Raw genomic sequence first — 144,179 nt, 5'->3', positions numbered from 1 at the left:
TTTGGGGAGGTTTGGGGAGGCGCCCAAACCTCCCCAAACAGGAACGGAGACCTGCCGAGGTTTGGGGACGTTTGGGGAGGCGCCCAAACCTCCCCAAAGGTCGGCAGGTCTGCGCGGAGGAACGGAGACCTGCCGAGGTTTGGGGAGGTTTGGGGAGGCGCCCAAACCTCCCCAAACAGGAACGGAGACCTGCCGAGGTTTGGGGAGGTTTGGGGAGTCGCCCAAACCTCCCCAAACAGGAACGGAGACCTGCCGAGGTTTGGGGACGTTTGGGGAGGCGCCCAAACCTCCCCAAAGGTCGGCAGGTCTGCGCGGAGGAACGGAGACCTGCCGAGGTTTGGGGAGGTTTGGGGAGGCGCCCAAACCTCCCCAAACAGGAACGGAGACCTGCCGAGGTTTGGGGACGTTTGGGGAGGCGCCCAAACCTCCCCAAACGTCGGCAGGTCTGCGCGGAGGAACGGAGACCTGCCGAGGTTTGGGGAGGTTTGGGGAGGCGCCCAAACCTCCCCAAACAGGAACGGAGACCTGCCGAGGTTTGGGGACGTTTGGGGAGGCGCCCAAACCTCCCCAAAGGTCGGCAGGTCTGCGCGGAGGAACGGAGACCTGCCGAGGTTTGGGGAGGTTTGGGGAGGCGCCCAAACCTCCCCAAACAGGAACGGAGACCTGCCGAGGTTTGGGGACGTTTGGGGAGGCGCCCAAACCTCCCCAAAGGTCGGCAGGTCTGCGCGGAGGAACGGAGACCTGCCGAGGTTTGGGGAGGTTTGGGGAGGCGCCCAAACCTCCCCAAACAGGAACGGAGACCTGCCGAGGTTTGGGGACGTTTGGGGAGGCGCCCAAACCTCCCCAAACAGGAACGGAGACCTGCCGAGGTTTGGGGACGTTTGGGGAGGCGCCCAAACCTCCCCAAAGGTCGGCAGGTCTGCGCGGAGGAACGGAGACCTGCCGAGGTTTGGGGAGGTTTGGGGAGGCGCCCAAACCTCCCCAAACAGGAACGGAGTCCTGCCGAGGTTTGGGGACGTTTGGGGAGGCGCCCAAACCTCCCCAAAGGTCGGCAGGTCTGCGCGGAGGAACGGAGACCTGCCGAGGTTTGGGGAGGTTTGGGGAGGCGCCCAAACCTCCCCAAACAGGAACGGAGACCTGCCGAGGTTTGGGGAGGTTTGGGGAGGCGCCCAAACCTCCCCAAAGGTCGGCAGGTCTGCGCGGAGGAACGGAGACCTGCCGAGGTTTGGGGAGGCGCCCAAAGCTCCCCAAACAGGAACGGAGACCTGCCGAGGTTTGGGGACGTTTGGGGAGGCGCCCAAACCTCCCCAAAGGTCGGCAGGTCTGCGCGGAGGAACGGAGACCTGCCGAGGTTTGGGGACGTTTGGGGAGGCGCCCAAACCTCCCCAAACGTCGGCAGGTCTGCGCGGAGGAACGGAGACCTGCCGAGGTTTGGGGAGGTTTGGGGAGGCGCCCAAACCTCCCCAAAGGTCGGCAGGAGGAACGGAGACCTGCCGACGAGCCGCGGCCACACAGGGTATTCCTGTGTATTCAGGCTTGCAAAATGGCGGATCGAGCCTCTGCTGGCGGCAGAGGCTTGCAGAACGGCGGATCGGCTTATACTCGAGTCAATAACTTTTTCCAGTTTTTGGGGGTGAAATTGGGGGTCTCGGCTTATACTCGAGTCGGCTTATACTCAAGTATATACGGTAATTTTAACTTTTGTATCTGTCTTTTACGTATTGCCCTGTTAACCGCCCTGAGTCTCTTGAGAGAAGGGCGGTATATAAATTAAATAAATAAATAAATAAATAAATAAATAAATAAATAAATAAATAAATAAATAAATAAATAAATAAATAAAATATTATCCTTTGGGACATGGAAATGAACAATTGCATTTCTTTGTGCTGAGTTGACTGAGGGCCAGTACTTTAAGTCCAGACATGGAGAAATTTCCAGTAGTTTCCACATGACTAAACTACTGTGTACTTCATTGGTCCCAGTCAGCCATGTTTCTTTGAAGACTTCTCATGTACAATAGAATGCAAGTGGTTCAGATCATTAGTGGGATAATGTACAAGGCATGGATGTCTAAAAAGAATATAAGGAAAAGAACACATCTTATATACACAAAACTAGTATATCATGAATAAATTACTACACTCAAAATCTTCCCCATATCTGTATGTTCTGTGTGAAATGATATATTGGAGAAAAGAAAATTCCAATTACGTACTTGGATGGAAAATCTATGACCCTCCAATTACTCGAACTGCTATCAATACCAGCCAGAATGACTACAGGTAGTTCACTAAGCAAAGTAGCTGTTAAGTGAGTTGCATTTGATTTTATGACCCTTCTTTGCCAAGGTCATTAAGTGAATCACAGCAGTTATTGACCAAATCCAGCTTCCCCCATTGACTTTGCTTGTCAGAAGCCCCCTGGAAAGGTTACAAATGGGAATCGTGTAACTCCAGAATTCCATCATAAAAAGATATGGACTGCCAAACCCCAAAATTTTGATCATATGATCGCAAGGACACTGCAATGGTTTGAAGTCTTCAGTCAGGTCATAAGTCACTTTTCAGCACTGTCATAACATTGATTGGTCACCAAACAAATAGCTGTAAGTAAAGGCCACCTGTAACTGGGAATTTATCAACATTTGGATGTGTACAAGTTTCCCATCCCTAAACTAAATCCCTATCATAGCATGAACTGTTGCAGTATGCAAATTCAGATGCAAAGGTATTGTATTATTTGTGAATTTTTTCAGTACAGCATAATAGCTATTATATTTCTCCACTTTTTGTACTGATTTTAAAACAATTGAAGGAGATGTATGTTATGAATGCAGTAGTTGTGTTATAGCTTCCAGAGGAAGAAATGGCAACCAAAAGTGTTGCTGAGAAAAGCAGAACTGAAGCCACAATGAAGAATAAAGAATTGGCAAGTAGACTGGCTCTCAAACCTCTCTGGACAAAGAGAGGATGGGAGATTGCCCACAAGTGCTTCCAACAGTTGCTTCTCATGATCAGATCACAAGATAGTAGGCAGTACATTTGAGGAGATGAAGGAATAGCAATCTTGCTCAAATCAATTAATTATGAAGAATCCTTCCTGAGGGAAAGTTGATTGGTTTTGAATTGTTTCTATGAATAAGAAGAGTTCCTTGCCTTATCTCTTTTGTACAGTTAATAGTAAACAAGCATTTATTAATGACAATTGGGGAAAAAAGGAAAAGCTGTCTAGAAATACAATCTCTGGACATCTGTGGAATTAGTAAATGCTATAAAATGTAAATGAATGGAGGAGATGAGCTAATTCTTTTAAAACTTCCCCTGTGGTTTCCTTTTTGTGTCCATGGCACAAAAATGGAGCATATTTTGAATGCCTTGAATTAGCCACAGGCAGCTTTGGATAATGAAGCTTGCTGTTTGACTGAATTAATTTTATGATCCATGTGAATGATAGTAACTAAGCTGTCTTCAATAAATAATTGACAAAGGCATTCTTTTCATTATGATGAGCATGGAAGCTGACACAGTGAATAATGCAAAACCTCAAACATAGTCTACTATTTTCTCATAGCTTCATCAGGATGGTCTATTTGGACCATGACAAACTGAGCTTAGTTGAAACAGGGAGAATGAACTTCAGTCAGCTAAAGAATATGTGCATTATTCCAAATCAGATGGACTAATATGAACTGCACAACACTCATTAATGTACAAGGCTTAGTAAATCTATTTTTCACACAAATAAAGATCTTGTATTATAATTGCTAAAACTTATCCATGTTCTTAAATCTTATAAGTACACTGAATAGAAAATAAATATACAATGAATTCTCGTTGGATCAACTATTCTACCTGCTGAACTGTATTTAGAACTTAACTTTAAATTTTTCAAATGATTATGCTGGCTGGGGATAATGAGAGTTGTATTCCCACAAATGATATCATGTTAGAAAAAATAGATTTTGGGATATTGTACCATAAAGTGGCTTGACATTAATGTTAAAAATGGTGGTTGCTTACTGTTGTGTAGCCAGTTCTTGCAGGCATTGAGTGAGATGGAAGATTCAAACAGCAACATGCTTTATTGAAGGTCAGAACAGAACAGAAGCAACAAGGGAGCTGCTGCGGTTGGCCGATAGACAGTGACCAATAGATTTGAAGCATATGTTTCCCCCCCCCAAAGACCTACTTAGCCAGCTGGAGACAACCAGTCTGGGCCGGCTAGCAACTGTTACAACATACATGTCAACTAGCACTTAGCAATTGAATGCAAGCAATTAGCAAGCAGTGCAACATGAGCATATACAAAAGGCCAATACATTACACTTACTTTATTGCTTATTCTTCCAATGTCAGTTTCTTAAATCATTTTGTAATAGATGGTCCCACAACAAGTACCTCATTTTTTCCTCTAAACTCTGTTTATTGGTGCCACTGTTGTTGTTACTCTAGTTGTAGACTAAGAGACACTTGCCCATCTCATCCCCATTTTGTACACATCTATTTTACCTGTTATTAAGATAAAATATAATTCAAAATAAAATCACTCTTCATTTACTATTTTATTATTATATGGATTTCTCATCTAGGGATGAAACTCAAGAAATTTAAGGCTCATTGGGGTTTCTCTCTCTTTTTTTCTAATTTTTAATTGATTTTTTTCATACATTCAATAGTACTTATTCAACAAACGTGTTGTCTGAGTTTTACATTCAGAAATACAGATTTAATTCCTGATCCTTTATCATTTTCTCTAGCCATTGATAAAATAAGCCCCAAGTTTGATAATATTCTGTTTCTTCTTTTTTTTTCAACTTCAAAGTAAGTCTGTCCATCTCTGCACATTCTAGTATTTTTTAATTATTTCTTCATCTGATGGTATTTTTTCAGTATTGTGCGAATATAATTCTTGCCGCTGTTATTACATGTCAAATCAAATATATGCTTTGTATATCAGTCTTTTCTGGTATTATACCTAATTTAAAAAGTTCAGGTTTAAAATCGACATGTTTTCCCAACATCTTTTCTAGCCACGTATGTATTTTTCCCCAATAACTCTTTGTTTTGACACATATCCACCAAGCATGGTAATAAGTACCTGACTTGTGTTTACATTTCCAACATCTATCTGACATGTTTTTAAACATTTTTGCTAATCTTGCTGGTGGCAAGTGCCATTTATAAAACATATAAGTTTTCTTTATAAGAAGTTGACATTGTCAATTTATAATTTCTTTCCCACACGTTTTGCCATTTTTCTAATTCTATATTATATCCAAAAAAATTTGCCCGTATTATCATTGTTTCTTTAACTTGTTTGCTTTCCATTTTCAAGCTCAATAGAAAATTCTAAATTTTCTTAATTAATTTCTCATCAGAGGTTAATAATATCTTATCAAACAAGATTTCCTCCTTATAGAATCCATACAGTTTAACATCTTTATCACATCTAACTTGCATTTGTAAGTATGCCCACCATGATAGATTAATACCCTGATTTTCCATTTCTTGTTTAGATTTTACGTTCCCTTCAGAATTTATAATATCTCTGTATGTCCAAACTTTTTCAAAATTAACTAAATTTGGATGTACAAATGCCTCCTGTCAATGCTACTAACATTGGATGTTCTTGCCTTGACAAAATATGGAAATGCAGCCATTTTTCTTCTTATGTTTTAATTTTAGAGTTAGAAATAGAAGATACTGGGGGAGGGAGGAGGAATGTGTATGGGGTTAGTTAGACATAACAATATTGCAGTAATATAAGAGTCAAGGTTTTTGAAATAAGAGATGATAAGAAATGGCAGGTTGGAGAACTGGAGGGAAAGCCTGCATTTCAAATTAATTGGAGAATGTGATTTATGACTGTTAATAAGAGGAGGGATATGGGCTAGATAGTATACATCCAGGGGAGGGGAATTCAGATTTTGGCTTCACCTATGTTCGTTCTGATGCTATGTTACTCGAATAAAGATTCTTTAAGGAAAACAATGCCTTGAAGTTCTTTGAAGAGATTCATCTGTCAGAACCATGACACCTTTTCCCCCCCATGTTAATGATAATGAGTTTCTTATATAGTGGTTTTGAAAGTACTTAAGGATTTTATTTTCCCCATACCATAAAAAAGCGTACCAACCCAGTTGTAAATCATGTCCCTCCAAGTATAACAACCTTTTGTTTCTAAGAGTTATCCATTCTTTTACCCATATTAATATAGATGCTTGATAATATAAGACCCACTCTGGCAAACCAAAACCTCCATTTTCCTTGGCTTCTTGTAACATTTTCATCTTGATTCTGGCTTTCTTTCCTTGCCAAATGAATTTCAAAATTAATGAATTTAAAACTTCAAAGAATTTTTATAGGTATTGTTTGGAATAGAAACAAGATTTTTGGTAATATATTCATTTTCACTGTAGCAATTCTTCCTAATATCAACAATTGCAGTTTTTTCCATTTTTCCAAATTCAGTCTTATTTGATTCAATAATTTTGTATAATTATTTTCTTTTATTGTTGAACATTTTGCTGTTAAGTATTTTCCCAGATATTTAACCTTTTTAACTATTTGTGGTTCTATTTTTTCTGACATTTTTTTATCTGAGAGATTTTAAACTATTACTTTGGTTTTTCTCTGTTTATTTTCAGTCCTGCTATTTCTCCATACTGTTCCATCGTCTCCAATAGTTTAGGAATCGTCTCCAAGGGTTCTTCTAGAATGAATAGCAAATCATCTGCAAATGCTTGCAATTTGTATGTTTCACCTTTTATTTCTAGTCCTTTAATTTCTATATCTTGTCTAATATTTGTATTTAAAACTTCCAAAGTTAAGATAAATAACAGTGGAGATAATGGACATCCTTGTCTTGTACCTTTTTTATCTCAAAGTTCTCTGTGTAGTCTCCATTTACAATCACTTTTGCTGTTTGTTTATAATATATTGTTTTAATCATATTTATAAAATTTTGCTCAAAGTCCATTATTTTTAATTGTTGGATCATAAATTGCCAGGGAAAATTATCAAATGCCTTTTGAGCATCTAAAAATATTAGTGCCAATTGTTTCCCTGGATGCAATTCATAATATTCCAATATGTCCATTGTAACTCTTAGATTATTTTTAATTTGTCTCTTTGGTAACAATTCATTTTGTCTGAATGTATAAATCCAGTTAAAAATCTTTTCAGTCTCTCTGTTATTATTGAAGTAAAAATTTTATAATCCACATTTGGGGTTTCTCATTCTCCAGTGAATTTGGATTACATTTTGCAGACAAAATTGTTTGCAGTTCTTCTGACTTGTAGGCCATTGTGTTGACAGCAGGATGATTCAGCCACAATTTCATCAGTCATAATTGTCTTAGATTGTATTTTAACAGTTTTATGATGTGGACTAACTATTTGGATATCTGAGACTCATCACTTGTTTTGGGGATTTGTGTCCTTCCTGGATCATAGCATTGTCAAAAATGCCTTTACTATCTGGACTATCCGGGCTTTGGCACTGGTTAAAATGGCTGCATAGACAGCTCTAATTTTCTTCAAGGCTGGATCCAATATTTAGGAAACAGCCCTTCCCACCTCAGGGTCTGCACCAGGCCTACTCATTTCTGATTCTGAAGCATGTTTTCTCTCATTGGATAATATGGAGGTGGAGGGAACTGCCTAATCTTCCTTATAACTTTAAAAAAAAATAGGACAAAATTTCCAAGAATGAAAATTGTTCAATTTCACAGAAATCAGTGCACAGATTTATAATATATACATATACATAAGATGTTTGACATTTGATTAGCATATGTCATAGCAATAGCTTCCTCCTTCTCTGTTCTTTTTTCTTGCACTTATGAATGCATTTCTTTCTTGCTATATTTTACTTTCTAATTTTTCTGTAAACTTGTTAACAATAAATAATACAATTTTTTTAAAAATCATAAAATAAGAACTGATCAATGATAGATCAGGAGGATCAAAGAGATGGCACTGATGGCTTGACATTTTCTTTCGCTATGAAACAACTTCCAGAATACAAAATCTTTTGAATGTACAGGATTTTTAGCACAATAGATACGTTAATTTAAGTGTATTTGTAGTCAGGAAATAGGTATTTGTACCTCCCATGTGATCTTTTCAGCTATATACATAACCTATTGAAAGCCTTTTGAAAGTGGATGCAATTCTTGCGACATCCAATACAAAGACTGCATTGGAAAATTCAGAAACTGAATCTAGATAACCAAACTAAGTCAAGGCCTAATTAGTGGAAGGGCTATCTGTCTTTATTTCCACACTGTAGTTCAAATTACAACTCAGAGATATCAAAGAGCAACAAAGACATCAAGAAACTTATCAAGCATCATTCAGGACAAGTTAAAAGCCTATGCCTGTCTCAACCTGAAGGTTTACCATATCATTTGTTTCTTGATATACTTACAGAATTAGGGTAAAATAGAAGAGGAGATACTATTGTTTATCTTTTCCTCATAAAAAAAAATAAGTAAAGCTCCCTTAGCTGCCTTATGTAATTCAGAGGATGTAAAATGTTTGTTTACATCAGGGGTCTTCAAACTTGGCCCTTTTATGACTTGTGGACTTCAACTCCCAGGATTCCTCAGCCAACGTGCCTGGCTGAGGAATCCTGGGAGTTGAAGTCCACAAGTCATAAAAGGGCCCAGTTTGAAGACCCCTGGTTTACACCTTTAATCCTGGAAAGGTTTTTAGCAACTCTTTTGAGGCAGGCTATAAAGAAAGATACAAAGAATACATCAAAATGCTGCATGTCATAAATGTGAGGTAGGACACAAAAGTGAGGCATGAAGAAAAATGCGTGTATTAGTTAGAAGAAGAACAAGGAAATGGAAAATGTCAAACCACAAGTTCACCTGTGGGTCACATCTAATAAGCTAGCACACAGTTCAGTTGCAGCTAACCACATATGTCTCACTTGTAGCTAACCACATACATGGTACAGGAAACCTAGATGCTAGCAAAGAGACAAGGTTGCAAAACAATTTAGCAATGCAAAGAGGGGCTAGAAAATCAGAGCTCATAAGTTACATTTCCGTGTTTTGCTACTTTTGGAGACTATATATGTACTTGCTTTTCCATGACAAGGTGTTCAGACATTGCCTTTGCTTTTTGCTCTGAACCTTTTGCGCAAAATAAACCAAACTTCTTTTGATTCCGAGGTCTGAGTCTCTTGATTCTGCAACACTTTTGCTTCTTCACCTCTTTTCAATTCACTCATTATCAATTAAATAGTATAGTCACTCATGGTCTTTTTAGGGATCATTAGATTTAGTCAGCTGCCAGTGCTTTTATTTCATGAGTACCAATCTGAATGTTTTAAGTCAGCATATTTAATTCTTTGCTTTGTCTTTAAAGTACACTTATTCCTATCATCCAGGTGCTTAACATGTTATGATTTCCTGTTTTACAAAAGTTTTTTTCCCCAAACCCTTCCTAATATTAAAGTTAAAAAATGGCTTTTTTTTAACACACTCCTACAAACTGGTTAAAAATAATATCTAAGAGATGAAAACGAATATAATTTATCATTGTACTGTTTCTTAATAAGAAATGCTCTGAATATTCACAATGATACCCTTACAGACCTGCTTGATACTTGTAAACAAAATTAATTTTCCTAAACTAAGAGGGCCCTAAGACCAGTATGGTTTAACATATTTTCATTAGCAGTTTTAGAAGGGAGATACAAAGGGATTCCCATGGAATCTAGATTCTGCCCATATGGCAAAGGAGCCATAGAAACCATCAACATGTCTCAGAAAGTAGTCATTTATTTTACAGCCTTTTTTCAGTGGTTGTTAACTGAATCACACAGTTGTTAAGTGAACCAATGGATTTCTATGGGTGAGGGTTTTGCCAAAAATCAGAAGAAAATGCCAGTTTTCTGCAAAATCATTGTAAAATGCAGTCATATGAATGCTGCCCAGTTGCCGAGTGCCCAAAGTGCAGTCATGTGACCATGGGGTGGAACAACCACAACTTCAAATCTGGGTCATAAGTACCCCCAGGTAGGTCCTTAGGAACTTTGAAGAGTCACTCTGCAACTGGTTATAAGTGGTTGTAAATCAAGAACTACCTAAAGTGTATTGTCCATTTTACACTAACATGCTCCACTAATTCTGCTAATTCCAGATCTGGTATTATCCTGGTCAATCTGATCAGATCTATTTAAACTTCTTAAATTCAAATGATTTTATTTATCACTTTAAGTGTGGCCAAATTTTATCATATAGTTTATGAGTCCAAGTGCTTTATGGACTGGTGATTGACTACAATAAATATTATGATCTATTCTATTCCACGTTGATAGTATCATGGTCCTGTCGAACCTGGGTTCGGAGTAAGAGGAGCTGGAACCAGGATATCCAATGGGAATGGCATAGTCCCCCAAAATGTCTGGAGAATCCAGGGCTGAGGATGATGCAGTCCTGGGCCCATCCAGCATTGGGAGGGGTGGCCAGGGCTTTTTTTCTCATTGAACGCTCAGAACGGAGTTCCGGCACCTTTTTTGGATGGAACCTTGTAGGGTAGGCAAGGTGGGTTGTATGACATGTGTGAGTTCCAGCACCTTTTTCTTTTACAAAAAAAGCACTGGGGGTGGCTGACCAGATTGGGAGACATCTGCCGGAGAGGATCAGCTGTGGAGGATCAGCAGTGATGACAGATTACAGATTGTTTCCATTGAGGGACACTTGCTGCTCCCCTGCCCAATCCGTGGTGTGGACAGAGGAGTGGAAAGAGGCACAGAGGAGGTCGGCAAGATTGCTTGTAAGAAAGAAGCCCTGCCTCTCTTCACAAGGACCACCTGGGATGGGGTAATTTAGCTGAACATTGGGGGAAGATGTGTTTGTTGGGACACCTGTTTACTTTAATGTGCATCCTCCTGTCTTACATGGACGTAGCCTTGTGAATATTGGATTGTGTTTCTTGGCTCTGAACTTCGGACTTTGTGGACTTTGGACTTGGCTCTCTAACTTCGGACTCTGGGACTGTGCTTCCTTTTTTGTGTTGTGGACATGATACTTGTGGGTATTGGGACTTCACTCTTTGCCTTGTGAGTAGGCTAGGGCTTGGTTTGTGGAACCAGGGAATTTGGACTGAGGGAAAAATGTGGGCTGGAGTGGAGCTTCACCGGCACCATTAGTAGGTCATCTGGTACTATGCTAATTGTGCAATAATGGAGTTTATTTAACCTTTGCCTTCCTAGCATGACTCAGGTCAGAACAGATATATGGCCCAATGTTGAGATTTTTTCAATATCTGTAATTTTTTATGTATATATCCCATATCCCATGCTAATTTACATGAAAGCTGGGACATGACCACTGAAGTAAAGACAAGGATAGAGAAAGCTTGAACAGCATTCTTCAAAATGAAAAAGGTCTTCTGCAGCCACAACATAAGTCTAAGATTGAAAATCAGGCTTGTCAGATGTTATATTTTGTCTATCCTGCTCTATGGAGTAGAGAGTTGGTCTCTGAGAGAAGGCCACCTGAAGAGAATAGAAGCATTTGAAATGTGGATTTACAGGCAGCTGTTACGTATAGGCTGGGTTGACAAGAGTAGAAATGAGGAGGTGATAAGCCACCTGGGAAAGCCAAAGGAAATCATCAAAACAATAAAAAAAACAAAAGAATATTTCGGATATGTGATGCGACACCCAGAAAAATACGACATACTCCATTTAATCCTCCAGGGAAAGATTGAAGGCAAATGAAGTCCAGGCAGAAGAAGAACATCATGGTTTCAAAATCTAAGGGACTGGTTTGGACAAAACTCAGCAGCACTTTTTCATGCGGCTGCTGATAAAAACAGGATCACCCACATGATTGCCAATGTCCAATAACGGATATGACACAAGAAGAAGAAGAATCCCATACTCAGACTGCCTCCTGGCTGACTTTATTGGGCAAGGTAACTAAACAGAATCAAATCTGATTAATTGTCAGATGAGAGGTCTACAGGTAATCATAGAGCTGGGAAATCAAAAGATATCCTGTAAGAAGGCAACACAAGTCACTTCCATACCATTTCCAAGAAAACTGCACATGAAATCACCAGAAGGAAACCTATTTTATTTTATTTTCAAATCACTGATTTGGGCATGCATTAACTATAGACCCATCAGTGCGGTTCATATATATTGCTAAGCCACAATGGTTGAGTTCATAAAGAAAGCTAATCCAAAACCCAATAAAACACTAATGCCTTGTGGCTTACTCATTTCATTATTTCTGATTTTATTTGTCCTATGTATCTCCTTAACATTTGTAAGATTCCATTGAATTACCCTCAAACATATTACCATATTTCTCTGAAAATAAGAGCTATCCCAAAAACAAGCCCTAGCTTGATTTTTACGCATGCACCTAATATAAGCCCTACCCCAAAAGTAAACCCTAGTTAAGACCCCGCCCACTCCGTCCCACCATCTTGTGGCTCACTGCTGTAATGAGACAGGAGGTCGTGCAATGTGCCGGTGCCACTGCCACGAGTTGAGGTGAGGCAGGTGATGATGTGTGTGGGCGTGCTCCATGCACCCCACCCCTGCTTACCTCAGGGCCCCCACAGCAAGGCTACTCCCTGCTCGGCACCTCCTCCCACCCATTCAGTGACCTGGCTGCCTGCTCACCTCTTCCCTTTCACTCTCCTCCTGAGCCAGACTGCCACACTACCAAGGATGGGTGGGGGAGGCTCAGTCATCTTACCTGGTCCCCTTCTACCATTTCAGAGCCATGGGGGAATGACAGTGAAAGGCTTTATTACTGCTATGCAACAGCTGCGTCTGCCACTGGAGGGGCTTTCTTGATCCCAGCTGCCCCTGCTTTGCCCTGCAGATCACCTGCTTGGTGGCAGCCGCCACCTCCTTCTCCTCTGCCAAATCTCCTGTGGCTTGCATCATGACCTTCCACCTCCCTCCACCAGCCCTGGTATAACTACTCCAGTTACCGCTATTGCTGCCACCAGAGAGAATGGAAAATGGGGAAGGGCCCCCCGCTTTTGCTATGGGACTCAGTGAAGTTTTTACACCAGACAAACACAGGTCTCTGGGGGTTAGGATAAAGCCTAAAGAGTGACTTAAGGACACATAAAGGCATGGGCTTCCCTGAACACTGAAAGTAATGTGTGTGCAGGGTGGATGGGTGGAGTAAGTTGCCTGAGGGAGAGGCAGAGGTGGAAAAATGCTGCATCAGCTGCATCCATTTCTACAGTCCCTGCTGCCCCCACCCTGCCAATCACCTGCCCAGCGGTGGCCTCCTCCTCCACCTGCCACTTCGGTCTGCAGTGCTGCATCATGCTATCTGCTCCCCATTCGCTGTTTCATTGGTGGCAGCTTTGGAGGCCTGTAGCTCTGCCTCATCCCTGGGGTGGTGGTTTTGGCCTCCTGGCCTCCTTCGCAGCTTTGCCCACACAGCTACCAAAGCAGGAGGAGGAGGAGGAGGAGGAGGAGGAGGAGGAGGAGGAGGAGGAGGAAGCAACTCACGATTGCGAGCAAGCCGAGAGACAATTGGGATTGCTTGCCTCCCCCCAAGTCTCTGCCTCTGCCTGCCTCTGCCTGCCCGCTCCACTCACTCTATCCAACCATCTTAGCTTGCACGTGTTTCCCTGAAAATAAGCTCTAATGTCTCTTTTGGAGGCAAAAAAAAAAAATAAGATCGGGTATTATTTTCAGGGAAACATGGTAGCTGTAAAATCGTCTCTAAATTGTACCTTTTAGTTTATGGGTTAAGAACTCTTGAATATTTGAATATTTATTATTTTTTCCAGTTAGCTATAAATCAGAATCATGTCATAAAGCCTAACATAAGATTACCTAAGCAATTGTTCCTTAATAAAATCAGTTACCCAACAAACCATATCTTACAAAAGATCACATAGCATGTTTACCAATGTCTAATTGAATCATGGAATTCAGCCTATTTTCTGGACCACATATCTCACCAAACTGAAAACTAACCACACCAGCTAGATTCACACACCATACATGGCTAAAATCAAATTAGGTAGTTTGTGGTTCAGTCTGGCCTGTGAAGCCAAACAGTGCAAGATTTTTCCTAAAATAAGAATATTTAAAATAAAAATCTGAACCTATGTTCCACAAGAGTATCTCTTTAGTATATTTTCACTACAAAAATTAGGTGTATTGAATAACATGGACAATTTAATATGGATTCAAATTACTTAAATCCAACGTTTAAAGTTGCCATTAAATAAGTTGTCCTTTTCAAATCCTATTTGCTGTTCAAGCCTAGGAAGAAGGTTTTAATTAGGGCAGTCCCTGCTTTGAAATGATTTGGATGAAAGAAGTCCATTAGACCTTGTTATAGCACAGCAGCCTTTTGTTTTTATTAAAACAAATACTGTTTTTCCCTATCTTCTGCACAAGGCAGAAAAAAGGGGTGTTTCCAATGCACAGCAAAGCAGCATTGTGTTTGTGGTTCAAAGCGCATGTGCCAAAAGATTTTCAAAATATGAACAAGCCTTAGTTTCAATGCTGCCTCTCACTGTTGATCCAAAACCAACTGGTGCTGTTTGCCTTTTGAATCATTGATTTCTCTGTTAAGGTGTAGAGGGCCAGAGAGATGGCCCTGAAGCAAATATTCAGAAACTATTATGCAAACCAAAGTCCAGGAATAGGAGATAGGATTAAGAAGGGATTCAAAATGACTCTTCTCTGACTCATTGGGGTATAAGAGGAAGCACAATCAGACTTGCAAAATTTTGTTCTTATAGCCTCTTGGTATAATAAAGTATACATAGTTCTTTCCATGGAGTTGGTTACTTGATCAGCTCCGCCTTGAAGAGCTAACATAAAGGTAATGCACAGCCTGAGTCTTCCTCTGTTGATCTTTCAGTCTCTGGTTTTACTTTGATTGTGAGATCTGATTGTTCTCGCACCTTATTACCATTGATTGAAAAGGTGACTGGACATTAATGTGATCCCTGTTGTGTAGCCGGTTCTTGGTAAGCATTGAGCGAGACGGAAGGTTCCAAACAGTAACATGCTTTATTGAAGTCAAGCAGAACAGAACTGAAACAGTGGCTGCTGTGTAGCTATTTATACAGTTGGCCACTAGGTGGCAGCCGATAGATTTGAAGGAAGCCATTCCCGCCCCAAATCTACCAGTGATAGCCCTGGAGACCACAAGTCTGGCTTCGTCAGTAACTGTTACACATACACACCATTGAGCAACTGTTAATGCAGCATTTAACAGACACGTGAATCAGTACAAGCAAAAACCCCAATACATTACAATCCCAATCACATCAGTCCTGTTTCATTTGAGGCAGAGACCACTGTTCATTGATAAAGACCATGTTTAATTTTTGGCATGTCTCCTTTAAAAAAAAATCAGAGAACAGCGGAGGAGGCATGGAGTGGGGATTATATCTGAGAATCAAACTCCATGTCATATGATGCCGTGTAATATGACATTCCATTTATAAGCAGACTTTTTAGTTTTCATAGGCTGCTCAGAGAGTAAAAACAATATATGACAAAAGACATATATCAGTAACTGTTATCAAACAACTAATTCATACCAATAAAGTTCATTTTTGTCTGCTCAAACGAGACCCTTTGAGGACTTCTCTAAATGCTGCAGCTTTGGACATAGATACTGTACAGTGTTTTATTTTGATCTTCAGAAACATGTTAAAACAATTTATATAAATGCATTCCATGGATAACTGACATGAACTGTTTTTCTATATAATTGTAGAAAGCTTGCTCATTTCTGCCATCTGTCTGTTCACATTCTTCTGTACCAATGAATGCCTGAGATGGAGCTTAGAGGTTTAGCTACCACATGATACTCAGTCTCATGCCTCTTCATCAAGTGATTAATTTTGTCTCCTTCTGATTCCCTGCATGAATTGAATCCAGTTCTCTCCAACCTCAGAACTTGCGGTCAGGTGGGCTGGTGTGGTTTATGCTGCCCTTTTCAATTTGACCCAATTACAAATCAGAAAGTTTTCTGCTTTTTAGTTTTGCACAAGAGCTGCACAGTTGCAGGACCAGTCCCGTATACTGCGAAAACAAACAAGAGAAATCAACTTTTCCCTAAAATTTAAAACCAAAACAGACATCTGAAAAGCTGGCTTATAGTTTTGGTTTATTATGAACCTGGGCTCACCAGAGCCTAACAAACTTTGGGGAGTCCTTTCATTATTTATACATACATAGTGTCTTTAGGCATGTATTATAACTTTGCTTGCTGGCAGTGACAAGGCAAATGTGCATTTATAAAAATATTTTCTGCACTAGTTTTATTGCAGTCTTGAATTCTGCAGGCTCAATAGAGCGTAAGCAGATATCAGCTGGCTGCAGATGCTCAGCCAGGATGCAAAGGAGAAAGTGCTGAAGGGCATGGACTTCTCATTCCTCTGTTCTCTTGTGCCTTTATGGATCACAGGAAAAGAAAGCCGGAGCAATGCTTATGAGAATCAAAAATGGTTGGATTTAGAGATTTTATGTGGGCTATTGGTTATTTAACTCTGTCTCCAATTATACTCAATCTGGACATGTGCGCCTAAATTTAATTAGTATAAAATGCCATAAGCATAAGGGATAAACAAAGTGATAAGAAAATTGCATATTTGCATTCCTAAGTCCTTTAAAGCCTCCCATTTCATTATCCTGTTCCTTTGCTTTTGGGCATTCTACTCCTTCCTAGCATCTAAATGAGCTAAAAAAAAGGACCACACAGTCAAAACCACTGTCAAATGTCTGTTTTACTTTTCAGGAGTTAATAGAGCCTCTCAGAAACGCCTTTCTTCTATCTGTTTGTTACCTAAGTTGTGCGCACGGCTATCAAAAAAAGTCAAGATAGCAGTTAACAACCATGCAATTGAAGACCTGCCTTTTTTAAACACATCATGACACACATTAAAAAGGAGCAGAGCTTCAATTGCACGTTATGATTGCTGTCCTGATTTTTTTGATCTCCCTGTGGTTCCTCCAGTACAGGGGTCTTCAAACCTGGCCCTTTTATGACTTGTGGACTTCAACTCCCAGAATTCTTCAGCCAGGCATGCTGGCTGAGGAATTCTGGAAGTCCACAAGTCATAAAAGGGCCAAGTTTGAAGACCTGTACTCCAGTAGATCTGTCTTGGAAAGAACAACCTAATTGTTAGTTAGCATTCAGCCTAAAAATGCTTCCTTAAGCATTTTTAAAGGATAGATTCTTATGATCCTGTCTTCATCTCACGTCCAACCCACCATAAAGGCGGCTTACATTTATCTTTAGCTGTTCCATTTTCTTTTTTCTCCAGACACAATTTTCACTGTGATGTGATCTATGATGCTTCTTCAGCGATGCTAGAAATGCATTGGTGAAGGCGTTAGATATGCCTGCACCAATATATGGTGCAGGCATTTTTCAAAAGTTGTTTAGCATGTCCCACCAAGGCCATTTGCACTGCAGAAGAGACCTGATACTGGGCTTCTGCAAGAGTCACTTGCCCATGTCATGCCTTCCCAGCTGCTTTCTGAAATATGTGTTGGGTATTTACACGAGCTCCTTATAAAACCAGGGTTATATAAGCGTGGCAGACATATCTTCAAGCAATGGGATTATAGCTCTCTTGGATGCGAGTAAATGTGTACATGTAGCATTTTAAGATTATTGAGCCATTGAAGCAATGAAAACCCTGTTTGCATTAATGTTATTTTTGGCACAATCACTGTTGGATAACTCTAGAAAGTACTACAAATTGCTAGTACAGAAATTAGCATAATAAGACAGAGAAATTGGCAAGAGCTGCAGTGTCTAGCTGGGCTGGTGGGAGAGAGGACACTTCTGGCCTGTTCTTTTTTTTCCTGGGGCTCATTTCCTCTCCAACATTGAAATCCATTAGTGCACTCTATGCTGAATACCTTTAGCTCTAAAAAGAAAGGAAGAACCAGTTATGTTTAAATGGACAGGAAGAGCGAACTAAGAAGAAATTTCCTGACAGTTAGAACAATTAATCAGTGGAATAACCCGCCTCCAGAAGCTGTGAATGCCGCAACATTGGAAGTTTTTAAGAAGAGACTGGACAGCCATTTGTCTGAAATGGTACAGGGTTTCCTGTCTAAAAAGGGGGTTGGACTAGATGACCTCCAAGGTCCCTTCCAACATTATTATTATTAATAATAATAATCAGTGTTTTTTTCCTAAAAAAAGGTGCCGGAACTCAGAGGTGCTGTCACTGGGAGCGATGCTGGTGTCTTGCTACGGCATTGCCGCCCGTCCTTTGCACCCCTGCCCCTGCGGCTCGGAGCCACATTCCCCTCCCCACAGCTGCCGTGGAGATTCCCCTCCCTGCAGTTGCCATGCCACGGCCTGTGCTGAGCCCCCACCCGGAGCTGCTCTGAATCCTGACCCAAAGCTGTGTTCCTCGTGGCAGTGGTTTCCGGTGCCAAACAGCTGATGGCCTCCAGCACTGGCATTCATTCACTTAATGCCCCGTTGCTTCCAAATGCAGTAAGTGAGCGAGCAAGTGGCGTTTGGAAGCATTTGGAAGCGATGGGGCAGTAAGTGAGTGAGTGAACAAGCAAATGGCATTTGGAAGTGACGGGGCAGAGAACATCATGAGAAAGGCAGGGTTAGAGGAATCAAAAGTTAGAATTAAGATTGCTGGAAGAAATATCAACAACCTAAGATATGCAGATGATACCACTCTAATGGCAGAAAGTGAAGAAGAACTAAAGAGCTTCTTGTTGCGGGTGAAGAAGGAGAGTGCAAAACTTGGGTTGAAACTAAACATTAAGAAAACCAAGATCATGGCATTCGGCCCTCTAAATTCCTGGCAAATAGATGGGGAAGAAATGGAGGTAGTAACAGATTTTATTTTCCTGGGCTCCAAGATCACTGCAGATGGGGACTGTAGCCAAGAAATTAAAAGACGCTTGCTCCTGGGGAGGAAAGCCATGGCAAATCTAGACAGCACACTAAAAAGCAGAGACATCACCCTGTCAACAAAAGTGCATATAGTCAAGGCTATGGTCTTCCCAATTGCAATGTATAGCAGTGAAAGCTGGACCATAAAAAAGGCTGAGCACCAAAGAATTGAGGCCTTTGAACTTTGGTGCTGGAGAAGACTCCTGCGCGTCCCTTGGACTGCAAGGCGATCAAACCGGTCAGTCCTAGAGGAGATCAACCCTAACTGCTCTTTAGAAGGCTAGATCCTGAAGTTGAAACTCAAATACTTTGGCCACCTAGTGAGAAGGAAGGACTCACTGGAGAAGAGCCTAATGCTGGGAAAGATTGAGGGCAATAGAAGAAGGGGACGACAGAGAATGAGGTGGCTGGATGGAGTCACTGAAGCAGTATGTGTGAGCCTAAATGGACTCCAGAAGATGGTAGAGGACAGGAAGGCCTGGAGGAACGTTGTCCATAGGGTCGCGATGAGTCGGACACGACTTCGCAGCTAACAACAAGATTCTACCAGGACAGTCGTAACTATTTTGGAATGTATTTATTTTACTTTGTCCCATGCTTATGATAACTCAAGGCAGCAAATATTACCTAATACTCCATCCTCCTCCTATTTTCCCCACAACAATAACCTTGTGAGGCAAGTTAGACTGAGAAAGAATGACTGGTCCAAAGTCATTAGTTTTTCACTTAGTGGGCCAACTTGCTGCAGGACAACTTGCCATGGCCAACTCGCCACCAGACAATTTAACAAATCAATTTAATTATTCAAAATAAATTATTTTAATGTTTGTCATTCACATTCCATTCTGTCCCTCCTTTCTTTAATGATATTGTTCCACCATTTCTTTGATATTAGTGTACTGTAACTCTTGTCCCACAACGAATTGTCCCATGGCAAATTGGCCGTGGCAAGTTGGCTGTGGCGAATTGTCATAGACCCAGTTTTTCATGCCTAAGTAAGGACTAATTCACAATCTCTTGGTTCCTAGGCCAGCACATTAACCACTAAACTGGATCTTAGTGGCACTATACCCTGTCCAAAGGATACAATATAATATAATCTTACACTCAGGCTCTATTTAAATGTGAATGCACAAAACAATTGTCACAAATCTGTAAGGATAGTGTCATTCTTTGGACTCATAAGAAGAGCAGAACCAGTATCCCAACTACTTGGCAGCTGGAGCAGTGCAATTCCTACTTTTCTGCTCACTGAAGGCCTGGAGGAAAGTTCTTTAACACAGCTACAAGGAACAGGCCCATAATTAAATGGATTACTTCAAAGGTGGCATCCACTTTGTGGGCTTCCTTTCTCAAACACATGGGCTCAAACACTTTACTTGTTCTATCTGAGAGATAAAGAAGATAGTACTGGGCAGTATGGGTCAGGGGTGTCAAACTCAATTTCATTGAGGGCCGCATCAGCATTGCGGTTGACCTCAGGGGGCCGGGTGGGTGTGGCCTGGGTGGGCGTGGCCTACTGGATGGGTGTGGCTAGAGTGCATATGGCCTACTGGGTGGGCATGGCCAGCTCTACATCGTTCGCATCAAGGGTGCCTATGGGGGCCTGGGCAGGAGTGGGACAGATCTGAGGGTCTCTGGCAGAAGGAGGGTCTCTGGGCCAGGGCCAAGGCAGTGGGGGCCGTTCCCTCACTGTTTCCAGGATGGCTTCGCGGGCCACATGAAACCACTTCACGGGCCAGATCTGGCCCCCGGGCCTTGTGTTTGACATGTCTGGTATGGGTACACATTTTTGTGTGTATTTTTACAGTAAAGGTTTCACACCCACAAACATATTCAGGAACTATCAATAAAAATATATGCAATGTTTGCACTGTAGAACTGCTTAATAGTTCCTGTATATTTGATACAATTTTGTGGCTTTGCCGTGTCCTTTTTTTAAGCTATGCTTCTTCTCCCACCCAAAATAGATTCTGTCAATATTCTTCTTGAAAAGAAAACCACATGGCTAATAGATTATGGATTCTGTAACACTACACTTCTAGGTAAACAGATATACTAGTTCTGGGCTTTTCAGGTTTACCTTCTTTGCTCTCTTCAAATCTGTCATTGAGCAGCTTCCAAATTTGGAGAGTCATAGTACAATTAAAAAGACATGTTGCCCTACAAAACAAAACCCACCCCACCCACTCACTATCCAGATGTACAAATTGCCTGAAACGTTCATGGTTTTGCAAAAAAAACTGCACAAGAGGTGGGAGACACGGAAAAGCAAGTTGTGTTTAATCGGAGGGAAATGCTACCGCGGGAGATCCAACTTGTAACAAAGTGGGGAAAAAGAAAGGGACCAAATAACACTACTGTCACATAGCTTGCTAAGCTCCATCAGTTTCTAACCTTTTGTATAAAAGGTTACAAATAAATCAGATGTTACAGCAGGGGTCTTCAAACTTGGCCCTTTTATGACTTGTGGACTTCAACTCCCAGAATTCCTCAGCCAGCATGCCTGGCTGAGGAGTTCTGAAGACCTCTGTATTACAGGGTTGTATCAATGACATGATTAAACCCTTTTAAGAGTACCAATGCTGCAGTATTTAGAGGGAAGAGGGGGAAAAAATGAAAGAATAAGAGCTTTAATGCTTTTAGGATGGACATTAAGAGGGGGAAAAAACCTGAACAAGTTGGAGCCATTGTTACATTCTACCATTATGGAACTTTCTATGTAGTTAATTGGGTCTACTACAGCTTGATATAATTCAGTGCTGGCTGGAGAATTCTGGGAATTGAAGTCCACACATCTTAAAGTTGCCAAGTTTGAAGAACGTTGCCTTAAAGAAATTCTCACAAGTAGAGCTGATTTCAGGAATAATCTTCCCCCATTTTATTTGAATTATTGTTTTTCCACCCTTTTTTTAAAATTTGTTATTTTTTTAGGTATATATATATATATGTTTAAGTATTTGTCAAGGTTTTTTGAATGGACCTTGCTAATTAACTCTTTCATTCCTGTTTTGGCCCGGCTCAGGGCTTATCCACAGGAACTAGTCAACTTATGACAGCTCATTATTTGTGTAAATTATTCAAATTGCTAATAAAGAATTTGGGAGGCTAAGATGATCATTTCGAACTATTTATGTTCTCATCAGTTAGTCAGTTCGAATCAGTTCGAATCAGTTCGAATCTCAGATAAAGGGTATGACTAACTGATGAGAACATAAATAGTTCGAAATGATCATCTTAGCCTCCCAAATTCTTTATTAGCAATTTGAATAATTTACATATATATATATATATATATATATATATATATATATATATATATATATATACATATATACATATATACATACATACATATACATATATACATATATACATATATACATACATACATACATACATACATACATACATACATATATATATATATATATATATATATATATATATATATATATATATATATATGGATCCTTGGTTTTTCGGGTTTTTCCCCGCGTAGAACTAAAAGTGTAGGCGCAACGTTTCGACGGAATCCCATCCGTCATCATCAGGCTTTAGCTTCCTTCTTCTGGGAGAAGCATGTGGCTGTTTGTTCCTCTTTTTTAAACTGCCAGAGGGGGTGTGTTCTGTGGAGGTGTGCTCTGATTGGGTAGGGGACCAAGTGTGTTCTGATTGGGTGGGAGTGTGTTTTGAATGGTTGGTGTGTTCTGATTGGGTGGGGGGGGTGTTCTGAGTGGATGGGTTGGTCTCAGCTGCCAGCTCCAGACCTGAGCTGGTGAGTTGTGCTGCTTTTGTTCGGCTTCGTGTTTGTGGTGGTGCCATGTTTTTATAGTGGGTGTCAGTTTGCTTATTGTGTGGTTTGGAGGGGTTTAAAGTGGCTGATGTTGCAGCTGTAGTTAGGTTTCTGTTTTGTGGTTGTGTGTCTTTATCGTTGTGGGTTCGGATTTGCTTTTTGAATGGTTGTGTGGTGGTGATGTCATGTGATGTTATCCTGAGTTTGGGTCTGGTATCATTCTTGGTGGTTGGGCCTCGTCTGTCAATCAAAACGGGTTTCCAAATGGCTGGTAGACGAGAGGTATCATCTCGTTTATTCATGCTGTGGGGGCGTTTTTCTATCTCAATGGCTTCTCTGATTATTCTGTTGTTAAAATGTTCAATTTTGGCGATAGTTTTGGTTTTTTTAAAATCAATTTCATGTCCCGTGGCTTCAAAGTGTTGGACCAGGGATGAAGTTTGTTCTCCCTTTCTGAGTGAGTTTTTGTGCTCTTCAATGCGTGCACTTATTCTTCTGTTGGTCTGTCCGATGTATGTGGTGGGGCAGGTGGTGCATGGGATTTCGTATACTCCTTGGTTTTCTAACCCAATTATGTCCTTGGGGTTTCTTAGGATGGTGGATATTTTTCTGTCTGTGTAGAATGCTGTTTTGATGTTGTGTTTTTGGAGGACCTTGCTGATTCTGTCTGTGGTCCCCAAACACATTCCCACGGAAACCATTATATGCGGAGTAGAATCCAGCCTGACCAAAATTAACCCTGATGACGCCAACAAAATCAGACTCGAAGTTACCAACATCCTCTGCACCAGCAAACCACCTAAAAGCAACTTACCCAAAGAGGAACAGACAGCACTACTTAACCTAAAAAATGACACCAGCATAATCATTCTGCCAGCAGACAAAGGCAACGCCACGGTGGTAATGAACTCATCTGACTACCATACCAAATTGTCCAACCTACTCCGAGACTCCACATACAAACTCCTCAAGACAGATCCCACCACCTACCTGGAAAAAAACCACAAAATCAAAAATAAAAGCCACCCCCATCAGTGAAGAGATCCAGAAAACAATCATTCCCAGAGAAAAATCATCCAGATGTCCTAAGCTCTATGGTCTGCCCAAGATACACAAAGAAGGAACCCCACTCAGACCCATAGTCAGCTCCATAGGCTCACCTCTACAAAATCTAGCCAAATTTCTTGCCAAACAACTACAGCCTTATGCAAATTCCATCACCTCACACGTACAAAACTCATTCCAATTCATAGAGATCATAAGTAAACTAAACTTACAGCCCTGTGACCTACTTGTGAGCTTCGATGTTGTATCCCTCTTCACCCAAGTGCCTATCAAAGAAGCCTTGACAGCTATCCTAAATAAATACAACCCCCCAAAACACATCCTAGATCTGACCAACCACTGCCTATCCAACACATACTTCATCTACAATGGACAAAGATACAAACAAATGGAAGGAGCACCCATGGGATCACCCCTCTCACCTGTCATCGCAAACCTCTACATGGAACACTTTGAAACCCTCGCTCTAGAAAAATCCAACCACAAACCCAAACTCTGGCTCAGATACGTAGATGATACCTTCGTAATCTGGCCACACGGCAAAGAAAAACTGGATGACTTCCTCATACACCTCAATAGCCTACACCCCAAAATACAATTCACCATGGAAACGGAAGCTAACAATCAACTTCCCTTCCTTGATGTCTTAGTCTACAAGAAATCCAACGGCTCCCTAGGACACACTATCTACCATAAAAAAACACACACAAACCGCTATCTGAACGCACTCTCACACCACCACCCAGCACAGATCAACTCCGTAGCCAAGACATTCATCTCCAGAACAAAACACCTAGCTGACGAACAACACCTAAAAACCGAACTACACACTCTCACTAATGTACTAACAGCCAATGGATTCCAAAGAAACACGATTACCAACTTAATCCGAAGAGAGACACCCACAAAAACCCAAGACAGAGAACAAGAAAATGGCAAAGCCCTCCTCCCATACTTAAAAGGGACCACAGACAGAATCAGCAAGGTCCTCCAAAAACACAACATCAAAACAGCATTCTACACAGACAGAAAAATATCCACCATCCTAAGAAACCCCAAGGACATAATTGGGTTAGAAAACCAAGGAGTATACGAAATCCCATGCACCACCTGCCCCACCACATACATCGGACAGACCAACAGAAGAATAAGTGCACGCATTGAAGAGCACAAAAACTCACTCAGAAAGGGAGAACAAACTTCATCCCTGGTCCAACACTTTGAAGCCACGGGACATGAAATTGATTTTAAAAAAACCAAAACTATCGCCAAAATTGAACATTTTAACAACAGAATAATCAGAGAAGCCATTGAGATAGAAAAACGCCCCCACAGCATGAATAAACGAGATGATACCTCTCGTCTACCAGCCATTTGGAAACCCGCCTTGATTGACAGACGAGGCCCAACCACCAAGAATGATACCAGACCCAAACTCAGGATAACATCACATGATATCACCACCACACAACCATTCAAAAAGCAAATCCGAACCCACAACGATAAAGACACACAACCACAAAACAGAAACCTAACTACAGCTGCAACATCAGCCACTTTAAACCCCTCCAAACCACACAATAAGCAAACTGACACCCACTATAAAAACATGGCACCACCACAAACACGAAGCCGAACAAAAGCAGCACAACTCACCAGCTCAGGTCTGGAGCTGGCAGCTGAGACCAACCCATCCACTCAGAACACCCCCCCACCCAATCAGAACACACCAACCATTCAAAACACACTCCCACCCAATCAGAACACACTTGGTCCCCTACCCAATCAGAGCACACCTCCACAGAACACACCCCCTCTGGCAGTTTAAAAAAGAGGAACAAACAGCCACATGCTTCTCCCAGAAGAAGGAAGCTAAAGCCTGATGATGACGGATGGGATTCCGTCGAAACGTTGCGCCTACACTTTTAGTTCTACGCGGGGAAAAACCCGAAAAACCAAGGATCCACATACAGGCACCCGCGAAAACCTCAGAAAACATATATATATATATATATATATATATATATCCCCCATTTATATCCCACCCTTTTCCAAAGATTCAGGGCAGCTTACAATCTAAGAAGCACAAATAAATGTGCTTAGCAATTTGCCGTATTAAGCATGGAACAAATTAGCTGGGGTTACCTCCCAAAAGGAAGAAGCTGTAAGTTGGCAGCAGATTCTGGGCCATCATGAAACAGTTGCTGCTGAAAGCATTTTCCATAAATAAGCTGTTCTTTAACAGCTTATTGTTGTTCTAACAAATAAAGCCAAGAATGTGTAGTGTAGCTTTTCTAGCGTATGTTTCTTGTTTCTTAGATGGAAAGAACTGAATCAAAAGTGGCATTTCTCTTCCAGTCTTCTCTTCTTTTGCACTATGCCTTAGTGTGTTGTGTGATTTCAGTTAGTAAGGTATGAATTTAACAATTGTACTTAATTCAGGAAATTATGGTTTAAGAGAATGCATGAATCCAGTTGCTGCATGATATTTCTGGCTATGTACACATGACACACTGGATCAAAATACTCTGTCTCACTGTAGTTTAGTATGTGGAATTATTATTGGCTTACTTTTGGTTATCTCAACTAAGCCCATTTCTTGGACTTCTAATAATGCATCAAAGCATAAATTAATCAAAGTGGTTGTGTTTCCTTAATTCATTGAACCATAAATTAGCCCCAATCCAGAATATAATCTAGACTAGTATGTTGTAAAACCTTAGCTGATATATGTCTTTCATACAAGATGGCTTGGAGCAAAATTTGCTACATTAACCGCCTAATCCAAGGAAGTGAAAGAGAAAATAGTCCTGAATGGTAGTACATACACATGGAGAGAAGTAAGCAGTGAGGTACTAGAAGGCTCTGTTTTAGGCCAGATATTCTTCTGTATCTTCATAAATGACTTAGATGAGGGAATAGAAGGGGAACTCATCTAATTTGCAGATGACACTAAACTGGCAGGAATACCCAACACACCAGAAGACAAGCTCAGGATCCAAAAAGATCTTGACAAACTTGAACAATGGGCCCTATCCAACAAAATGAGTTTTAATGTGGAGAAAAGTTTCACATTTAGGCAGGAAAAAATCAAAAGTATAAGTATATATTAGGCTAGACCTGGCTCAAAAACAGTAACTGTGAGAGGGACCTTGGAGTCTTAGTGGATGATCACTTGAATATGAGCCAGCAGTGTGCAGCCACTGCCAAAAAAAGCTAATACAATCCTCCGTTGCATAAACAGAGGGATAGAATTAAGATCACGTGAAGTATTAGTATTGCTTTATAAAACCCTAGTAAGACCACACCTGGAATACTGCAACCAATTTTGGTCACTATACTACAAAAAAGATGTTGAGACTTTGGAAAAAAATCAGAGAAGAGCAACTAAGATGACCAGAGGCCTGGAGGAAAAAACACATGAAGAATGGTTGCAGGACTTGGGTTTAGCTAGTCTAAAGAAAAGAAGTAGGGGTGATATGATAGCAGTATTCCAATATTTGAGGGGCTGCCACAAAGAAAAGGGGTTTAAATTATTCACCAATGCACCAGAAGGCAGGACAAGAAACAATGGTTGGAAACAGATCGAAGAGAGAAGCAACCTGGAATTAAGGAGAAACTTCCTAACAATGAGGACAATTAACCAGTGGAACAGTTTGCCTCCAGAAATCGTAGGCACTCCATCACTGGAGATTTTTAAGAAGAGACTAGATAGCCACTTGTCTGAAATGGTATAGGTTCTCCTGCTTCTGCTGCTCTACTCCAGGCTGGACTAGAAGACTTCCAGCTCTATTCTATTCTAAAATGGAGACAATGGATTACTGATCCAAAGTATGTGAGGATACTCTAAGTATGGAAGGCAATGCCTGAGATCCAGATACAATGATAACAAATCTCAAAAATAAGTACCACAAATATGGAAAACAAAAAATGGAGAGAGATTACACAGAAATTCCAAGGGATAGAAAAAGTAAGTGTGTATATTTATCTACTCAAAGAACAAAGTATCAAGACTATTGGTATAATAGATTATAAATCGTAGTAAGATATACCACTCTATTTCTCTATAAAATCTATGCTTTTGGTTCACTTCCATTAATTCAGATTTTGTTGGATGAGATGTGAAAGAAATATAAAGCTTAAAATGAATGTTTCTAAATTTTGACTGAAACTGCTGAGTCATAAAGACCTATGTTTCAGAGGTAACATTTGTGTAAAAGTCATGGATTATTCCCACTTCAAGGTAAACAAGATTGCTTATCATTGCAGTGGAATAACGTCACAGATTATCTAAAGAAGATGGGTAACCTTGCTCAGTCATATAAGATAGGCAAGGTAAATGGTTTGTTCTTGCAAATGTGGAAAATACACATTCTAAGAAAAGCAGCAAAAGACAAGAATACGGGAAAAAGAGCAATAGAAAGGGCTGATCTCTCATGTGACAGCAATACTGTGGTGGTAAAATTGGATGAATTTAGTGGGAACAGAAAAAAGGAAATCTATCTTTTTCTCTTCTTATTACCCTATGATGGAAACTCCAGAACTAACTGCCGTGAGGGAAATACAAGAGAGAAAAGGCAGCAAAGCAGCCTGAACTCACTGAATCCACTTTCGGCTGTCATATTCTAGACCAGGGGTCCCCAATCCCTGGGAGGCAGCCCACTAGCAGGTCGTGGCCTATTCAGAATGGGGCTGTGTGGGAGGCGGGCCAACACGGCTGTGCGCACGCAGCTCCACTTGCATAAGCGGCAGGCTGGCACACACATGCGTCCATGTCAGCCTGCAGCTTGTGCAGCCAATTTCCCCTCTCCCTCCCTAGCCAAGCCGCAAAGGTTGGGCACTGCTATTCTACACAATCAGCCCAGGCAATTAGCTTATGGTTCTATTTTTCATATAAACTTCATACAGTCAGGTTAAGTTATAGTTATATACAGTTTCACAAAATACAAAGAGACAGGTATAATACTATAATCTTTTTAAAAATTCTCTAGGACATTTTAGCCTCATCCATCAGTATGCCTCCTAATTCAGTGCACATTTCTTCCGAGTTGTACAAAAACAAAATTGTTTTGAAAATGAAAATAAAGTTTTGCCCACGTTATGTGATTCTACAAATTAGTGAACAGACTAATTTGCACACTGAATAGCTAGTCGCTCACTCGTAACATGGCGAGGAATATTTAAAATGTGCTTATACAGGTATTAGGGCTGTTTTGTTATATACTGAGCTGAACCTCCTATGTATTATATGTTTTATCCATGGTTGATGTGTATGAAGGAAAAAAAAGTAATTTAAAGGGGCAGAAAAGATAGATACAATTCTAAATACACTTAGTGAAAACTAAAAAAAGTGGGCCTTCTCAGTAAATTAGTACTGTATGCAATTATGCTGCACAATTATTATATTTTATATTTAGATAAATTTAATTTGTCCTGAAAATGAAGCACATTTGAAGAGTGCTGATGGCCAGAATGTTTACTAAATGCATACAGATACAAATGTAACCTTTTAGATGGAGTAATATGAAAGTATTTTGGGAAATTGTAGTTTGCACATACTCATCAAGAATGAATAATTATAAATGACTAGATTTATAGCATAATTATGACCATATTAACTAATGAAATGTTCTATTCACTTCAAAAGAACTTATTTCTTGGTAATTGTGCTTAGGATTTAAGCTCTAGACTGCAACCTAAAATAAGTATACTTATTATTACTCAACTATTTAGAGAGGACTTTCAGTGTTTAAGCTTACATTTATATTGGACTATTAAGAAAACTGACATTAGTGTGTTCTAATTGTTAAGCCTATCAGTATTGTAGTTCAGAACAGAAGTTCAATCCCCTTCTTAATTGCAAGTTCATAAAATGAAGTACATGTGTGTCTTGTCTTACCTGCAACAATTCTGTGTATAGAGATGTTTGTAGTTTACTTGAAGTCAAAGGCAAAATCTCTCATTAATTACAGTAGACTTTAACTAGTTCACACTGTTTAATCTTCATAAGATCGTCTTGGTCAGTTTAGAAAGTAGCTAAATCCTGTGAAGGATTTTTGTAGTGTTTAGACCAGGGGTAGGCAACCTCCGCTCTTTTATGACTCATAGACTTCAACTCCCAGAATTCCTGAGTCAGCTGACTCAGGAATTCTGGGAGTTGAAGTCTATGAGTCATAAAAGAGCGGAGGTTGCCTATCCCTGGTTTAGACTTTCAATCAATCAGAAAAGAGCTGGAAGGGACCTTGGAGGTCTTCTAGTCCAGGGCTTTTCAACCTTTTCACCCATTGTACCACTTTTAGGATATGGCAACATCCGAGTACCACCAGTCACCTAGCAAGGTGTCAAAAACTTGATGACCAACAAAAAAAAGGAAAAAAGTGATCAGGTACAGGTAGTCCTCAACTTACAACAGTTCGCTTAGTGACACTAAGTGGCACTGAAAAAAGTGGCCCCAAGCCACAGCTGAGCAAAACACCTGCCTGCTTCCCTGGCAGTGCTCTTCCTTCTGTCCGAGGTTTTCATTGTTAAGAGCATTTCTGTTGAGGACAGGCAGCAGGGGTGGGGGGAGGTATTTGGTTTTTATTCCCCTCGTCTGCTGGGTGAGTTGCAGCAGGTTTTGACCCTGGGACACTGTGACTGTCATAAATATGAATCAGTTGCCAAGCATCTGAATGTAAATCACAAGACCCTGGAGATGCTGCAACATTCCAGCTGATCGGTGCTTCTTCTGGGCAGGATCAGTGCCAGGATCAGTGCCGAGCTCCAGCTGGAGCCTGGCACGGATCCTGGTGCTTCTGCTGAGCCCTGACAGCCCCGAAGAAGCACTGATCCTGGTGGTTCTGGATCAGCCCTGCAGCTCCAGCCGTCTCTCACTCAGGCTTGTGCGGTGCTGCCACTGGTTCAGCTCATTCCCCTCCCCCGCTACCACTTTTCTAGGATGGTTGCGTACCACCTGCTAGTTGCCAATGTACCACAGGTGGTACCCATACCACTGGTTGAAAAGCCCTGTTCTAGTCTAACCTCCTACTCAAGTCGGAGACCCTATACCATTCCAGATAGGTGGTTGTCCAATCTTTTTTAAAAAACCTCCAGTGATGAAGCATCTATACAACTTTTGAAGGCAAGCTGTTCCACTGGTTGTCTTCAGTGTTAGAAAGTTTCTCCTTAATTCCAAGTTGCTTCTTTTCTCGATTAGTTTCCATCCATTGTTTCTTGTCTTGGCTTTTGGTGCTTTGGAAAATACGCCGACCTCCTCTTCTTTGTGGCAGCTGCTCAAATACTGGAATACTGCTATCATGTCACCCCTAGTCCTTCTTTTCTCTAGACTAAAAAAGGTAAAGGTAAAGGTTCCCCCGCACATGCGTGCTAGTCGTTTCCGACTCTAGGGGCCGGTGCTCATCTCCGTTTCAAAGCCGAAGAGCCAGCGTTTGTCAGAGGACGTCTCCGTGGTCATGTGGCCGGCATGACTAGACGCCAAAGGCGCACAGAATGCTGTTACCTTCCCACCATAGTGGTCCCTATTTTTCTACTTGCATTTTTTACGTGCTTTCGAACTGCTAGGTTGGCAGAAGCTGGGACGAGTAACAGGCGCTCACTCTGTTACGCGGCACTCGGGATTCGACCCGCCAAACTGCTGACCTTCTGATCGACAAGCTCAGCGTCCTAACCCACTGAGCCACCACGTCTCTAGACTGGCCATACCCAATTCCTTCAACCATTCTTCATATGTTTTTTTTCTTCAGGCCCTTAATCATCTTATTTGCTTTTCTTTGCACTTTTTCTAGTCTCAATATCTTTTTTGTAATGTGGTGACCAAACCAGGATGCAGTATTCCAGGTGTGGTCTTACTAAGGATTAATAAAGTGGTACTAATACTTCACATGATATTGATTCTATGCCTCTGTTTATACTACCAAGGATTATATTAGCTTTTTGGCTGCCGCCACACACTACTGACTCATGTTTAAGTGATTGTCCACTAGGACTCCAAGGTCTCTCTCAGAGTTACTGTTTTTGAACCAGGTTTTGCCTAATGATCTGTAATTATACCTTTGGTTTTTCCTGCCTAGGTGCAAAACCTTGCTTTTCTCCACATTAAATTTTATGTTGTTGGATAGAACCAATTATTCAAGTCTGTCAAGATCTTTTTGGATCTTGAGCTTGTCTTCTGGGGTGTTGGGTATTTTTGCCAGTTTAGTGTCATCTGCAAATTTGATGAGTTCCCCTTCTATTCCTTCATTTAAGTCATTTATGAAGATATTGAACAGTACTGGGCCTAAGACGGAATGTTGTGGTACCCCACTACTTACTTACCTCCATGCAGATGTAGTACCATTAAGGACTACTTGTTGAGCATGGTTTGTCATCCAGTTACAAATGCATCTGGTGGTGATGCTGTCTATCCCACATTTTTCTAGTTTACCAAGTAGGTTGTGGTCTACTTTGTCGAATGCCTTGCTGAAGCCTACGTATACTATATCCACAGTATTTCACTGGTCTACTAATTTAGTCACTTTGTGAAATAAAATTGGTTTGGCATGATTGTTTTTAACAAACCTGTGCTGGCTACTAGTTATGATTTCGTTTCTAGATGTTCACAGATCTGCTTTTTATTATTTTTTACAGTATCTTCCCAGATATTGATGTTAGGCTGATTGGTCTGTAGTTTCCTGGGCCTGTTTTTTTTCTCTTTTGAAGATGAGAACCACATCAGCTCTTTTCCAATCCGCTGGTAGTTCCACAGTGCTCCAGGATTTTTGAAAGATATGGTACAGTGGTTCTGAGGTAACATGTGCTAGCTCCTTCAGAACTCTGGGATGTAATCCATCAGGTCTCGGTGATTTATATTCATCAAGGTCAGACAGGTGTTCTCTTACCATTTTCTTGCTTGTTTTAATTTTTATTTCTAGTCCATCTTTTACAGTTAAGTTTTTGAAAGGTTGGGCTACAGTTTCTTTTTGTGTGAAGACTGACGCAAAAATGAGTTAAACATACTTTTTAATAGTATGTTATTCTTTATACAGCTACACTGATTTACAAGGTGATGATACAAATCTGCACCTGACAATACTACTGTAGAATTGCTAGTATTTTTTTTAATAAGCCACCCATTTCATAACTGGCAACACATAGGCATCGAATACAAATTGTGATAAAAACTGATGCACTGTGCACTGCAGCATCAAAGTACATATCAGAGTCTTTCTTACTTGTATCTTAACATCAGGGGAAGTCACTTAGTTTGCATCATAATAGCACAAGGCATGATTTGCCCCTCCTGCTTACTGCAGAGTGGAAAACTGATGAAAGAATATTGCAAAACAAGCTCCACTGCGTTTGTAACTGCACCACAGTATCATCTGTCTGCCAAAGAGGCAGAGTTTGCATCAAAGCGAAGTCTTGTTTTCATCATTTTGACAGAGCTTGTGATCCTGTTTTAGCGAATTATCCTAACTTCTTGAACAATATACTGCATTGTAAATTAAGTATAACACAATAACAGAGCGGGGAAGGATCTTGGAGATCTTCCAGTCCAACCCCTGGCTCTAGCAGGAAACCCCACACCATTTCAGACAAATGGCTGTCCGATCTCTTTCTTAAATATCACAGACTGGGTTCCCACTATCCGTTTTCCTATCAATAACTGATCCGTGGTGTACTCAAACCAATTGTCCGAGTTTGCATAACACCTTGAACCACAACGGCTGTGTTTACAAAATATCCTAAGCTGTAGCGTTCCTTGGCTTTTGAGTATGTGACCCGCGTTTGCAACCTTTGAGCAGGGGGGCGAAAAAAAGCATCCAGAAATACGATTGAAGCTGAGAGAAAGAGCTCCGAGTTCGAAATAATACTGGCACAGTAAAGGCAACGTCGCAAAACGAGGTCAAACGAAATCGAGCCACGAATTTAAGAAACCGAGAAGGGAAATCCAAGTTCTTTCCCCCACCCCCTCCCTCGCCCCTCCCGTCAGAAGGCAGGCTTTTCCAGCCGCTGCGTAAAGAAACAAGCTTTCAGTCAATGAGGTCAAAGATTGAAATCTACTTTCCCATTGGCCCTTCAGCTGCACGTGATGTTGGAGGGGCGTCTCGGAGGGGAGGGGGCGGAACCCTCAGTGCGTGGCCTAGCGCAGGGGGTCTTCAAACTTGGCCCTTTTATGACTTGTGGACTTCAACTCCCAGAATTCCTCAGCCAGCTTTGCTGGCTGAGGAATTCTGGGAGTTGAAGTCCACAAGTCATAAAAGGGCCAAGTTTGAAGACCCCTGGCCTAGCGGGTGGTTTAGGTTCAGGGAGTGGCTGCTGCTGGAGTGGGCGGGCTCTCGGGTTACCTTGGCGACTGGAGGTGGGAAAGGGAGGGCTCGTTGAGGAGGCCGGATTCTGCTCTGCCATGGGCGGCAGTAGTTGTCCGCCGCCGCCGCCGGCTTCGCTGTCAAAGGGAGGAGGACGAAGCTGGCGGAAGGCCGGGCTGGGCAAGGCGGTTTTGCGCGGGCGGCGGGAGCAGGTAAGCGGCGGGAAGGAAGGGAAGGGTTTCGAGCCGCAAGCCGCCTCGGAGCTGGGCGCCTAAAAAGCGAGCGAGCGAGGGGCATCTCTCCGTGGCTGCCGGTTGGCACGGAGAGGCTTGCTCGCCTTGCCTCTCGAGCTGCCTCGCTCCGCTCCTAGAGCAGCTCTCGATGCCGCACTCGCTTCGGCTAGGGTTGCATCCCGCCAGGCTTGGCCAGCATTCCCGTGGCCTCTCTTTCCTACGTGATCTGGGTTTGCGGAACACTCTCGGGGCTGCTTGGCGGCGAAAGGGAGGGAAGAAGAGGGCGGGGGCGGGAAGGACTTAAAACTTGCAGGCACTTTCCCCTCCCTTTTCGATCCTTTTCTGGCGCGATCGGCATTTCTTCCTTAATTCTTAGCATCATTCCAACGATGCTTCCTAAAAGGGGTTTTTATTGCCCGGTAGAGGAATCTAGACAGCACACTAAAAAGCAGAGACATCAATCACCCTGTCAACAAAAGTGCGTATAAGTCAAGGCTATGGTCTTCCCAGTTGCAATGTATGGCAGTGAAAGCTGGACCATAAGAAAGGCTGAGCGTCAAAGAATTGAAGCCTTTGAACTCTGGTGCTGGAGAAGACTCCTGCGAGTCCCTTGGACTGCAAGGCGATCAAACCGGTCAGTCCTAGAGGAGATCAACCCTGACTGCTCTTTAGAAGGCCAGATCCTGAAGCTAAAACTCAAATACTTTGGCCACCTAATGAGAAGGAAGGACTCACTGGAGAAGAGCCTAATGCTGGGAAAGGTTGAGGGCAAGAGAAGAAGGGGACGACAGAGAATGAGGTGGCTGGATGGAGTCACTGAAGCAGTAGGCGTGAGCTTAGATGGACTCCAGAAGATGGTAGAGGACAGGAAGGCCTGGAGGAACATTGTCCATAGGGTCGCGATGGGTCGGACACGACTTCGCAACTAACAACAACAAGAGGAATTGCAGGGGGGGGCATTCAGATATGGCAGCCCTTGGGACAGTAACTTTTGTGGTTTTTTTTTTTTACCAAGAATCAAATGGAGGTTTCTGTCTTTGAAGAGGTCCTGCCTCCATCCTGTAAGTGCAGATTGCTGTTTCATGGGTGTAGAATTAGGTTCTGCCCTCTCCTTTCCTCTTGGGCTCTCTGCTGCCTCTGCATCATCATCTCTGATACATTAGCAGCTTGGACGAACCCAGGACTTGTTCTTGACAGCTTAACTCCGCCGCCACGTCTGTCTGGGATCATCAGACTGGCTGCAAGGAAATGGTAGGGAAGAAGGGATAGTAATTAGCTGTAGCAGCCCTGAAGTTGGGTGTAGTAGAGGGAAAACAATGCGCTGTTAATCCTGGGCACCAGTTCTCATTAACTCAGCAGCAAGATGCTGTTGCCAAGTGAAGGCGAGGACTTCATTATAGCAGAGGATAAACACAAGCCTTGCTGGATATTTTGAATATGAAATGCACTTATGGTTTTTCCTTTCCTGTGAGGCCTTGGACAATTTCCTCATATTGTTGCTAAGTGCCTTGGTTAAATTTATTATTCCCCAGTGTTTTGTTTATGCTGTGGAAAACCCAAGACTCAGCAGGTGACAACTTGTGCTAATTCATGTAAACACATAACTTGGTTATTGATAATAATATATTTGGATGGCATTTGCATACTGCATTGAACTATAAACTGTCAGATTGGATTAATAAAAAAATGTAAGGCATAAATGATGTGTTTCAAATATTTGAAAGCTGCCCAGAGACTTTTCAGAGTTGGACAGTCTTAAAAATCAACTAAATAACCAGACCAATGTTAGCACTAATCAGGCTTAATGTTTTGTTCAGATGTGTCTATTAAGTTATCTGATCTGGTTAAACATGTTCTATGACTTCAGCTTTAAGAGTAATGGCTAATTTGGAAAGGAAACAGAAGAGTTTAAAAATGCTTTACTCACATCAGAGTTCCCAAAAGAAGAAAAATCTTCATTGTTTGGAAGTTACTCCACACCGTTAAATGCCAAGCTCTCATAATCAGTTGATGCTATATCCAGACTTGATTTGAGCCTAGAAGAATTGGGATGAGCAAGCAATGGATTGTATTTCTTCTTCACTTGATTGTTTTTTTTAATGTGAATTTTAGTGCAATCCTAAATTGTTTTACAAAGAGGGTTTTGTATGTAATGTTACTATGGCTTTAATGTAATGGTCATTGTGATATAACACAAGAATGATACATTCTGAGGTTAATGGGGATTTAGGAAATTTACTTTGTATTATATGTTATAGCAAAGATATCTGACTGCTTAAAAATACTGAAGATAATCTGTGTACTTTAATCTTTGAAAAGCTGTGATGGTTGTATCATTTTGGGGAGGGCTTGCTTGTTTTTATTTGTAGAATAAATATAAATTTGAGATAGGTTAGGTTGAGAAATAATTGTGCAATGAATTCAATGGACTACATAGCCAGATGGATAGTAGAACCTATTTTTTTATACATCAGCCCAAAGTTTTATCTTCTTTATTATGGTACTTTAAGCACAATATGAATTTGTTATCGTTACAGCCATTATGTGTTCTGTGAAGAACCTATCCACTAATTTAGATAACTTAATCTCTGTTAGATTGCATGACATGTCATTTCTTACACTAAACAAACACAAGGAAAATAATTCTTTGCATGTTACCAATTATCTTTTCTGAAGACCTCATGCGGTTTGCAGGGCAGTTCTTATTTGATAATTTTAACTCATTTTTTTTAAAAAGAAACCCTAACTTTATAACAAATTATTACTTTTGATGGCCCTGCAGCGATTTCAACCAAATCCGGATGGATATTTTTTATAGTTATATTTCACACATGACATTTCAGTGCCATGATTAAATTGAGCCTATTTGTTAATATAAAACAGTTTAAAAATAATCTGTGCTATCAGAAACCGTATGTGTTTTAATGCTAATTAGAAGGTTATCTTTATCATTTTTCTCCTTTAGTAAGTTTGTGTTGAATTCTGGATGAAGATAACTGAAAAACATACAAACATGATTTCAAGCTAACTTCAAGAATTTATATTACATTCACATCTAGAAAAACATGAAAGATCTAGAATGTAAATTCAAATTTGAAATATAAGCTAATGGCTAGAAGTAAAGTACAGTATGTTAACACATTAAAAACATGATGAACTTACAAAAGAGTAATTACAGTCTAGTGCTTCAATTCTAAGCATCAGAGTAAATTTCTTATGCCTGATAATTATGTAATAAATATATGCTTTATTATTCCTTATCTCTCTTCCTTGGTGTAAAAGTTGTTAGATAAGCAACACATGCTTGAAGTCTAGTCAAATACTTTTCCATGTAATTCTGGATATTGAAAGAATGAAACACCAGCCAAATAAATGTGCACCTGAAAATTGTAGATTATTTATGGTAAGCAAGGACTTTTGTTCACATGGACAGTAGATGAGCTAGATACACCTGCTGGCCTTGTGAAAACCTGGCCCTGCAATTGGTTTGGGGCTCTGATGGTTGTGTGTGTCCTACTTTAAAGAAGGCTAGAAGATTAGAAGAAAATGCCATCTCCACCCTGTGTACATACTGGTCCCTTTTTATTCAGTTTTTTTGTTACCTTTTAATTTGTAAGGTTTAACGTTTTAAACGTTTTAATTGTTTTATATTGTTTCATGATGTTGTAAACCAGACATGTCAAACTCGCGACATCGCACAACATATCCGAGCTTTTTCTCCATTGCCGGCAATGGGCTGGGCGCGGTTTCCTGGTGATGCGTCTGGCCTGTGGTACGGCAGTTTGACACCCTTGTTGTAAACCATCCAGAGTCGCTTGACAGTGAGATGGGCAGCATGTAAATTTAATACGTAAAAACATGAACAGTAAATAATCATTTGCTTCATTCCCTGTGACAAATCAGCAATATGTTAAGAAGGCAAGAAAAGAATTATAAAGTGCAGTCTTCCAAAAGGATAATTGGCTCACAATATCAGTGTGTGAAAGGGTATAATAATCTATTTGGGCTATATATTTATTTGCAAAACTATTTTAAAACACAATTTAATATTGAGATGAAGGAATGAAATAATTCAAACTCACTTAATTCTAAAAGAACAGATTTGGTCCTAGATCATTTTCTAACTCAAATTAAATTATGTACTCCTGTGATCATAGCAATAGCATTAATATATTGTTATTTTAATGTATGTGGAAATAAAAGCTCTAATCTGAAGTTTTCATGATATCAGGACACCACCTCTGTCTTCTAGAGCTAGCTGATGCCTACATACTGTGGATTTAATTAGTTTTTTTAAATTTAACAAAATGTCTAAGGCTAAATATCTGTGCTTGTAATGTAGTTGTGAATGAAGAAATTACCACTTAGAATAGATTTCTATTGAGTTGAATCATTGGCCTATCTGATTCAGTATAACTACGTACTTTAATTGGCAGTAATACTTTATTTATTTATTGTTAGAATAAAGCAAATAGAATGTCAAGCAAAGACCATTCTCATTCTCGACCATTCTCATTCTCATGTTACCAAGAGCTTTTATATGAAGATGTATGGGATTGAAATGAAATATTATGCAAAGAAAACACTCATGTTGTCATAGCAGATTGCCAATGGCTGTTTTGTCTAAATTTTGATCACCTGCAATTAATATGGCTGCAATTAGTCTCTTTTACAGTAAGGCTACACAGACTGTAATCAAGTGATACTGTACATGGCTAATAAAGCTTTTTTTTGATATAGAAATATATTTGCCTTTATGAGGCTTTGTTTTGTACTATGGTCATTCAGTTAATATCCTAATGTTTTTTTTTGCTGAAAAAGCTTAGCTGGATATATTAGCTGCTAAAGATATGACTACCTAAAGACTTCATAATTGCCAAATTTCTTTGTGAAGTGCAGTAATTAGGAATATAAGGACATTTATTAAAAGTAGCCAGGCTCTACCTTCATTGTTGCATAATGAAATACTTATGGTTCCTTCTTTATTGCACATTTTTGTGTATAATTTAGGATATATTTTATGTCTAGACAGTTTAACGTGGGCTGAGATTTTGGTGCATCCAGGTGCATATACATTTTCAACAACCCCAACCATTGTATTAAATGACAAAAGATTAATGCCATAAAACTGGCTCATCAGGCAAAATTATAAGCAAACTGCAAGTTCCACAATCATGTTTCAGACATAGATATTCCAAATGTTTAAGATTAGCCATCTTAGTGTATATCTATTTCTGAAACAGTTTGTTTATGTTAGCCTGATGAGCCAGTTTTTATGGTGTTGAGTTTCAATTCTTGTTGGCATTGTGGGCAATTAATCCATAGTTCTAGGATGTGCCCACTTCCTTTTCAGAAAGTCTTTTCCTGAACTCTCAATACAGTATTTAAAGATTCTTTGCAAATCTTTTGCTTTCAACCAGTTTCTTTTATGTTGTGTCATCAAGATTTTTTTATTAATTTGCTTGTTGGATCAGCTACATATCCTTCCTTTCCTTTGGAAACACAAGTTGGAATACATAGTACATCCTTTAAGACATGCCTGATCCAAAGTCACCTCATGAGCTTCCATGGCTGAGGCCGGACTTGAACGTATGTTCAACATTTTAATTACTACACACAATGCCTCTTCACTCAGATTTGCACACTGGAACACACACCATTCTAATTTTATGGGAGATATCATAATTACAATTGTTGATATTCTGCTTGAGTTGAATATATAATACTAGCTAGATATTACTGGGAAAATTTGATAGTAATATCCTTCAGGAAAGTTTGTCAGATAATTCTTTACTAACATTATTGGCTTTTTAGACTGGTCCTCTTAATTAAAGAACGCCCTAGAACTTTTCTGAACTTCTCTTCTGTATAATTGCTTTGGGTGGAGCTGTTTGTTGTGAGGGTGAGTCAGAGGCTCTGCAAGATGTCTATCTGCTGCCTTAAAATAGTTTTTTCCCCTTCCATTTATGTGTCAGTATTGTTTTTTGTATGACAGTGTGAGAAGAACGCAGGATAATTTTGGCTTCTCTGGTTTGGTGTAGAGAATTGTGGTTTATTTGTTATTATTCCTCCTATTGGTTCTACCTTGTTTTGGATTCAGGACTGCTGTTCTACCAGTAGTACTACAATATAAAAAATCAATTTGTTCTGAATTTAGTCTCTTAAAGGACATTTCCACAACTTTTTGCAGAAATAAAATTTGCTTTTAATGTCATGGATCACAGGTGCAGTGGAATGTATCTTATCTAATCCCTTCTCATAAAGCATTCTGAAAGGGGAAGTAAATTGTAATTTTCACTGGAAGTCCAAAGTGAAAAGCGGTGAAATATGGTACATGTTGTGTAATTTAATAACAAGTATCTTGCAATGCTGAATTTGGTTTGATTTAGAGATGTCATACAAAAACAAGCTTGCCTTTGAGAAAGCTTCAAGCTTATCTTTAGAACAGAGATTGTTATGAGAAATTATTGACTAATCCAGTAGTAGTGGTAGTTTCATGGGCTGATACACTTTTTTTTGCTTAAGGGTATTTGAAATGCACTCTTAAATATCTATTTGAAAAGCTAATTTATCCTCAGTATTATATCTTTCAAAACAAGATTGAGGACACATTAGCTTTTCAAATAGATATTTATCCATAGTATTTAAAAACTTTAACGAACCAAGATAAGCCAGTTGAAGAATCACTTTATAATTAACAAAACAATAACAGAAATTATTTGTAGCTTTCTCTAAAACCAGTACAATGGTGTATTCATAGAAGGACAGAGTGTTTAAATGATTTTAGCAAATGTCATTAATTACCATGGATTAGGCATATTTACCAAGCAATTTACTGAAACTGGGCTTGTGTTTTGCTTTCTGTTATTCGTTCCTATTGATTATATATGTCACCAAGTCGGTGTCCACACAGATAGATTTTCTCCAATGCAGTCTATCCCTAATCTGGTATTTGAGTCTTCTGGTGATTCATCCATGGCCACTGTAGCTTGGTCCATCCACCTTGCTGCTGACCATCCTCTTCTTCTCTTTCCTTCCATCTTTCCCAGGATTACAGCCTTCTACAGAGAGTCAGGACTTTATGTATTGTGAGCAAAGCCTGGTCATTTGCGCATGAGAATTCTGGATTGATCTGCTGAGGAATCCATTTCTTTTCTTAGCTACCCATGGTATTCTCAAGAGTCTTCTCCAACACCAAAGTTCATAAGCATCAATACAATTTTTGTCTTGCTTCTTAAAAATTCAGCTTTATTTTCCACTGACTGTCCTTGGGAAAACCAACACCTGCATGATTCTGATCTTTGTAGGTAGACATATTACAGCATCTGGATCTCTGTACCATGGCCTTCATTACTATTCTACCAAGTACTAGTCTACAATCATTTCTTGACTGTTTGTTCCTTTCCTGTTGATCCTAAAGTCAGAGCTTATCTACCACTTCAACATCTAATTGTCAGTTCTAAGTCTTAATTGTTGTACCTATTGTCATTATCTTGATTTCTTTATATTTAATTTTATACCCATTTTTACACTATGCGCTTTGATTTTTATATCCCGAACTCATGTACTCTGATCTCTGGGTGACAGTGACTGTACTTATGAATATTAGTTATTTAGAATAGATTTTCCTATGTTGTACATGAACATGTACATAGTAACATAGTAAAAGCAAGCTAAGGCCATCATCAAAAGGGAAACGATACAACAGTGTAAAAGCGCAACAATAACCTTTTTAACAAATCTGGTAAGTCATCTTCTAAATCAATTGTAAATATGTTGAATAATGCTGGGCCAAGGACAGAAAATTTTGGGAAAGTCTCATAGTTACTTCTTTTCAGGATGATGCAAAACATCTTCTGAGTGCACTTATTTAGTTTGAAATCTGCTGTGTTGCTATCTTCTTCTCATTTGTCCACAAGGATATCATGAGAGAATTTATTAAATGCTTCAGTGAAATCAAGATATATGTCATTCACAGCATTCCCTTGGTCTAATAAATGTACTACTTTGCCATAAAAAGATTTGCCATCCACCTTCTACATAATTAGCTTTTGCAAATTTAACCCCTTAATTATTAGGTTTATATATATGTATTGGAATGTCATGTTTGTTGAAGTCAGCATATAATTCTGTCCACAATATTTCTACAATCTGAGTGTAGTTATCCAATTTAAAAAATGCAATTAATTTTACAATGAAGTACTACTTCCTTATCTTCAAAATGCTTATGTATTAGTGATTTTATGATCTGTTTTTTGTTATCAGACTGACATCCCAAATTGACTGCTGAAGTTTTCTTCACACATTCTTCAAGATTTTTCAGAAAAAAATAGCTCAGAATCTTATCACAAGGTTTCTTTATTAGTTAGGATGCACTCAGTCTTGCCAAGGAGAAGTGAACTTATTCAAAGTCAGTAGATGTTCCCCATATTACTTTCAAAGTTGAGCTAAAATTCTTTTAACCTGCACTTTTAGTAGTTCAGTGGAACACATACCATCTTTTCAGAAAATTCAAATTTAAAATAATTGTTTGATTGTTTTCTTATCTGAATTCTGGTAGAGATAATTGTTATCATGGAAATGTATGAAACACTTTCTAAACAAACAGCTATTTCTCAAAATTTGCATATCAGGTTGGTGGATTATATAACATTTGAAGAGAATATGGATACTTTTTCAATCATTTATTCTCCTCTGGCCTACATCACATCCTTGGATTTATAATGATTTAAAAGATGATATGTGCAAATTAAATTTATTTTATTTATTAAATTTTATTTATTTATTAAATTTTTATACCGCCCTTCTCCCAAAGGACTCAGGGCGGTGTACAGGGCAATAAATATCAAAATGTAAATACAAAAGTTAAAAAAGAGTTAAAAAGAATTAAATAATTATGCCCAATATAATACAATAATAAATTTAGTAGATATTTGAAGCTATCAAGAACATAGATGATAGAATTATTTTTGCCTATACTTCTGTGGTATGTATAATTTAATGTGTCAGTAATTTAAATATCTTTAAAAATGTTTTGTTGAATAAGTGTTTAATTGGGTAAATGTGAATGCATCCGTGCAGTGCATGTTATCTCAGCTTGCAGAGCTTGGATTCATTGAATGAGTTTACCAAAAATGTAAATATTGCAGAATATATGGCCTCATGCTACATAACTAAGCTCCATTTCATGCTGAATAAACTAAATTATTAATGTACCTGAAATAGAAAACTATATTTAGATACATTTTTACTCCAAAAGCATTTTATTAAAATAAATTTGATAAAAATCAAAAAATCCAATTTAAATGAAAAAAATCTGATTTAAATAAAAAAATCTGATTTTTTAAATTTATTTTTTTAAAAAATCATCGATTATTATCCACCCCGCTTCTTTTTAATTAATAGGGATTTGAGCATATTGCTGTCTGCTATACTACAACCTCAAATATATGCTTTTGGAGTACACATACTATGAGCATATATTTGAACTTGTATTATATATACATTTTATAAAAAGAAGCAGAACTTAGATAAGGTTAAAGAATTCTTAAACCGTTACAAAACTCACTTGTCTCCAGATTTCCAACTTCTCCAAAATATGAATAAAAATCTGAAGAAAAAAAGGATATATTTTCCAGAAATGCAGGACTATTGTAGGAAGTGTGTTCCTTTTTCGACTTCTTTAAGATGATGCTTACTGTATGCATTTTTCCAAGGACTTCTATTACAAATTCAAAATCTGCTGTCAAGTTCATTGAGGTACCTTTTAAATTCATTAAATATTTTTGAATGAACATTGTAGTATATAAGTACAGGTTTTTTTTAAAAAAAAAATCAGTTATTTGCAGATCAAGGAATCCTGGGCATCTGAATTTGCAGAGAGATAGAAAAACCAAGAGTAAGAATGCATATGGGAAGGTTAAAGGGATTACAGATAAGCCGATGGTCCAAAATAGAACAGGAGATATGAATCAAAGAAATATTGCTTTTCTAGCTAGAGGCTGGTAATTTTTCAAACAAATACAAAACCTACTTAGTCCAGAAATAATTTGTTATGTGAAGGCATTCTGATTATAGAAGTATGAATTGGTACAAGAGGTACTGATTCCAGTTTGGACTAGCTTTTTCTTTTCCTCTCTTTCTCTCTTTTACACTGTGTGCACGCATTCTTATATAGAATTATTATTGTTCCAAGTCCACTCTGAGGCAAAAAAAGATAATCTTTCTTAAGTTGTTGTTCAACCCATGGTTGCCATGCCACGGCAAAGCTAGTTAAGCCTTGCTTGTTCATTGCCCCTTTGCTCTGAATTCCCAGAAGCAATGACCACAACCCATTGCAAGTGTAGATCCAGAATTTTGGAGGGCAGCTCTCATTAGCATGTGATGCCTTGAGGCACTAGTCAGGTCCACTGTTGCCGGAAATTTGCCAAGTTGAGTTAACATTAGCCATTGTGTCAGTCTTCTTTCTGGAGTGTCCCTTATGGTCCAGCTTGCACATTTATGTGGCATTCAGTGTCTTCCCTTGCTGGGCAGGAATATTAAGATTTGTATGCTTTTACAAGCAGTGCAGTCAATAAAGTTTATTATTAGTCACATACTGGTAACTTGAATTGAGTGATCATCGAAATGCATACATCAATTAGAGAAAAGCATTTCTGGCAAACAGTTCAATTGTGGTTTCTTTCATGCTATTGCTCTCATTTAGAAGGTTGCAATCACATCAGTGGATGAAGTGCTTGACTTGGAGTAATGATTGCTCAATTGAAATAATTCAACAAATTTGTTTTGTACAATTATTTCTGTGCATCTTATGCCACCTTAATGTTTGAATTGAAGGAAGGGAGAAACCGCTCCTATGTCATTTTAGTTAGATATAAATGCATTATTTTTACTCCTCAGGTATGAGATAAGCATATAAACAAAATACAGTAATTATTTAAAGTACATTTTCCATTCATGCTAGTTCATAATATGTGTTCTTGGTTTATTATTTAAATTTTCTTCAGAAAAATCTTTGTACAATAAAACATTTGCTACATCTTTTTATTACACTGTTTATTCAGCTTGTATAGCATTTTTAAGTCTTTGGTCACATTTGAATATTTTGCAAGGGTGAATTTGGAAGAAATAATTTGGGAGAGATGTTGTAGCAGGAAGCTACTACCACCTGTCTGTTCAAACTGTTTCTTTCTAAATCAGTTTTCTTTGAAAGAACATTTAAATTTTAGAGAAATTAGAGTACATTTTTAAAACATAACCTTTATTAATTACCTTTTCTGTTTCTTAATAAATTAGGTAAAGTCTTAAGGTAAAAAACACACAAGTCCAGGAAATTATATCAATAAGCAGTCTTTTGTGGGAACTAAATTGTTTGTATTTGCTTTTATTATAGTAAATTAAAATTTTCAATAGAAATTGTTTTAAAAAACACCTGAGATTGGAATAGCTGTAATGTTCATTTGGGGTCATTTCCTAATTACCTTTTCACCTGTTCACTTTGAACACAGCTTGTCTTTAGTTAATTAGTTTCTGTATTCTGCTGATTTCTGTATACAGATCCCATTTGGAAGCAGTATAGATTAAACATTCAGCATGCAATATGCAGCCATTAGGAATTAATTTGTGTTTTGTAAGCAAGCCTTTAATTTGTGAAGAATTCTAACAATTATTTATAGACACATTATTTTATTAGCTTTTATTTATTTCATATATGCCTTGTTTTACAGGTCAGTTGCTAACAGATGTACTGAGAACGTATCTATTTAACGCTTGATAATTACTATCAATGAGAGAGGAAGTGTAATCTGGTGAGTTTTGGGGAGTGAGTGTTTCTTAAGATATTAAAATAAGCATGAAAGCGTACTTAATCAAGATCAGGGTAAAGATTGTAGAAAACAGGGTAATTCCATTACAATTCTACTGTTTGCAAAAACAAATAAATTATAATTTTAAAAGTTAAATAGTAGGTCTTCCTGTGATGCAGGATGATTTCTATGACCCTAAACCTTGCATAGGTTTTCATGTGTCTTAATTAAACTGGGTATACTTTACAGACTAAAATTAACATAAATATCTTTTGAGTACTGCTTACATACGTCTTACTTGACTTTTAAGAAAAGTTAAATACGTGTGTATCTTAGATCATATTTCATTAGTGTCTTAACTGTGGATAAAGTGAATAATAAAATTTCAAGATCGCTTCCAATTTTTATAATGTTACCATGTACGGACACTTCCTTCTTTCCAACTTGGACTTATGTAAATTTGAATTGATAAAGGACACTCTTCTTCGATCTCCGTATATTTTGCCTTGTGTGTTATGCATTAGAAGTAATTTCCTAGGAAGTTTTTGGAGAAAGAGCTGTTTTAAGCAGATAAATATAGCATTCCTTGTACAAATTTTCTTTTCAGGGAACGGATATGAAGACCATCCTAATTGTTATGCAACTTTTTAGAATTTTAAATTTGTGCATAAATTTTAAATATATTTCCTCTAACATGCTTCTGTTTTAATCTTTCTATTCTTCTCTTCTCCTTCTATCCAGCTCAGATGAGAACAGAATGTATTATACCATAGCTTATTCAAAGCCAATTCTGTTAATAGCTTTTCAAACTGTTTTAATGTCTATTTATTTGAAACTGAACAGTTTTGCAGTGGAAAATGCTTCTATCATTTTGTTTAACAAATGTTAGCTTATTGTATAAATTTTTTTTAAAAAGTACCTGTTCTCTATGTATCCCAATAACATGCATATTGTTTAATTAGAATAATGATTAAATACTGATGTCAGTCTTGCAATGTAAGATGATTTCTCACGTATCTTTTGTCTAATATATGGGGAAAATATTCTAATCTAGCAAACAAAATATTTAGTACCATAATATAGATTATAGTAGCAGCCAGTTAGCTGACAAATGAATCTATTTTAGGTTGCTAAATTATACAATAGGAACGATGCAATGGCAAACAACTTCCAAAAAAACCTTGCCAAGAAAACTGCAGGGACTAGTTGAGGCAGTTATCAGGAGTCAAAAACTGACTCAAAGGCACAAATTTAAAAAATGATACCTATACAAACTATAGGTTATTCTAGTTTCCTTACATCAGTGGAAATCATGTTTTTTAATGTTATTTTTTTTTGTTTATTTGTGACAGCTCAGATATGAGCAGTGCGAGTAACTCTCTGGCACGAGAGTTTTTGTTTGATGTCAGCCATCTTTGTAATGCAGTGGACCAAAGGGTGGAAGCCAGGGAGGAAGAGGAAGAGAAAACACACATAGCTGCCCTTGGAGAATATCTTATCCAAGGACGTGGATTCATTTTGCTTACTAAGCTTAATTCCATCATTGACCAGGTAAACGTTGTTTTCACATTTGTCAAAATATGATGCATTTAGCTAGAACAATATCTATTTGAATGAAAGACTGACTAATTGGGATCACTTTCTTATTCTGTTTGGAAATTGGATTTTTACATCAGCCAGGATCAGGATGACAAATGCATTTGCCAATCAGCTGACTGGTGTTGTTGTATGGTTCACAGAAAAGCCTTCTATTAGGCCAACGTTATAAGATGGGAGCCAGTGCTGTAGCTTTTAGCCACTGTACTAATAATGTAGGATATGGTGGGGTTTTTTTTTGCCACATGAAGTAATCAGATATGAATGACTTAAAGGACAGGATTTCATTCCAGCCAGTTCACTCGTGGTTAACTAAATTTGGTAATGTTTTCAGAGTATTCATAATACATTGAATCATAAATGAAGTAAATAAGCAGGTTTAAATATCTTGTTATTTAAAAACAAACCAGAGTTGCAATTTGTCAAGTTAACCTGCCATGGAAACACAGCCAGTACAAATTTAATAGCCTGATTAAGCCATTACTGTCTTAGACAATATTACTTCTATTTTTTACTATTTTATTTTTGTGGCTATACAATATTTTTTGCAGCTGTATGTCGTCACACTAATGGTCTTCTTTTCCAAACTTGGCTTTTCATTTATCATTTTAATGTCAATATTAAACAGTATTTGGAGACAAGGCAAGAACCCATTATACGCTAGTATTTTCTGGAATCAATCAAGCTAGTAAAAAGAAAAATCTACCAACTTATCCAGAGATCAAAGAAAAACATGATTGAAATTGATGTAGGCCTTGGTATCATCTAAAAATAACTGGTAAAAATGATCAGGGTATCTGTTGTCTCACCTGGATTAAATAGAAAGGTAAAGCAGGGCAACTCCCAAGTTACTCATGTACAGGTTAAAAGGAGTGTGTAATAAAACTGAATTCTGTGAAGCAATTGCCTTAGAAAAATACAGCAGTCTGAAAATGGGAAGGAGGCGTAGAAGTGTTATGAAACAGTACTCCAAACTTCTGCCAGCTATTCTAAAATGTTATTGTGAATTTAGCTGTGTTGAAACCTAAGAGGAAGTCTGAGGAACGCACCGATTATGTAAGGCATTTTTAGTCTTAAAACTAAACGTTAGGTCAAATGGAAAGAAATAGAGAAAATTTTGAGAAATGGAAGAAAGAACATTTCTCAGGATAGAGCTCTATTGAATTATAGGTAGTCCTCAGTTTATGATTGGTCGCTTAATGACTGCTTGACCTGAAAAAGGGGACCGATGAGGCTCCATTACAGTCATTGCTTTTAGGATTACCTGTAATTTTTTTCACTTCAGTTTAAATGGTTAAAATGTTAAGACAGAATCCTGTAAATTGGCATTAGAAGCTTTGAAAAAAGTAAAAATAAACTTTTAATCCAGGTTTGATTATGAAAATGCGGTAAATTATATTTTGTGAATTATCATAAAAGTATGCACTTTTGTTTCTTTAATAGGAGCTTACCTGTCGAGAAGACCTTCTTACTCTCCTTCTATCACTTCTGCCGCTAGTATGGAAAATACCTGTGGAGAAAGAAAAGGCCATAGGTAAGTTTTCTGTAATTCTGATGCATGAATTTAAAATACATTTTTAAGTACATTTTTCACAGATTAGGTAAAGGTAAAGGTTCCCCCGCACACGCGTGCTAGTCGTTTCCAACTCTAGGGGCTGGTGCTCATCTCCGTTTCAAAGCCGAAGAGCCAGCGCTTGTCCAAGGACATCTCCGTGGTCATGTGGCCGGCATAACTAAACACCAAAGGCGCACGGAACGCTGTTACCTTCCCACCGTAGTGGTTCCTGTTTTTCTACTTGTATTTTTACGTGCTTTCAAACTGCTAGGTTGGCAGAAGCTGGGACAAGTAACAGGTGCTCACTCTGTTACGCGACACTCGGGATTCGACCTGCCAAACTGCCGACCTTCTGATCGACAAGTTCAGCGTCCTAACCCACTGAGCCACCGCGTCCCTATTTTCACAGATTAATGAACATCTAAAATTTCTGTACATATAACTATATAAAAGCAAGGTTATTTAATACATAGAGCTTTTATGATTTTATTCTGCTGCATCTCTCAATTATCATAAAATACTTTTTAAAATGTTTCGTAAATATTCATGACAACTTGGAAAAACGAAGAGTCATACATTGTGGATAGGGTACTGAGCTGAGTTGTGTCTGAAATTAGGCTGAGATTTTTTTAGCTTTGATTTAAAGAGTTCATATGCAAAGTTTGGTATCAGTTTTTATGTTCAAGGGCTAAACTTACATGTGAAATTTGTGTACTATTTCAGCTAGTTTCATTAAATTATTTCTTCAAAACAAAAAGTATAGCACTTCATATTTAAAAACTATAGTTCTTATTATATGTTACCAAAAAGAAGATGAATTTGGTTCAGGACACATTTGAATTGACTAAATACATTATATTTATTACAAGGTGAACCTTAATAGCATTCATTTAGATCATGTCAAAAGTTTTAGGTGCATATATTACACAATTAGGTCTTGTCCTTTGCATAGCTTTCAGTCCTTAAAGATCTTATGAGTGATAGGTTGGTAAGTGATAAATTTGCTTCTAGATTTGTATGATGATAACATTTGTATCTCAAGCTGTGAGATTCTAGTGTTAGTTGAAATAATCTTCCTGTTTTCCAACAGATTTTAATCTGCCCTTCTCTGTTGAAGTATGTTTGACCAAAGAGACAACCCTAGGTTCTCTGAAACTTACTCAGGAAAAACAAAATATAGGAGAAAATGTTCATCTGTCTGCTCAGGCTTCTGGAAAGCTAAATACTTCTTGGAAGAACAGACGCCAGCGCAAAACTACTCATCGATATTCGGTGAGGGATGCAAGGAAATCCCAAATCTCCACCTCTGATTCAGAAGGCAATTCAGATGAGAAGACTAGCACTACGATAAGGCACAGGAGACCACAGCTTCTGCAGCCTCTTCTAGCAAACCAGTCTAAAGAGCAATCTGTAACAAGTGGAGGCAATTTTATAGAATCTGAAATGGTCCAAAGTTGTAATTATGGAAGGGAGAATACAAACTCTCAACAGTCCATTCCAGCTCAAGAAAGTATTGTTCAGGCTTCAGGCGTGTCAGTTACATCATCTGCCAGTTGTTTAGACAACTCTCCCTTTGATTTGTGCCGTGTTTTGCTGTCTTTGTTAGAAAAAATATGTAAGTTTGATATTGCATTGAACCACAAGTCTGCATTGGCAGCCAGTGTGATAGGCACGCTAACGGAATTCTTATCTAAACTTGGAGATTGTTATAATATAAATAGTGCTGCTGAAAATGAAGCTGTTTCATTAAGTTGGACAGGAGAATCAGTTGCTCTGGTTCAGAGAATGCTCTTTAGGACAGTGCTGCACCTTATGGCAATGGATGTTAATAATGCCGAGACTATGCCTGGCAATTTGAGAAAAAATCTTACTGATTTACTTAAAGCAGCCTTAAAAGTGAAATGCATTCTAGATACACTATTTAATCCTTTTGCTTCAAGATCACAAGGAACTTTACAAAACATAATGCAAGTTAACCTTTTCTCACAGAATCGCCACAGATTCCTTCTTTTGCCTGAGTTCATAGAAGGAGTTCTGCAAATTCTAATCTGCTGTCTTCAGAGTGCAGCCTCTAATCCAATTTATTTTAGCCAAGCCATGGATCTGGTTCACGAATTCATACAGCAGCAGGGTTTCAAACTGTTTGAAACCACAGCAATCCAGATGGAAGGATTATGTGCAAGAGGCACAGAGGTCAACACAGAAGCATCAGAGTGTCTCAAAGCCCTCATCAACAGCATTATGAAAATAATCAGCACTATCAAAAAGGTAAAATCAGAACAACTTCATCAGTCTGTGTGTACAAGAAAACGGCACAGACGATGTGAGTATTCCCACTTCATGCATCACCACAGAGATCTCTCAGGATTGTCTGTTTCTACTTTTAAAAGTCAAGCTTCTAAGAGTCCTTTTGAAGAAACAGCTGATGGGGAAGTTCATTATCCTGACCGGTGTTGCTGCATTGCTGTTTGTGCTCATCAGTGTCTGAGGTTGCTGCAAAAACTTTCTCTGAACAGTACATGTTTTCAGATCTTAACTGGAATCCACAATGTAGGCATATGTTGTTGCATGGATCCTAAATCAGTAATTAGCCCTTTGCTTCATTCCTTCAGATCACAAACATTCAAGAATTTTCAGCCACATATATTAAGCATCCTTAATAAGTTTATTTTAGATCAACTTGGAGGATTGCAAATTTCCCAGAAAGTGACGCATGCCTCTTGCAACATCTGTAGCATTGACTGTGATCAACTTGCAGAACTTGATGACTTCCTACATGGGAATGCTACTGAGGTATCAGTGTCAAGTTCATCAGCTCCATACAGGTTTCAAGGAATTTTGCCTAGCAGAGGATCTGAAAATATGTTTCTGAAATGGGATGCCTTGGAGGCCTATCAGAGCCTTGTTTTTGAGGATGATGACAAATTGCGTTGCATGCAGATTGCTAGTCATATTTGTAGTTTGATCCAAAAAGGCAATGAGATTATTCAGTGGAAACTGTACAATTATATATTCAACCCAGTGCTCCAGAGAGGTGTTGAGTTGGCTCATTACTCCCAACAAACTGATGCAACTACTGCTTTTAGTCAAACAAGTGGCTATCAAAAAAGGTGTTTGCCTCAGGAAGTCCTTCAGATCTATTTACAGACTCTACCGATGCTGTTTAAATCCAGGTTTGTTCATTTTGTTCATTGGGGAGGAACAAATATATTTGGCTAGTTTTTTCCATAGCTCTTCTTGGCATAATAAAATTGGATGCTAGGAATGTCGCTAGTGATAGTAAATGTAGATGATGGGTAAAGTCATAAACTCCTACAGCTCCCATTTTAAATTGGCTTTGGATTAAACTTCTTATGGCCCTACTGAGTTAAAGGAGTTATATTGGTATAGTATTTACAAGTTTATATTCCATACTAGATTTACATATAAATGCCCAATTTTGGAATTTATTTCTGCACTAAATCTATCTATATGAGGCCACATTTATTTTCTTCTCTCTTAATAATAGGTCTTGCATCTTTAAAGATAAATAAGCACATGTATTTCCAGACGGTTAAGGTCCTACCAGAAAAACCCTCCTGAATGTTATGAAAACTATTGCTTGATAGAAAAATCAGCTCTTGCAGTATTTAAAAATATATAAGCCTCATATTCCATATTTCCCACAGTGTATGTTTAAGACCAAAGTCTAGTATTCCAATAAAAGCTTGTATGTTACTATGCTTATTGCATCACACTTCTCAATTGCTTTCTTCATTTGTTATTAAAAATGTAGCAATTAGTTACTGAAGCTGTGCTTTGAAATATGAATAGCAGGGCACAGCACAGCACAGCATAGCATAGCTTGGCAGCATAGCACATGCTTTGGATTAGAACATCCAAATTCAGTCCTTGTCATCTCCAGGATTGGGAAAGCTGCTGATTGAATCCTCCTCCTCTTCCCACTAGCTCAGGGGTCCCCAACCCCCGGTCTGTGGACCAGTACCGGGCTGTGGCACACCAGCAGCCGGTCTGCACAAACAAGCAAAGCCCCATCAGCAAGATGCAGGCAGCACACAAAACCACGCACCCTCCGGCCTGTGGAAAAACTTCTCTCCACGGAACCGGTCCCTGATGCCCAAAAGGTTGGGGGCCTGTGCACTAGCTTATCCTGTACTAGCTACAATAAACTATGAATGAAAAAAATGTAAAGGAATTTAGAAGTTTAGAGCTAATAAGCCCTCCCCCTGTGACGTATAGCACTATAGTAAATTATTACTCTTTCTCTCTCTTTCATTTAATTGATAACAATTTAAACTATATTTTTCTCCACAGAATAATACAAGAATTATTTTTAAGCTGTAATGGAATAAATCAAATAATTGAATTAAATTACTTGGACAGTGTGAGAGCATACTCATTGAAAGTATTTGAAACGTTAATATTGTCCCTTGGAGATCAGCAGACAGATCAATTGATGCCAGATGTGGATGGCTTGGACAGTGAAGAAAAAGTGCCTGCCTTAGACTTGGATGTTTCAGTTCATAGACGGCAAATGGTTTCCGATGTGCCTCAGAGCCTAAGTAAATTTTATGCTGGACTCAAAGAAGTCAATCCAAAAAAGAAGAGATCAGTCAGTCAAGATGTTCACCTCAACATGATAAACATATTTCTCTGTGTTACGTTTTTATGCGTAAGTAAGGAAGCAGAGGCTGATCGAGATTCAACAAATGATTCTGAAGATACTTCAGGTTATGATAGTACAGCTAGTGAACCTTTCAGCCATAAGCTTCCATGTCTGTCATTTGAAAGTTTGACTTTACCTTCCTTGGAACATATACACAGGGCAGCAGATACTTGGTCAATGTGTCGCTCGATCTATTTCCGTAATGCAGTATTCCAAAGACAATTCCATAGACTTGGTGGTTTTGAAGTATGTCACAGATTAATAGCCATGATTATTGAGAAACTTGGCATGAAAGATGAAAAGGAAGAAGGTACTGAATTTCTTTTCAAAAATTGCTCATCGCAGTTGATAATGAACAGTGGGAAAGAGCAGTTGGACAGTCATACTGATGAAAATCTTGGCAATGTAGGTCAACAGAAATTGATCTCTTATCAGCATTCAGAGGCAGAGCAAGCTTCGACCGATGACACTGCAGAATCAAAACATGTCTTAATGCAAGAAAATGGCTGGTCGCTGCAAGGTATAAGACTTTTGGAAGCTCTGCTGGCAATTTGTTTACACAGTGCAAATAACTTCCAGCAAAAGGCTGAAATGGAGTCTCTTCAGGTATTGTGCCATTAAAACCTCATGAAATATTGATATTGCAGGTTCTAATTGACAGATGCCTTAGAAAGTGGATCAGAAAAGTCAGTTTGGCATGTTGAAATAAGTATCTCATGACAGGCAGAATTTTTAAGTTTAATGATGTTTACAAATGTATCAGTTGACAGAATGGCATTTTTCAACAACAACAAGAACAACAAAAAAAGTCCATGCCTTCCTTCGTGCTGTGAGTTATCCATATTCTTGGGGGAAGGGGAGGTTGGGTGTAGGGCAGGGCTTGTGGCAGAGATAAAATCAAGGGGGAGTCCTGCGTGAATAATAAGTACAAGTAATTTGGTTGAGTCCATTGCAAGAATATAACTGCAAATGGACAGCTGAGAAGGGAGTGTAATTCCTTTTAATAAGGTAATTCTGAGGAGAGAGAAAATAATAATACAATAGAGGACTAATACAAATAACTGCCTAGAAAATGGATAGAAATGCATTTCCATAAAGCGCCTCTGAGAACAAAATAAAAGCTGCCAAGGAATAATCAGCATGAATTCTTATTCTCAGTGTACTTTTCAATTTCTGACGTAGAAATTGTAGTATCCTTTACCCAAAGGTAATGCATTATTGTTTTTACTAACTTGGTTTGTAGGGATTTTTTTTAAATTAAATCATGTATATCATATTAGAATGCAACAATTTAGTTGGAAATAATTGCAATGGGAGCACAGCGCGCAAAAAAAAGCCCATTGAGAAATGATTGTTGGTTCTTGTTTTCAGCATCAGTTTAGAATACCAGTGAGAGAAGAAACTATAGTTGGTTTTGATAACATTTCCATAGATTAAAAGTGAATATTTGTGCTTTAGAACATTTGTGTGGAAGACATATTACTTGAAATGAGGGAACAGCTTACTAAAGCTCGAGTAATGGAAACGGAGTTGGTGAAGCCTTTATTTGATTCTTTGCTTCGAGTTGCATTGGGAACATATTTTACTGATCTGGATCATTCAGAAGAAAAGAAAGAAAAGGTATAACTGGCTCAAATTACTTGTTTCTTAAATTGTTTGCCTACTTGTCCCAGACCCTGCAGTTATTAGGTTGCTCTTAAGCATCTTGGCATCCTTTTGAAATAGGTAGCATACACATTGTAGCTGAGCTATTATTGTGGTAACTTTGAGTAACCTCCAAGATTTCTGCAACAATTTGATTCCTCTTTCATATTCTTTTTTAAATACAGTCTCATTTTTTAGAAGTTTTGTAAATAGCTGGACCAGAATACTGGCCTAGATAGGATTTTTAGTCTGATCTAGCATCTTTTTTTTTATTTTGTTAACTCTGCAAAACAACTGGGCAAGCTAGGATGCATGGTGAACTAAAAGACAGTAAGCCAGAATGTGAATGCGAATTTCAAAAAAACAAGGTATCATACTTACTAGTCTAAATGCTGCCTTCCCATTTATTTGTTCCCCCTAGCATGAATTCCCCTGTATTTCTGTTTTGTCTGCTACATTCTGCATACATACGTATAATCTAAAATATTAAGGAGTTTAGGTGCCTAACTGGCAGTGGGGGTTAGTATATTTAGCCAGATATTTTCTATCCTATTTTACCTGTCAATATTTCAGCATAGTTCTCCGTGAAAAGAAACCTAGAATCTATGAGAATACATTGTAGTTTAATTTCTAATTGCATATTTTAAACTTCTATAATATGCATTCCAGATCCATCAGTCTGAAAAGGAGCCTGTGTCTCGACCTGATGATATATCTGAAGAAGCTGATGAATCACAATGCTATTGTTTTAAATTTTTTGCTGAAGAAAAAGGCTATGATGCCGATAGTGAAAGTAATTCAGACGAAAATGAAAGCAAGGATGAAGGCAAGTACTTGAGCTCGGAGTTTTTTTTAAAATCCCTTTTGCACTGAAATAGCAAATTGTAGAGTATTTTTCCCCACAGTTGATGATCCTAAGCCCCTGTTCAAGTGTTGTGTAACAGTTTTTAAAACTGACCATATTAGACTTTTGCTATTTTTTTTCTTCTCCTCGTAGTTCATCATCATCGTTTGCTGTTTGAATTATAAATTTTTATTTTTATTTTTTATTTTATTTTAATCTATTTATATCCCGCCCTTCTCCGAAGACTCAGGGCGGCTTACAAGCTTAGCAGTAGCCTTCATTCTATGTATATGCCTGCTTATTAGGGCTTTCACACACACACACCCCAAGCGGCATTATTACAAAGTCAGCTTAATTGCCCCCAACAGTCTGGGTCCTCATTTTACCTACCTCGGAAGGATGGAAGGCTGAGTCAACCTTGAGCCTGGTGGGACTCGAACCTGCACTAATTGCAGGCAGCTGGTGTTACTTAAGGAGGCATTAGCCCACTGCTCTACCAAGGCTCTTGGTAATTGAATGGAATGTAATGACACCTGTACCAGGGTTCTGGAAAGTTCTGTAATAGCTTTACTATTAGAAAACAGAAGCAGTTACATTATTTTTTCCATTATTTCTTCTTTGCTTCATAATTTTGTCACTCAAGACTTGAGTTTTTATTTTTTGTTTATGGGAGCTATGTTCTATAAACCTTATGTGATGTTTTGTAGTACACTACAACTCTTTATAAAATGTCACTTTGTGGAATATTTTTTTTAAAATAGTCATACAGCATTTGTAAGTAGCATTACTAATGAATATGTAAAGCAATAAAAAGCCATCAAAATAGGGTATTATCGTTTAATGTGCAATGTCTGTATATGCTAAGACACGCACTGAATATGAGTGTATATGATTTACCTTTACATTTCAATGAGAGTGTTTCAAGTTTATCTAGGACTTTGGACTGTGTAGAATATTTGATTGAATAAATCCGTCCTATCGCAATGAACATCATTGTTGGGTAATAGGATAAGACTCACAAAAAAAGATAAGTAGGGCAAACAGTCTCTGAATAATGGAATTTCCATATATAATTAAGTGTCTTTTTTTACAGGAGCAGACATTAAAAGGGAGCAAGGATGTTTTGGCTACTGCAGTGTTCCTAGTGATCTTGCTGAAAATATTATTCAAGGAGAATTGATATATCCTGAACTATGTATGCTGGAATTACATTTACTTTCTGTTGGCAGTCCAAGCCTAGATGTCCTCACTCATGTTTTCCACGGCTTCTTGAAAGTAGTCAGGTTGAAGGAAAAAAATGCAACATTACTAATGCAACAGGTATATCCTTGTAGCTGGGTTCACACAACATACTAGGTACAGACACAGCTTGACAAAATTCATCTGTCCCAATCAAAGAAACCCCATTATGGTAGTCTGGTTTAGAGTCTTAAAAACCTTTAAGACCAACTTTACAAAAACTCATTAAAACCAACTTTACGAAATCTAGTTGCCCAAAGAAAGATTGTAATGGCTTAATATTATGTCCTAGTTCACACAGCATGCTACAATGCAAATTTGGGGAATTTGTGTTTGAAATTCAGCATTGCTGCCATAACTTGCATCTATTTTCCCTAGACAAATTGACTGTTGGCTTGTCTAAGCAAAATGAGAAGGAAAACTTTTGGTGTTTGACAAGGCTCTGGCTTTATTCTCTACTTTGTTTGAATAAGCCAGCTGCCATGTAAGTTCTGATTTTATGTTTTTATCCTTCATGACTTGGACAGCCAAAACTGAATCACTGTCATGGTTGCTCCCATTTTCCTTGGCTTGTCCAAATTATTCCAAAATAGTAGAATTAAAAGTAAAAGTGGCCATCTCAACCATTAACAGATTCAATCTTTTGATCAATTTAATGGTGTTATGCCAACCCAGCCAATGAATTAATCTAGCATCTAGCATAAGTCTTGGTTCATTTGAGGACATAATTAAAAATATTAGAGCTGAAGAGCTTGATGCACAATACTTTAGAGACTGTCACTAGGTTGCTCATGCTGTAAGAGTTGATCCAGGACTTATTCTCTACATTGATGGGAACAAGAAAAATGACCTTTCACTAACCGTATTTAAAATTTTTCTGCCTTGGAATATCAGGCCATGGTTTTCACTGACTGACTTTCTATTTGCAAAAGACATTCACTTCACAGGGAGTATAAATTTTAGTTGAGATGTTCTCTGCTGTATCTCCTGTTTTATCAGATTATGTGGATTTTTTGTTTATTTAAACATGATTTTAATTATGGACTGTTGTGTTAAGTGGTGAAGATGGCTGGAATAGAAGATGACCGATATATTGCTTTTATATTCATATTTCTGTATGTTCATGAATTGCTTGGACAGGATGGACAAGAGAGGTATTCTTACAAAGCATAGAAAAAAGAGAAATCAATTGACAATTTGAGGAACCTTCAGCCTTTCAACCAGAGGAAACCTTCAAGGAATCCTTATCCTAATATTCCCATATATCTTGCAATTGTCATCTTCTGCTTTAGGAGAATTGTTAGTGAATATGTTCCTAGGACAAAGAAGGAATGTGCTAATTAAAGCATTCCAGGAACGTTTTGTTTCTGGAAGTGAGTCTTCTGGAACACTTAAATAATTCATTGTGTTCTAAATGTGTTCATAATGTTAAACCGTTGGGTTCCGGGTCACAGATAACTCTTTTTGATAGAGGGTTCACTTCCCAAATAGAGAAAACATCTCTTCTGAAATCAGGCTGTTCCAGAAGTGAAATATTCCATCAAACAGGGGAATGTCATTCAACTACCACGTTAATATTCGGTTTCAAATTCCTCCTCTTGCTAACTAGAAATGATTGCCACTCCTAGCTTAAATGTCACACCTGGCCTTAGGTGGGTCTTTAAAGCACATTTAAAGGACTTTGTTGGATAAGGAATCAGACAACAGTGTGCATTCTCCTATTGTTCATTTGGATGGCTTTAGTATATTGGGTAAACGAAGTCACTGCATATTTATGGAGATTCTCAGTCATTTAGGTCATGGTTTTCCAAAGGTGCTTTTTCAAAACATCTTCAAGAAAAAACAAAGTCCTTTTGAAAAAGCACCTTTAGGAGGTCACTGTATTCTGATATCAGCAGTCATTAAACCATTGTCCAAGCTTATCTCATGTCTATTCATATATGCGTCAACCTTACCTTAAATAGAGATACTGACATTCTTAATATGCATGGAAACAAAAGATTGGGAATAAATGTGAGACCATTAACTACCCAGTCTTTTGCTATGAAAGCACTGTGTTGATTGAGAATTTAGAATTTAGAGAAGAGGTTGAACAAGAGCAAATTATTTCACATGTTAGACATATTTATATGTCTAGACCACAGTCTGTGCATCTTATAACTTGGCAATGAGCTTGATAATGTGAAAACGTAATTATGAACTTGAGGAAACAGGGCAATACCAAGAGTTTAGTTAAAAACATATTGGAACATTGGGGCTGAGTTACTACTTATTTAGCTATCAAATATTGCTGGGCAGTACATCCCCATTACTGCTGGATATTTTATTAATTCATGATGAGCGTTCTTTATATTTTTCCCCTGGTTCTTTTATAGGGAGCTGTAAAGAGCCTTTTGGGAGGATTCCTCCATTTATTGACACAAACAGATACCTGTTTTCACGGTGAGCTGTAAATAAAAATGGACATTTTCTTTTGATTTGCTTTAACATTTGCAGATACCCTTATGATACAAATGAATAGATCTGCATTTTGAAATGCTAGATGTTCCTATTCATATATATTTTCACAGTATATGCTTCTAATATGAGCACAGTCTAGCAAAGCTAAGCAATTTATTGGTTTATGTGTGAGTTCATTACAGTAATAAGGTAAATTCCTAATGAAATACTGAGATTTAAATGTGCTTTGTCTTATTGGATTATATACGGCTTTTGTCTGCAAATGAGCATTTAACTTCATATTTGCCCCAGGGTAATGATTATATTGAGTGTGAAAGAAGTTATTACTCAATTTGTAAACTACCTGTTCAAATACTCTCCATTCTACTTTGTATTCTAATGGGTTTTAGAAGAGAACCAGTTTTAATCTTCAGTTTTAAGAAAGATTTATAACCATGAGAGGGCAATCATCCCTCTTAAGTAATAGCCTCTATTAGGTTAGATACCAAATCAATAAGATTCTGTATTGATTTTTTTTCTGGTTTGATGAATGTTTTCAGATAAATAGGTAGAAATTTAAAAACTCATATAAGGACAATGAAATAAATGACATTAATTCAAGAAAATTGATTTTAGTATATATTGTCTTCATAATATATTATTTACTGTATAACCTGTGACTTCAGTTGCCTGTCTTGACTGGGAAATTACATTTTGTATAGATTATTTTACTTATTCTCTGGAAACTTGATTTTGCTTCGCTTCTTCTTTTACCATAGTTTGGGTAGGGTATAGGTATGAAGGCAGGCTGGCTTTCCTCACAATGTTGTTTAAGACAAAATGTCTAATATCTTCCGGGTGGGGGGGAAATCTGCTTATAATAAGTGATTGAGCTGTATCGCAATCTATATCATATTTGATATTTGATATATAATATCACTTATATAGTTCCACAAGCAAAAGATCTTGAATATAATATAAAGGATTATTTGTAGCTATTACAAGCTATTGCTTTGCCCTTGTTATTACTAATGTAACCCAAAGGATTTAAAATACACTTGCCCTTTCTTGTGCATATCATCATCACCATGACACCATATTTGTTTACATTTTTACATTGCTATTAGGTTAAAAAAAACAAACTTCTAGAGCAGGAAGTCTTTGTGCTGGTGCTTACACACCAGAAATTGTAGCAGTGAACAAACAGCAGATGGATATGAAGCAAGATTTATTGTTAGCTGCGAAGTCGTGTCTGACCCATCGCGACCCCATGGACAACGTTCCTCCAGGCCTTCCTGTCCTCTACCCTCTTCTGGAGTCCATTTAGGCTCACGCCTACTGCTTCAGTGACTCCATCCAGCCACCTCATTCTCTGTCATCCCCTTCTTCTCTTGCCCTCAACCTTTCCCAGCATTAGGCTCTTCTCCAGTGAGTCCTTCCTTCTCATTAGGTGGCCAAAGTATTTGAGTTTTAGCTTCAGGATCTGGCCTTCTAAAGAGCAGTCAGGGTTGATCTCCTCTAGGACTGACCGGTTTGATCGCCTTGCAGTCCAAGGGACTCGCAGGAGTCTTCTCCAGCACCACAGTTCAAAGGCTTCAATTCTTTGGCGCTCAGCCTTTCTTATGGTCCAGCTTTCACAGCCATACATTGCAACTGGGAAGACCATAGCCTTGACTTCATTGAATTACGCAAGCCCCTTCGCCATGATGGCAGTAATCCATGAAGGGGACAAAGCAAGATACCTGTCCCTAATCACAAATCTTTGTAGTTTTTGTTTTCAGTTATTTCGTCTGATATAAGAAAATATATATATCCAGCAATGTAGGGATTGCTGCTGGGACAAATAAGAAAAGTTCTAGAAACCACACTTGAGTAGCTTATTAGATTAAATTTGTTGGATTGCATCCTATTTTTAACAGATTTAACAAGAGTCTAGTACAATACAAAATAATTTTAAAACCATGTTTCTGCCTTTCAGAATGTCAGAAAATATTAGTGGATCTGCTGGTTTCTCTGATGAGCTCAAGCACATCTTCAGAAGAGCTCACACTTCTTCTCAGGATCTTTTTAGAAAAAACACCTGCTATGGTAAGATTTTATTAGTAAAAGCGAAGTACTTTGAATGGAAGTTAATTATTGATTTAATATTTGTGTTTTTATTGCTGGGATTGTCAAATTAGCATGTTATCCTATAACTTGGGGTTCTCCAACTCCCCCAGGGCACAGCCCACTGCCAGGCTGCTGTCTGTTTGGAACTGGATCACGGAGCGGCGGGCAAGCACATGGTGCGTGTGCAGTTCCATTTGTGCAAGCAGCATACTTGCAGGCTCAGCTGCATTGTGCATGCCCCCCTTGCACAAATAGAGCTGCACACACACACCTGCTGCTCGCACCAAACCACCCCCTCTCCTCCTCCCCCCATCAACTCACCAAGCCAGAAAGGTTGGGGACCGCTACTGTAACTGAAATATAATAACAGTTTGTATAAATTTGGGCAATATTTTTTTTAGAAATTTAGGGAAAAGTAGCCAGGGAAGTAATTTGATGGCTTGAAAATAGTGTTGTTTTAAGGTTATTGTTACAGTTTATGTTTGTGGTTGTTTCTTTCATCATAGAGGGGAAAAAACATACCTGGTTACAAATAGTTTCAACAATATAAATTTCAGAGATAAGGTTATGCTCTAAAGAGCCCCACATGCTGTATAAACCTAGAGGTTGTGCATTGATGGAGGGCTTTTTGGTGGTGATGAGAGTTTGGGTGGATGGGTAGATAGCAGTGATGGGAAGATAGCACAAACCATCCATTCACTGGACAGCAAACAGATGAGCTCACTTCTTACCATATTTTCTAGATTTCCAGGATATCCTCTGTTTATCCTGTCCTGCTTTTCTACTGGGCAGGACAGTCCATGCAGAGTTTATATGGCAATATTCATTTATTGCAGTGGTTCTCAATCTTTCCTTCACCGCTGACTCCCTTTAAATACCTTTTGTGGCCACAGGCCATTGCCACGCACCACCAAGAGATAACTCAAGATGTAAATCGTAACATTTCTTCAAGCGTTTATGGACTCCCTGTGACAACCCCATGGCCTCCCACGGGTCCACTGATCTTTTGTTTCATTTCCCCCCCCAGAATGCCTCTGTATTCTGTCTGAAGTTTAGAAGCTCTGCTAGAAATCCATTATGCTTAAGGGTGGTGCTTAATTTTGTCCGTACAGCATTTATATAGCCATATTAATCTGACATTTGTTTTCTCAGAATGCCTCTGTATTCTATCTGATCCTCAGAAGCTCTGCTAGAAGTAGATTACGCTGGAGGGTGGTGCTTACTTTTGTAGTATGCCTCTATTAATTTAATTTGTTTTAAAAAACTTTTTAGAAAGTGAGCAGGAGCTATCAGCAGACACATTGATATTCATAAATGTTGCATTAGGGAGCCAAATTATGTGTTATAATGACCATTTCTTAATTATTTTGTTCCATTTTTTTAGGGCATCCTCCTTAAAGGAATCCTAAAGATTTTGGAGGCAAATACTAGGATGAGGCCTTTACAACATATCGTATTTCCTTTGCACCAAATTCCAAGTTTAGGAAGCAGCCCTTGCCAAAAATCAGCTCCTACGCTCGGCAGCAAAACCGTAGCATTACTAAGGCGAACAAAATTAGTCCAGTCAAAGAAAGAACCAGAGGGTGAGAGTTTGCCACACCATCTTCTCTCTCCGTGGCATGTGGCTCCAATCCATTTACCTCTGGTGGGACAAAATTGCTGGCCACACATGTCTGAAGGATTCAGTATCTCGTTGTGGTTTAGCGCTGAATGTGTTCACAGAGCAGGCAGTTCCTTGGAGAAAGGCAAAAGAATGAAAAGGAGGAGCAAGTCACTAATTTCACATGATAATAGTTTTGACGAAGCAGGTAAGTCACACATGTAACGCTGTGGCAATTACTTAGAATATTTATATGACTGTTCCTCTAAGTCAGGGGTGTCAAACTCAATTTCATTGAGGGCCGCATCAGCATTGCGGTTGCCCTCAGGGGGCCAGGTGGGTATGGCCTGGGTGGGCGTGGCCTACTGTGTGGGTGTGGCTAGAGTGCGTATGGCCTACTGGGTGGGCGTGGCCAGCTCTACATGGTTCGCATCAAGGGTGCCTCTGGGGGCCTGGGCAGGAGTGGGACAGATATGAGGGTCTCTGGCAGAAGGAGGGTCTCTGGGCCAGGGCCAAGGCAGTGGGGGCCGTTCCCTCACTGTTTCCAGGATGGCTTCGTGGGCCGCATGAAACCACTTCGCGGGCCAGATCTGGCCCCCGGGCCTTGTGTTTGACATGTCTGCTCTAAGTGATGAAGAGAATTAAACGTTAAAACAACTGCAAACTGCAAAAAAACCCCACAACATGTACTAAAAGAAATAGCATCCCAATATGAAAAAAAATTCAAAACAATGTCAAGTACCTATACCTTCCGCGCTTCCCGACTTCATCCTTGGGCAGACAGTAAGATCTTAAGCACCTTCTGGAAGGCCAGCAGGCTTTGTGTCAGTCCATTCTCAGGTGGTGAGGTGTTTCAAAGGGCGGGTATCATACAAAAGGGCACTCTTACTGGGCCCCACACAATGGTGGGCATTTGCTTAATTTTATATATTGCTTCTTCATTTTGAGGAGGGCTGGGATTAAATTCTGTTATTTAACATTAGCTTTGAGGAAGGCTTGTATCTTGGTGGGGTTGGTGCCATTTTATCAGTTTTTTTATATATATTTGTATTTAGTGCTATAAAGATTTAAATTATAGATGCAGAAAACAAAACACTGCATTTTTGCTTGAAACATGTTAATCATAGCTTTGAATTAATACTTTTAATGTTCTCATATTAGTGCCATTTGATCTGAATGTTCTTTAAATTTGATATATTCTTTCTAAATCAATTTGGATGAGAATATAGGAGCATACTCATCTTGCTTTAGAGGCATTCCCATTTTTCTTTTAATTGGCTCCCGTATTAGCAACATTTATATATGCTTTTAATCCTTAGTAAAGCAACACTGCAACAATTTCATTCTTTGTTAATTATACAATTGTTACTTTGTTACTTATGCAGCTATTCTAAACATGGCTTAATTTTTTTCCAAATTATGAGAACTACAAAAATGAAATGCTCCTATGTATAATACTTGATACCAAATACCAGATTGTTCTCTTTTGTGGAATAATATTCTGATTAATGATATGCTTGGTTTTATAACTGTTATGTGTTATAGAAGAAAGCAAACGTGGATTTGATTACCTCAATTTGGGAGACAAACTTCTTGAAGATGGCTGCCTTCATATATTTTCACTGGGCTCCAAAGCATTGATGATACAAGTCTGGGCTAATGTGAACTCAGGAGCTTTCACATTTCGGTACATTATCTTGTTTTAGAGATCAAAAAATGCATTTGAAGAGATTATTTATGCCTTTTATCATCAGAGATTCGCTATAACATCCAATGAAATATTGCCATGCTCTGTACTTTTAGATACCCTAATTTTACCATATTGCATTGAGTTTAGAGAATGAGTCGAGCACAATGAGTAAAATAATATTTCTGTTTAATCAATTGTAACTGCTAGCATTTATGTTTTACTAACCCTAGAAACCAGCTGGATGGGAATAGTGTTTTTGTAATATTAAAAAGTGGCATATACAATAGAGTTGCGGCTTCTAGAAAAATAAGTTGGTACATTGCTAAAGTGCAAATCAGATTCCTGTGTTATGTCTTGGATCAATAAAGGGTATGATAGAACAATATAAGCAAAGTAGTATTGGGAAAGGGATTCAATCAATCAGTCAGTCAATCAGAATAGAGCTGGACGGGACGTTGGACGTCTTCTAGTCCAAACCACTGTTGAAGCAGGAGCCCTATCCATTTCAGACAAGTGGTTGTCCGGGCTTTTCTTAAAAACCTCCAGTGATGAAACGTCTACAACTTCTGAAGGCCAGCTGTTTCACTAGCTAATTGTCCTTACAGTTAGGAAGTTTCTCCTAATTCCAGGTTGCTTCTCTCCTTGAGCAGTTTCCATCCATTGTTTCTTGTCTTGCCTTCTGGTGCTTTGGAGAATAGCTTGACTCCCTCTTCTTTGTGGCAGCCCCTCAAATAAAGGAATACTGCTATCATGTCACCCCTAGTCCTTCTTTTCTCTAATCTGGCCATACCCAATTGAATTTTAATACATATTTTGAAAGATATTTTGATAACTTTTTCCTCTCTTTTTATTTTCATAGTATGTGTATGGATCCAAATGACGAAATGAAAGCTGGATTATTAGCACAAGCTGAAACACCAGAGAATACCTTCCTTGTAGGCAAATGGCAGCATTTGGCACTAACGTACATCGAACAACCAGAAAACAAGAAGAATATCCATGGAACTCTCTCTCTGTGGATTTGTGGTCAGAGGTATGCTTTTCCAAGATTATAAATAATATATACATATAACTAAGGAGGTTCTTGGAAGCTTTGTCTATTCTTTTGAGATCTGAGTAAAAAACACAACATTTTCTTTGAAAGGGTTTTGCTTTCATCCAAGAAACTTCTTTAGCTCTCCAAAGAATTGAAGAAGCTTCTTTGATGAGAGGCAAAACATTTTCAAAGAAAAAAACGAAGAAAGTCTAGTTGCCTTTTGAACAAAGCACCTCTGGGACAACAGTGATCTGGATGATTAAGAACCTCCATAGACAACTTTTCAGATGGTTTATAATTCTAAAGATCTTCAGTAAAGGTCTGTTGATTGCATTTAGGTAGTGGAATATATTCCTCTCATAAAGAGGTATTGGTCATCTCTGTCAGCCCTGGGCCTGATTTAACCAAGAGGCAAGAGATGAGGTCCTCACCTTGCCACATATCACATTTTCAAGAGTCATAAGCTGATGAGATTTTAAAAAGTACATGGCAAGTGGTTGTTGACATCATACTTTTGTGACCAGCTGTAATTCTGACAGCTCCAATGCTACTTGTTTGGAGCATGCTATTGCATGTTGTATTTCCTTTTTCTCTGATTTCTTGGTAAAGGAAAACTACAATATACAATTGCCTATTCTGTACAGAAGCAATGGACCCAGCTATACAATAGACAATTGCCTATACAGTTGTCTGTCCTGTAGAGGAGCAATGGACCCAGCTATACAGTATACAATTGCCTATATAAAATTGCCTATACTGGATAGAAGCAGTGGTCCCAGCTGTACAATATACAGTTGCCTATGCAATTGCCTATTCTGTAGAGAAGCAATGGACCCAGAGAAGTAACCTACTTTCACTGTTACAGAGTAGGTGTTTAGATTCTGAGTACAGATGTACTTCACACACAGTCTGATCTATGCAAGAGTCTCTCCACTGTCACTTTGAACAATATTCCATCTGTTTCCCTGGTAAATCAAGGTGCTGATCTGGCTCCAGGAAAAGGAAGAGATTCTTAAGAGAATTGTGGGCATTGACATTGACAGGTAGTCTTCATTTAGTGACTGCCTTAAGTAATGACCTTCCGCAGTTAGGGTGATGATAATGAAAAAGTAACTTTGTGACAACTGCCTGCATTTGAAGTCTCTGTCTGTCAGTCACATGTCATGTCACCATTACAGTCAATTACTACTTGTTGTCCTGTGCCTGATCTGTGCGTCAACTCCTCTCAGAATGGAGAAATTGCCTAAAGAAGCAATCTCTTCCTGTGCTGCTTTTCTTAAAAAGTGGAGACAGCAAATTAACAAGCTCAGTGCTATGACTTTAATTAGTTAATTAGAACTGCAGCTTGTGCCTGAAATTGACCATATCTTGAACACATCAGGCAAACAGCAGACACAGGTACATTCCTTTCAGTGTGTATTCCCCATTGTGTGCTTAATTTCTTGTAATCCCTTCCCTCTCTAATGAATGTAAACACAAATATCAGTCCTTTTTCTTGCTAATTATCCTAGCACTCCAGTTCCAAAGACTGGTGGAGTGGAGGAAAAGGGCTGTATGATTTGCCCTTTTACCCAGCTTCCTCTTGAATTGAGTTCCCAAAACCTCCCCGGCCTTTTGGGTTCACTGTTTGGGATCATGTCCTTCTAATGCTGTAAAGCAAAAGAAAACTGAAGTAAAATTGTAAGCACAAACAAAGTCAAAGTGGTTTTTCATTTAGCAATTGCTTTGCTTATTGTTGAAGAATGTTGAATTGCTACCAGATATCTACTGCTACATGTGGACCACTTCAGTAGAAGCAGAAAAGCAAAATTTACTGATGCAGGATTACAGTAGTCACAATCTTCTAGGGCAGAAAAGAAGGGAATAGATCAGTAGTTCCCAGCCTTTTCTGTACCCCGCACCCCTAGAACGCTTCTGATATATTCTCGCACCCCTTAACAAAAGTTCAAAATGAATTATGTATATACAGTATGATTTTGAAACTTCTAAACCCAGGTTTTCGCACCCCTGCAATATCTTCTCGCACCCCCGGTTGGAATAGATGAAGACTGTTAGAAAGCACTTCAAATTTTCTTAAATCTCTTTTTTGCCACTTACGTTAATGGATAATTAAGAATAAATAACATAACACACTTATTACCTTTTTTCAGTAAAATTGTTTATGGCATTTAAAAAGCTACATTTATTTATCTCTCTATTGCTTTTAGAAAACCTGACATTTGTTTAGATTATACACTTCCAAGAAAAATGAGTTTGTCATCTGACTGTAATAAGACCTTCTGTATGACAGGCCATTGTATATCATCCCAAGATGATTTTTTGCAGTTGACTGGGAGTTGGAGCCTTGGAAATTTGCTTCTCTTCAATGGTAAGTTATAATTTTTGCTCTTTAGAAACAGCTTCTTAGCTTATCTTGAATTTGTGCCTTATATTGGAATTGGTTTTAAGGCTTATTTACAGTACTTATATCTTGCCTTATTATAAACATTTAGAGCAGACATGTCAAACAAGGCCCGGGGGCCAGATCCGGCCCGCGAAGTGGTTTCATGTGGCCCGCGAAGCCATCCTGGAAACAGTGAGGGAACGGCCTCCACTGCCTTGGCCCTGGACCAGAGACCCTCCTTCTGCCAGAGACCCTCAGATCTGTCCCACTTCTGCCCAGGCCCCCATAGGCACCCTTGATGCAAACGATGTAGAGCTGGCCACGCCCACCCAGTAGGCCATACGCACTCTAGCCACGCCCACCCAGGCCACACCCACCCGGCCCCTCTAGGGCAACCGCAATGCTGATGTGGCCCTCAATGAAATTGAGTTTGACACCCCTGATTTAGAGTGTATAAAATCAGGCAAGCCACTAAAAGAAAGAATACAGAGAAGAGCAACAAAGATGATCAGGGGACTGGAGGCTAAAACATGTAAAGAACGGTTGCTGGAATTGGTTGTGTCTAGTTTAATAAAAAGAAGGACTAGGAGTGACATAATAGCAGTGCTCCAATATCTCCCTCAGAAGAGGGAGTCAACCTATTCTCCAAAGCACCTGAACGCAGGACAAGAAGCAACGGATGAAAACTAATCAAGGAGAGAACCAACCTAGAACTAAGGAGAAACTTCCTGACAGTTAGAACAATTAACCAGTGGAACAACCAGCCTCCAGAAGTGGTGAATGATCCAACACTGGAGGTTTTTAAGAAGAGACTGGACAGCCATTTGCCTGAAATGGTATAGGGTTTCCTGCCTGAGCAGGGGGTTAGACTAGAAGACCTCCAAGGTCCCTTCCAACTCTGTTGTTCTGTTAATCTGTTATTATTAGATGTAACTGAAACCTAGGAACTTGATTTTATCAAATGGTCATAATAAAGATAATAAAAGTTATAAAATATAGACCAGTTAATTTTAGCCATGTTTTAAAGAAGTAAATAGCCTTTTATAGCTGCAAACTTTAAGATATATATTTATAGCTATTCATTTATAGGTCTGTTTTCTTTGGCAAGACAACAGGGTTCCCTTGACTGTTCTGGCTTCTCAGTCCCTTGTCCAAGAATGTTCAACCTTCTAAACCCCATTCCCTTTCCTTAGACATCTTTAAATATATCACCCATGGAAGTATCCTGTACCACTTGATGGGAAGAAACAGCAGGCATATAGTTTTTCATGTTCTGATTTTCCTGGAGCAAAAATTGTGCTTAAGGGGTGCTAAGTAGCATTTCATAGCAGTAAAGGACTGTGGAGTTCCCAATACTTGTGAACATGTTGGGAGAAGTCTTCTGAGGATCTGAATGATGATATCATCCATGCAAAGTCAGTTTAACACTTTCTTATCTTCCAGGGGAGCTGTTTGGAATTAATACTTAAGATAGGTTTACAATGAGTAGGGATCAACCAATGAAAGTTCAACTCAAGTCGAAGTGGATAGAAATATTTATAAGAAAAGTATAAAGGCATCTTTGCAATACGGAACAACACCCCCTATTAAGACTTAGGTTTTTGGTGTGGGAAAACACTTTCAGATATTCAGATCTTCTGAAATGTTTTTATCTGGCTTGGGCTATGTCAGCAACTGCACTTTACTTCTAGAGAAAGGAAATCTAGCATTGTAACATAGCTCTTTGAAAAGCACTTGGAAACTTCTCAAAAGGTACAAGGCAGAACTCTGCTTGCAAGAAAATATTTGAAGGACTGCTTCTCACATCAATCTGAAAAAACACTAAGATCAGCTCTCCTCCATGTCTCTGTGTCAGGTATAAAATTTATTACAGCAGGCAAAATAACTACATTATTTGCTTAGGCTATGACATTTTTAAAATGGGAAAGTCATCCTGTTCTGTGAAGATTTTCTGTTACCTTATTAAAACTTTTCAGCATTTTGCCTCATGAGTGCTTAACATATTTATGTCCCTGGACATGCCTGTCAAGAATTAGCTGCAGTTCATTTAGTGTTTTTTTAAAAAAAATCTCATATATTTCAATGAACCTCAAAAGCTTTTTTCCATTCTTGAAATAGAAAAATAGCAGGATATGTGTTTTTCTAAGAAAAGAAAGTGCTGCTTGCTTGAAAATGGCTGACAAACAGTAATACCAAAGAAAATAATCAAGGAAAGCTTCAGAGTGAGGTCATGAGTTTCTCCCAGAGTCACCGTGGCATTAGAGAGTAAATGTAATGTTTTTTGTTCTTATAATTTTACCGAAGGTAGTTTTGCAGGCATTTGAGAGCTACTTCTATTCAGAGTTTAATTCCTCATTATCTTCCTTCAACGAAGCTTGAACTTGTACTTTTACAACGCTGATAAAAACTTCAATTATAATTCAGGCTTGTGTTCATATTATATTAGGCATTACACTTATTCAGCCGGAATAATATAAGAAGCAATGTAATTATTAGCCTGTAATAGATGGATTTCAACCCCTGTACGTCTTATGAATACATTTATTTTGAACACTGCATGCCTTGGAGTGTGCTGTGGCTAAGCCACTTTTCTTTCTTAAATGTATCTTATATTGCCCATGTATAAGCAACATGTATTGAAACACAATGTGTGGTGTGTTTGTCTTTCTGTAGGTGCAACAGTTGGTCCCAAAGAAGCATTTTATCTCTATGCTTGTGGGCCAGATTTCACTTCTGTAATGCCATGTAAATATGGCAAGTCAATACCTAATTACTCCAAATATATAGACAAAGAGATTTTACAGTGTGAACAAATCAAAGAACTTCTGTTGACCAAAAAAGAAGTAGACACTGGACCTTTAATTGTAAGTTTGTAATCCTGATACTCGTTATCTTCTGTATGACAATTTAGGTTAAGGCACCACCATAAAAGATCCATCATGAGAAATGAAGTTGAATCAAATGGAATATGTATTTATGAAACAGCAGATATATTTTATTACCTGATTTGGATTAGTTTATTTTTGCTTGATTTCAGACAACCTGAATAACAATAATTAGGGTTGGACTCCAATTTAGAACAAGTGTCAGAGTGAAATTTTAAATAGTGTAGAGAAAAAAATAACACCTCCAAAGTGTCTTAAGTGTCATCAAGCTATCTGGGTGTGAGAAGGACTATATTTCAGAAGCAGTCCTGATTTCCCATATTGGACATTATCTACCCTGGTCCCAGATCTGAAGATCAACAATTTGTATAAATGAAAAAGGCTGATAAAATGAAATATATTGCACATATTTTTCTGACAACTTAATCCTATTAATTTCCCACGGGTTCTCCCTTTCTTAAGTGTTGTCTTATTATATTTCAGGAAAACCTTGCTACAGTATACACCACTTGCTGCCCTGGTTACTACACGATCTATGAACCAGTAATCAGACTTAAAGGTCAAATGAAAACCATTCCTTCTCAGCGACCTTTCAGTTCAAAAGAAGTACAAAGCAATTTGTCAGATCCTCATTATCTGAAAATGCTGCAGCCTGCTGAATACAAAGGTCTCCAAGGCATACTTCATGAGATTGGTGGAATTGGGTCATTTGTCTTCCTTTTTGCCAGAGTAAGATGTTAAAAACATTACATGGTATATTTAATGGTAGGCTTTCAGGGTTTCTGCTATTGTTGTAACCAGAGTATGCGAATCATTATAAAAAGAGTATTCCATAGGAATAGATGACTTCCAGAAATTACGCTTAACATTGCTCTTTTTCCATAAGGTAAAACTAACATTGAATCCTCACATTGTGTGTTTAACTTTTAGTATTTATCCTGCTGTGATCTATCATGATAATGGGCGTGACATCACTGCAGCGAATATGGCAGAGGAATAACCAATTCATCAGAGCATTAATTAAACAAAAAACCCAAGCGATCCATTAAAAAAAAGCAATATTATGTATGTGTTAGATTTATATCCCACCTTCCTTGCAAGAATTACAGTGGTACACATAGTGCTTCGTCCTCTTTCCCCCCCTTTAAAAGCAGACTTTAGACTCGGGCTATGAGACCGAGACAACCCAAAATAATCTTCTGAGTTTAAAGCACTGAGGGTGGACTTGAAATTGGGTCTCTCTTTTCCTAGATGTGTTGGTGAGTGACCATAATAAATAATAGGAGTATCTGTTTTAAAATCTTTATAATTTATTTGGAGCTCTCAGGATTCTCTGAACTGCTCTGTAAATGGTGGCTATTTAATGAGGCTATTTATATTAAATGGCCCATTTCAAGAGTGCATGGTACAGGTTTGATTACAAAACAATCCATCATGAAGTTACTCATGCATCACTTGTTTTGACAAAATGAATGTTTGCAAGTAAAATATGTACCATAAATTTTAAGTCAGTAAAATTAGCTGCAACTTGTACGTCAAAAACACTTCATTTCTTCAATGACACACTGGTTTAATTTTAGGTTGTAGAGATCAGCAGTTGTGAAGAAACACAAGCTTTAGCCCTGAAAATTATCCTTGTTTTAACAAAACACAATCAACAGAGAATACATGAGTTAGAAAACTGCAACGGTTATTCAATGATACATCAGGTGTTGATAAAGTCAAAGTGTATTGTTGGATTTCACATTTTGCAGGTAAGATTTGGTACTGAAATGTTCCCTTTTCAGTTAGCAATATAGTTTATTTATTTATTTGCTAAATTTATTTGCTGGCCATCTTGCCTTGTGGCTACTCTGAGCAGCTTACAACAATAAAATGGAAAATGGGGTCAGCTAATTAATCCAGCAGCCACCTCCAGTAATAATAATAGATTTCATAAACTATGTTTTCTGACTTTGAACTCTTGAGACTTGTATCAGCAAAGACTTATAGTATATTATATCAACCATACATTATATCAAGCTATGTTTTATCACTAAAATATATTATTGCAACCAGACAAACATCCTATTAAGTTTAGAGCTGAAACTCTAATATGAGTTCAATAGCCAACACTTACTGTAATTTGTGTTTGAGCTTGCATTCTTTGAAAGGAAGTATCTCGAAAGCTAGTGATGCAGTATTGGATATGCACCAATTCTGAAAGGTATTTTTTAAATGTTTTCAATTTAAAATGTTTTTATACTTTGAAAGACTCTTCTTGAAGGATGCTGTAATGAGAAAATGATTCATCAAGATGAGAATGGACAATTCATGCTTGATATGGAATCCAGAGCAATAATCCAGGATGTAAAATTGTTGGAAGAGCTACTGTTTGATTGGAAGATATGGTCTAAAGCTCAGGTAGGTTGTACTATTCAGAAAACAACTGCTTTTTAACTAATAATAAAATATTACTGTGCCCAAAATAAAATGTCTCTTTATTCTGTCCATAGAGAATGTGTCAACGCTGCAAACATTGGATGTTTTTGCTTTGACAATATAAGAGGCAGCCTTTTCCTTTAAATTGTTTTGCTCTTAGAATTAGATGAAGCTGGGGGGAGGAGGGGGAATGTCTCCCCCCCATTGTTTTTAATAAGATAAGAAATGCCGTGTTACAGAACAGAAGGGAAGCTTTGCCCTTCAAACAGATTGGAGAATGTGATTTATGACTACTAATTGGAGGAGGGAATTGTGCCAGATATTAGGTGCTGAAGGGAGGGGAATTCAGATTTTGGCAATCCACTGTGCTGTGCCGTGGTTTTGCTTTCATTATTAAAGACTTTTTAGGATAAACAATGCCTGAAGGTTCTTTGAAGTGTTTCATTAGTCAGAACCATGACAAAATGATTATTAGAAAGAAAGATGACCTTCTGTTAGTCATTCCCCTTGTCGACCGATATTTAATAAAGCTCCATGGGAACTTAATTCATACAGAGTTAGACATAAATTCCAGTTGAAAAAACACTTTTATGCTGTATTCAGTCTTTGTTACCATCGGCTACTCCTTGGCTATGTTAGCTAATTCAGTGCCTTTAAATTCACAGGGTACAATTCTGTAATGGAATGGAAAGGCTTTTTGTAAAGGTGTCCATAATTGATACCCCAGTAGTTCAAGGGTCTTGGCTTCCTTTTTTTGAAACAATCCATGCATCAGGCCCCATGTACATTCTTAACCTGTCAGGAACCAAATTTAGCTTTACAGGGGAGATACGCATCTTGGGAGTCCACAGCCCAAACAACTAAAAATAGACGTAATTGGCTAGGTTCTTCATCTTTTTATAAATTTTGCAATAGTAAATTGTGCATTTTTTCAGAAGATGGGAGAAATTTATTATCCATTTTCTTCATTAACAGCAGACAAATGACAAGGAGAAAAAGTTCCTTGTTTGTGTGTAGAATGCAGGTTCATGCATCCCCTGAGGCCTTGTATGCAGCCTCTCCAAAAATTGTTGCCAAATGGCAGTAAGGACATTTCTAAATATTGTTCTAATTCCAGCACATCAAGTTGTGAAAAGCGGCTCTATGATCATGAAATTGCACACAATTGTATATAGTTTTTTTGCAATAAAGTGAAATCTCCATTTTCAATACAGTTTTTATGGTAACTTGCTTTTAACTTAATTGATTTTTCTGCCTGCTAATATTATTGTTCTTTTGCTTTCTTTAGCAAGGTGTATGGAAAACACTGTTATCAGCTTTAGAAACACTTATCCAAGATAATCACTGGCAACAGCTGTTTAACATTAAACAACTTCTTAAAGCTCGAGTTGTGCATCATTTCTTGCAGACATGTCAAGTTCTGCAGGTACTATGCCATTTTTAATTTGAAAATAATTATAATCTGTGATCGATCTCTCTCTCTCTCTCTCTCTCTCTCTCTCTCTCTCTCTCTCTCTCTCTCTCTCATAGCTTTTCATAATGCTTTTCTATTTTTTTACCCCAAATCTCTTTCTTTCCTTTTCATAAGTATACTACAAATGAGAAGTAGTTGGAATGCCATTCTGAAAAGAAGCAGTTGACTATTGAAATGTATCCTTATTTTCCAACTCACTTTATTATGCTAGTCTATGTGGCTTTAGTCTAAATACCTTGTATATTATTGCTTTGCCACTGGCACATCATCGTGAGGATAGAGGGGATGAAATCATGAAAGGCTTTCAGCTTTGCAAATCCTTTGGTCTCTCAGATCTTAGAATCAGCTTCACAAAAGCCCACTAATACTGGTTGACATTTATATCCAATTCTTTGGAACAGGAAAGAAGAATAGAAAAGCTTTATATAGAGCTTATTGCTACACTTGTGCAGTGTGTTGTCAAGTAATATTGACCATAATTGTTGAGAATTGGGATTGCTATCAAATTGCTTATAAATTACCTTATATATCTGGATTTTTAATTGACAAGAGGATCTAATCCAATATACTAAAGAGAAAAACATAAAGTTTTGTATCCTTTTCAAGAAAATATGTATTGTAACAGCAGCTGGCGAGATGTAACCTCTCCTGTCCTCTACCTACATATTTTCAAGGAATATGAGTAAAAAATAAAGTTAAGGAAAATACTGTCATCAGGCACAATATTTTACTCTGAGTTTACCTGTGGATGAACTATAAAATGCAATACTAATTTTGTAGGAAGCTGTTTTCAGCTTTTTGCCTATATTTTTCTCTTTCTCAGGAGCACAAAGAAGAACATTTCACATCTATCCCTTTCGACGTTTGTACTTCATTTGTGAAAATAATTGAAGAAGTGCTTGGATCTCCACCAGATCTGGAACTGCTGAGACTGATCTTCAATTTCCTTGTAGCAGTTCACCCTGCTACCAACACATATGTTTGTCACAATCCCAGAGATTTCTATTTTTCCTTGCATATAGGTAGATGAAATATTACATTTGATAAGAGTCAGGAAATAACAATTTTGCATAGAGGCTTTCAGGCAACACAACTTTTTCCCCTCCTTCCTTTACAAGATCTGATCTGTCAAGTGTTCCAGCCCTCCAAAGCATTTTTGAGGTAGAAAGATCTGTAATAATCTATTGTATAAAAGCATGCTGTTCCATTGAGGAAGACACTAGTAGGTTACCATTCTAAGTAGTAGAACTATTGCCAGTAATGCTTTATTCTACTCCCCATCTCAGTCATTCTATAACTTCTGCTTTGATTTATTCCTCCCAGATAGCATTGTATTTATAATTAGTTCTGTTATGTTAAATGTTAGTGGCCTCTATCTTACAATATTGAATTTATTGTATTAGGGAAAAAGGTATGTAATTTGAAAAAACTAAAAGGAATGATTTAATAAAATGAAACATTGCAGTGCAAACATGAAGAGTAGCTGTGACGTGACATTTTATCACCAAGAATCTTTTCAGTAAAAGTTTGTGTTAATGTCACACCTAGCTGATATGAGCTGTATTTTCCTATAAAGAATGACCACCTTGTAGCCTTAATGTGACCATAAAGCTTGTGTGAGGGCATCTACGTTTGTGTGAAATTCTGTTAGAAAGTTGCACACTTTCATCTCAAAAACGTTTGCTTAACATTAACTCAAAAGAGCCTTGTTAGGTCTTCAGTGTATAGAAGGAACTTCTAAAGCTTTCTGATTAAACAAAAATGCTATAGCCCCCATGTACATTTTTATTATATATTGCAGATGGTAAATTGTTTTTGCTCTTGAAATTAATAATAAAATGCTCATGGGTGTCCTTTCCCATTCTCAATATTTTATCATTAATTTCAAGAGGAACAATAATGAACCGCCCCAACTAACTCCTCTTTTACAGCCTTAAATAGCTATGCATATTTATTAAACATGCTCAGTAAGCTCAGCAGTTTATTTCTGGTGTTGGTCTTTAATTTTGAAAATTAAAGCTCTTTACTGTGCAAACAGATACTGCGATGCAATTCTTTCCATAGCTAATATGCATCGCTGAACTCGTACTTCTGAGCAAATATGCATATGATTGTCTTGCACATTTCTGGCTTCTTTCCACCTCGTAGAGCAAAGGACACCTGTGATTTGTTCCTTTTTAGGATTAGTGTCAGCAGAAGTAAGGAAATATTGTATGTTTGTCTAGGAAAGCTTTGATGGATAACGATGTTGACTTAAGATCCTATTTGCAAGTGTAGTTCATAGTCTAAGCTTCTAAGTTTTTAATTTTATCTTTTAAGAGTTAAATCATCTGAGGTGTTAATTCACCGTGTTTACTTTTTCTAGATGGCAATATTTTTCAAGAGAAGGTTCAATCCATCATGTATATGAGAAATTCCAGTAGTGGTGGAAAATATGTTTATAGTCCAGTTTTAGCTAGATTTTCTGCTGGCCATCAGGGTAAGTAATCAAAATAATAATATGCATTCCTAAAAAATCTGTAGATAAGTTAATCATTGGAACGTTATTTGTATTAGAGTTATTGAAACTGAACACAGGGATTTGAAAAGTGAATTACACATTGATCTGGCTTGTATTAGTGAAATCAATATACTTACTCTTCTGATTCACTGTATGTTAGGAAGCAAGTATAGAGCAAAAAATATCAAGGGCTGTAGCTGACAGTACATCTTAGCTCCTTATAGAATATGGCTCTAGTGTTGTCAAAAATAATAGCTTAGCCTCTTTGTGGAAACTGGCAGCAGAAAAAAAACCCTGGAAATAGACTTCAGGAGTCATAGAAACTCTTGTCATCAATTCAGTTATACATTGTCTTTTATTGTCTTGTGGTATTTTGCCCTTGTAAGGACTGGATTTAATAAATGGAAAGCAGGGTGATGAATGAGCCGTGTGGAAATATTTCTTGACAAAGAAGACTTATCAGAGTAAAGTTTCCCTAGGAGTGCTTGACAGATTAAATGGAAGAACAGAATTATTAAACATACTGGTTTCACTACAATCATTTTTTGTTATGGGCCGCTGGAAGAAATGTGAATGATGTTTGGCATATCTGTTTTTCTCAGGAAGTGATTCTTCCGAAGCAAGCAACGCACAAAACACAGTTCATCAGGCACCTGAGAGGCTCTGTAAAAGCTTACCATCGTCTCCTATATCCTCCCCCAGAATGCATCAAGGAGGTTTCTTTAAAAATACAGGCTGGAGTGCTGAGAACCTTCATAAAGTTGCAGAGCCTAAAAGAGTTGAGCCACTCCAGAAAAACCATGTGGTAAAGCACACAGAGGCCTTTAAAAGAACTGAGGAAGAGCACTTCACTAGTAGTTGTGAATCTGCAAAAACAGTTGTAGGATTGGAAGAAGCAACACCTGCGGAAACACTGGGTATTTCAAGAGAAGAGATAGAATTCTTAGATAGAACCTCTGAGAATCAGGAAACAATCCCAGGAGTGAAACCCAGTGAATATAATGTTATTCCTGAGTTATCGCTGAAGCGCCCGGATAATCTGAAGGGATTGTCTCCTTTACAGAAAAGCCATGGCAGTTTATCAGGCTTGGGATTAGCCTTTTCCATTCACGCTGGAGCTACTGTATATCGCTGGCCAAGCTGTAAGAATGTGCCTTCAGAAGATTGGGAACATCTCACCTTTTCTTCAGCTAATGAATGGCCTCCACAAAAGTTTGAAAGCATGTCCAATAGGTAAGTGGTGGCTGCTATGCTCTGGAATAGTCTGTTCGTTCATGCTATTTAATTTTATCTACCTGGTGAAGATGGCATTGGGAGTACAGTGGTGTGTGTGTGTGTGTGTGTGTGTGAGAGAGAGAGAGAGAGAGAGAGAGAGAGAGAGAGAGAGAGAGTGATGTGCCTTGCAGTCAGTGTTGGCTCTTGGCAGCTGCCTGAACAAGTCCCTACAGTTTTCTTGACAAGATTTTGGAAGTGGTATGCCATTGTCTACATTCTAGGGCTGAAAAAGAATGACTTGCCCAGGGTCATTGAGCTGTCTTTGAACATTAGGCAGCAATAAAGCTCAGACTCCTGGTTTCTAGCCTAATTCCATTAACTACTACCCCAAACCTTTGGGGAGTTGTACAGAAATGTAAATTGTATGTTAATAATAAATGCTATGTTAAAGCAAATAGAGCCTGAATTATCCTTCTCTACATAAATCAGTACAAATATATATAGCAAGAACATTTCCAGTATCTTGCCTAGTTACAGCTAAGATTGTAATGCATCATACAGTGCAACTACTGTATATCGTGAGGCTGTCAGCATATACTTCAAATTGAATTCTTACTTTTGTTCAATAAATGTTTAATTTGATTTAAGTAGTACAATAATGCTTAATAATGGCATCCGTGTTTAGTATTTACTGTACTTCCGTTATTTAGTTTTTGCTAATTGTTGATGGTAATAAAGGCTGACTAATGGACTATAGTGTAATTGTTGGCATGCCATGTGTTATTCAAAACTTGTGTTATGGTAAAAATATGGAGGAAATGGCTTAGTTCAGACTCTAGTATTCTCCCCTTTCCCAAATCTGTCCGGTAGATGCAGTCTCCCTTCATTATATACCAATATAGTATATCCTAAAAATACGGAGTTCTATTTTCATCAGATCAGCGGAAGATTGTCTCGTGCTCATATGCCATGGTCTTTATCACCTTCTGCGAAGAATTCTTTTAATTTTGCCAGATGTGATGCTCCCAGATGTATTGGACAAGCTGGTTCAGCCAGACATTCTCATAGTTCTTGTGAACCATCCATCTACTCTCATTCAGCAAGGAGTCATTAAAGTAAGGACCTATGTCTGCATGAGTGAGCATATGAATGAGAGAAATGGCTAGAGAGCAAAAAAAAATACAATTGTGTTAAAATAATTAAGAAGCAAGGATATCCCATTGAAATAGAAATTAAGAACATCCACTGAAGTTAATCATATATAAAAAAGAAATATCCACCATTTGTAAAATGCATTGGTCCGGAAAATATTTTCTTCCCCTCTCCCTCCCTTTCCAAGACCACCTGACTCCATGATGAATCTGAGTGTCTTACAACAATAAAAGTAATGTACAAACTAAAAATAAACCAGAAAACAGACAAAAGATATCCATACGAAATAGTCACCCAACACAACCGAGAAAATCCTATGACAGGCTCACTACCCATATTAAGCAGGTCTGGGGAAAAGCCATATTTCTAGCAACTTTTTAAAGGAAAGCAGGGTATGAATCTCTGAGGAAATGCTCTTTCAGAGGACAGGCACAGTGATAGATGATTGGGGGACTGGAGGCTAAAACATATCGGGAACGGTTGCTGGAATTGGGTATGTGTAGTTTAATGAAGAGAAGGGTGAGGGGTGACATGACAGCAGTGTTCCAATATCTCAGGGGCTACCACAAAGAAGAGGGACTCAAGCTATTCTCCAAAGCACCTGAAAGTAGGACAAGAAGCAACGGATGGAAACTAGTCAAGGAGAGAAGCAACCTAGAACTAAGGAGAAACTTCCTGACAGTTAGAACAATTAACCAGTGGAACCACCTGCCTCCAGAGGTGGTGAATGCTCCAACACTGGAGGTTTTTAAGAAGAGACTGGACAGCCATTTGCCTGAAATGGTATAGGGTTTCCTGCCTGAGCAGGGGGTTGGACTAGATGACCTCCAAGGTCCCTTCCAACTTATTATTAATATTATTATTATAGAGAAGGCCTGCTTGTTGAGTCCTCTCAGATGACAGTATTTGTCTGATGGAACATATAGAATGCCAAATAGGCCTAATTGAACAAGATAGGCAGAAGCTACCTCAGAGAGCCAGTTCCTAACTCATTAAAGTCTTCACAGGAGGTAACTGGAGCCACGAATTGGATCAGATGAAGTTTTTGTGTTGTTCAAAGACCTTTTGAGCCACAACTGCCACTTTCTCTTGAAGTAGGAGCTGTGAGTTCACACCAGTTCTGAATGGGGAAGTGTTATCTCATCCAGAACTAAAGGTGAAGATTCTCTGGGATCAGGTGGCTAAATATCCACAACCATTCAGTCTTGCTAGGGTGGAGCCAGAATCCGTTTGTCCTATCCTTACAACCTTGAAACAAAGAGGATAGGACCTTGACAGCAGACGGTCTGCTTCACTGAAACTGTTTACAATAAGCAGAGCTTGTGGAAATGGGATATTGCCACACTGGGCTAGCCTTAATTTGACATAAAATGAAAAAAGCATCTATGTTAACATCTTCATGGGGTAGTTGTTTGCTAAGAACAAATTAAACTTAATTTCCTGAAATTATTCTACTAATTACTTTCGCACAATTACCTACTATTTTTAAAAATAGTTGAGAGTTTTTTCTTGTATAAAGTTACAGTTTTGGGATGGGATTTCTTTTTTTGCCTATGTATTTCTTGAAGCCTTTCGTTTTATTAATGTATTTTATGAAAGCTAAGTAATGCGTGAGAGCTTTACAAATAACGTAAAGTAACAACGTACTTATCAGTGAGACAGTACAAATTCTTTTTTGGAAACTCAGAATGTGTGACAAACTCCTGATCTTTATTTTCTTTCTTTTCTTTAGCTTTTGAACACCTATTTCAGCAGAGCAACTAGAGAACAGAAGGAGAAGTTTTTAAAGAACCGAGGTTTCTCCTTGTTAGCTAATCAGCTGTATCTTCACCAAGGAACACCTGAACTGATGGAATGCTTTCTAGAAATGCTTTTCGGTCGATCAGTTGGCCTGGATGAAGAGTAACTATAGCTTCCCCCACCCCCTCTTTTGATGAATAATGCATTTTTAGGAAAAAAATAAAGATTTGGCAAAGTGCTGTAGGCATGTTTTGCCACTCAATTTCTGGAGATTCTGAATAATTTAATGGATTAGTTAAACCAATTAATATACGGTAGTTATTATAAACATTCATGTTCCACCCTTCCAAGATAGCATGGTCTTAACTGTTCTTCAGATTCCTTTTTGAAGGTGATTGAGAGGTCATACATTTCCTTAGTGGCTTCCATATTAAGACACAAGTAATCTTTGGGATCTTGCAAATGATATGAAAATACCTGATATTCCTAGTTTTGTACACTAAAGAGAGAATCCAGCAAAATTAGGGCATATTCCAGACAAAACTCATAGAATGTCATTAGACTATCATGGCTTTTAAGGCACTGAAAGAAAGAAGGGAAGTTTACCATTCATAATTTTATTATTTCAGTATTGTTCCGTGTAACATACCAAACCTCTGTTCATGGCCAATATATTTTATTGATAGCAAAGCTTTATTTCATTCTGATGCTAATAGCAATTTCAAGCTAGTAGTCATTGCATTGCCTATAATAATAAGGAAGCTGAGTTAAATCCTAAAACTTGTAGTGGCAGCTAAATAAGTAATTAAAGGTAATGTGGTGAATCATGTTGTATTCATTGCTAAAAGTTCCATTTATCCATACAATTGAGTATGGTTTTCATTGAGTAAGTGTTATTACATGTAAATTGATATATTCATATTATAGTTATATATCTTACTGCCAATAGCAATACATAATATTTCTATTTTTATAAATGTAAGCCTTTTTGCTGAGTTTTAAGATTTCATTATTATTGTTTTTATAGCTTTGATCTAGAAGATGTGAAAAATGCTGGACTTTTTCAAAAGTGGTGTGTAATTCCTGTTCTGGGCCTTATTGAGAATTCCCTCCATGATTGCATCCTGTTACATAACTCCTTTTGTTTCCTGCTGCAAATCATAAATTCTTGCTCTAAAATAGCAGACATGCTTTTGGATAATGGCTTGTTGTATGTGCTCTGTAATACTTTAGCAACACTTAATGGACTCGAAGCCAAGTAAGTGGCATTGTTACTTTTCTTCTGTTGTAGAACAATGAGATAATTTAGATTACTTTTGAGACATTCATGTAAGTTTCAGGCGTCCATGGAATGGCATGAATTGGAAGAAGACATAAAGCCATTTATGTCATAGGATCTGGTTATTTGAGGGGCTGTCTGTCTTAAGTGTGTCCAGGCAGAATGGATGTATACCAGGTCCCATCAATTAAATGACATCTTTTTTTATAGAAACTTAGAGATTATTCTAATTGTAAATTAGAGATTGCAATTACAACAATAAAAACTAATGCAAACTAAAAAAATAAAAGAATATAGAGGGAAAAATAGAAGCAGAAAAAATAAGAAAAAGGAAAACAATATAATAAAGGAAAAAAGAGATACATAAATTTCTTATATATTTTATATAAATATATAAAGAAATTGCTTTCACCTTTTAAAGTATGAACATAGAAGCATTGCTTAATTACCATGTTACATGTTATGTAATTTCAAATGCAGTCACCAAAAATAGCTTGGAACTAGGTTCATGAATTCTTTTTAGAAAATTTACAGCTTTTAAGAAATATATAGTTTTAAACAAAATATTTGGAATTGCCCAGTAAGCCATTGGAGTGAAGCTGGATCAGTTGAACTTGGATGTGGAACTAAAATAGGGATTTAATTAACTGATTTCATCTTTTCCCCAGCATTCTCTCAAATGACTCCAGTTTACTTGTGTGTGATATACAGCAGTTACTTGCAGCAGTGACAATCCATGCTTGCAGCTGTTCAGGAACACAATATTTTAGGATTATTGAAGATCTCATGGTATTACTTGGACATCTGCAGATGAGCAAGAATGACAGAACACGGAGTAAGTGCCAAATTCCTTTGTGTGAATAATCTGTTTGAATTATTTAATCTTTGAAATAATCAGAAGAAATGACTGCTTGTTTGTTTAATCTCTGTTGCTTTCAGAAATGGCAGTGAATTTGCAATTCACAGTCTTGCAATCAGCCATAAAGTACATAAAAACCGTAGGAAAACGGGATTCAGAGCATTTAAACAATTCACTCCATTTATCAGTTGCAGATTATCAGGCTGTATTTCAAAAACGTAAAAGTATTGCTGCTGGTAAGTTTTTTAATTGAGCAACCTTTGACTATAATTTAACTGCTCACTGTTCTGTGGTGAAATGTGGTGTTTTTTTAAAGTTTTCCTTATTGAGGATGAGTAAACATTAAAAGAAGCTATATCTCTATAACATCAAAATGTTTGTTATTATGTTAATTAAATATATGAGCAGAATCTGTTGACCTGTTTTTATACTTTAATTCATTTTGTTAAATATTTCTGCCTTATATAAAAATCCTTGTCAAGAGAAAAAAAACCTTTTCCCCCTGCTGTCACCACTAATACTGTGGACACTTGATATTTACAATTTAAAACTTCATCGAGGAGCTTATCAGTGAAGTTTCATTGCATTTCCTTTTCCTTTCTGAAGCACCAAGAACATTTTCTATTGCTCAGTCTGAGACATTCCTAATGCAAATGCATACAATTGCAAATGAGGAACTGGAATTTATGATGCTGCGTAGAATGAGTCAAGACAGTTCTCTTTGTGCCACAGAAGCAGAACTTATACAGAGGTTACAGAGGATTACTGTACTAACAACCAATAGATTCATGTATCAAGGTAATAGTATTTTTCTAACATTTTTATTAAAATTAATCCACAGTGTTAATATCAGCTTTCTTAAGGAGTCTTTGGAATCCATTAAAACACATCACTTGAGCAATATGTCAGACATCAAGAGAAATAATTGTGTATTATACTTATTTACTAAACAATATATTAAAACTTCCCCAAAAGAAGGATTATGCAGTTTATGGTCCCTTATAATGCTGGAAGTTGTGTGACAAAGTACTATGCATGTCTTGGCTATTGCTTTTAATTAAAAAAAATAGAGGCAAGATTGCTTTAAAGTATTGGTTTTGAATTGCCTGTCGTCTAAATTCTTCAGCATGTCTCTGCATCCCATATGGGTCTATTCTTAGGGAATAAAAGATAGATCCGATTCCATTTCTATCACTTAGTCAACCAGGAGGGTTGGAGCAACTAAGGAAAGGTGAGGATGGAAGAAGGAGATACTTGGATAATGGTGGAGAGAAGACAGGGTAGAAACAGCAAGAGTTAAATGGAAAGATCAGTAGCAGAATGTGGCAGACTATATGCTGTGTCTTGCTTGAGGGAGGGAGGTAAATGTGAGAGAGGTCTAGAAAAAAATGATAGAAACATTACACATGATTTTGGAGATCCTGACTACATCTTGTGTTTAGGTTCTCGGATGAATTACTTGCCATTTACCATTGTCTTTGTGTGCAGTAGCTATCCATGGCATGCATTGTGTGAATGGCAAATCCTCCCCTTATGGTAACCAGCTTGGGTTAATAGTTTTTTTTAATTCCAGATTTGTACAGTTTGGCATTTCTAATCCAGTTTATGACTCTGTGGTATAGAATGCATTAGCTTTCATATTGTAGTTTGTTTTTCGTTAGTTGCACAAAAGACTGGCTAATTTCCATTCAGTTCACCACCACCCATGGGACAGTAGAGTTTTTACTAGCAGCAAAGGATTCATTGGGGTAGGGAAGCAGTGCTGCACAGATAGATTTTTGCTCAAACCTGTCTTTGTACTGTACAAAGAACGGTGGAAGCAAATATTGTTCCTCATTTAAAAGCAGGTCATTGTTTTGTTCCTCCTTAATATTTGTGCCCAGGATACATGTACCGTACTCATAATGGTTTTGATTTCTTGGCTTCAGTAACATTTCTCATGCAAATATGAGGCCTGAGTTAAGCAGCCCATTTCTTTAGTGATCCTGAACTCAGGCCCTAGCATCAGGGCTCTTCATTTCAGCCTTCGTCCTCTGTCCTGTCCTTGGAAGCAATCATTGATCTGGGTTAGGAACTGTTCAAAGCCAGGATTTGCTTTCAGGTGACTGACGCCTCTTGCTGCACTTGCTATGGCTCCACTCTGCAGCTCCATTTTTATTTTTAGTAATTTTCACTGTATTTTTTTCCTTCTCCCTGTATTTTTAAAATATTCCAAATCCTTTATTTAGAAATGTTTGCACGTTTAAATGCAAGATATTGGTACAGTTTAAAACTTGATGTGAAAAAAATTACATGTTGCCTGTCTTGCCAGCTGGCACTATTTTAGCAATGATTTAACATATTTTTACGTGTCTTTCAATTGCCACAAAGTCTTCTTAGTCTATTTTCATTTTTACAGCAAAGAAAATAATAGCCTGGAGTCCTTTTAATTCAAAGTAAAGAACTGAATAAAATTCAATTACATTCAATTCAGTTGCATTCAAAACTGTTATTTGCTTTTGTCTTACCAGCCTGGACACCTTGGATGAAGACAGTCTGGGTTAACGTTGACTGTATAATCTTTTTTTTCAACTTTGCAGACCTTTCTGAAAATTGCCCTGAAATGATTGAGATCCCATTCCAGAATAGGTCTTCAATTTCCCAACTGGACAAGACCGAAAAGGAAGATGAACAGAAGGAACTTACCCCGAGGAACACTTTCTTGCGAGAAATGTTTAAAATAATGATTGAAGGAATCGGATTATCTATTGTAAGTGGTTATGCTATGTATTGCCTCCTTAGGTTCATCAATTCCTCTGACTCAGTCTTACTGCTTATTGTAGCCCAGACCACATCCAGCCCCTTGACTATCCTTGTGTGGTCCACGGTGGCAGGGAGTGGCGGCAGAGAGAGTGACAGGGCCCCTCCACAGAACTCTCAGTTTCTCAGGTGGCCCCTTGGGAAAATTAATTGCCCACCGCTATTGTAGACAGATATTTCTTCCTTTTTGATTTTCCCACGTCACTTTTAACCAAACAGCAGTCCCCAACCTTTTTGGCTCCGTGGACCGTCAGTGGGGGGTGGGGAGGGGATGGTTTTGCACGTGTAACCTAAATCTCCACATGGGCGAATAAAGTTTCACGTGCTCACTTGCTGCTTGTGTGCCCCGGGTTCCCAACAGTACTGGTCTGCGGTCTTGGGTTTGGGGAGCCCTGCTGTAGAATGCCTGTTAAAATGTTTCAGTATATCTTCCTGAGGTGCAGTAGGCTTTGAATGGGAATAAGAAGGTAAATAACAGTACACACGTTGCACATTATTTTATACAGACTGCACAGAATTACACTTTTCTAATTTTTCAATTGAATTAGAATCGACGTTTTGTTGGCTGGAGCCCTTTCAGATATTTTGGTGTGTGATACGTATCTTTGTAAAAAAAAAAAACCAAACCTTTTTAAGAATGCTTCGTTTTAGTCAAATGCTTATAGCGTATTAGTTACGTGCTTTGTTCTTAGATGAGAAAGAAGAATCTTGAGAGATAACTTAACTTTTCTCATGCCTAGGGCACCAGCAGATTAAGCACCCCCAAGCAACAGTGGAAGAAAATTCTCTTGTCTTGTAAGGATACTTTCCGAGTGCAGCTTGGGCGACTGCTTGTGCATGCTTTGTCTCCAACACGCTCTTTGCAAGAACAAAGGCACACCCTGGAATTCTTACATGAGATTAACCACCAGGAGATTTTGCGAGACTGTTTAAGTACAACTTTGCAGGTAAGAATTCTAGCGCTTTTAAAAGCTTGAAGGGAGACTGCTCTGATGGGTTTTTTTTTTTTGAAGAATTCAGATGTTTATTTAAGCTCTATTATGGTTAAAATGTAAAAACTCCATGGAGAGAGGTACCATTTGTTAATAGCCTGTTGTGTGTATGGGAAATGATATTTTTAGATTTCTAGTCCTACCAGTGCTTTTCTTTAGTTTTTTATTTATTCAACAAAACCTTGATATAGAAAAATGTGGTCTTAATAGACGATAACTTTACCCTGTGAACTGAGAGACTTTGAACCAAAGCCACATTGTCAAAATTTGGAAGAAATAGGAAATCACATGGGATAAATTATTGCCTGAGGAAATTGGGCTTAAAATATGAAGCTCATTTGTGGTTGAAATTATTGCCTTGGACTGTACTTGGAGGCAAACAAAAAAGCAATACAGGTATTTCATAAGTAATAGAATATTCTTTTTGATCTATACTGTGTATCAGTAAATAGGTAACAGTGTTCTACATCAGCTACTTATTTTCCAGACCAAAATGTAGTATAGCTGAAGCACCTATGAGGGCACTTCCCCTCTTGCAATTAATTATGACGGTTTTTTCCTACCAAGTCTCCATGATGGGCCTTTGTCATGAGGCAGACAAGTGTAACTCTACTGGTGTTGGTCTTCTTAACTCTACTGCTGTTAGTCCTGTTTGTCCCCTTATTCTGACACTATCTAAAGGCAGCCTCAAGGTGTTGCACTTTCTGTTAGGCTTTACTACCTGTTTTCTTGTAGGGAAGTCAGGTGAGGGCAATGACTAGAGATTGAGGCAAGAGCGGCAGAACCAGGATTGTCAGCGGGGACATGATATGGGAAATCAAGGTGGATTGAAAGCACTTCAGCATAGCAGTAGAGATAATCTCTCTGTTCGACTGCAGACCCATTTAGCTCATTTTTGTTGACCCTGAGGTGCGGTGGCAGCTCTTTTTCTTTTAGTTGTCAAGCAGTGCAGTGCCATTCAGCTGTGGCCTTTTGTTAGTAAGTATTTTAGTAGTTACAAATGATAAAGGAACCAACTCATGTTAAGAAAAGCCCCTGGCCCATGTTTTGTTGTCTTTTTGCATCACTGATGATATGGACCACTTTCAAGCCTTCTTTGAAAGTATCTTTATATAATAGCTTATAAAGACAATTAGGTAAAGAACGGTTGCAGGATTTGGGTTTGGCTAGTTAGAGAAAAGAAGGACTAGGGGTGACACGATAGCAGTATTCCTGTATTGGAGAGGTTGCCACAAAGAGGTAAGGGTCAACTTATTTACCAAAGCACGGGAAGGCAGGACAAGAAACAGTGGAGAGAAACAACCTGGAGCTAAGGAAAAACATCCTAATTCCACCATTAACCAGTGGAACAGCTTGCCTTCAGAAGTTGTGGGTGCTTCAACACTGGAGGTTTTTAAAGAAAAGACTGGACAGTCAGCTGTCTGAAATGGTACATGGACTCCTGCTTGAGCAGAGGGTTGGACTAGAAGACCTCCAAGGTCCCTTCCAGCTCTCTTCTGATCTATAGATATGCCAAAGAGTTATGCATTCTCAGTGGAATTTTTGATACTGGTTTTATGAATAGCAGATTACCAGTAGTCCTTGACTTGCAACGGTTTGTTTAGTGATCGTCTGAAGTTACAATGGTACTGTAAAAAGTTACTTATGACAGTTTTTCACACTTAACAACACCTGCAGCATTTCCATGGTCATATGATCAGAATTCAGATGCTTGGCAAGTGATTCAGATTTATGATGGGATCATGTGATCACCTAGAGCAGAGGGACTCATGTGGTTAGGATGCTGGGTTGGAGGCTAGCAAGCTCACATTTGAGAGCTGAGTGCTGCCACATGGCAGGGTGCGTTGCTTCAGCTTCTTGATGGGGACATGAAGAGAGCCCCCATGGGCGTTTCCCAGGCAACGGTGAAGTCACTGGCTAATCCAGTGCCTAATCCAGTCACTGGCTAATCCAGTCACTGGCTAATCCAGTGCCTCTGACACGAACGGGACAGGGATGTGATCACCTTTTGTGATCTTCTGGGAAGCAGAGTCAATGAGGAAGCTAGTTTCACTTAACAACCGTGTTATTAACAACTGCAGTGGTTCACTTTTAACTGTGGCAAGAAAGGTCATAAAATGGGGCAAAACTCACAACTGAGGAACAGAAATGTTGGGCTCAATTGTCGTAAATTGAGTACTTACCTCTATCAAGCTATAGTAGAGTATATAATAAGTCAGCCATCTTTGTCCCTTCAGCTTTAAAAGGCATTAACCATGTTATATGAAGAACATCACAAAATCTTTTTGAGTGCATAAACATGTTTATGTTTATTTAATTAAATTATTATTATTATTATTATTATTATTATTATTATTATTATTATTATTTTGAATAAGCTTTGAATAATTACAATTATTCAAATTATAATAATTATAAAATATGTAAATGAGTATTTTAATCTGATTTCTTTCTATAGTCCTTAATTTGTAACTGTTCTATTATTATATATTATTATTATTATTATTATTGCAGCATGGGCCTAAGTTGACACTGTACTTATTCGAATTAATGAATGATCACAAAGATGAATTAACCAAAGAAGAACAGATATCGGTTGGAGCATTCATGAACACATTAAAGCTTTGTGGGTACAAATACATTCCTCTCAATGCACCACCGAAACCTGACCTCATAAAAGCAATGAAAGAGGTATGTAAATCTATAGCATATACTGGTCTCACTTGATTACACTTTTAGCGTTAACATATTTGCAAAACTAGATATGGGGCATTATTGAAATTTCTATTTCAATAGAAAGTTACACAATTCTGCATTTTCAAATCAGTATGAACACTGAAATTCATTCAAAGACACGTTTTTCTCTAAATTATGTAGTATAGTTGTCTCAAGCAGGAATATGTGTAAAAATGAACATACTAGGAAAGGATTTGCACAAAAAACCCATATTTTTGGAAAAATAAGGGAGGGGCATTAATTGAAGAAAATTATTTGCAAAAAGTACATATACTAGGAAAATTGCATGCAGATATGCAAAAACAACGATAAATGTTTATATGTGTGTAACGTCTTCACTGTAAATTGGAGCTTCTCCGTCTCAATAAATGTATTTCTTAAAATAATTGTAATACACTGAACAAAAATAGGAAAACATGTATCTTTAAATGAAATTTGTGTGTGATTGGACACAAAAGTGTCTCCAGCGCATAAGCTCCCAGTGTACATACAAACAACCAAAGTAATATAATCATAAGATGCCAATAATAGAAGGTAATAGGAAAGATGAGAAGGATAATAGTAATACAGCCCTACTACGTGGGTAAGTATCCTTAGACATAAGACAGTGCTGTGGGAGTTAGGTGTTCAGCAGAGTGATGGCATGAGGGAAAAGACACACTGTCTAGTTGTTTTGGCATGCAAGGCCCTATAGCAGTGTCCGGAAGGGAGGAGTTGGAACAGTTTATGTCCAGGACGTGAGGGGTTTGTAGATATTTTCTCAGCCTTCTGCTCCACACATTATACAGGTCTTCCAAGGAAGGCAAGGCTGGTTGCAATTGTTCTTTCAGCAGTCCTAACTATCTGTTGAACTCTGTACTTGTCATGGTTGGTGGCTGTACCAAACCAGTTATACTGTATAAATATTGTACTTGATATTGCTGCAATATTAAGAAAATAGCTGAAAAAGCGAATCATTCTTTTAAACTGCTTATCAGGACCATAAGAAATACATGGGTGAAGAAGAGGTGAATAAAGCTTCTTGGGAAAAGATAATGGCCAACAACTGGCAAACGTAAGTTGCTAACTGCTTTTACTAAGAAGAAAAATAGATGTTGCCTCAACCATTGAGCCTTCATCATGACAGGCACCAGTCTAGTTTCCTTCCCTCTCCTATAACATGGAACATAACATTCAAGATATTGTTGCACTGTGCTTTTCTTTACCTCTGTACATCTTGGCAAAAGCATGGAAGAGGGGAAAAAAGCATATTAAAATCCATGTGCTTTATTAATATACAGTGTGGGAGGGAAGAGTCAGAGAGCATAAAATTGCTCTTTCTGGCATCAAAGGCCTTCTCTTTTTACCCACTTCTTTTCACAGTAGGATATCTTCAATGTCATGCTATAGAATTAAATTATGGTTATACCTGGCATTATCTCAGAAGTTGGTGGCTTGAGAAGTTTCTTCTGAATCCTACCACCCATACTGAATCCTAACTTGAATAAAATCCTTTAACTTAACAGTAGAGGAGACATGTGGGGGTGGGGAAGGGATTGGCTAAACCAGGGGTAGGCAACCTTGGCTCTTTTATGACTCGTGGACTTCAACTCCCAGAATTCCTGAGCCAGCTATGCTGACTCAGGAATTCTGGGAGTTGAAGTCCACGAGTCACAAAAGAGCCAAGGTTGCCTTCCCCTGGGCTAAACTAAAAGAGAAGGAACAGGAAAAAAACCCACCAAACCCCATTTCCTTATAAATGGAGATTCCCAGCTGCAGATTGATACAGTGCTTGCTTTGTTTGTTCCTTAATGTAAATGGTGCTTATCCTTATCCACTGGTATTTCCATTAGTCTGTTTCAGCGCTTGGATGCAAAGTCAAAGGAGATTTCTAAAATTGCAGGGGACATCACTCAGGCTGCCTCTCTGTCCCAGGGCATGGAAAGGAAGAAGGTGATTCAGCACATCAGGGGAATGTACAAAACAGACTTAAGTGCCAGCAGACACTGGCAGGAGCTCATTCAGCAATTTACACACGACAGGTAAGCAGCTACCTTTCTGCCTTTCAAAAAAATCAATGGCTGCTGTTATCGCTTAATGAGAAAAAAAAATCTGAGATAGCTGTTCCCATTTGTGAAATAGAATTTTATTCATGTTAAGATTTGTATTTTAGAAGGACAGATGCAAGCATTCACTTGAAACTCTGCTTTTATTTCCCTCGAAAGAAGCAAACTCTGCAATTCTTCAAAATTAGTATAGGGTGAGAATGCTGTGAACCAAATAACCTTTTCTCTCTTACAACCTAAAAATCCGGGCAAGTTACAGTAATGTAAAATGTGGAAGGGAAAAAAATATCTCATCTATTTTGTTCCAAATTAATATACCACTGACAAAGCAGATCAAGTTGATTTATTTGGCCTTCAAAATTATCATCTCCGGCTTTATCTCTCCTGAAGGAATTTTTCTTATCCCTGCTTAGCAACATTGCATATTGTATGTGTAATATTTGGAAGCTCATCAGAACGGGATTGTTGATGTATAAAGTGAAATTGGGAAGGTACAGACTTTTTGTCTACTGGACCTACCACGGGATAGGGCAGTGATGGCAAACCTTTTAGAGATCGAGTGCCCAAACTGCAACCCAAAACCCACTTATGTATCGCAAAGTGCCAGGGCTGCATCAGCATTGTGGTGCCCTCAGAGGGGCAGGGAGGCACCTCTTAGTGCTGCCTCTGGCACGCAAAAACTGGGGGCGGAAAAATGGGCCACCATACTGCAAGGCTCAAAAATGGCCGCCACCGCGCCGCGGGGTGCACTGTGCAAGAATGGGGCAGGGCTAGTGAGTATCACGCAGGCACTAGCCCCACCCCATTTGCATCGTGTGGGTGCTCGCAGCCCTGTGCGCTTATGCATGCATGTAAAATGCTTCCCCCTCCCTTTTCTTCTAATCCACCAATCAACAATGGTTGATGACCTCTGCTCTACCACCTCTACTCGAGCTTGCTAATCGGCCACTTCGCCTCTTTTGTGCCAGGCGGGGCTCCTGCTCCGGGTGGCAGTGGCAGCCTGATGGACCTGCTGCTGGCGGCAGTAGGGTGCGTACCAACAGAGAGGACTCTGTGTGCCATAGGTTCACCACCTCAGGGATAGGGTATCAGTCTTACTCCAGTGCTTCCACTTGAATTGAATTGAATACTTCATTTGGCCAAGTGTGATTAGACACACGAGGAATTTCTTTCCGGTACAGAAGCACTCAGTGTACCTGCAAGACAACAGAGGGAATAATAATAATAATACCAATAAAAGTGGGAACTAAAGAAGATAATAAATAACAAATAACAACAGTACCACAGCCACACTCTATGGGTTGATTTTTTTCAGGGCTCTTTGGTATGACCCTGCCTCCTACCCAACATCTTGGCAGCTGGACCCAACTGAAGGACCTAACAGGGAGAGGCGGCGCTTGCAGAGGTGCTACTTAACTATTCCAAACAAATACCTCCTCAAAGACAGGCAAAAATTGGAAGGTAGGTTATAGCATTCTTTAGGAGTCCAGTTACTTTCTCTGAGGAAAAAAAAATTAAAACCTAAAGTTTTGTTTTGCTTCTTTATAGAGGTTCTTAAGCCCCCTCTGGCCTATCTGTTTGAAGACAAAACACATTCATCTCACTCTTCCACAGTGAAAGACAAAGCTGCCAGCGAGCATATAAGGTTAGTTCTCCTGAAAGGTCAAGAGCTTAAAAAGAGGCAGGAGGTTTGTGAAAAAAGTAACATAATGCAAAGTCATCAGTACTTATACACAGGATGCTTAAGAATCATCTGTCTGTAACCCGAAAGCTTCTCACCAATTAGGCCTGAGTTATAGAAATATGGAGGGATGCAGTGGCTCAGTGGGTTAGGACGCTGAGCTTGTCGATCAGAAGGTCGGCAGTTTGGCGGGTCGAATCCCGAGTGCCGCGTAACAGAGTGAGCACCTGTTACTCGTCCCAGCTTCTGCCAACCTAGCAGTTCGAAAGCACATAAAAATGCAAGTAGGAAAATAGGGACCACTACGGTGGGAAAGTAACAGCGTTCCGTGCGCCTTTGGCGTCTAGTCATGCCGGCCACATAACCACAGAGACGTCCTCGGACAAGCGCTGGCTCTTCGGCTTTGAAACGGAGACGAGCACCAGCCCCTAGAGTCGGAAACGACTAGCACGCATGTGCGGGGGAACCTTTACCCTTTACCTTTACCTTTTATAGAAATACGAGTGCAGGTTGAACAGGTAAATGGAGAAGCAAGTAGGGGAGACGTCAGGCTAGCTTAATTGACAGGAGGGGGTCAGTTATTACTAGACACATATATTTTTTATGCATTTATGCTGTGTTAGTAATGCAATTCATTGGACTTAACTGTTTACATTTCCTCCCCTCCCCCTGCACGTATATATGTACTCCGTGTGTGTTTGTGTACTGCTAATATCTAGTGAAATAAGATTATAATTTAAAAGACCATTTACTGTAATAGGTTTGAGTCCAAACTGTGGGATGCATGGCTTCTGTCAGCTGGTCTCTGTGTCTCAGAAGAAAGGAGGCGGTAGCAGAAAGAGGAGGGGAGAGGAAGAAATATTCTACCTGTAACTTTCACATGTGATAACTAGGATCTGCCCTCCTTGATTTTATATTACCATACTATTTGAATTGTCATATTTTATTGTGTCTCTTTGCAGAGTTAATCGAAGGTGTATAAACGTGGCCCCATCGAGAGAGACACCTGGTGAATTGTTACTAGGTAAATCTTTTTTCCCTTAACTGGGCACTTGACCAAGCAATCTGGCTCTTATACAAAGGCAGCAATGTTGAGATGAGTACTTTTGATACCTGAGAAAATAGCAAATGCTAAAAGTGGTTTTGTCATCCATTAGTCCAAAATGGAGTGGCATGGGCACTGATGGGCACACTTGTGTATGCCAGCGTGACATCCCTGCTTTCTAAGCTGCACTAGTTTACCAAGATCCTTTCAAGTGAGGTTCAAGGTACTGGTGTGGTGTCTGCTCAGCTGGAATGAGCTGAAACAGGGCACTGGTGAACCAGTGCAGCTTACAAATTAGGGATGTGTCTATGACAGTGGTGGCAAACCTATGGCACACGTGCCACAGGCAGAGCCCTCTCTGTGGGCACGCGCACTGTCGCCCCAGTCCTAGGCTTCTTGCGGGGAAAAAAAGAGATCTGGCAAAGTTGGAATTGATTGATTGAACTTTTTAGTCCCACCCAGTCTGCCGTTACCATTGCAGCCACGCCCACCCAGTGGGCCATGCCCACCCAGTGGGCCATGCCCACCCGGCACCGAACGACACATAAGTGGATTTTGGGTTGCAGTTTGGGCACTTGGTCTCTAAAAGGTTTGCCATCACTGGTCTATGACAATTCACCGTGGCCAACTTGCCACAGCCAACTCTCCATGTCCAACTCTACACAGCCAACTTGCTGTGGCCAACTTGCTGCACGACACCTCGCTATGGGACACGAGTTACGCTAATATCGAAGAAATAGCGGAATAGAATAATTAAAGAAAGGATGCAAAAGGAGGGACGAAGTGAAATGTGAATGACAAAAAATAAAACAATTCTTTTATTTATTTGAAATAATTAAATCAAACTGTTAAATTGTCCTGCGGTGAGTTGATCATAGTGAATTGGCCATGGCAAGTGGGCCACGGCAAGTTGGCTGTGGAGTGAGATCCCCCTCCCCCAATATCTGTGTGGCTCCCACTCTGCTTGGCATTCCAGAAAGCCTTAAAGACCTGACTTTCTCCCAAGCCTTGGGTTAAGATGGTTCATTCATTCATTCAAAATATTTATATAGCTGCCCATCTACTATCCAAATCTAGGCAGCTCTTAATCAAAAATTAAACTATAAAATATTGAAACTATAAAACTAAATACATTAAAACATTAAAAACAACAGTGTTGGGTCTCTGTGAGATGTTAGCCATTTACCATTGGTTCTTGTTCTCTTTTATGATTTTATTATATTGTATTTTCTATATTGTTTGCTTTTATTGTACACCGCCCAGAGTCAGTTTGGAGGTGGGCAATACCTAGGTTTAATAAATTAAATTAAACTTATTTTCATGTCAGTCTTTTGATATCATATGTAGGTTAAATATAAACCATGGTACTCTAATGTGTGAATTAGAAATATTTCTTAAACATTTGCAGGCAAATGTGGAATGTATTTTGTGGAAGACAATGCTGCTGAAATTATCGAAAATTCAGTAAGTGAAAGTTTTGAATTGTTTTTAAATCATACTTTTAAATACTGTATGTTTATGTACATTTAGTGATTATAATTCAAGCAAAATCTATAATATGTAAGAATCCTAGGAATTCAGATATCCATGTTTATGGATATGTTGTTGAAAGAAAAATTAAAACATTAGTTAGGTAAATTTCATCAGTATATTTTTTCTGGCATCTGAAAGTATTAAAGATAGTTAGAAATGTTTGTTACTTAGTTAAAATGCATTGAATAGGTATATTTATTAATACTGACATTTGGCATAAAATATCAAAATAAAACAATCATTAAGAATTTATGCATCCCGTAGTAAAAATATCAAAAGCATTAAAATATTTCCATATCAAAGAAGTACATTCTGGGTATTATTATTATGAAAAAGCTAATTACTTTAACATGCTGCATTTTCTTCAGAGTGTCCATGGAGAAACTGAGCCAGCATCGTTTTCTTGGACATTTGAAGAAATTAAAGAAGTACACAAGCGTTGGTGGCAATTAAGAGATAATGCTGTAGAAATATTTTTAACAAATGGCAGAACATTACTATTGGCTTTTGACAACACAAAGGTAAGTATGTTGGATGACTACATAATAATGTTGGATGGAGCTTTGTGTAACTTTGTTTCATATGTATGAAAATTTACAAAAGTAATCAAAGGGAATCCAGGCAGAGAAAAACTGAGCAGCAGACCCACTTCTGCATTCCAAGTCTTGCCGGTTTGCATATATGTCTGGGAAAAGAACAATTCTTTGCGAAAACCCAGGCATCCTGAAGAGGAAAATCTCAACTTTTGAATATAGATATACTGTATATCAAAAGGGACGCGGTGGCTGAGTGGGTTAGGACGCTGAGCTTGTCGATCAGAAGGTCGGCAGTTTGGCAGGTTGAATCCCGAGTGCCGCGTAACAGAGTGAGCGCCTGTTACTCGTCCCAGCTTCTGCCAACCTAACAGTTTGAAAGCACGTAAAAATGCAAGTAGAAAAATAGGGACCATTACGGTGGGAAGGTAACAGTGTTCCGAGTGCCTTTGGCGTCTAGTCATGCCGGCCACATGACCACGGAGACGTCCTTGGACAAGCTCTGGCTCTTCGGCTTTGAAACGGAGATGAGCACCGGCCCCTAGAGTTGGAAACGACTAGCACGCGTGTGCGGGGGAACCTTTACCTTTACCAGGGGTATATCAGGGGTCCCCAACCCCCGGTCTCTGGACTGGTACCGGTGCCCCAGAATGCCAGCAACCGGTCCGCACAAACAAGCAAAGCCGCATCTGTGAGATGCAGGCAGCACACAAAACCACGTCCCCTCCGATCCACGGAAAAACCTCTCTCCACAGAACCGGTCCCTGGTGCCCAAAGGGTTGGGGACATCTGCTGTATATCATAGGAGATCTCCTATGTCCTCCTCCAGAAGGTTAGGAGGTTATATTCTGGCCCTAAGGTTACCCATCCCAATGAATAGCAGGAAGTATTTAAAACCACTATATTAATATATACTTTAAAAGATCACAAGAGTGAAGAAATAATCACAGTTTAATTCTGATGATTGATCAGTCAGAAAAAGGTTTATGGGTTTAATGGTTTTTCCCTTGAGAGAGATTCTATATATTGAGAGCTTATAGTGGAAAAGTTCCACAGATGTCGTGGTGATGGCATTTCATTTGATAACATGAACAAGTTTGTGGGCAAGTGTGCATGTACAGGTAGTCCCCAACCTATAAGCATTCATTCAGTGACTGTTCAGAGTTACAACAGCACTGAACAAATGGTGGCTATGACTGGTCCTTAACCTTCTAGCAATCCCAGCTATCTCACAATCATGGAATCATGACCTGGCCACTTGACAACCAACTCGCAATCGTGTGATTGTCATTTGCAGCCTTCCCAGAATGTCAGTGGATAAGCTGACAGAGAAGGTCGCAAATCGCTTAGGTCCCTCTCCCCCACGTGCAGACCCTTTCTAGACCCTTCTGTGTTTGTGCCCCGCTAGCCACTCACACATCATTGTGCACTCTTGTGCACTCTCCCCAAGCCTTGCCACGCCTCCACTGCCCTTTACAAGTGCATTGCTTAGGGACAGAAATTTTGGTCCCATTTTCCATCATAAGTCGAGGACTACTTGTATGCAACAAATTTTGGAAAGGGAAGACAAGCACCTATTCATGAGACTACACATCAAGAGCTGAATGAGGTGAGTGAGGCATGAAGATATGTATGTATTACTCTGGCTACAGTTCTAAAATAAACACATGACTGTTCAAGTATATTGAAAATGTGTATTTCAAAAGATTCATGCTTTAAGGCTTGGTAAAAAATTATTTGATTCTTTGTAGGTGCGGGATGATGTATACCACAATATCCTAACAAACAATCTTCCTAATCTCTTGGAGTATGGCAATATTACTGCATTAACCCATCTGTGGTATACTGGACAGATCACTAATTTTGAATACCTCACTCATTTGAATAAACATGCTGGCCGTTCCTTCAACGATCTCATGCAGTATCCAGTATTTCCCTTTATACTTTCCGACTATACTAGTGAAACATTGGACTTGAATGATCCATCTGTTTATAGGTAAAAATATTATGGCTTGCCTTTTAAAATGATTTACTAGATATATCACTTTCTGTCAAATTCACATAATGGTAGTGAAAAAAACCCCATTAGACTGCATTTGTTGTCTTCCTTAAGTTCTGGAATTGACAAATTATAATATTGGTGTAATTTCAGAAATTTGATCAAACCAATAGCTGTACAGTCAAAGGAAAAGGAAGATCGTTACGTGGACACTTACAAGGTACTGAAATATTTCAGTTCATATCATTCATATTTATAATTGAAAAGGTATGAGAGACAGAGAGAACATGTTAAACCATGAAATTTGTCTTTGTTCTGCTAACTGCCTGTCTGATGATTCAAATGAGCAAAAGGGAATACAATATTCAATATTCCTCCTCATTCTAGTTTTTGATAAGAGGTAATTGTCTTCTGAAATGATTGCAAGTTGTTGTGGGAGCTACTTTTCTTTGCTGCTAGAGCTTAGAGCCGTGGTGGGATTGAAATATGTGAACAACTGGTTCTCTGTGTGGATGTTGCTTCCGGAAGTCCATTCTGGGCCTGGACAATTAAAAAAATTAGCTACCAGTTCTGCCAAAGTGGGGCAAACCAGCTGAATCCCACCACTGGCTTAGAGTCCAACCCATTTTGAGGCTGATGAGTTAGTTTCAATTAGTAGTACTGTTTGGTAGTACTATTACTAAGTAATCTGTGAAAATATCTGTATCTGGATCCGTACCAATCGGGTTTCAGGCCCGGGTACAGCACAGAGACGGCATTGGTCGCGCTGGTGGATGATCTCTGGCGGGCCCGAGATAGGGGTTATTCCTCTGTCCTGGTCCAATTAGACCTCTCAGCGGCTTTTGATACCATTGACCATGGTATCTTGCTGTGACGTCTTGAGGGGTTGGGAGTGGGAGACACCGTTTTACGGTGGTTCTCCTACCTCTCGGGCCGTTCGCAGACGGTGTTGGCAGGGGGGCAGAGGTCAACCCCTAGGCCCCTTAGTTGTGGGGTGCCTCAGGGATCGGTACTCTCGCCCCTTCTGTTCAACATCTATATGAAGCCACTGGGTGAGATCATACGTGGTTTCGGGGTGAGGTATCATCAATATGCTGATGATACCCAGCTTTTCATCTCTACCCCGAACCAACCCAGCGATGCCCTCGACGTGATGTCCCGTTGCCTGGAAGCAGTATGGATTTGGATGGGGAAGAACAGGCTCCAGCTCAACCTGGCCAAGACTGAGTGGCTTTATGTACCGTCATCTCGTTTAGTCCAAGAGGTTCTATCTTTGGTTATGGGAGGAGAGGTGTTACCTCCCGTTGATAGGGCATGCAACTTAGGCGTCCTCCTGGATTCACGACTCAGTTTTGAAGATCATATAGCAGTCGTGGCCAGGGGGGCATTTGCCCAGGTTCGCCTGGTGCACCGGTTGCGCCCCTATCTGGACCGAGGTGCCTTACGTACGGTCACTCACGCACTCGTTACCTCCTGTATAGACTACTGCAATGCTCTCTACATGGGGCTGCCCTTGAAGACCACCTGGAGGCTCCAGCTGGTGCAGAATGCAGCCGCGCGGGTAGTGATGGGAGCATCCCGATACTCCCATATTACACCCCTCCTGCATGAGCTGCATTGGTTACAGGTTGCCCTCCGGGTGAGATTTAAGGTGCTGGTACTTACCTTTAAAGCCTTACATGGCCTAGGCCCGGGATATTTGCAGGACCGCCTGCTGCCAAGAACGACTTCCCATCGCCCAGTGCACTCACACAGAGAGGGCCTCCTCAGGGTGCTGTCGGCTAGACAATGTCGGCTGGCGACCCCCAGGGGGAGGGCCTTCTCTGTGGGAGTGCCAGCCCTGTGAAACCAAGTTCCCCTTGAGCTCCGGATGGCCCCGGATCTCCAGTCCTTTCGCCGCGGCCTTAAAACATTCCTTTTCCATCAGGCTGACCTGGACTGACGATAGGGATTTTTAAAATGTTTTTAAATTTTAATTTATTAATTTTAATTATTTTATTGGGGCTGTTAGTTTAATTCTTTTTAACTTTTGCATTGCTGTATTTTTATTGTTGTTAGCCGCCCTGAGTCCTTCGGGAGATAGGGCGGCATATAAGTCCGTACATACATACATACATACACACATACATAAATAATAAATAAATAAAAAATAAAAAATAAAAAATAATAAATGATTTATTTACTTAGCAGCTGAAGAAAACCTCTTCAGATTTCCTCTTTGAGATTGTCTTGAATGGAGTGCTCTTGGTCTGATGTCTTCACTGACACTGTTCATGGTCTCTCTAGTCCTGATGACATCCAATTTTTATATCTGAAGTTTTTCTCTTTTTTAATAGAAAGGAAATTGCTTTTTTAAACTTTTCATTTTTATCATGTTGATTGATAAATTGATTTTTAAGTTATCAATCCAAAGATAAGATTAAGTAATCAGTTCACTATATTGCTAATTTAAATAGCAGCACACGTTTAGTATTGCTGTACACAAGTATCACTTATGACCATTGAAGTTATGATGGACTTCCCCAAGGCTACTTATAACCTGGATTCAAAGTTCTGAAGATCTCCCCCTGCCCCTCCCTGCTGATCGCATTCGGGGCACTTGGCAATTGGCCTCTAATTTATAGCCCTTTGCAGCGTCCTACAGTCACATGACCACAGCTTACAATGGTTTTTTTGCCAGAAACCACAGTTTACTTCCAGTTTCCAGCAAAAAATGCCTATTACAGAGAATGGATTTGCTTAACAACCATAATGTTTGCTAAATGACCACAACGAAAAAGCTTGTAAAATTGGGCATGGTCTACAGCAAGAGTGTCAAACTGCCGGACGTGTCACACAGAAGCCGCACCCACCCCATTGCCGGCAATGGCAAAATAGTGCCAATATGCCGTGCGACATCACGTGATGTCGCGAGTTTGACATGTCTGGTCTACGGTGATCTGCTTAACAACCAGCATGACTTACAACTGTAATTTTGGGCTGAATTGCAGTTGTAAGTCAAGCAGTAATTGTATTAGAAATGGATCTCTTTTTTTAAAAAAAATTGTATTTTAACTTTGGAAATAAATAAATAAAATTTACAAAAACTGCATGTTTTTTTCCCTCTGTTCTTTTCTCCTGCAGTACCTAGAAGAAGAATATCGTAAAGGAGCTAGAGAAGATGATCCCATGCCTCCTGTACAACCTTATCACTATGGATCTCATTACTCAAATAGCGGAACAGTTCTTCACTTTCTGGTTAGACTGCCTCCCTTCACAAAGATGTTTTTAGCTTATCAAGGTACGTTTTCCTAGGTTGTTATTGTTTAAATACTTTTAATTTCCTAGCTTTGAATGGGCGATAGACACAACACAGAACTAGCAGACTATTGCAAATATTTATTTTGGTTTTTTTTTTACAATCCTTAGAAATAGAAGTGCTCAAATGTATCCTGTGTGTCTGCACCAGTAAAAGTGTATACACATAAATAAAATACAGAGAATTAAATGTATTCACTGTTGATCACCAAAAGCTAAGTGTGTTATATTAATTTCTAATTAATTTAATATGGTTTCCTTTTCAGATCAGAGTTTTGATATTCCAGACAGAACTTTCCATTCTACTAAAACAACCTGGCGGCTTTCATCGTACGAATCCATGACTGATGTGAAGGAACTCATCCCAGAATTTTTTTATCTTCCTGAGTTTTTAGTTAACAGGGAAGGTATGCTTTAAAAAGACATTGCCGTATTTTTAGTCATCCATCCAGCATTCAATAATACTGAATGCTGCAATTGTTGAATTTTTGGCCCTCATTTGGTAGATTGCAGATGTAATGGGCAAGAAAAAAAATACTTTATTCCAGTTGGCTCACGTGAGGGTGGTGAAAAGAAAAAGTGGAGATGGACATGTTTCATTTGGGAATCAGGTCTGGGTACAGGATGGAAACTACACTGGTTGCATTAGTTTGTTTGTTTATTTCCTGTCATTATTTTTACAACTAACTCAAGGTGAACATATTCAGCACACATGTTCTTTTTCTTATTTTTCCCCACAACTCTGTAAGGTAAGTTGGGCCGAGAGAGAATGACTGGCCTATAGTCACCCAACTGGCTTTCATGGCTAAGCTGGGACTGGAGTTCATGTCTCCTGTTTTCTAGCCGGTGCCTTGATCACTAGTCCCTTTGTTGATCATGCTATCATTTTGGGCCATCTGTGGAGGCTAGAGATTGGGGTATTGTGCTCCAATGGTTTTATCCCTTCCTTCTTTCCATTCCTTCAGTAGGTGTTTCTAATCCAAGGTTAGCAGTCTTGGCTCTTTTATGACTCGTGGACTTCACTCCCAGAATTCCTGAGCCAGCATGGCTGGCTCAGGAATTCTGGGAGTTGAAGTCCACGAGTCATAAAAGAGCCAAGATTGCCTACCCCTGTTCTAATCAGTGGTTGTAGGTAAGAAGAGGCTAGCTCAGATTAGCTCAGAGTGTTGCAGAGCTTGGTTCTCTCCACCCTAGGTTTTAATCTGAGTTACTGAAACAGGTCATTAATTAGTTTAGGGTGCAGTATCTTGTATATTGCCACCCACACAACGTAGTTAGCATCTTGCTTCAGTGCCTGAAGGCTATGATTGGGAAGTAACAAACTGAAGTTGAATCAAAGCAAGATGAAGTATTGTTCATTCACAAGGTTCTCTGGTAGCTCTGGTCTTATCTTTCAAGGAGTAGGTACTATCCTTCAGGGAAGCAGATCCATGAATCAGGAGTACTTCCGGACTCAACTATGGCTGAAAGGAAAAATGAGGATTATGACCCAAAGAGCTTTTACCCAGTTCCAACTAGTGTACCTATTACTGTTCTAGATGAAGTGGAACATTCACTCGTTCCCCACTACCATGAAGGGGTTGAGGCCAGAAGGAGGGGATTCTCTAAAATGGTCTCGATATTATGCCTCCTTGAATAAAAATGGTTCCAATGTTGCTTCCCTCTGGAAGCAAATTAAGACTAAATTCTGGTGAAATGCCAGTATTTATATTGCTCCAGTTAGTTGATTTTCATTTTTTTATAATATTGTGATTATGCCATTATTGTTTATGTTTTAACTGTTTTCTATATACTCCTGGGAATCATATGGTTGCAGTGATCCAGAAATCTAAAAAAAAACACTGGATCTTCAACTGTCAGTAAACAAAACATATCTCAACTGTTGTGTTAAAATTTATTGTCTACTCATAGGTCAATAGCACCATTTTTATTGTTATTGAAAAACTTTGTTTAAAAGAAATAAATGGGTCTGTAATACATTCAGAATGTTTGGTTCATTCATAATAAACTGCAGTGTCATGGTTCTGACAAACAGAGAGGAATAAAGCAGAACTCCCAAGGCTTGCAAATTCCTCAAAGAACATGTTTATTAGTTACAAAGTATCGGCATGTCAAAAATGAAACCAAGTCTGGAGATACACATAGCAATTCCCCAATATAAAGTTTAAAAATCCCACTCCTAAAACAATACAAGCAACACATCTCGGCGGGCTTTTTACGCAAAGCCCAGCCTGCAGTCTCGGGAGCAGCCGATGACCTTGGTTCCCATGGGAGAAAAGATTATTTTGACTAGCGAAGCACCTGGGCAACCCCCCTCCCTCCATTCTATGTGGCAACTGAAAATGAGTAGGAAAAATGGCTGCAGCCATGCTCATTTGTAGAGTTGACATGCAGATTGGTGAAAAAGAAGCTTTCCTGGAGGAGGAGAGAAACAGGAGAAATGCACAAGTCCAAAATTCAAGTCAGATTTAAAGCTATATGAAAACTATGCAGTTGATTTAATCAATTGTCAATGTAAAATTTTGGAGAACAGAATCTTGTGACCACTGCTCTGAATTGATTTTTAAGAAATGTGGTGTGAACATGAAAATTAATTTTTACATTAGTTATTTAAATTTAAGCCAACTAATATAAATTATTTCTATTCTTAGGTTTTGATTTTGGGTTACGTCAGAATGGTGAAAGAGTAAACCATGTGAACCTCCCACCCTGGGCTCGAAATGACCCAAGATTATTTATCCTGATCCACCGTCAAGCTTTAGAGTCTGACCATGTTTCCCAAACCATCTGCCACTGGATTGATTTAGTATTTGGGTATAAACAAAAAGGCAAGGCCTCTGTTCAAGCTATTAATGTCTTTCATCCTGCCGTAAGTATCCTTTTTTAAAAACAAGACATTTGCCTTTCATTCAATGACAGTATCAGACCCAGCATGTTCGAGGGATCCAGGCTCATCTAAAATGTAATGTATTCCCATTCTTTAGGTGGACATTCCTGCTACAGAACAGCGTTACCTGTCTTCTGTGTGTTCAGATACTTTATTAGGCTGCAACCAACCCATTACTATAGTCAGTGATTAGTTCAAAATTATCGCTGCTTGCTTTGCATTAAAAAGACAAAAGAAAACTGGGTATCAGCCGTATGTTACTGAAGTTTATGAGTGATTTCTTGAGCTTTTTCTTGGCCTTCAGTAACGAATAGCAATCTTCCAGCGTCCCTTTTTAAGACGTGTTAGATAAAATTGGAATTAATGTATCAGTTCCTGTTTCAGAATCCAACAGGATACTAAAGATGGTAGAATTGAAGTTTGTGAAGAAGTCAGGTATAATCAGCAGAAACAATCTTGGTCCAGTTCCTAATAAATGTCATCCTTAGTCTAAGGCAGTGTTTTTTAATCTTGGCAGTTTTAGGATGTGTGGACTTGCAAGTCCCAAAAATCCCCACATCTTAAAAGTTGCCAAAGTTGAGAAACACTCCAAGGCATCCATACAGAATCAGTTCTAAAATCAGGCCAAGATGTTCACTTTAAAGGTGTAGATGGCTTCTGTGATGATAAAAATTAAAATATTTTAGACAGTGGCTAAATTATAGAAGGATCAAAGGTAAATTTGCAGAGGTTCAGAAGCTGGGAGATACGGGGTGTTTCTTGTGTTAGTGTTTTATGTGTGGAACTTACCATTTTTTCCCTTCTGCTATCTGGATCTTTTTATTTTGATGATAATTGAACCAAGAGGAAGTAAGGAGAACTTTTGTTAGCTTGGAGCTTTGGTGCTATTGTTTTGTCTCAACTGTATAGTATACTTGCTTAGCTGTTTAATTTCTTCATTGAAAACGTTTTATGTGTGCCAGCTCAATGTAATGTTTAAGGTTTTAGACTAGAAATAGGGAGACTGTGAGTTCTGTTCCTCCCTTAGGCAGAGAAATCAATTGAATGCTTCTAGGGCAGTTATTCTCTCTCAGCCCAACCCACTTCAGAGGGTGCTTGTTGCGGGGAAAAATAGGAAGAGAAGGCATTTCTTAACACTACTGTGACTTTTAAAACAAAAACATAAGTCTAATAACAGGAGTGCAGATATATCCATGCCCTAAGAATGAATTCTTCTCGTATCCTTTCATGCACATATATGCTTGTACAGGTATGTAGATATAATTAGTTTCTGATTTACATTTTAGACGTATTTTGGAATGGACGTGTCAGCTGTTGAAGATCCAGTACAAAGAAGAGCTCTGGAGACTATGATAAAAACATATGGGCAGACTCCTCGCCAGCTGTTCCACACTGCCCACGTCAGCAGATCGAAACCTATGGAAGGAGAGCTCCCTGCTGCAATGGGATTATTAGTGCAGTTTGCCTTCAGGGAAACAAAGGAGCATACGAAAGAGATCGTCTATCCGGTATGTTTCATAATGCTGCCCTATTTATTATGTAACAGAACTTCTTCCTGCAAAGTATTGCAGTGTAATAGATACACACCATACACGTACACCTATACGCTGGCTCACTATTTGTCTATCTGTCCATTTATCTCCCCCTGCTTTTTTAATGGTGGGAGGATATTGGGTGGAGAATATCTGTAGAGAAATCGATATTGTTTTTAAAGCTTTTGTTAAAACGTCTGTCAAGTCTGTGTTACCTAAGCTCCTCTTTTTTCTTTCAATAAGCCTTTTTTTTCTGGATTGGAAGAGCATCAAGTAATTCTTCAGGCTTTAGATTCTTTGTTCATTTTATGCTCATATATATTTTTAAAAGAACAATTACCTGGGTCTCCCACCGAGAAGTCAAGAACTACTAATTTTTTTAAAAAAGTTTAAAAGTAACATTGTCTCTTCAACTACTGTTACTCAGTTTCTTTAGAGATAAGTTTAATGAAATCACATTTTTAGCTCAAGATAAAGATAGCATTGTGATCCAGCTTTATTAAACCTCTAGACCCAGGTTAGATATAAAAATTCTAATCTGATAAATCATGGTGTACTCACCAGAGAACCCTCTAGATTAGGGGTGTCAAACTGCCGGCCTGCGGGCCTGATGAGTCATGCCAAAACCGCACCCATCCCATTGCCGGCAATGGGAAAAAAGTCGCGATATGTCGCGACACGTCATCTGACGTTGCGAGTTTGACACCCGTGCTCTAGAGGTTTGTATGCAACTTCCCTTCCCTTCTCATCTGTTTCTAGGGACATTTCCTTGGTTTCTGAATCTGTAGTTGCTTGGGACTCTGAATTGAGAAACTATTCTAGGAGCTTCCTCACACTTGGATGTGGGTTATGGGTGACCTTTCCCAAATCACTAAATAATTATTTAATAGATTGATGCTGTCAATTCTGAACCAGTAAAGAAGATTCCCTGTCCACCGCTCAACAAATGACATAAATTCCTGCCCCAAAGAATCAAGATAAAAGCAGTATATTAATTGGATTACTTAAGTTAAACTAATTCAACTAAATTAATTAAAATTATTTACAGGTAGTCAATTGTTCCCCAGTTGCATTTGGCAGCCTTGGTGGAGCAGTGGGCTAATGCCTCCTTAAGTAACACCAGCTGCCTGCAATTAGTGCAGGTTCGAGTCCCACCAGGCTCAAGGTTGACTCAGCCTTCCATCCTTCCGAGGTAGGTAAAATGAGGACCCAGATTGTTGGGGGCAATTAAGCTGACTTTGTAATAATGCCGCTTGGGGGGGGGGCAAAAGCCCTAATAAGCAGGCATATACATAGAATGAAGGCTATTGCTAAGCACATTGATTTGTGCTTCTTAGATTGTAAGCCGCCCTGAGTCTTCGGAGAATGGCGGGATATAAATGGGATTAAAAAAAAATTCTTACCTTCATGCAGAGTTATACTGTGACTTTGACTTACACAGACATAAGAACATCCTTCTTTGCTTCCTTCCAGTAGAAACGGGGGTGGGGTGGGGTGAAGTTAGAGTAAGAGATAACTGAGGTGGAAAGAGCAGAAAAGAGAAAGTGGAGAAATAAAACTGGAGGGAAATGAGAGGCAAAGACAATTGGACAGCAGAGAAAGAGTATAGATTTAAATGCACCAAGCAACCATGATGGTGTAGTTATCTACACCAATTATTTTGTCTTCAGTAGCTTCTTTTACGCAAATCGGCCAATTTAAGATGGCTACTAGGACTGTGCAGCTCATCAGAATGCAAGGTAAAAAGGCACTTTGGAATGGATGGGGACACAGTTGCTGCAGCTGTCTCTATCCTTTTCTCTCGGATCACATGGCTGCCGTTGGCATTTGGGCTCTGTGCCAGGGAAAGGCATATCTGATAAGGAGTTAGAAACAGGTGCTGCATTAGCCCCTTGCAAGAGGGGGGGGCACGTTTTTTGCTTTCTAATGAGATGCACTATGCAATCCTAATAACCACCCTCCAGTTCACAAGTAAGTGTTTGGGATTAACAATTTCATTAGAAATAAAATCACGTTAAACCTGGCATTTAAAAAAAATGTTTCAAAATGGCACCACTGACTGCTGTTTTGTGTTGTTTTTGTTTTAGAGTCCTTTACCTTGGATCCGAGGCTTAAAATGGGGGGAGTACGTAGGATCTCCCAGTGCCCCTGATCCAGTGGTCTGCTTTAGCCAGCCACATGGAGAAAGATTTGGCTCCTTGCAAGCTTTACCGACTAGAGCAATTTGTGGTTTGTCCCGAAAATTCTGCCTTCTGATGATCTATAGCAAAGAGCAAGGTAAGCACTCTAGTTACACAGTCCTCGCAGAAACATTGGAAACCAGAGTTCATAAAAGGCCAAATTATCCTTTCTGTCCATTGGTTCAGTCAAAGATGACAAATAAGTTATTGGGGCCCATGCTGTATATTACTGGGTAGTGTAATTGCTGTAGAGGTCTTAAATTGGGTGGAAGGCTTGTGAAATGGCTCCCACGCAAGCTATAGCCATTCTGATGACAACTGTAGAAACATCCACAATGAAATGGCTCCGCTCTGCTTCATGTTGAAATTACTGCCCTAAGGTAGCTTCCTGGCTGACACATGTTTTGGATCCCACAGAAATCAATTACTGTATAAGTAATGTAGTTCTATTTATTATGGACCCATTATGCAACAAAAACAAATGAGGAAATTTAAGGACTCCAACATTTTTTCTTGTTACGACAAGCTCATTGCTTCAGATTTTACCATAGAGAAAATAGAAAGCATTTCTTCTGATGAAGACCACATTATGTAAGGCTTTAATAGGTTTGTAAAACAGAAGGTTCCCAGTTGTTAAAATAACAGGGATTTTAACAGTAAAAGAATAGGTTCCAGTGTTTGCCTTTTTAATAATAATAATAATAATAATAATAATAATAATAATAATAATAATAATAATAATAATAATAATAATAATAATAATAATAATAAAAATGATAGAATATCTTGAAATGTCAACTGAATTTCACTATCATTGCAGGTGTTAGAAGCATGCATAGTACAGATATCCAGTGGTCAGCCATTCTGAGTTGGGGATATGCAGATAATATTTTAAGATTAAAAAGCAAGCAAAGTGAACCTCCAGTAAACTTTATACAGAGCTCACAGTTTCACCAGGTAAGACCTGTTAATTCTCTTCTGCTCAACTAACTTAGTATTTAGAGGAGGGGGGAAAGGGGGGGGGGAAGCAATCCTAACAGCATCTTAACAAATAAAGTCTGCTTTAGATGTATTGATCCTAGTCTAATAAGTCACTGTTTTATCAAACTGAGAATGAACCTTATAACTTTGCTACAAGGTCCCTTCTAAACGTTAAACATTATGTCATAATCCATAATTTAATTTCTTAATGATGGAAACTATTAAGTCTATTTAAGTGTTATTATAGTACAATATAGAAAGAAAACAGAAGGCAATCCATACAGTTAGAATTAATCATCAGTAGGATGTGAGCTTTTATGATTTTGAGCTTGTTTAATCAAATACATTAAAGGGTGAATGTTCCTAGTTGCAAACAAAGAGCCAGCTGCTGTTTTTCCTGCTTCTCATCGATCACACTATTCATAAGTGTTTTTGCTACCTTGTCCACGCAATTGTAGAATTTAGGTGTATACCTGATCTTATGGCCTCTGGTCCAGGCAAATTAATACCACAATAAACTGCTCTTATATTCATGCTACTCCCTGACTTTCTTAAATCTGAGTTTGCTTTTGATCCTATCTCTACAGATGAAGTTGCTACTTTATGGTTATTATATTATCAGACTTAGGGAATCACTGCTCAATAGTCATCAGAAAATGGTTCTGTCTGAATTAACTGGAGAGTTTGGGCAAAATACTTAATTCTAGAGTCCAGTTGCATGTATTGTATACATTGTACATGTATTATATCAAAAGCTTGAGCTGCAGAGTTTAGAGTTGCAGTTTTCCCTCTGTTACTTGGAAAGCTTATTTCCAGCACTCTTAAGTTTCTTGTGTAGTTTGCTACATGACACAGAGTAACTACAGTAGGAGAAAGTTTAATTCTATATGTGAGTCAATGCGTGTAGATTTGCAACCTAACTGATTATTGTAAGTGTGACAGTGGCCTTTTTTCAGTGGAGGAATGGAATGAGTTCAAGAGCAAAACAGCTGAAGAACTAAAAAACAGGAAGTGTTTTTCTTTAAAAGTATCTGTTTTTAATATGATCCCCTTTGGCAGTCCTTGAGATGAACAGCAGATAAAGCATAAATACTGTTTAAATGTCTCACCTTTTTTTCTATATAAGGTAACAAGTTGTGCCTGGGTGCCAGACAGCTGTCAACTTTTTACTGGGAGTAAATGTGGAGTTATCACAGCGTATATGAACAGATTCACTAGTTGCACTGTAAGTATATAAAATTGAAGCTATAACTACTTAACTGTCTCTTAACTTTCAAGTATTTTGGTTCTTATCTATTACCCTGAAAATAAGCAAACCTCTGGGCTACATGGTACTCAGTTCCATTTTGCAGACCCCAAAACCTTCCAGGATCATGTTTGTTTGTTTTTCTTTATTTATCATCTAGATTTATATGACTGCACGATCAGTACATAACTCAGGATGGCTAAAAACAGTAAAATAAACACAACAATCATTATAAACAATCACTATCAAGTTTTGCCTATAGCAAAATTTAGCAAAATAGTCATTACGCCACAATCCCAATGCTGACATCCAGAGTTTGCTTGAAGAGACTGGTGTTTACTGCTTTAAAAAGGCTGGTTGGCAAGATTAAGGTCATCCCAAGCTCAAGGGTATGTTGTTCCAAAGAGCAGGTATCACGACAGAGAAGTCGTGCTTCCTGGGTTGCATTAGATGGCACTGTTTAATAGAGGGGATTAGTGGTATAACAACTGCCAGACCATGTAACTGAAGATGGGCAGTCCACAAAAAAAACATGAAGGGCTTAATAGGCGATAATCAACATCTTGAATTGTACCTGGAGTTCCTTGAGGAGAGGTATTACAATATCTAGGTGAATTGAAGCATCCATGTCACTGTATTTTAGGTTAGCTGCAATTTTCAGACGCTCTTCAAGAGCAGCACCATCTAGAGTGTGTTGCAATAATCCGAACAGGATGTCTGACAAAGCTTGAGTGACAGTGAATAGAGCCTCCTGATCTAGGTATAGACCCAATTGGCACACAAGATGGATTTGTGCAAAGATCCTCTAGCCAAGGCTGTCATCTCCTCCTTGGGTAGGAGCCAGTAATCTAAGAACAGCCCTGAGTTGTGCATCAGTGTAACCACAATCAAATCCAAAGGTGGTAAATTCTCAGGTCAGGGCTAAGTTGTAATTATCTATAGCAATTCAGTCTTGTCAGGATTGACATGTTTCGCTCCATTTAGGCAGTGGAGGGGAAGCTTTGTAGCCTGTTTGTTTCCTTTATGGGCTCTTGATTGTATCTTTTAAATCAGAGGTCCCCGACCTTTTGGGCGCCAGGGACCAGTTCTGTGGAGAAAGGTTTTTCCGTGGATTGGAGGGGGTGTAGTTTTGTGTGCTGCCTGCATCCTGCGGATGGGGCTTTGCTTGTTTGCGCAGACTGGTTGCTGGCATGCCGCGGCCCGTTACTGGTCCACGGACTGGGGGTTGGGGACCCCTGTTTTAAATGGTATATAAATGGAGTTTATCGCTATCTTGATACCTGTTGATAGCTTATCTGTTCAAATAGCAAGCTTCCAGGTAGGAAACAAACAATTAGAATGCATCTTTTTTAGCAGACAATACACCCATAAGCAGGAAACATCACTAGATAAACCATTAGGGAAGAGACAATATTCCAATCAAAGAACTGTCAAGGAAGAAACACAGCCCCCACCAAGACTAGCAGAGCAACCCCCACTTTCTCTTCTATTGATGATGTCATCTAGCTTGATAATGAAACATCTATAAGAAGGCCAGCCAAGCTCAGAGCATACCAAAAATCAAGCGGTTCAGTTCTGAGCTACGTGTATCTCTTCTATGGTGCATCTAGAGTCCATTTTAACAAATGGGGTTTCACTCCTGATTATTTCATTGAAAGCCATAAAATTCTCTATCAACTGAAGTCACACTTTGGGTTTTCATCTTAGGGGGAATTCCCCAGTCAGGTTTTGGTTATACTGTACATATCAAAGGGATTTTGTCAGTTTAAGTAATTATTCTCTGATTTAGAAATGAGATGATCCTTATATGAATTTGTATCCAAGATATGCTGTTATTAAGAGATTTTTAAAATATCTTTTAAAAAAATCTCCTTATTCCTCTGGTTAAGCAGTTTGTTGGGTGATTCTGCAATCTGAAAGTAATACTTTCATAATAGCAGTACTGTTTCAGAGTAAATTATTGCAACACAGATTTTGCCTTGGTTTGTAAACAAGTTCAGTCATATGAGATAAATGAGAACATTTGTGTCACTGCTCTTCAGTTGTAGACCTTAGGTTGCCTTCCTCAGGAGCCTCACACTCTGGTCCCTATAGCAGTAGTCCCCGACCTTTCCAGCTCTATGGACTGGCGGGGGAGGAGAGGGGATGGGGGTTTGGGGGACCTCTGATACAGAGTGTAGCTAATACCATGAGAAGTGGCCATATGATATGACAATATGTTCAGTAAGGTCTGTTTAGGTTCCTCTTCTAAAATGAATATTTATTTAGAGTAACTGAGATTCTGTACAGAGTAATAAATAAGGAAAAACATGTCAGCTACATGCCCTAATTAGTGAACATGGTCTAAACACCTCTTACTGCCCTTCTTATCTATGAAAGGTAGGTCAGATGCTGAAACACTGTTTTCAATGTACAATTTGAATGTGCATTATTTGCCCAAAATTATTTTGCAGCATAAGAAACCTTGGGATTTAGTATATTAACGAGTTTTTAAAGTCTAGCAGCTTTCCTTCTGGAATTCCAACAAGACAATGCTGTACCTGGCATATCAAAGCTATTGTCTATCACCTCAGCTTTTATTATCAGCTTGTTTTATTACATTCCTGCATCTTAATTAGCTCTCTCACGTTTAAGAGAGGAAGGAGGAGAAATAAAAAGAACAGCATGCGGTAAAAGTTACTGATTTTGCACACCATTTGGTTTCAACTATCGAAATATATTTAGGATATATCTGCTCACGAATTACTCAAGTAACAATATGTGCTGTAAAATGAGCAGCTATTTAGAGCTTTCCCCTGTGCTAATAACTATGTGAAAGATCTAAATGAGCTTACTTTTCACAGTTAATGCCATAGCAGCAATTGTTTGTCAATCAAGCACTCAGTTTTAAAGAAAAGCTTGAATTGAGACATAAACAGTCTTGGCTTTCTGTTTTTGTAAGTGAAATTGAGAAAAACAGTTCTATAAGACAAAAATGATTAAGACGCAGGACTTGTCAATCAGACAAATCGGCAGTTTGGGACCCAAGCACTATGTGATGGAGTGAGCTCCCGTTCTTGCTCCAGCCCCTGCCAACCTAGCAGTTCAAAAGCATCCAAATGCAGTTGGATAAAGAGGTACCCCTTCAGTGGGAAGGTAGCAGTGTTCCGTGCCCCTTGGCATTTAGTCATGCTGGCCACATGACCACGGTAGTGTTTTTGGACAATGCTGGCTCCCTCAGCTAAGAAACAGAGAAGATCACTGCCTCTAGAGTCAGACACAACTAGACAGGGGAAACCTTCACCTTTCAGGACAAAAATAATGAAATAGCACTTGTTGAATCAGTAAAATAACGAATGAAACAGCTGCATCTTCAAATCTAGTCTCAAGTTTGACTTGTAATACACTACTTTTGTTCCCTCCTTCTGGTAAATTTATGGTTGTCTGTTTCCCTTTGCAGCCCTCTGAAATTGACATGGAGTCTCAGATGCATCTATATGGACACACTGCAGAGATCACCAGCTTGCTAGTCTGCAAACCCTATAGCATCATGATAAGTGTGAGCAAAGATGGAACCTGTATCATATGGGATTTGAACAGGTATAAACATTTTTAAATCACCCTCCTTACTACCATGTTTCCCTGAAATTAAGACCCGGTCTTATATATTTTTTTTTGCCTCCAAAAGAGGCACTAGGTCTTAATTTTGGAGAATGTCTTACCTTAGGACCACCACAGCCAGGCCTCCCACACCCCGACACCTGTCGCACCGCTGCTTGACTTCTGCAGCCGCTTGCCACCACTTGCAGCCGGACACCATATGGCGCATTGCGCCATTGCTGTTACTCATGGCAGGAGGCCGCATGGTGCTTTGCCCCGTTTCAGCAGCTTGAGGCAGGACACTGCGTGGCTCTTTGGGCCATTTCCCTTGCGGAAATAAGTGCCATGTGGCCTCTTGCTGCAAGCAACAGAAGTGGCCTGAAGTGCGTGAGCAGTGGAAGTGACCCAAAGCGCCATCTGGCCTCCTACCAGGAGCAGTGGCAACGGCACAATGCACCACATGGCATCCGGCCACAAGTGGCGGCAAGAGGCCACAGAAGAAGTCAGGTAGCGGAGCAACAGGTGTCGGGAGTGTGGGAGGCCTGGCTGTGCTGGTCCTGCTGGTAAGGTAAGTGGGTGCGGGGTGCGTGGGGCAGCTTCACCCCCCCTATCCCCACCCTAGCTTGATTTTTAGGGGTGCACCTCACCCCAAAACTAGGGCTTAGTTTTGGAGTAGGGCTTATATTAGGCCCACCCCCCAAAATCAAGCTACGGCTTACTATCGGGCTGGGTCTAACTTTCAGGGAAACACAGTATATCGAATGTCCCCAATTTCTGAATTATAATGAAGGTTGAATTGCTCCATTTTATAAAATCACCAGTAAGATTGCTTAAGCTGTGTATTTTGCCCCTTCTACACACTGATAACAATTAAGTAATAAGATATTCCAATATTACTATTGGAAATAAGGATTTAAAGCATTACTTTAAAACATTACAACATGTTATTAATAATTGATTCTTTGAGAGTGATTCTTTGAACAATCAAATCATTTTTGCAGGCTCTGCTATGTGCAAAGTCTTGCTGGGCACAAAAGTCCTGTTACGGCAGTGTCTGCTAGTGAAACAACAGGGGACATTGCAACTGTTTGTGATTCAGGTAGGTGTCTTATCAAGTGGAAGCTATGCAAACTAGCAACATCAAGTCTATGAGGTTAATGTTATACAATTTTTCAGAGAATTGCAAAGGAAATAGTAAGAAGTTAAATCCTTATCTTAACTTCAGTCAGGATATGCAAGCTTTTCAATTGTGCAGAAATCTCCATTGGTCAGAATAAAAATGTAACTGATTCCCAACTATACTGCGAATAAGTTAACTAAATAACTTAATTTCCAGTAGTAACTTCAGGTGGATGAGGGTCTATAAGTGAAACTGGCTTACCTGATAGCCCCTCATTTGTCTTAAAAGTGTATAGTAAATAACCTGGGTAGATGGTTTAGAATTGGAAGAATGGTTGCTGTATTTGTCATCAATCTAGGGTAGGGGTGGGTAACTATGGCAACTTTACAACCTGCAGACTTTGAGTCCCAGAATTCCTGAGTCAACTGTGCTCTTGGAGTTGAAGTCCATAGGTCATAAAGTTGCCATGGTTGCCCACCCCTGGTCTAGAGCCTGGGTGACTGGCTAGCCAGTTAACTTTTCAGAAAGTAAATTGGCATACAAGAGAATCAGAAGATAGTTTAAGGTCCAGCACATTGTTGAAGCAGGTTGCTGTTATTACAAATTGAGAAGGGAATTAAATATCACCGGAGGGCTTCTTCCTGTAATGGATTCTTGGGTTGTGATTAATGAATACTTATGAAAAGCCAATATATATCAGACTGAACTTTCTGGCACCACTTAGTTGGTGCACCAAGGGAGTTCTTAGCCTATCAAGGACTTTCCTAACAGCCCTAAAAGGAACAGAAAGAAAGATGTTTTGACCCCTAAGCCCAGAAATACATAACAAACCATGCGCAAGTCCTTAAATGCAAAGTGGAACTATGCAGTCTTATATAGTTTTAATGGGAAACTGACTTATTAAACTAATGAAACCACAATTCTAAAATAGGGTTTGTTGGGAAAAGAAAAAATTAGGAAAAAACAATAGGGAAATGAACATACAAAGAAATTCCAGCTAAAATCACTACAAATAATCTAACCAAAGAAATTAAATTCTATTTGCTTCAATAAGTTGATGGGTTTCAGTGCACATTCAGCACACATTCAGCACTTGTTACACAACAGATTATTGGAGAAGTTTCTCTTAATTTTCTGCTCAAAAATTTCTTTTTCTCAAGCACAATCCTCAGTTTCAAATAATAAGGGTGATTATGGAAAGACAGTCCCTTTGGGCAGATTGTCGGCTGCTTTGCCCAAACATAAAAATGCTTTGATACTTGAAAGCCTGGATTTAGTCAGCAAATCAGAAATGATTGAAGAGCTAAACTACTTTCCTAATGATCCTTGGTGAAATTATAAAATACAGTCTTAATTTTTCCCAATTGTGTCACTAAATAAATGGGTTATACTGGGGAGACTTTCAGGATGAAATAAAATCTGAATTCAGTCGTGTCAGCGGGTAGTCAATTTACCAGATCCTTTTGGAGGCACCATTTCATACTAAAAGCTAAGGATTTCCTTGACAAACAGATGAATTTAGATTCATCATATGTCAGTTCAATTTAGGTTATCAGTAACAAGGTTAAGATAGGAGCTTAGAGCCAGATGCTGTCTGGATTCAATCACTGACCTGTGACTTCCTATAATGATGCATTTATGAATTTATACAATTATCTCTCCACAAATAAACCTTTTTTTGGAGTTAGGTTTGTGTAAGAAATACATATACAATATACAGTACTTTCAATACTTAAATTTTAATGTATATATTAAATAAAACAATGATAGAGCCATACAACTTATAACATTCTTTTGTTGAAAACAAACATAGCTCCAACATATTTTTAATGGAGGCAAGATGTTTGTTGTTTATTTATGCGTAGTTTCTGAAATCTGGGTTTCATTCAGACAGCTTCCAAAGCTCATTCATCAAAATCCAGGGTGGGAAGAGCAAAAAGTGTTTTCCCCACATTACCTTCTCTTCAACTGCTGCAGTTTGTAGATGCTTTGAAAGCTCTCTTTTTCTCCCAATTTATGCTCCTCAACAGATAAAACAGCCGCAGCCCATTTTCTCCTCTTTCACTTCTGGCTCACTGATCTGCGCTTGTAAACTGCTGGTCCCCTTTTGTAATATCCTCCTCCCTGCAGCATAATGGGCAGTACCCGCTCCCATTGTAAGGATCAGGGCAGATGGTCAGAGCTTTTGTTGAAGGCTTATGTCCTCCAGGTACCATTGCTCTCCCTTCAAGAGGCAAGAGCAAAGAAAGCATCGAAAAAAACAGGAACATCATTCAGGCTTCATAAAGGGTCTGAAGCAGTTTCCATGCTTTGCATTTAGCATATATTTGCATCAAACTGGCAGGCCTGTTCAGCAAGGACCTCTGTTGTCTAAGTGACTCCACTGGAGGTCCTAATTTGCACTTTTGGAAACGATGTGCTAACCCAGAGTGTTATTTGTTTGGTTATGATTTGTAAATCACATCTTTAGAGTATTATGTCTGAACCAGGACTGTATGATTTATTCAGTGAAATGCAGTGTTGTTAAAATAAACAACAGCTTAGCACAAGGTGTTAATCTAATCTCTTTTCCCAACAGTAGTTGGTCATAAATTACTGTAAAGCTAATCAAAGCAAGTCTACCACGATCAAGCTGCTATTGGTATTCCCTTTAGAAATACTCTTTCCTGTTCCGAAAAAAGCCTGTTCTTTATTTATATACTGACTTATTGGATCGGGATCCTAGAGCTTCTCAAGGCTTTGAATTCTCTGTTTGATTTGGACCCAGGGTTGACATTCTCTTGATGGGGCCTTTTATTCTCTATGAAGGAGTCTCATAGAGTGTTGCATAGATAAGAATACGATATCTGGGCTCCAAAAATCCAGTTTACCACTAGATGGTAGTGGAATTATATTTTGTATACCTATGGTGTCATATAGTGCTGCTTCAAACCTATATAGTGTAGCAACTTGAAGAAGCATAACTACACTTCTAAGAATATGCAAACATGGTTTAGGGGAAAGGGAAAAAATAACACCTTCCCGTTTAGGTTTTATGAAACTCTCCTCTCCTTTACCTTAAAACTATAAAATGTCTAGTTCTCGAGTTAATGTTCCCAAACCAAGACCATACTGTAGTTGTGCCAATATGTAATTGTTTTTATTATATTAAGACAGGAAATTCCTTCTATGGTATAAACATCGATGTTTATATCAGCTCATTACTGACAGCTGCTTTCCAAGATCTCAGGCTTGAATTTCTTTCATTCACCCCTATATTTTTAGCAGAGAAGGGAATTTTTCAAGAACTTGTACTTCTGGAATCAGAGTATTGAACTTGACATTTGTCCACAGAATAAATTTTCCACAATAGAAATCTAGCAAAATGATCTAATTACTGTAATTGTAATTAGAATTATCTAAACGCTTGCTCAGTGATCCAGTTGAATAAATTCTGTTCCATTCCATTCCATTCCATTCCATTCCATTCCATTCCATTCTATTCTGTTCTGTTCTGTTCTGTTCTGTTCTGTTCTGTTCTGTTCTATTCTATTCTATTCTATTCTATTCTATTCTATTCTATTCTATTCTATTCTATTCTATTATTCTATTCTATTCTATTCTATTCTATTCTATTCTATTCTATTCTATTCTATTCTATTCTATTCTATTCTATTCTATTCTATTCTATTCTATTCTATTCTAATTTTCAGTTGAACTCAGAAATATATCTCTTATAAATAAATTAGTAAAATAAACATATTGAAGAATCCCAATTTCAGGTCTGGCAAGAATAAGAAACATATTGATTCAGATTGATCATCCAGATTATCATAGTTTGCATGACCCAGTAGTGGCTCTGTATGGTTTTTGACATTCTGTCTAGATCTGGGATTTTGGAATCTTCATTTGGAATCTTCAACCAAACAACTTGTAATGTTTCTGAATCCTGGCAAGATGATCACCGCATGCTAATGAGAATATGTTTTGTAGCTGTACGCAGGCACATATAGGTGATATTGTTGCTTCAAAATTGTGTTTTAAGAGTTTCTGGCTTTGACATTACATTTGTTAACCAAGATACAACATGGGGAAAATAAACCCAAATTGCTTTTGTTGAAATTATATCTCCTCCTGGCCTCCTGATGAGAAATAATTGGCAGCATAGGGATTACATTAAAATTAACTGTGGATGAAAAAAATGAAGCAAATAAAGGTTGTGTTCTCCCTCCCCCCTCTCAAAATGAGCAGTATAGATGTCCCTAAAAATAGAAGGATCCAGTAGATAGTGTGAATTTGTCCAGAGCTATCTGAAAAAGTCCCTGGCATTTGAAAATATTTATTGGCAACCTTTTAATGTTTTAAAAGAGGCAACCCATAGTTTCCTATACATGCACATGCACATTCCAAGCAGTCTTCTATCTCACATACCCAGATCAGCTCCCCATCCACATGGTTCAGTCTGGTAAGAGGAGGAAATCTTTTTTCTCTGCATACGTATGGGAGCCAAAGAGAAGCTTCCACATACTCTTCTCCTTAACATGACTCATCCAAGGACTCTACCTGTGACGGTCAGATCAGAAATTCCTATTCTGTTCCTGTGATTGGAATATTAATATTAATAGAACAGGGATACTTATTCATTTATCCTGCTTGCAGGATAATTATGATCATAAATTAAACATCAGTTGAGGGGGAAGGTCCCACAGAATATGAAGACTTGTAAATATTATTTCTAACCTGTTTCCTCTACTGATTCAAAGATTTTATTTCTTTAAAAGTTTATGCTTACGTTCTTAAAATCTTATCTTCTGCAGCCACATGGTTATGGAGGCCAAAATTGTCAAATAATTTGATACAATTCATTTTAGTTCCTAAAGCTGAAACAACTTTCTGATTTTTTTTTCAAAACAGGGAATCTCATACTTGGTTGCTCTTCCTTGCTCTGATAAGAAGCTCAGGATTTTAACACACACTGGAGTGTAAATGAATTTTTACCTGAGCTGCACTGCTTGCCTTTTCTCCACATACTTTTGCTGGAAGAAGTTTATTAAAGTAGATATTCTGGACCTTTGCGCAGTATTAATTCTATTATTCCATCTTTCAGGAGATTTACAGTATGTGTTTACAAGCTGATTCAGGAGGCTTGTGTTGCTAGTGTTAGAAGAAGAGATTTTCTGCTTTTCAGATATCTAAAGGAGGTGTATGTTTACTTATTTATTTGGGTTTTTAGATACACACTCCAACACAATAGAAGGATTAAAACAGAATATAATAATAAGGCAGTAAAAATCCTGCAATAATAATAACAGGCCTTACCTCTATCGTACTTCTCAGGGTACCGCCGGTTAAGGAATGCCGGCGGGTTATTCCCAGGGGAAGGGCGTCCTCTGTGGGCATGCCGGCCCTATGGAACCAACTTCCCATGGAACTCAGGACTGCCCCCGACCTTCGGTCATTTCGCCGGGACTTGAAAACCTGGTTCTTCGAGCTGTTTGGCCCAGACTGAGGGGTTTTAATTTAATTTAATTTAATTGGGTTTTAGTTTAACTTCAGGGATTGTAATTTAATTAATAGTTTTAATTTATTTTAATTTTGTATACTATGTATTTTAATTTTCCCTGAGTCCTATGGGAATAGGGCGGTATATAAATTTAAATAATAAATAAATAATAAAAAATGTCTTGAAAACTTAGCAATCCCATACTTCAGAGAGGGAATCGCCTATCATACCTAAAGGCTTGTTGAATACCCAAGTCATTGCAATTTTTCTAAATGCTAATTTAGAAAGCAGTTATATCGGCTTCTTTGAGTGAGGGTATCTTCCCCGCCGTCTTGAAGGAGGCGGTGGTGAGGCCTCTCCTCAAGAAGCCTGCCCTGGACCCAGCTGTATTGAACAACTTTCGTCCTGTCTCCAACCTCCGCTTTCTTGCGAAGGTTGTTGAGAGTGTGGTGGCGCATCAGCTCCCTCTGGTCCTGGATGAAGCGGATTATCTAGACCCTTACCAATCGGGTTTCAGGCCCGGGCACAGCACGGAGACGGCATTGGTCGCGCTGGTGAATGATCTCTGGAGGGCTCGGGACAGAGGGCATTCCTCTGTTCTAGTCCTATTAGACCTCTCGGCGGCTTTCGATACCATCGACCATGGTATCTTGCTGCGGCGTCTCAGGGGATTGGGAGTGGGAGGCACAGTTTTACAGTGGTTCTCCTCCTATCTCTTGGGACGTTCGCAGTCGGTGTTGGCAGGGGGGCAGAGGTCGACCGCGAGGTCTCTCATTTGTGGAGTTCCTCAGGGGTCGGTCCTCTCGCCTCTCCTGTTCAACATCTACATGAAGCCGCTGGGTGAGATCATTCGTGGCTTTGGAGTTGGGTATCATCAGTACGCTGATGATACCCAACTTTTCTTTTCGACCCCAAACCACCCCAGTGATGCCCTCAACGTGATGTCCCGTTGCCTGGAGGCGGTTCGGGTCTGGATGGGGAGGAACAGACTTCAACTCAACCCCGACAAGACTGAGTGGCTTTGCATACCTTCATCCCGGGTTTATTCGGACATTCCACCTCTGGCTATGGGGGGTGAACTATTACCCCCCGTAGATAGGGCTCGCAACTTGGGAGTCCTCCTAGATTCACGGCTCACCTTAGAAGACCACATAGGAGCTGTGACTAGGGGGGCCTTCGCCCAGGTTCGCCTGGTGCGCCAGTTGCGGCCCTATCTTAGCCGGGATGATTTGTGCACGGTCACTCATGCGCTCGTGTCCTCTCGTCTGGACTACTGCAACGCTCTCTACATGGGGCTGCCCTTGAGGACCACCCGGAAGCTCCAACTGGTACAGAATGCAGCCGCGAGAGTGGTGTTGGGAGTCTCCCGATACTCCCACGTTACACCTCTGCTCCGTGAGCTGCATTGGTTGCCAGTTGTCTTCCGGGTGAGATTCAAGGTACTGGTAACGGTGTTTAAAGCCCTCCATGGCATGGGGCCGGAGTACCTTAGGGAACATCTGCTGCCGGCATCAAGCTCCCTGCGCCCTGTGCGTTCCCACAGAGAGGGCCTCCTCAGGGTGCCACCGATCAGAGAATGTCGATTGGTGGCCCCCAGGGGGAGATCCTTCTCTGTGGGCGCTCCGGAGCTGTGGAATCAGCTACCGGTAGAGCTCCGGATGGCGCCCGATCTTCGCTCCTTTCGTCGCGATCTCAAGACATTTTTGTTTGTACAAGCTGGCCTAGCCTGATGGGGATCGGTGGGGTTGTTTTATTTTTGGTCTTTTAATTTTATCTCGGGGTTTTTTAGAACTGTACTTCTATTGTTTTTAATTAGGGCAATTGTTTAATCACCTTTTAATGTTTGTATTGGCTATTTTATTCTGCCCTGTGAACCGCCCTGAGTCCTCAGGGAGAAGGGCGGTATATAAATGTTATTAAATTAAAAATTAAATTAAATTAAATTAATAACCAGTGCTGATTGAGCTTCAGTTAGATATTAATGTTCTTCCTGATTTCAATCTTAATAATGCTTAAGAGGCATTATTATCTATTATCCATCCATCTCTGTGTGTGTCTTCTGTGTGTGTCTATCTGTCTGTCTGTCTGTCTGTCTATCTGTCTGTCTGTCTGTCTATCTATCTATCTATCTATCTATCTATCTATCTATCTATCTATCTATCTATCCAAAAACAATGAATATAATGGGATATAAAGATAAATAAGAGTGCATATAATAGAATAAAAACAGTATTATAGAACGTGATGAATAAATAAGTATCCAAACTTAGGTAATGGTGTGACATATTATGCAGATGGTGGCACAAAACTGGGCCAACTTAGGAAGATATTTTTGAGTCCTGGTCCAAAGGGTATTTTTATTTATTTGAATCCTGCTGTTATTATTTTTACAAATAACTCAACAAACATATCCAACACACCTTCTTCCTCCTATTATCTTCACGACAGCAACCCAGTGAGAAGGGTTGGGCTGAGAGAGATTGACTGACCCAAGGTCATCCAGATAGCTTTCATGGCTATGGCAGGACTTGAACTGACTGCCTCCTGGTTTCTAGCCTGGTGCCTTAACCACCAGAGTAACAGTAAATTTGTTGAGAACCTCTAGCTCTCTATTTCCTAAAAAACACAGAAAGCTAAATGAACTTCAAGCGATGCTTGAACCAAGAGGTTCAATTTGGCTGTGTTAATTCTGTGGAATAATAGCCCAGTAAGCTATGTTGACAGTCTGCACACCAGGAATAGACTTCCCATAACTGTTTCTTTCAGTGTTTAGAGGAAACCCATTTTGAACATTTCTGTGGTTTTTCACATGTAAATATAATAATATGACAAAGTAAGTACACCCTAAGTAATAGTTTTATTTTTTTCAACATATATGGAGAGATCAGTATTTCATTGAAACAGTATTAAAGATAAAGGTGAGGTAATTGAAGAAATACTATGAAAAAAAAAAACAATTTTTCAAGAAAAAATTAACATATATGCTGTTTCCTTCTGTGCAAATAGTAAATACCTCTTTGGCCCTGATGACTGGCATTGCCCCCCTTGGCAGAAGCAACTTCAAGAATAAGTTTCTTATAACTGTCTACAGTCTCTGACATTTTTTTCTTTAAGATGGAGGATTTTTTTCTCGTTCTTCCATGCAGAATTCTTTCAGTTGTGTACATTTGAGAGGTTTCTTGCAAGCACAGTCCATTTCAAATCTCTCCATAGCATCAAAATGGGATTTTGATCCAAACTTTCACTTGACTATTTCTTTTTTTTTCTTTCTGCCATTACATAGTGGATACACTAGAAAGTTTCTCCAAGACTCTGTAATAGCATAAAGAATTCATAATGGATTTTATGATGGTTAATTACCCAGGCCCTGATACAGCAAAGCAGTTGCATATCATAACATTTCCACCACCATGCTTTACCACTGGTATCAGGGTCTTCTCCTGAAATACCTCTTTTTTCTGAAGACCGCAAAGAACTGTTTTGATCTAGGCATTGTAATAGTAGACGCTAAAATAACAAAGGGCAAATCAAACTAAATACTTGAATTTTAAATAAAGACAGGTTCCTCCCAGATCCTTCCTAACAATGTTTTAATTATTTGCACCTGAAGTGGTGCAACGGATTCTAATTTTAGATATTTGCGGAAGTGATTATGTAGGAGTGTACTTGGGTTTTTCCACATGGGAAATTTGCATTTATGTTTACTTAAATTACATAATGGACCATAAAATGTAAATAGTGCATGATATCTTTTATATTATATCCCATTTATCAATTAGTGTTGAAATGTTCAAATATCTGTATGTTGAAATATGTGGAAAAAGTAAAAAAATAAATAAATGGGGTGTAGTTATTTTTTTCACATGAGGGTAATTTCTCAAATGTTTCTTACATCCCCAAATAAAAGAAAGTTTTTATTTTTCCATTGACAAAAAGTCTTTGTAAAATCCAGTGATATCTTTTGTCTTTTAGTGATGATTACTTATGATTATATTACTCAGTTGAGTGCGTGTTGGCTCAGTGGTTAAAGACACTGAGCTTGTCAGCTGGAAAACTGACAGCCCGTGTTATAGACCTGAGTGCTGTGCAACAGGGTGAGCTCCCGTTACTTGCCCCAGCTTCACCCACCTAGCAGTTCGAAAGCATACAAATGCAAGTAGATAAATAGGTACCACTTCTGTAGAAAGGTAACAGCGTTCCATGTGTCTCAACATATGACCACATGACCACAGAAATGTTTTCAGACAACTCTGCTTCCCTTGGCTAAGAAAAGGAGATGAGCACCACCCCCTAAAGATGGAAATGAGTGGACAGGGGAAACTTTTACCTTTATATCAACCAATTATAACAATTTTTATTACATATTCTTGTAGACATTGTTACAGATGGTGGTATACAGTTCATTGCTTCTATATGACTAAGTTTTTCGTTCCTTTGTTCTAGTAGAATTATTTGGATCCTATATGTTACTTTGTTTCACTGTGTTCTAGATTTTACTTTGCTTACTCAATAATCTGACTATATTTCAGTTGGTGGTGGTAGTGATCTCAGACTCTGGACAGTCAATGGTGACCTGGTAGGACATGTGCATTGCAGAGAAATCATATGCTCTGTTGCTTTCTCCAACCAGCCTGAAGGAATCTCTATCAATGTGATTGCTGGAGGGTTAGAAAATGGAGTTGTGAGGTGAGTAACGCTAATAGAGCCTTTTCATTTTTAGAGATATATGTCACTTATAAAACATTTTTGGGTACTATTCAGTGTGTGCATTGTTTTCACCCCAAAATATCTGATTTTAAGATATGTGTAGTTGCTTTCTGGCTTTATTCTATGATGTAGTGAAAACATTTTCCTTCATTGTTCTACAAAGATTCTATTTTTATAGCTTTATTTCAGTACAAAGAACAAAAAACCTTTGGAAATACATGTACATTTCTATAGTTCATTGAAAAGCAAAAATCTAGTCTTTGTACCCTATATAAAGTATAAAACTATACTGTATTTCCCAAATTTTGCTTATTTTCATCTCTTGACCTTTCCGTTCAGAATACTGCCAAATGCTTTACCAAGCAGTATAAATGTTTTACCAAGTAGTATAAATTTAGTTTGTACATTCAACATTACTATCTTTCTTTTTGTAAAAGGAAATATTAACAGAATTCTTCTGATATGTGTTTTAGTGTTTCATTCATAATTAAAGCAATTATGCTCATGCTATTTTATGTAAAGTTCGGTCCCTAATCTAGAGGCTACATCACAGGCGAACATAATGTTGCTTGCATTCCACCAAGTAAGAGGTTTAGGAAGTCCTCACTTACCAACCATAATTGCGACTGGCAACTCTGTCACTCACTGAAGCAATCATAAAGTGAAATGTCATGTAACTTATTTAAGTTTGACTTATGTAAGTTTGTCACTCAACTTATGTAAGTTTGTCAGTTCCAGCTCTGGTTGTTAAGCAAATCACCATGGATCATTAAAAACATTACATGACTGTGACCTGTCACTTCTTGCCACTTTCTCTATTGACTTTGCTTGTTGGAAGTCAGTTGTGAAAGTCACAAATGGTGATTGCAGGATGCTGTAACTGTTGCAAATGTGTGCTAGATGCCAAGTCCAAAATTGCTATCACATGACTAAGGGGAGACTACAGTGGCTGCAACTTTGAGGACCAGTTGTTTTTTTCTAGCACTGTTGTAACTTTGAATGGTTGCTAACTGAGTGTTTAGTAATCAAGGGCTACTTGTATATGCACTATATTGACATAGATTAAGGCAGCGGTCACCAACATTTGTGGCTTGGTGGCCTGGCTGAGGGGGAGGGGAACTGGTGATGTTGTGTGCTGTAGCTCAAGTTGCGCAAGTGGTGTGCCGGTGCATGCAGCTCGACTGCAGATGGAGCTGTGCATGCATGTGTTTGTGCACTGGCTGCTGCTCAAGCAAGTTGAGCTGCACATGCGTGTATGTGTGCCGGCCTGCCTGTTTCACAGCCCAGTTCTGAACAGGCCATGGGCCTGTAGTGGGCTGGGGGTTGGGGACCTCTGGTTTAAAACATTTTAAGTGCAACCAACAATTTCAAGGCAGAGAACCACTATGAAAACATGTTTGAGTATACAGGATCACTAAGTGAACCACCAAGTATGTTAACCTGGAAAACTATGAGGAAAAAGCCTAAGAGTTTGAACTCTGGAGAACAGATGAATATAATGCCTTTGACTTCTGTTGCCCTGCAATGGGCAAAATGCCTATATAATTTAATTCCTGTCTATAAATAAAGACTTTAATTTTGTTGAGTCATATCTGAGTGTCTTCTGCTAAGCCTATTCTTAACTAAGGGGTTGAAGTATCTGTAGAGTTCAGATTTGCTGTGGAATCTTTGGTATGAAGCCTGACAGTGATAAACTGTAATAATTTAACTCATGGATAACTGAGATTGCTTTTGAAGAAGAAAGGTGGACCCCGTAAGCCCATCAAATAAATCCTGCTGTTCCTCATTCTTTACCTATTGATGATTCTCCTTGTATTTATGCAGAAAAGGAAGTAAGACCTTCAAACGAATATGAGGAGAAGATGCAGGAGATTCTTCCGGCAGCCTTATAGTCAATACCTCCAAAGAATTGTGAAGTTGTGCCAAAGTGGTCCTTTAGATTCTAGCATGGACCTTAGAATGTGGTCTTTTTTTCAGGTAGACTGCATGGGCAGAGCACAAGGTAGCATCAACTCCAGTGAACTAGCTAGCATCCCATTCAAGGAATTGTGAAGTGGCTAGCTGCGTCTAACATTTATCAGAGAAAAGCAGCCCTTCTGAATCAATAATTCCAGGGCAGGAAAGACAAGCACTTATAGACTCAGCCAAATATTAACAATATATCTGGATGATTGAAATTTTCTCAATTTTAATTTTGGGTTTTTTCAGAATTGACTTATGCCCATAGATGATTATGCCTAGTGACTGGTTTGTTTTTCCCATGTAGGATGGTGTCTATCATGAATCATTATATTGTAATGAAAGATGGCAACCTAACGAACCTCTGAATGCTGTGGATGTCTTGTAATTTTGTGAGATCAAATATGGGGGCTATCTCACTTAAATGAAAAGATATAAATCTGACATTGTATCCGGGAATAATTTATTACAATAGAGATTCAGGAGATAAAACAGAACTTTGGCGGGAGGGAATGTGCTTGACTATAATGATGGATCTTATCTATAAACAACTAGATATATTTTTTTTTGTTCAGGGTAGACCAATGGCACAACTGACAAATTTGGAAATAAGATGCTGTAATACATGGGTTTGGGATCTCTTCCCGCACAGCAAGCCTTCTCTCAAATTCTGATTTCTGTTACCGTAAAATGTAAAAGTCATAACAAAATGTATATATATACTGTATGCATTGTGCAGCAGGATCGTGTTTTTCAGTATTACATTCAGTTTTCTTCGATTTCAGTTCAACAGATTATACGAATCTGCAACATAACTAGAGCAAAAGTCATGGCAGAATACAAAAGCAATTTCTGTCATTTAGGCTGCACAAAGTAGCATTCATTCTGTCTTTTCTCTTTAGATTGTGGAGCACATGGGATTTGAAACCTGTCCGGGAAATTACATTTTCTAAATCAAATAAACCAATTGTCAGGTAAAAAAAAGATCATTTGGTAGCATTTAGTAATTTATTGTTATGCCTTTGCTTATCTTTAGAGTTTCCTTAAGGTTTCTGTTTTGGAAGTAGCACTTAATAACTTTTGGTTTTAATAAAAGTGCCCAATGCCTAATATGACGTTAAACTATCCCTATAATGTGTTCCTTGTTAAAATGCAGAATTAATCGAAGGGGAGAAAGGTTAGAAAATTGGTAATATAACATCTTGCAGTAATAAGTTGCTTGGCAACGGCAATTAGGATCAGCAACTCCATCATTAACTGTCATGGTTGCTAAGCCATATATCATATGATCATGGTCGGCTTACCTCATTTCCCCTTTGGTTGTTAAGTGAATCATTGTCGTTATTAAGCAAGACATCGTATGATCGTGACTTATGATTTTACTTCCACCTTATGTATTAATTCTGCTTGTCACAAACAAGTTGCCAGATGCCTGAATAGGGATCACATGTCTGTGACATACTGCAATGGTTATAAAAGCGAGGATTGGTTGCAAAGTTATTTTTTATACAATAGTATAAAAGGCTGTTAAATGAGACAAGTGAGGACTACCAGTATGCTTTATATTTCCTCAAGTAATTTTTTGCACATCTATTCCATGGGGTTCCAGATCATATCAATAAGGTTTGAAAGGCTACATTGGACAGGCAAATGTGATTGCTTACATGCCAGTTTGCTGTAGAGAGATATGTTTTGTAAACAATAAAACTCAGTGTAAATCTAGCTAAATAAGCAGTCTATTGCAAGAGATATCACTAGCTAGGAAAACACACGGAATGAAATAATTAACAGATGGAAGTAGATTTGATATGCATCAATTATGGTGTATACCTCATATGGTTTGGTTTCTATAATAAAACTCTGCTGAGCAGAAATACATGTATTCAATGAAACAAAATGAGTAAAATTAACATTTGTATTGTCTTTATTATTAAATTTATTTGCCTCCTATCTCATCATGGGACTACTCTAGGCTAGGGATCCCCAGCCTCCGGTCTTTGGACCGGCACCAGTCTACAGCATGCCAGCAAGTAGGCTGCACAAACAAGCAAGTCCCATCCTTGGGATGCAGGCAATATTCAAAACCACACCCCCTCTGGTGCGTGGAAAAACCTTTCTCCATGGCACTGGTCCCTAGTGCCCAAAAGGTTGGGGACCTCTGCTCTAGGAAGAGCGGGGAAAAAAAATCCCTGAAGAAATAATAAGGAAGTTTAAACAAAATGAAAGCAAAATAGAACAATAAAATAACCAAAGGAAAAGAAAAAACGGGGAAAAAACCAAAGAAAATACATCGATATGTTTAATTAAAAAAAATGGATGAGTTGGGAGACACTGCTATCAATCTGCTATCAATCCAGAATTGAACTTCCCCATTGGGTCCCCAGGCCAACTTGCCGAACCGGCTCTTATGCAATGATAGGAGATTGGAGGCAGATCTTAACTTGGAGGGCAGGACGTTCCAAAGGGTGGGTGCTGCGGCAGAGAAGGCTCTTCTTCTGGATCCCGACAGTGACACTTGGAGTTCTTTGACCGAAGGGATCCACAGTAGGTCCTCTCTGCCGGCCTGAGTAGGACAGACTAGACTTAGTGGGTCTTTAGCCCATTCACAGGCTATATCCTTTTCTTTCTCTTCCTCTCCCCCTTTAATGATATGTACCGTAGGACCTAGGCTATCTGACAGACTTGTTTTTATTTGTGTCTTTTTGAAAACTTTATAGCCTTACCTTTTCGTGTGATGGCCATCATTTGTACACGGCAAATAATGAAGGAACAGTGATCTCTTGGTGTCGCAAGGACCAACAACGCTTGAAGCTTCCTATGTTCTATTCATTCCTTAGCAACTATGCAGCTGGTTGACAGCTCTGTGGGCTTCTCAGCTTTGGTAAATTGTGAAGCACTTTCCATACAGAATGGACTGTGGAGCCTCTTTGGTTTTGCTAGATTTTGAAGTACATGTATGACTTTATCATCAGCAAGTAGATCATTGATGACGTCAATGAAAGGCTGTTATGTATGCTCGTGCACCAAGTTTATGAACCATATCACAGTGATAAGAAAATACTGGCTTACCTTTTTTGATACCAAGAGGATGCTAAAGGCACTAACCCAGAAGTATATATGCTGCAATATGTTATGTAACATAAACATATTTTTATGGATAATTTCCTGAACATACATATTCTAAATCTTGAAGCACTAGTGGTATCTTTTGCTCATCTGTTATGTAAAAATATAATTAAAATACTTCAAATGTTTATATAAAAACCAGTGTTTGTGTTTAACTCATTATTAGATTGTAATCCATTTTGTTCTTCCACACATATAGCGATCTCAAGCGTTTTAAAAACTAGAATTTTAAATGTTTAAATTTTTATGGAGAATTTGATAAATTCAGAAGGTGTCTTTCCACCAAAATTACTTGAATTTATGTATTTAATTTTATTCATTTAAAACATTTATATAGCCTCCCACCTTGTATCAAACTCTGTGTGGCTCTCAATTAACAATTAAAACAACATCAATAAAACAGCATAATACATATATCTATTAAAATTATAAACATTATCTTTATCCATCTTTCTAGACCAATAGATTTTTTCTCAAGGCATAAGCTTTCTTGAGCTATAGATTAATTTTTGATGAAGCCAACTGTACTTCATGAATACTTATGCCTTTTAATAAATTGTGTTAGTTCACTTTTTTACTAGATTTAACATGCAGGAACTGGGAAATGAAATAACTAGTACACTAGCCTACTTCATAAATGATGTCAGTCAAAAAGGCGATTTGTTCATTATTGTGATGTGCAAACTCATTATACCTTAATGATTTATATGGCCAGGCCACAATCTACATACCAAGAAATAATTGTTTGAGAAAGTCTTGCCTGCCATTATTTGTGAACCAGGTCTGGCATTTCATTCTGCAAGTTTTTGTCCTTGCGTATAGTTTAAATAATCATGGCTTTATGCTTTGACAGCCTTACTGGTAGTAATCCCAGATTTCAACTCCCGAATTCTAGACAACATGTTTTTTGAAATGTATCTGGAAGTTTGCAAAGACATTGTTCTCATAAAATAGAACACACTTTATTTAGCACCTTTTTTTGAGAAATAAGGATCTTTAATGACTGCATAAACCTCCAGGTAAACAATTGCTGGTAAGTTTCTTTCCCCATTCCCCACTTACAAGATGCTTGGTAAGTTTTTTTTTGTCTTATATAGCATATAGCATAAAGTTGACTAAACCCTTACAAGGATTTAAGGCAAAACCAAAAAAAATGCATTGTTTCTCTTTCATATTATACAGATGCATTTTTATTCCTTAACTGATTCCCCCAAAGTGACTTGCCTTTAGCATAATTAGCACTCAGAAGATATGCCAAGAATAGATGGAATATTATATTCAAAAAACTTAGCATTCCAATTACACTTTTAAAAATGAATACAAATAAAAATAAAAGTAGTATGTACTATGGTTTCACCACGGGCTGTATTGTACATTCTTATCCATGACTGAACTCAAGAAAGGATTCCTGCAGGTTACCAGTGGAACCCAAATAGCTGTAAAATGTTTTCTAAAAATAAGTACTATAATGTAGAAACTTTCAATGGAATAAAAAATAATGGGTGCCAGATATTTTAAAAATAAATTTGAAAAAAAGTATTCATTAAAATGCCTGCAATGGCAAACACCATCATGCAGGCATTCCTCTTGTTCTTAGAAAATCATGTTTCTAAGACTTCATAGTACAGGAGTCTTGGTTTTTTTCAGAATGAATGTTTTAATGAGGTAGGTATCTGAAAAGTTATTTAGGAATGCATATATAAAAATGACTTAAGCTTGTCTCAGAATCATAGAAGATTCTGTGTAACACCTTAAATTCCACCTTAAATTCCAAGCACAAGAATTTTTAGGACTATGATGAATTATTTCATGATTTCTTTTCAATACAGGGAGGCAGCTCGGGTTTGCAGCTTTAAGATATAGCAAAAAGTCTAGAAGGGTTTCCCTTGTCTTGGACTTCCAACTTCAGGGGCTCTGTGTTAGAAATAATGTGAACATTTGGAGCATGACAGAGAATAAAACTTTCTGCACATGTAAAACAGCAAGGATCTTGGCCTTGTGAAATTTGGATGAGGTACTAGAGAATCTGGGAGTGTAACCGATGTTTGCAAGCTGGCAATAAGTGCTGGATGCCTGAACACATGGGTAGTTAGGGACTTCAAATAAAAAGACAATGGCCATGGGTGGAATCAAGCTGGGCTATTAGAACAGGGTGTACTATTACTGGATATTGGAATGAAATAGAACTTGAAGCCTATTTAAACTGTAGCATGCTAAATTTTATACTGTAGTGTTAGAGTAACGTTCAGCATCCTGACTGCTGGGGGGGGGCTACGTAATTTTGAAGGTAAGGGGGAAAAAAAGGCTGTAATAATAATAATTGGTCCCGGCGACTCCTACCTGTACATTGCCCTGTACACCGCCCTGAGTCCTTCGGGAGAAGGGCGGTATAAAAATTTAATAAATATAATATATAAATATATATATATATACAGAAAAGGATACCATAAGCGGGGTTCCTATTGTTACTTATGACTCTTCATGATCTGAACAGTTCACCAGGACTGTCAACATTTTTTATAAACGTATGCTCATGGTATCAGTAATGGTGTCTAGCCATCTTGCTTTCTGCTAGTCTATCAATTGGCTTCCATTTCACCAACTATCAAGCTTTCTTCAAGGACACTATTTTGGTATCCAAAGTAGATAAATTTTAGCTTTATAATTAATGTTTCAGTGATCACTTCATTTTCTTAATCTAGGATTATTTAACTTGTTCTTTTTGTGACCCAAGGTATTCTCCATTTTTTTTAGCCTGGACCTTAGTTTTTCTTCATTCAGCCTTTTTGATGTCTGGCTTTCACAACCATAATAAAGCTGGGAAGATGATTGCCATGATAATAGTGTCTTTATTATCAGTGTGAATGTTTCCATTTTAATATTCTGTCTAGATTTGTCTTTCTCAGAAGAAATAACCGAAAGAGTTGCCCACACAGTGTTCAGTTCAGTGTGCTTTGAATTGGATTCTGTTTCTTGCAAAGCTAGTTTAGTGTTTTTTGTAGGATATGTAAAAAGTAGATATTCACACACACACATACTTTAAAATGCACCAGGATGCCCTATGTTTTGAAGTGCTAAGGAACACTTGTCCTTCACACTTTTTTTGTTTTAACATGGCAACCATCTGTATATCTTTTGCGAACATGATTCCTACCCAAAGTGTGAAACAGCTCTTACTCACCCCTCACTTGTCTTCTTAAATTATAGACTGGAACTGGATGACCTTTTTTCTTTTAAACAAATTTGATTCTGTTGCTTACTGCAGGATAATCTATTGGAAAACTTCAAAGACTAAATTTTTTTTAGTCCATTCACATTTTCCCTTGTAAAAAGTAACATCAGCTCCAAATTTTGCCTTTTAGATTGTAACAAACATTTTATGTATGCAATATGAACTGTATGAAGTTAGCAACGGGGGAAAATAATTACTGGAGTCGCGCTCTTCAGCTTTAAAAAGCTTCACCCTTTAGGCTGCTTTGACAGGGGAGACAGCTGATTTCTTTTTAGTATAGCTCTGTCGCCTCGTTTCTCTCGTAAGCCCTCGTTCTCTTCTGCCTCCATTCCTCTCCGTCATCCGGGCTTCACACCTGTTCCTGCACTCCTAATAATTTACGGCAAAAATGAAGGCGGCCCTAAGAAGGCAACACAGTGAGCAAATTGCCGTGATTTAAACCCTTGTGTTTCTGCTTCCCTGACATCTTTATTTGGAAATAAAACTCTTTTTTTTTGTTTTGTTTTTACACGGCAGTCCTTGTGAAAAATGGAGGCATAAATCTCCTTCCAGCTACAAAGCCGGGTCTGTTGTGTCCGCGCGGAGCCCATTTACGCGGCCGTCATCGACAGCCAGGCGCTCAAGCGGCTGCTCGGAAGCTCCCGGGCTCCGGTCCCGAAATCTTGGCGCTGAAGGTCCTTGGCCGCCGGCCTTCAGCGCACCGCTGACGAGCAGAGATAAGGCGCCGTCGACGCTCGGGCCCGCCGCGCTGGGAGGCGACGCCTTCCTTTCAGGGTCTCCACCGGAGAGGGTGGAAGAAAGCCGTCGTTTCCCGAGACTCGGAATTCCCGGGTTTGTTTGTTTTTTTCCCCCTCCCGTGCTTGTATTTGCGCGCCTCTCCGCCGCTGTTTCCAGCCACCAGGCGTACGCGCCCTTCTTCATCCAGCAACGGAGGATGGAAGAGGTGACGCTCACGCTGACAGCCGACATCTTCCAAGAGGGGGGGGGGGAAGAAATCCACGGCCGCCCGAGGAGGACGCGCGCTTTCCCTCGCCCCGATTGACGTCACAAGCTGGAATTCCTCCTGGCGGCAAGCGCGGAGACGCGCACGCGCGCCTCCAAAGACTCAACGAGGCACCCGAGCCACGGCGAGGGAGGGAGCGAGCGAGCGAGTCGGCGAGCGGCTGCTCCGCTTGCCAGGGGGCGTGACGGACAGGTAGCGTTCTTTTCAAAAAACAAAAAAACAACGCCAATTAAACCAAACGCAGCCACACAGCCGATCTCTTCGCCTCAAGGCGGTCGGAGCCTTTTTGGGTTTTTTTTCCGGGCATGTGCACCCTCAGCACGTCCCTGCTTGCACCCGAGGCGTGAGCGTGGTGGCTTCGCTTGTTCGAATCTCGCTTGACTGCCGAAGCCTCCATTTCTTGCTGCAGGGTAAGTCTTCGATCTGGGGGGGAAGGTGGGCGCGGATGGGGAACTCGGGGAAAGCCCCGCTCCGCGGCACTGGGTTGCTGGCAATGTGCCTCAAACTCACTGGTTTGGGTGAGAAGAGGGGGAATGACTTTTGCCCCGTGGCAGATTCACACCTTGTAGAGTTGGGGTGTGTCACGAGTGTGTTCAAAGCATGCATGCTGCGTTCTTGGTCTTCTCCGAAATAATTTGTTTAAAGAAGTTTTTTTTATTTTTATTTTAATCCCATTTATATCCCGCCCTTCTCCGAAGACTCAGGGCGGCTTACAATCTAAGCACAAATCAAATGTGCTTAGCACTGGATTGCCAGAAACAGTGCAATAAGGCAATATTTTACTAATGAGGCCCTCTTTCGGCTTCTCATTTTTGCTACTTTCTGCATTAAACAGACTTCTCACCTAATTAAGACTTTCATCTGACTTCAAACATATAAAATCAGAGTATGGCAAGAAGTGGCATGGATGACTCTAATGAACAGAAGCTGTGTATGTTTGTGTGTGTATATATACACGCATACATACATACATTATATATATATATATATATATATATATATATATATATATATATATATATATATATATATATAATGTATATATATATAATGTATGTATATATATATATATAGTGTGTGTGTGTGTGTGTGTGTGTGTGTATTTAGTATTTAGTATCTTGAGCTGCTGGGTACAGTATTCCAGGCCATATAGCACCTAATTTAGAAAATCTGAGAACGCAGATATGTATGTGTGTCCGTAACACGTATATTAGGGAGGCGGTTGCAATGCATCCATCAGAGAATGAAGGTCTGTGGGCAGAAGGCAAATATTCTGAGGAAGTGGGGGAGATTATAAACTGGTATTGTTGTTTGTGCCTTGTGGGGATAAAAGACCTATGTTAGTGGATGTTTATTAGAGTAAGCTGGTTTCTCATGAACATTTTAGCTGTATGATTAGCCACTGAATGTAATGGCAGAAGGTTAGGGTGGTACTGAAGGAAAAAGAATTTTTTTTTGAAAGGCTCAAACCTTCAAAAGAAGCATTTTAAGAAAGGTTGCTTTCCCCCCCCCTCTTCTCGGGAGCTAATAAACAGGCAACAGGAATCTCAATTGTTCCGATAAAGAGTGCCAGAACAGATTTTAGTGCAAAACAGACAGACCGTTCCAGTTTTATTACAGTGATGAATGCAGGACACTAGCATTAGATACAAATAAAAAGATCAGATTTTAAACTGTTTTCAGGCAAGAGATGAAGAACATCATTAAATACCCTTTAAAAATTATGTACATGTTTCAGAAAGTTAAGAATTTAGTGACAAATATACAAAACCAAATAGCTGTTTAAAAATATCACTCATGGAGAAAATCTACCTATGCGATAACTAGGAATTGAAAATGACTTGAGGGCATATAATCCTTCAAATCAAAGATACCAAAACTAATAGGAAAAAATCCATTTGTATAAGGGCGCAGCATAAAAAAACCCCAGATGTTCACCATATAATCTAATAATAAAAATGGGAAATAAACATATATTTTGTTGTTTACAATACTATATTGTTGGGCGATGAAGTTTATCAAGCAAAACAAAGCAAAACAACAAGAACAAAAAGATCTTGCTTTGGCCTCTAATTCAGTCAAATAGCCCTGAGAGGTAACTGTTTGCCCTAAACAGTTCTGGATCTGTTCCAGACTAAAATAAGTGGCCCTGATCAACTGTCTTATTTGGGATTATCTGTTATCTGAGGAGTCAGTGGAGGTTAATTGACTCCTTTTCTGTTGAAGTGTGAGAAGGCTCAGAAAATGGATACTTTCTACCTGCTGTGTATTTTTTTTCCAGTTTTTCACTTCATGCCACCACCACCCCACTCCCCCCCCCAGTGCAACCAATGGACGGGATAAATGGGATGAGAATAGCCCTTGCTCTGCAGTACAGATTTTTGAAAAATGTATTTGGTTGGAACAAAATAACAAATCAAATGATAGGGAGGAGCTGAACGCCTAGTGGCTCAGGGGACAAACAGATGATTGATGGGGGTACCCCAGTTTGGGACATTGAGATAAAGGGAGGTGATGGGAAGTTATGAGTTAGAGATTAAAGATGCAAGTATTCATGAGGGCAGAAACAGGCTTCTGGGAAAGAGTTTTCTCTTAGCATTCCAGGGACAGGGTAGAAGGAAGCTTGAATTTCCATGGATAATTCTTCCAGATTGTTTCTGGCAGTGTCATTGTTCCAAATTGAAATAGAAGAAAAGCACTATGATCAATAGGATTGATTAATCAGGTTAGTGTCTCTCCATCACTCCATCACTTGGGAAACAGTATGTTTTGCTTGATATCAAATCTGTAGACTGCAGACTTCAATAGCAGGTCACCCATCATCACAACATACCTTTGGCACAGTAGTTGGATTTCTCGACTCCATGGAAATGAATGAACATGTTATGGGTTCTCTTTAGAGCCAAGGTAATAATAAGAGTAACGTGGTAGTACATAGTGACAACAGAATAGAAAAGAAAACCGGATAAAATTACAAAATACAAAAATTTGAAAATAGAAATAGAACAATTGTGGCAAAAGAAAAGAAAGACAGTACCAATAATAATAAGCTCCTTGGATGCAATCTCCAAACAACTGGAACATTAACACCATTGGCATTGACAAAATCACCATCAGTCAATGGCAAAAGGCAACCTTACCTGGAACAGTTTACATCATCAAAGAGCAGAATCTGCCTACTCAAGGTCCTTAGGAAGGACTTCATAGGTGGATAAAAATGCCAAATCCAGTCTAAACATCTGGTTGTCCAACCGACCATAACATGATTATATATTACATTTATATGCTGCCTCACTTCGAAAGAGAGAGCCAAATGTGAGGAATTTCCTGTTTATGAGAGCTGTCAAGCAGTGGAACAGTCTGCCTCCTTGGGTTATAAATACTCCATCACTGGAAGTTTTCAAGCAAAGGTTGTTGGAATGTCATTTGCCTGAGATGGTTTGAAGATTTCTATCAGGGGGTTACACCTGAAGACCTCCAAGGTCTCTTCCAATTTTATCTTAGGATTCTATGATTTGTATGGCTCCTGACCAAGAAACCTGATGCAGCCCAAGGTATTAGGTTAGTTTTAGAGCGTAGACAGTAAAACTTTGCACAGTTATGGACCGTATTAAATAAATGTGAGTAAATAAGCTTTGATTTTCGTTTGCTTATATGGGTTGACACATTAATTTTATGCAGTGCATGTCCTAACAACATTTTACTGAAGAACTGTGGTAAATCACATATCTAATTTCTGGCCATTATGCCAGAATTTAGTGGTGCAATTAAAAAGGGTCACAAATCATTGCAGGTGGCTGTTCTTTCTCTAGATGGCACTGTTGATCTATATTAATGGTTTTACATTAAATATTGGATAGTCAATAATTAAAATATTAATAAAATAAAAATAACTTTACAGTTATTAACAGTTATAGGATCTACATGTGATTATAATGTTTCTTTTTTTCCTTTTTCTATACCCATTAAAACCAAGAATCATGATATAATTTAAAAAAACAGAGCACCATTACAGAGTTTTCAATTATGATTAGTATTTATAGGTTAATGCTATATTGGGCAGTATTTTCCTTTGCAGGCTCTGTCTGAAGACAACTTTAATAACTTTAGTTTAACTAACAAAATAGGATGGTTCTGTGAGCAGTTGCTAAAGGAGAAATGTTTTGAACACATGACCAAATTGAAATTTTAAATTTTCATCCAGTGGTAAGATATTTTAGAAATCAAAGGCTATGTAGGCACTTACCTTTTAGACAAGAACTCATTAAAATAACATTTGGGTTTGGGAAAATATTTAATAGGAATTGCTCCCACAGTGGCTGGACACCATCAGAAATGACACCAGGCAGAGCATAGAACATCTCAAAAAAATAGTGCAAAATCAGAAGATGTGGAGAGACCTGGCCCATAAATTGCCAAGAGTCAGACACAAGTGAATGGAAACCATCATCATCATGAAATGCCACAAAGAATTAGGGAAATTTGTGTTCTAAATCAGCTGTCCCCAACCTTTGTGGCTTGGCGAGCCAACCGGGGGGGGGGGAAGAACTGGGCTGCACAAACAGTGGGCTGGCGCGCCTGTGTGCATGCAGCCCTTAGGTGATGGTGGGCTGGCACGCATGTGCACAGCTCAATTTGCGTGCAAGTACCCACCAGCCCGCCACTCGCACAAGTTGAGCTGCGTGAGTGTGCATGCATTTTGGCTGCCACTCACATGGCCCAATTCCAAATAGGCCACGGTACTTGGCCACGGCCCAGGGGTTGGGGACCCCTGTTCTAAATCAAAACTGGCATACTTTCCATTTTGTTTTATAATCCCAAGTATAATTTGGATGGAAATAGTACAAAGCAAGCAAACAAAGTCACTTTGTCCTGTTGTAATTTAAATAATTTTAAGTTTTACTGAACAGTTTGAATTCTATCATTTTTATTACTACATCTATTAACTTGTGATAACAGGGATATAGAAAATAAAAATTGGTTTCTTTTTTAACAGAAAATATGATAGAAGCAAAAATGGGATTTAAACCAAAAGCAGATTGGGTGGAGACTTGAAGGTATAGGAACTTGAAACCTGACCAAGTATGTGTTCTAAGAGTCTGTACTGGGGAAAATTTAGTAATAATTGTGAATTGATATCAAAAAAGAAAAAAAGCTCCATATTCTTTTGTACCTGAAATGCTACAGAATCTATCCAGGAATTTTAAGGCAATGTACATCTAAGATATGCAGATGATACCACCCTAACGGCAGAAAGTGAAGAAGAACTAAAGAGCCTCTTGTTGCAGGTGAAGGAGAGTGCAAAACTTGGGTTGAAACTTAACATTAAGAAAACCAAGATCATGGCATCTGGCCCTCTCAATTCCTGGCAAATAGATGGGGAAGAAATGGAGGTAGTGACAGATTTTATTTTCCTGGGCTCCAAGATCACTGCAGATGGGGACTGTAGCCAAGAAATTAAAAAATGCTTGCTCCTGGGGAGGAAAGCCATGGCAAATCTAGACAGCACACTAAAAAGCAGAGACATCACCCTCTCAACAAAAGTGCGTATAGTCAAGGCTATGGTCTTCCCAGTTGCAATGTATGGCAGTGAAAGCTGGACCATAAAAAAGGCTGAGCGCCAAAGAATTGAGGCCTTTGAACTTTGGTGCTGGAGAAGACTCCTACGAGTCCCTTGGACTGCAAGGTGATCAAACCGGTCAGTCTTAGAGGAGATCAACCCTGACTGCTCTTTAGAAGGCCAGATCCTGAAGCTAAAACTCAAATACTTTGGCCACCTAATGAGAAGGAAGGACTCACTGGAGAAGAGCCTAATGCTGGGAAAGATTGAGGGCAAGAGAAGAAGGGGACGACAGAGAATGAGGTGGCTGGATGGAGTCACTGAAGCAGTAGGCGTGAGCTTAAATGGACTCCAGAAGATGGTAGAGGACAGGAAGGCCTGGAGGAACGTTGTCCATAGGGTCGCGGTCGGACACGACTTTGCAGCTAACAACAACAACATCTATGCAGCCAATCTACATGTCAAAAGGATCACACTGCATTGATGCAATTTGCAGCATTTGCTTAATAGTGTTGTCACATGTATATCATCATTTGCTCCCTTTGCAGAGGCCCATGCTTGGAATGAATCTCATTAGAAGCCTATTTGTTGTAGTTGCTTTTTAAACGGATATAAATGGTAAGTCCTTTAAGAAGGCATTGCAGGCTTACAGAATAGTTAATTATATTTGTTTTAGATTCATCTAACAACGTACCAGTGGGCTTTTCCTCTAGCAGAGGTGTGTCCTTTCCCTGCCTCTCCCTCGTAAGAAATGAAGGAGGTAATTATGTGAAATAGGCAAGAGAATAAACTCAGTTATATGAAAAAGTGTTAAGATTTTCTGAATTTCTGCATAATTGCTACCAAGTGTAATCAGAGCTTCACGTGGTCCAACCAATATATATTGTATATATGGAATCTGAGTGAAAAATAATTAAAGTGTCATTTTTGTCTTATTCATTTCATAAACAAAGGTCATCCAATATGATGTGCCAGTGTGAAAAATGTAGTTTCCCCTTAATTCAATCAGTTCCATTACAGATGTAACTAGGGCTATGTATGTGAATGCTTCATTAAACAATCAGGGCTGTTGTGTGCCAGCAACCCTACCCTATGCAAATCTCACAAACCTTGGCTCCTCATCAATGTGAAAGTCTTGCCATATCAGTTCTAGATGTTCAGATATGTTCAGTGTGAAAGTGAAAAACTATTTCTCCATTAATAGCAATACAGACAGTCTTGAAATGGAGAAGGCTTGGAGATCAGTGAACACTACAAACAGCAGCCATCCTCTCAAAACCATTCTAAGAGCACAGCATGCAGGAAATTAAAACCTTAGGAAAGCATGTAGGGATCTGCAGGATTTTCTTGCCTTGACCAAACAGTTTACACAATTTACGCATCTGAAAAAACTGGTTAAAAAAGGCATTCTCGGGAGTGTGGTAAGCAAGGTAGAAGCCACTGCTTACTAAGAATAGTAATGCTTGTTTCAAATTTACCAGAAGGCACTTGGACAGCTTTCCAGTTCTCTGAAAGAACATTTTAGGGACAGATGAATCAAATATGAACATTTTGCAATTACATGGAATTGTTACACTTGGCAGAAAATAAATATTGCATTCAACAGTAAGAATCCTTCCTTCCTTCCTTCCCTCTATCTTTCTCTCTCTCCGTCATCTGTCTATCTAATTGTCAAATTTATATAGTTGCCTATCTTACCAGGAGTGACTAATGCCACTTCTCAGGCATTAGGTCATACAGGAAAATACTAATCCCAAACATACAAAGAAGTCTAGAAGAGAATGGCTGTAGGAGAATAAATTTGATGTTTTGGAAAGACCAACTCAAAGAGAAAGGGGGTAGAATCTGAAATGAGCAAGTCATGCTAGTACACTTTCAAGCATTATTGAGCTGAAGCAGATTGCCACAGAGAAATAGGCCAGAATTTCTACCCAGCTACATGAGAAATTGACTATCAATGAGAGGAAGCACATGGTTGTAATTAATGTAGTTGAAAGTGGTAGAACTAGTTACTGCCTCTGAGGGGAGGCGAGGGCAATTGACTGGGGCATCACATGTAAGATATCTTTATGAAATAAATGAATCAAGCACCAAACTTCGGTTGCTATTTGCTCATGGACTTTTCTCACTTTATATGTCACTTTTGCAGTGCTCAGTGGCAAAGATATGCAGGGAAAAGGGGGTGAATATATGTTGCAAAATGGCTTTATTTTTGTTCCCCAAGTGAAAGTGCAGAGATTGTGTCTGCTTGTTTTGGCTGTCCTTTGCTTTCTTCCCACCAGATAGGTTAGGGTTAGTTACTGATTCATGGTTTATAACTATGTCTGCAAATATATGTACCCATGCTCTAATCACAAGCATATTACATCAATTACTTAAGTCTGCAGCAGGCAAAAATGTTTTAAAGACATGAGAATAGAGAGGCCAAAAAGGAACAAAAATCCACAGAACAACAATATTTTGCGTGCTTGAATAGTTATTTAATGGCATTTGAATGACTCT

General features: G+C 38.8%; 2 protein-coding genes across 2 annotated transcripts in view; both read left to right on the top strand.

Moving 5' to 3' along the window:
- The first annotated feature begins 34,121 nt into the window (after positions 1 to 34,121).
- Positions 34,122 to 132,277, top strand: LYST (lysosomal trafficking regulator). The gene is made up of 53 exons (XM_083348208.1): positions 34,122 to 34,272; positions 46,020 to 46,100; positions 47,450 to 47,648; positions 49,137 to 49,227; positions 50,339 to 52,421; positions 53,563 to 54,520; positions 55,373 to 55,534; positions 56,228 to 56,384; positions 57,496 to 57,722; positions 60,017 to 60,083; positions 62,059 to 62,168; positions 63,574 to 63,997; positions 65,335 to 65,476; positions 66,339 to 66,512; positions 68,723 to 68,883; positions 71,572 to 71,762; positions 72,267 to 72,512; positions 73,364 to 73,537; positions 74,037 to 74,186; positions 75,493 to 75,630; positions 76,502 to 76,700; positions 78,044 to 78,157; positions 78,781 to 79,411; positions 80,331 to 80,508; positions 82,278 to 82,447; positions 83,313 to 83,543; positions 84,233 to 84,399; positions 84,504 to 84,659; positions 85,030 to 85,221; positions 87,003 to 87,172; positions 87,963 to 88,169; positions 90,729 to 90,905; positions 91,928 to 92,004; positions 92,783 to 92,971; positions 94,311 to 94,456; positions 94,544 to 94,640; positions 95,639 to 95,700; positions 97,130 to 97,185; positions 97,623 to 97,775; positions 99,539 to 99,783; positions 99,940 to 100,006; positions 102,910 to 103,066; positions 103,350 to 103,490; positions 105,735 to 105,952; positions 107,257 to 107,478; positions 109,590 to 109,779; positions 110,503 to 110,639; positions 111,790 to 111,888; positions 115,349 to 115,488; positions 116,490 to 116,587; positions 126,620 to 126,776; positions 129,659 to 129,730; positions 131,474 to 132,277. Exons 3-53 carry the CDS (start codon positions 47,457 to 47,459, stop codon positions 131,610 to 131,612), a joined length of 11,301 nt encoding a protein of 3,766 aa, XP_083204334.1. The 5' UTR covers positions 34,122 to 34,272; positions 46,020 to 46,100; positions 47,450 to 47,456; the 3' UTR covers positions 131,613 to 132,277.
- Positions 132,278 to 136,130: 3,853 nt separating this feature from the next.
- The window catches only part of GNG4 (G protein subunit gamma 4), a 19,568-nt gene continuing 11,519 nt past the window's right edge, over positions 136,131 to 144,179 (top strand). The window contains exon 1 of the mRNA XM_083348156.1: positions 136,131 to 136,527. The gene's annotated coding sequence lies outside the window, so the exon portion shown is untranslated. The remainder of the gene's footprint in view (positions 136,528 to 144,179) is intronic.

The sequence above is a fragment of the Vipera ursinii genome (genome assembly GCF_947247035.1).
Source record: "Vipera ursinii genome assembly, chromosome: 1".
Lineage (NCBI taxonomy): Eukaryota > Metazoa > Chordata > Lepidosauria > Squamata > Viperidae > Vipera > Vipera ursinii.
The sequence above is the reverse complement of the archived record's forward strand: the minus strand, read 5'-3'. Positions and strand labels throughout refer to the sequence as shown.

Bases quoted from the DNA above. Each gene is read 5' to 3' on its own strand.
- LYST (XM_083348208.1), top strand. From the start codon at position 47,457: ATGAGCAGTGCGAGTAACTCTCTGGCACGAGAGTTTTTGTTTGATGTC. The intron at 60,084-62,058 runs GTGAGCTGTAAA...TCTGCCTTTCAG, and splicing joins AACAGATACCTGTTTTCACG to AATGTCAGAAAATATTAGTG. The intron at 84,660-85,029 runs GTAAGTTTTTTA...TCCTTTCTGAAG, and splicing joins ACGTAAAAGTATTGCTGCTG to CACCAAGAACATTTTCTATT.